The 107,200-nt window shown below is 36.7% G+C and overlaps 1 protein-coding gene across 1 annotated transcript; it reads left to right on the top strand.

The window, feature by feature from the left end:
- Window positions 1-11,749: 11,749 nt before the first annotated feature.
- Window positions 11,750-106,981, top strand: dnah5 (dynein, axonemal, heavy chain 5). The gene is given in 59 exon segments (XM_038297419.1): window positions 11,750-11,828; window positions 14,728-14,862; window positions 15,318-15,402; window positions 15,545-15,702; window positions 20,167-20,293; window positions 20,296-20,378; window positions 21,365-21,474; window positions 21,573-21,768; window positions 26,714-26,762; window positions 28,564-28,671; window positions 28,798-28,985; window positions 31,753-31,947; window positions 32,104-32,238; window positions 32,569-32,676; window positions 32,896-33,049; window positions 33,426-33,572; window positions 33,827-34,068; window positions 34,927-35,009; window positions 35,734-35,908; window positions 36,061-36,183; window positions 36,295-36,508; window positions 39,566-39,632; window positions 39,634-39,787; window positions 40,381-40,534; window positions 40,633-40,772; window positions 42,596-42,726; window positions 50,112-50,265; window positions 51,214-51,335; window positions 52,747-52,806; window positions 52,808-52,895; window positions 54,577-54,692; window positions 58,177-58,284; window positions 59,596-59,713; window positions 62,295-62,464; window positions 70,196-70,406; window positions 70,659-70,835; window positions 75,296-75,403; window positions 75,405-75,434; window positions 77,320-77,455; window positions 77,679-77,860; window positions 77,964-78,119; window positions 78,752-78,907; window positions 81,333-81,515; window positions 84,315-84,405; window positions 86,065-86,217; window positions 87,625-87,739; window positions 90,005-90,195; window positions 91,195-91,316; window positions 92,152-92,301; window positions 92,668-92,913; window positions 93,078-93,297; window positions 93,932-94,137; window positions 95,072-95,275; window positions 97,947-98,137; window positions 98,139-98,160; window positions 100,928-101,137; window positions 101,815-101,967; window positions 103,845-104,076; window positions 106,830-106,981. Coding segments are annotated over 59 exon segments (8,451 nt in total). The 5' UTR covers window positions 11,750-11,771.
- The last annotated feature ends 219 nt before the right edge of the window (window positions 106,982-107,200 follow it).

The raw sequence follows: 107,200 nt of genomic DNA, 5'->3' as shown, positions 1-107,200 counted from the left end.
CCTGTGTCACAACTTCAGCTTGGATCACCCTGTAACACCCCGCCCGCTGAATGAAGCCACAGCATGCCTGGTCCATCTTGCCATATCCCACCTGCTCCAGCTTCTCCCTTCCAAGCTCTTCCTTGACATACTGTTTATCAGTACTGACAATGTTCAGGCCCACTTGTCAAGACTATTCCGGTCTCATCAAGGAGGAGTAGCCAGGGGGGTTAGGAAGAGGAAGCGGGAGACCCCTTGGTCACATACTTTCATTGTTTTGCGTGAGCCACAATCATGTGTTATGTTCACAATTGAGGAGTCTCGCTACTACTCCGCTTGTGGTTTGGGGAAAAAAAACGTATTTTTCCCACACAACGAAGACCATTCTTTCTTCAGCAAGAATCTCCTCTCTGCATTCCCCCCACTTAGAGATGCTGTCTGGTTTCTCCTGGCCCATGTCACCGGCTGAAAGTTGTTAGAAGAACTTCCCATACCACCATTGGGATACAGCCTGAGCTATGTACGGTCAGCTTTATCAAGGACTTTACTCCAACAAAGCCTTAATCTGCCAGTTGATGATATATGTTTCAACCTTTACATCAACATAAGTGTGCTTTATATTTTATAGATGTTCAACTTATTTATTTTTTTGTACAATGTGCTTAAGCCTGTTAAGTGATGGAAAGGTGTCTTCTAGTCCTTAAACCCCCTTTGGGACTTGGCGGACCATATCCAGGAGGTAAAAATGACAATTAATTTTTCAAAAACATAGAGCGTTATATTAGACATTAGAAGATAACTGGTAGCTATGCAAATGATGTATTTACAAATGATAAATTGTTCATTAGCGTAGCAAAATTTAACGGACTAATTAAAATTTTCTTTGGTTTTCTTTTTCCTACATTACTCACAATGAAAAAAGAAATGACACGTATGGCCCATACTCATATCAATATCTTGAAGAAACAGATTTATGTGAAGTTGTGATTTTTCATAGTGACTCATGCTGTTTTGCTGGGGGGGAGAGGGGGTTTCACAGAGAGGACATGACGTAGCCATGGCTATCCAGCAGTCTTTGCCAGTCAGTAAATGTTTTTTAAACAAAAATTTAAAAAGACCAGTACTGTCCTTGTAATCAAAATTTGTATATAATGCTTTAATATTCACTTTTTCCCCTGTTTTCAGCTGACAATCTCACCTGGCGTATACTGTATTATGTTCACTTTAGTACAGACACAAACACATTTTTTTTTAGGTTTTTCCATATTCTCTTGTTATTGTTGTTATTTTTGCAATACAGCTTATAATAATAATATGGCCAAAAATAACATCCCAACATATTTCTTAATTTCAGTTGATACAATATAATTACAATATTGATATAAACCGCATAAAAGTGGACACTTCTGATAGTCTTTGAGATGCTTTTATGCCGTTTATATCAAAACAGCAAAAAAACCTCAGAAAGACTAGCAGAAGTGCCCACTACAGATAAGTGTACAAACTTATGACAACTGTTTTGCCATATTTATAAAATTCCTCCGATATACCATTTAAAAAATACTTACTTTAAATATAAAAACACATAAGTCTACATCAAACCCAGAAAATGTGTCAGTAATAAATGCTGTAATCATAGACTGTTATCTATCATATTATATCTCGGTAATTGCATTTAGTTATATCGCAAAAATATATTGATATTGACTTATTGTGCAACCCTGTTTTGGCATTTAGGTTTTGCCATATTAGGTCATTCTCAGTGCGCAAATGTGTGATGTGTTCTCCGTTTGTACATTTCTTCGGATTTAACTTTCCAGTTTATTCTTGTTCTTTACACATTAAGTATATATATATATATATATATATAATTCTTAAAAGTATTTAATTGTACTTTTTATAGCTTTAGTATTTTTATTTTTCTACTTCACACAGTGTGTTCTAAGAACAGCACCTTGCACTCCAGGTTGAAGCTATTGGGGCACCTCAGGGTGTTACAAGGTATGTAATTTGACATAACTGCGATCTGAGTATTATGTTAACATCCTTAAAGCTACAAATATTTTGTATAATATTGCTCTGCAGCACGTCCGGGAGCAGGAAACGGTGGAAGCCTTAGAACTTGTCATTGAAAAAGGAACAAGAAAGTAAGTTTTATGCACAGTTGCATTTATTTCAGATATTAATAGATGTTCTTTGGTTGACTTGGCTCAGAAACTATTAAAAAAACTATTTTCATTAATTTCAGATGGAACTACATACTTATATTATATTAAACTGAACTTCCAATATTCACCACTGTTCAGCACCAAGTACCTTTTTACACTTATCACGGAGCAGGTTTTGCAATGAATCATGGGATATCCAAGGATAGATAGGATACACCAGACCCATCCTTCAAACCAGGCAAAAGGAGATACATTTGTAGGCCGCATAACGAGGAGTCATAGAATCTGATCAGATTCCAGCGCCGTGCTATGACATAATCGGGCCTTCAAATCTGGCCTTCGGAGGAGGCATCCCATAGATTCGAACGCAGCCTACTTGCTGAACTTAGGGCTGTTTCCTGTTTCATTACTGGGGGGCTGATTAATCCAGGTGTCACTGGCCCTGGTTACTGAGGTCAGGCATGTCTGGATTAATCAGTGCATCCAGTAGAAAAATATAGGAAACAAAAGAGCTGCCTTCAGGAAGTAGTAGAGTTGTGCGTAGAGCCTATTCCCTCTCAGCAAAGACATTTTCGAAAGCAGAAAACAAATGATAAACAGAAATATATTTTATTTATTTATACATTTTCTAAAAAAAGAAAAAGACATTTTCACTGGTGCAAATAAGGACGGTGTCGGTTCAGAAACTGTTCAGTTAACCTTTTCTGGGTTTATACTGAGAGTTTATTTAACAGGCTCAGGGTCATGATTTCATGTTTATAGAAAGGACGCAAATACGCAACATCTAGTTTTATTCCGTCCTTATTATTATTCTTAATTCAGAGTATACAACTGTATATCACAAGGGATTTCTGTAGAAGTTGTATCTAGATTCACAATCAAAACAAAGACGTGGCAAAAAAAAAACATTTCACAGCATTTAATACATTCTTTGGCAATTATACATGCTGATAGAAATATTGTATACTTCATTTTCAACTTTGAATTCATCCTAAAATTCCTTTACTAATGACTTTAGCAGCAACTTTTTGGTGATTAACTTCAATGATTCAGCAGAACTCATGTAAAAGTTCCTGGATCACAGCAGTATCTGCATATGATGTTGTAATGTGCGCGTCTGTCCACTAGATGGTGGCATATTATTTCACCAGTTTCCCTAAGGTTGCTTACCGTAGTCTAAAAATGCTGAACAAAGATGAAGTAGTTTTACCTTTAATGTTCATGTCTTATACTAAGACTTCATACAGCTAAAGCAAAATGTTTACATGGAACTAGACTACACTTATCTACAGTATTTAAAATCCACATGACTCCAAAAAAGTCATCTACATCCTTTACTACATAAGAGGAGTTTCACAATATCTGTCAGTAAACTCAGGAGAATGTCATTTAAGCTTTTTTGTGCTATCTGCTGTTCTCAGATGCCCCCTCAACTGAAGATCAAAATATCAGTGAAATTAATATTATTGCTGATGTACTGAAATCGAATAAGAAAAACAATCTGTTAAAAGGTAAATTATGAGTAGTAAATTGCAGGTTAAAAAAATTACATCTTATTTCTAAATCTTTTTTGCAGGGTGAGGTTCAGTATTCCTAAGAAAACAGAAATTTCACTGTTTTAGTCGGTGTATTCTCTTTTAGGGAGTCTGCCTGCTCATTTATAATTCATTATCACTCTCTTGTTTCATGGCAGCTTACAAGCCGACAGTCCAACCTTGAACTACCAGTCATGTTTTATTAAAAAATGATAGCTGAACCAAATTTTTTCAATGCAATGCATTCCAATCTATACAATTACTGGTGAAACCCATAGGAACATAAAATTTATTTTGAGCTCAGATAAACCAGATTTATAGATAAAGTCAGCATCAGAAATTCTCCTTTGAGACTACTTTCCAGATAGTTGGTGAACTGGTTATGATAAAATCACCTCAGTCTGCCAACATATAAAATCTGTTAGTTTCTTTAAGGATACCTTCTTTTTCTGTTGATTTTCTATACACATCTCAGTTTTCTGATTTTAATATTCGATTGGTTGCTATGCCCTATCAGGCCACCAATGCATCATAGAAGAGCACTTTTGACAGAAAACCCACACATTTACAATTGGGTAAAATCACTAGCATATATGCTTTGGAACTGTTCTATATATAATGGGACTACCCAAAGGAAAACCGCACAATGTGCATGTTAAACATGCACATAGGGGTCCTGCCAAATTTGGAAACCAGCACCTTTTAAAGCAACAGTGTTAACCACCAAGCCATTGTGCATTTCCATGATTACTCGAAACTATACTGTCTCTCTTGGCTAAACTTTTAAACAAATTATTTTTCAGTTGTGGGCCTAGCTAAGAAAAACTCAAAAAAATAATGTACCGTATTTTCACGACCATAAGGCGCACCGTACTAAAAGGCGCAGTCTCAGTTATGTGTCCCATTTCTGTATTTAACACACACATAAGGCGCACCGGACTATAGGGTGCTTTTTTTATATACAGGTACATGTCCTCTACTACGTTTAAATACCTCTACTGCGTATTTAAAAATAGAGCGGGAGCAAACCTGAGTATGACTGTGCTTTATTCATGTATTTATTACAAAGTATTAATCAAACACAGACACATCGCTGATGACAGAGCGCTGTGATCACTCCTCTGAAACAGTTTATTGACGCATAAATTAACTTAAAATCCTGAAACCTTCCGACAGAATATGTTCGCTTTTATTACCGGTATCCTGGTGCCTGCAGTTTAGATTATTTAGATGAAAAACACCTGCCAGCCACCGCGGTGAACCCGGAGGCGACCCGGCCCAGAGGCTGCTGTTGAAGGGATTCCTACTGTTGGCGCACCGCTGGTATGTGGGGGTCTGAGCGCCTCCGACAGAAATAGTATAGGCAGGATAATAATCTGGATGAACTGACTGCAATGATTAAGTTTTCAGGTGGACTTTCTCACTTAAAAACATATTAAAACTACTTTATTCCCACTGATCACAGCAAATATAGCTGCAAGATTTAGATTATTTAATACTTATTTAATACGGACTCTAGACTTAAACAATTAAGAAATAATTGAATATGTAATCTTAACATTTTTAGAATGAATAAATTAGTATAATTGCTTGACATTTTCAGCCTGGCTTGTTGCACCTCCGACTGCTTGATTTTTAAAAAGAACCTCACTAATGAAATGTAATAGTCTTTGTCAATCAGAGTGCTAAAATGGACACCATTTAATAATACACACAAAGTACTTTTTTATCAGAACAAAGTTAACCTTAACTGATTTTTTTTGTTTTTGTTTGAAAAGTTCAGTTTTTGCTATATTCCACCTTTTTAAAACAAATGGCATATTAACAAGGCTCTGGATTTATTTTAACCATATGTTCTTATTGCACTGCCCTCGACTGAAACAGTCATCTTTAATGGTAATAAAGGGTGAATGCATAAAATCTATTGTTGTTGAGAGGGCAACACAACACTGACTTACAATATAGTCAACAGGTGTTTGCAATTGATTTGCACCTAAAGAGACCCAGTGTTGGAATGTTCTTGCCTTACAACAGGCTTTCTACCACCACCCTCCTACATCTCTCCATCCTATTGTTATAATAGTGTGGTAAGGTGAGAGCGGGACCATGATAATTGCCGTGCTGACGCGGTGTCATCCAACACCACATTATCTAGTTAGCAGTACCCTTTCAGAAGCAACGCTGTTATAATTTTAGGGCTCTAACCTTTCTCACATGGCAAACAAGAAGGTTAAATAGTCCAACAGTGCAGTAAAACCACTACTCTTTTGTTGTATCTCCTTTGTAATTCTCTAATGTCATGAAAAGCAAAACCGGTCAGAGATCGGGAAGCTTGAAAAAGACCCGTCAGTTTGAAAGGCTATCAACGACTATGCTGCATTTTAAACCAGACTATCAAAACAAGGTAAGGTGAGCTGAGAGTTCTGATGTAACAGACGACATGTGTGATTCAACACCGATTAGCTGTTAGGTTTATTTTATGTCCCTGGTAGGAAGTTATTAAGGTCATGAGTTATACATGCATAATTATCTGTCAGTGGTGGTAATCCATAAGTAGCTTCCATCTATTATATTTGATGCAAAGAAACCAAACATCTGAGCTTTTTAAGGCTCTTATTAGTTGTCTCAGCTCAGGGGCGTTGCTAGGCACAAAGCTTTACTGGGGCACTGGCCCCCTACCGCATATGCCCCTCCTTCCATACATAAATACAGACAAGCACACTGCCCAACCCTGATACATTCCTACCAAAATTACCGGTTGAGATATTAATGAGAATAAGAGCATATTTGTTTAAACAAACATGAACATTTTCAACATGGCAGCTAAAAAAAATAAGACATCAACAACTTTGACAAATAAAAAGTTTCCTTATACACATTCTGAAGTAATCATTAATTCCTAGGTTTCAGAGTTTTAGTTCGGGGGAAAGTTTAACTCATCCTGAGCTAAGTTTTCCTTTTATTTTTTGAGCATTTTAGTGTACCTCCTATTTAGCATTTTTGCAAAGTGGTGAATCACTTGTGACTCAGCTTAGAAAGTTCTTCCTTTTCAACTGATAAAATAACAGGATGATGGAGCCTGTCTTTTCCCATTGTGCACCTCAGCCAAGTGTGGATCTTTCTCAACACACTGAATGATCTTTCACAACTCCATCTGTAGACTGGGATTGTGAGGGAGATCTGGATGACCTGCGTTAGTGTTGGGAACATGATGTTATCAAGCAAGTTAAAAACACACTGTATATCCTTGATGACAAGTCTTTCTTTTTTAACCAGGAAAAGCTCAAACCATTTTGAATTAAATGAACGTTTTTTTACTCCAAATTTGTCCTGGGGATAGTGGGACAACTTCACTTGTTTAGGACCACCATGCTTTCCCCCTAAGTCACTAATGTCCCCTTCTTGTTTGTGGACGCTGGTTGTTGCTCCCTCATCACCTTCATGGTCCTGTCTCTCCTCTGTCTCTTGCCTGTCAGTCTCGCCTCCTCCTCCCTTTCCTACTCCAGCACCTGCATTCTCATTCTCTACAGCAAACATTAAAAAACGTAAATTTACAATTATGTAAATATCTATCATATTGCTTATAACGTTCCTAATGTAACTGCTTAGCTTAAATCACTAATTCATTACGGGACCTTACCTCCCTCTCTCTCATTTTGTTCTACTGCTTCCCTGTCTCTGCTTCATGTGAGGAATTTCCTGATATCCATCTACAAACCAATGCAGTAATTTTCAGTTAGTAGCCTATAATCATGTGGTTTCACTGGGAAAATAATAAAATTGACGGGTAAGAAACGTTACCAGAACTAAAAATGCGTCGCGGCCGCACAGTGTCCCATCCAACTCAGTTGAGAGCAGCGTGTTAATTTTCCTGCAGTTCATGCAGTGACATGCGCTGACGTGGGGGCGCTATTACATCCTCAATTTGGAGTTACCAACACACTTGCTGCGCATTTGAGTAGAAATATACGTCTCCTTCCATTGGAATTATCTAAATTGATGCATTAAAAAAATGTATCACTGTTGCAAATATTCATGAGATTTATACTGGGGCACAGCTCATTTATACTGGGGCACGTGCCCCAGTAAATGGGGTCTGGCGACGCCGATGTCTCAGCTTATGATTAACTAGTATTAAGCATCGGATAGGAGACAAAAGTGTAATTGAATTAAAATACAATCTAAAGTGTTATCTTTTTTTCTGTGGTAATGTTAAGCACACAAAAATTATATATATATGAGAATTTGTGCATACGTGTGTACCACATGGTATTTTAAATTAACATCTAATAATGTTTGCCCTCTATGGATCTAATTGGTCACATATATTTCCCAATATTTGTTATGAAATAACTGCATGTAGAATTTGTATTAGTGCTAGTATACATTGAAATAGGAGGAATTTATATCATGAATAGGCCAAATGGATAAACTGATGGTTAGTTTTATCCCATGCACAGGCCTTCATGACTCTGGGGCTTGCACCATTAGGACCTGGTGATTATTGTTGGGATCTGGAGGTCTGTCCACCTTTCTCCAGCAGAGGGCGTTCTAGGTCTCCTGGAGCTGAAGCTGACCACCACACCTGCGGCTCATGAGCTCATCAGGAGACCGTCATTTAAGGAGGGGCAGAGCTACAATCCAACGCCAGAGTGTTTGCCAGTTATGGTTAGCGAACCTGAGCCAACCTGCCTGTCTGTATCTCTGACTCCCTGGAAGCCTGAACCTAATCTGCTTTTTGTCCTCTTTTTTTATTTTTTATTTAACCTTTATTTAACCAGGAAAGTCCCATTGAGTTAAAGTAACTCTTCTTCCAGGGAGTCCTGGCCAAGAAGGCGGCTTAAAAAGTTACATTAACATAAAACCACAGGAGACAAGACAACCACAGCTACATATCATCTAGGCAAAAGTAAACACAACACAACAAGATTGGGCATACACATACAACCAAAAAGTAAATAGAAAACAAGGCATCCAATCAAAAACAGTTGCATCTGTCAGTGAATGATGATTTTAACAGGTCTTTAAAAGAATTTATGGATGGAAGTACTTCAAGATTTAAAGTGGCTTGAAGTTCATTCCATGCTTTAGGTGCAAATGATGAAAATGCTGTTTTTCCTAGTTCAGTTCTTGTAAATGGAGTATGTAAAAGTATTTTTTCTGATGACCTAGTCCTGTAAGTACTATCTCGAATGGAAAGTAAATTACAAATGTATAAAGGTAGTTTACCCATAAGGGCTTTGGCAATAAAAGTCAGTACATGAATTTTTCTCCTCATGTAAAGAGAAGACCACTGTACAGTTTCATAGAGAGTGCAGTGGTGAGTCCTAGCTGATGCACCTGTGATAAAACGTAAGGCAGAGTGGTACAGTACATCCAGTTTTTTAAGTAAGAATAAACTGGAGTGAATATACAGTGTATCCCCATAATCAAGCACTGACAGGAATGTGCTCTGAACTAGCCTTTTCCTCGCAAGATAGGGAAAGCACTTCCTCATTCTAAAGAAAAAACCCAACTGCTTCTCAGGAAGAACCTGCCTGGAAACCTGAAGACCTGGAAGGGTTTCTCAAACGTGAGACCAAGCTGTCTGTTCTCAGTAGACCCCCCGGGAAATTCAACTCAGTCTGAAACCTGCCTGCCCGCTCTCAGCAAGAGCTGAGAGAGAAGCTCTGAACCTGCTCAGTAAGATTATCTGCTCTGCCCTGCCTTTGCCTAGCCTTCTGCCTGCCTTCAGCCTGTGGACCCTCCCGGTTCCCCCCTTTTACCGCTCTGCTCATCTCTGATCAGGTATAGACCTGCAAATACCCAACCTGCAAGTTCACTGAAAGACTGCTAACCAATCTGTCCCTCTCTGCAGGGAAAACCAGTCGTGACCAGACCCGGACCCAGTTATTCCCAGAAATCATAGTTCTTTATTGTGAATTGTCTTCAATAAACTTGTGAACTTTTTCCCTGCCTCTGAGTGTTCTGCGTGTGGGTTAGATCCCTGAAAGCCAACATGACAATTATTATGATTCAGTCTCTCGTTCAAACTAGAGCCCAACTCAGTGAAATTGTAGGGATTGTATGTAAACTACTATTGGCAAGTTTTTTTGTTGGATCTCAGGTTATTCTTATAACAATCCAATCAGAGCACAGCTTGATTTAAAAGTCAGGTTGGTGCCCTACTAAGCCCTAGGTCATCGTAGAATAGTGCTTGTTAAAAATGGTTGATGCTCTGTTTGAAAACATGAACGAGCTGATGATATTCTACCTTCTGATCTCATCTATTTACTGTATATATATATATATATATATATATATATATATATATATATATATATATATATATATATATATATATATATATATATATATATATATATATATATATATATATATATATAACCACCAATCAGGTTTGAAATCTTGCTGTAGTGATGGACTCAAGTCTAAACCTTCAGAGGCACACAAAGACGGCAACAAAGTCTGCCTCCTATAACCTAGAGAACATCTTCAGGAGAGCAGGACCTTAAAAACAAATCCATGCTACTTCATTTAATTAATCACTAAAACTAAGAAAGGGCTTACACTCCCATATCTTAACTTTAATAAACTTTAAATACTGTTATTAGTCCTTAAATCATCGGATGGCTCAACACCAAAATACATTACAAACTTTTTGCTAGTGTTTCAATGGCCCAGATTGCTCAGGTAAATGATCAAATTTACTCTGCATAACCAGAGTCAGAACTGAACAGTGAGAAGCAGCTTTAAGTTTTATGCTTCAGTAATTTAGAATAAACTCCCAAAAACTGTGGAAGTGCTGAAACGCTAAGACTGTGCTATCTTAAAATTAGTACTTTAGTTTTCAGTCCAACTTTAATTTTTTTAATTGATCATTTGATGTTTCCTGATATAAGTATCTTATTTCAATTATTCATTGTGTTACATTTATGATATTTCAATTTCAGTACTTTTATTTTTCTTCTCATGTTCAGCACTTTAAGTTGTTGTGCGACCAAAATGTGCTATATAGTGTAAATAAACCTGCCTTGCCTTGCTTTGATGTTCATGCTGGAAAGAAGAGAAAAGAAATAAAGAAACATTTCCTGGTGCAGAAATATGTATGAGTTATACTGAGAAAGAAATTATATGTGAGTTAAGTGCTCTGTCTTCATCTGCCACCTAGATTTACTGCCTACAGCTAATGCTAATCAATTCATCTTTAGTCATACAAATGCACTTTTCATTGTTTTTGGTTTATCTGTTTAACTCAACCTAAATCTTGTGTCATGGCACCTAATGGAAAAAGATAAGCATTCCCAGTTCAACCATTTAGTATAGTGTTTAGCTTTCTAATGAGCACCAAAGGAAGATTTCCTTAATTCATTAGAGACACTGTCTTCCAGCTGTTAGATATATCCCAGTTAAAACAAGTTCCTTAACAGCAGTCTGCATAACTTGATGATATGCAGAACATTTGTAAAAAAAAAAAAATAATAAATAAATATTGAAATGTATGTATTATTTTCATTGCCTTTATAATGATGCACTACTGTTTGTACATTAAATCCTAATAAATATACTTTCAGGTATAATAGATAGATAATAGAATAATAGATTCTTAAAATCAAAATCACTAAGAAGCTTGCAAATTAATCAGGCTTGATTAATCTGTTCAAAAAGTAGCCAAACATAAAAAGCATGTTTTTTAAAAGCCTTACTGGTATTTCTAGTAAAAAACAAAACAAAAAGGTTTTTACAATTACCTAAATTAAACCTGAACTGAAAAAAGACAGGGAACAAGAATAAGAACACTTGTTTATTCCATTTTTACATCATATATGCAGGTGTATATTATGTTTTTTTTTTTTTTTATACAGGGAACAATATCTGTCGTGGTCTCATCTGGCACTAAACTCAAACTTTGGATTTGAGTGGCTATTAACGTACAGCATTTATAGCTTGAGCTCAGCTGGTCGGATAGTCAGCACTGACAATTGATAGCCCTTAGCCCTTGAGGTGAGAGTGCAAATGCAGATGAGAAAGTGATAGGTGCTTATAGAGAAGACGTAGGAGAGGTGAGGCGCTGAGGCAAGGAGCTGTCATGTCGCAGATGTTTAGAAAGAAGCTCTGGAGACAAATTGTTTCCAAGGTCATTCGGGTAAGAGAACAAATGCGAACGACTCATTTGTCAGCTGATGTTATTCTACCTTCTGCTCTCATCTATTTCTGTAGTATTCATGTCTGTGTACAGTATGATGTAATTGGAAATAAAACAGCCAAAAATTGTCTTTTGCTACAATGTTACTCCTAAAGCTAGCTTACTTTTCACATAAATAATCATCATACATGAAATCTATTGTTTTGTCCCTCTAGTCTAGTTTTTAATTTCAAAGCTGACATTTCATCCTAAGACGTTTCAGCCTTGGCAAACCTCCTCTTTGATGGTGACTTTGTCTCTGAGGGATTTTTTATGCCTCTGCTGATTCTCATTGGCTGTGTATCAAAAATAAATATGAGTATGAATATCATTGAGGACACAGTTTTTTTCTCTTGGCATACTGCTTTTCAAAGAGACTCCGCCTACTTGTTGAGATTAGGCCTATACAACACGTTGCATATGTATTATGCATTTGTATCTTGTAATGTTGCTGTTTAGGACCTTTTATAGGAAGGTCCCAAGCAACTTTTACTATATACTGTTTAGATAATTTACTAGTGATTACAAAGTAATTTTTAATTAAATTAAATTCAGTTTATTTATATAGTGCCAAATCACAACATGTGATCTCAAGGCACTTTACAGTTTCAGTTTAGTGTCATTCAAAAATGAAATGAACTAAAATGAGTAAATGAGGGCACCAGTCTAGTATTCCTAGACTTTTACCATCAAGCAAAGCATTTTTTCCCCCTTGCTTTTCCTTTTTAATCAGTGCTAGCTGTTCAAATAACTCAGACTTTTTTGTTTGTATGACATTTTCATGGTATTTCAGACAATACAATTTAATGAGACGCGGGAAAGGTTGAAAATAGTATCAATACTACTGCAGCTAATGAATGTTGAATATGTAGTATATCTTTTTTATGTCTTAAGTCTTGCAAAATTCTCTATTTCTGAAGGGCAAAATCTCCTTATCAGGGAAACCAATAACACAGCGCAAGGAAGGAGAAGAATATTTGATCAATATCCATTTTTTACAAATCACAATATTTATCCTTATATTACATGTTTTGTTAAAGAAAGACGCTTTTAAAAATACATTTTAAAGACAAAATGGACATGAAATAAAAGTATTAAAGAATTTAAAAAGGGTCAGGAAATGAAAGATCAGGTGATCGCTTTCTGATCATTATCTAACCAAATCCAATGCTCTCTTTCTTTGAAATCTAAAAGGAACATATATATATATATATATATATATATATATATATATATATATATATATATATATATATATATATATATATATATATATATATATATATGTGTTAACACAAAAACAATCAAAATACAACCAAACTGTTTTATTGACTCAATTAAGCAAGTATGTTTTTTTTTTGTCCCGCTAATTTGTCAGTCATGGTTTGTGTGTTAAGCTCTCATCACTTTGCAGGTTACCACTCACTCTCAGTAGCACACACAAGGCAGTGTGTTTATTTTGTCTACGAAGGTTAGCTATCAAGAAAAAAACACTACAAAATATTGAGTTATTCTTGAATTTTGTTAAGTTAAAAAACAAATTTTCAAAGTAAAATACATATATTGGAGAATACAAATTTTATGTTATTTGAAATTAAAGAAAAATAAAATTCATATTTAGAAAATAATTTCCAAAGGAAAAGAGTGCCCTCTCAAAGAAATATTCTTACCCTGAAATGTTGTTTTTTTTTAAACAACAAAATCGATTTCTCTCTCAAAGGGTTTTTCGTTTCTCTCTCAAAACCTGAGTCTTTGCTCTCGCTTCTGGGTTTTTCTTGCGATGTGAAAAATGTGTGATGGGTGGGCCTGCATTCCTATTGGCCACTTTCAACTGAATTGACACCTATACTTAATTCCACTCAATTTTTTTTTTTTTTTACTTTTCTGTTGAAAACTTTTCTAAACTAATTTTGCATTTTTATATTTATTTATTCAGTTATTTTTCTTAGTTTAAGTGAAAAAACAAGACCTTTGTTTCTATAAATCAAACCTTCCAAAACCTTGCTCTGTCTTTAATGGCCCTTTATCTCATTCCATCTTTAATTAATTGGGCTAAATTGATTGGTATTAATTCCTTATTATTTTTATTGATTAGGAATCAAGCCTGATTCCTTACCCAGACTGTTGTTTGCTTATTGTCAGTTATGCTAGAATAAACTTACATGATATTAAAGGTCCATGATTTTCATCTGCTCTTACTGACACAATAAGTTTCTTCAATGCAATAACAAATAGAACATTTAGTGAAAAATTTATTAGTTTTTACATATATATTCTGTGCAAAATTTCAGAAGAGCTCTCAGTTTTGTTTTGTTTTTGTTAATTCTTCACACAGGCATATTATTTTGAATTCAAATTTGAGTTAAAGATCAGCAGCTCCAACAATGGTGACTGATCAAAAACTATTTTAAGGAAGTGTTTGCCCCTCTATCCACTGCGTTTAAAATGTAAGCAACAAAAGGAAGCAAAAAAATAAATTCAAAAGCCGCATGCAAAACCAGATTTTTAGGAATTTTATTGTACAGACTTATTCCCTGGTTTCTTACCTTAACATTTGGCAAAACATTTAAAACAAAATTGATCATCTAAAAAAAGACCTATTTTATTTAAAGTACCCGAAGATGAAGTGAATTTACATGTCATTTAGTCTTCTTCATTTGTGAATATATGCCTTATTATCATGTCATAAGAATGTGAAATTAAAGGTATTTATTTTTGCTTATTCCATAATGTTTTTACTTAGGCTTAGATGATTAAATTAAGTCAACATCTTCTCGACAATAAATAGGTTTATGTTTTTTACATCAGAGATCCAACCAGATCATCTACATAATTAAGTTTCTCTGTAAATTTTGTGCAGGAAAAGTTAAGAGAGGAGCTTGAAGCAAAACGTGACCAACTGGATGGAAGACATGACTACATCCTCGGCATTGTGGCCTTATGCCTGGGACTGGAGGAATCAGAAGTCCAAGATGCCATTCTGGAAGGAAATCAGGTAATTCCATTAAACTATAATTGAAATGTCTTGCTTAGCTTTGCAAAAAACAACAATAGCCTTTTAAATTTTCACTGATGTCAAATGTTTTTATTATGCATGTTTTAGGGGTTTTTGCTACTACAGTATATTTATTTTTATTATAAACCAGAAGTCAGTTGTCAAAGAAAATGTAGGCCATCATTTTTGTTGGGTAATTTGTTTAATATAAAATTTAAAATATTAAGCAATGATGTTCGGTCAAGTGAACATTACATTTTAATAGAACATAACACATTCAATGTTAGATCATTATTAAATTACAAATTTGTTAGTTTATTTGCTTACAGCTATTATTCTACATGTTATCATTTTATTTGTATGTGTTGTAACATCTTGCTCAAAGTCTGTAAAGTCTCACTAAGATGATTTTAGTTTTGTTTCTTACTTTATTTTTTTTTTTGCATTTGAAACAGCTTGATCATATGGAGCAATTTTTTTTGGAAAACGGTCTCCAACACCTCATGCTGTATTATCAGGAAACTGAACCTACAAAAGGAGGTAACAGAAAAAAAAAGAATACTCAATGGATCAAAGCAGACAAACTGTATTTTATGCAATTATTTTTGACACTGGTGAAAACATTGAAAACAGTCCAGCAGAAATATAAAGGCTGATGATGACTAACTCCTTATTTCTGCAGCTGCAGCCGCTCTACCCACCCAGCTTGATTCCCACCGGCACAGTCACACAAAGAAAGTGTTTGTAACTGATGGAAAGGATGTGGCATTGACCGGCATTTGCGTCTTCTTCACCAGAGCAAAAACTTTGAGAGCAATAACCTCTGCGAACATTCACAGTGTGAGTCAGTGTTTTTCTAAAAGCATAGACCTTTATTTTATAACAGTAAATTATATTTTGAAACTAAAATACAAATTTAGCCGTGACATGTAAAAAACAAACAAAAAAAGAAAACAGCAAAAGTAAAAAAATATTTTTCCTTTGTAAGTTAGTCCTGAAATGAAGCCGTCTGGTATGTTAATGATATGTATTAATGTCCAGTTCTGGAAACAAATGATTTTATAAAAAACAAAATAATTTTTTAATTCATGGTGTATTTCCAAATGGCACTTGAAAATATCCTGCAAAAATATCTTAAAAAGAATGTTCATCTTTGCTTTTTTTAAATAAGACCAGCTAAAAATAAGTCTTAGCGGAAATTAATTTCGAGGGATAAACGGTTTCCACGAATCCTTGCTTCATCCAAAGATAAGCTGGGCTACAGGATGGTTCATCAATAGCCTTGTGATATCACAGCTTGTTTTGGTCATTGATTGTAACTGCCCACATGCTGCCTGCAGCAAAGCTAATCACTTCTGTTTGAAACAGGTCATGTGTGCTACTGAACATAGCCAAACAAAGAAAGATACAGTAATGTGGATCAGTTTCATGTATACACAAATTGGACAGAGTTTTTGCCTTTAGTTAACCCTCATATCCTCCTTGGGGTCCATTCGACCCCATTCAATGTTTATCATTCAAAATATATCAGTTAGATTTTTTTTATTCATATTTCTTGACTTTTCCTAATTTGATGGGGACAACTGATAACAAAATTGTTGTACAGAATTATTATTTTTTTTTTTATGTGCTGAACACACACTGCACACAATTTTTATCCTCAGGGGTCAGTTTGACCCCAAGCTGTTTTAGCATGTGGTGTGAGCTAACATGACCAAACCTACAAGGGCAGATCCACTTTAGTTGATACATTTCATTCTATTCCCATGAGAACCTTGATATATCTGCACCATGGGCATGAAGGTGTGTATGTGTTACTGTGTGACCTTCTGAACTCACACCTGCCAAAGTAGAACTGAATATTCCTGCTCTGTGGAGGGCGGGCAATTCCAGCAAGGACTTTAGCAGTTCATGCAAAATCAGAGAGGAGTAAATATAATAGCTTGCATAGTAGTTCTCTATCTGAATAATTCCTCACTGTGCTTTGAGTGTACTGTCATCTTCACACTCTATTTGAAAACGTTTGGAAAAACTTACTGTCAAAGAAGTTTTGGAACAGCTATTTGACAGTGAAAGGGACTCAGAGGAGATTGTCTCTGGGACAGAGGACTGTGTTGAGGAGGACCCTGATTTTAAGGGATTCTAATCTAATGAGAATGTTGACCTTCCTCTTGTCCCTCAACCACCTGCAGACACGATCTTTTCCAAAAATGGAAAGATAATATGGGCTGTTTCCCTACTGAAACAGCAGGGTGGACATAGTGCCAGTAATATAATTAAAATGGTTCTACAGGTAGGACCTACCAGATATGCGGTGAGCCATGTTGATTACATCAAGTCATCATTCAAGCTCTTCGTAACGCCATCTATCAAAATATTGTGCTTGGGATGACAAATTTTGAGTGGAAGCATAATCAATGGGGACAGTTGGAAAGATGTTGATGTCATTGACTTGGAAGCCCATATAAGCTTGCTAACTTTGGCAGGAGTGTACAATTCAAAAGGTGAAGCCACAGCGAACCTTTGGAAGGCTGAGACTGGAAGAGCAATATCTCCAGCCATCATGTCTCTGAAGACATTCCATATTTTGTCTCATGTCATACACATGATGACAAAGAAACAAAAAACAAAAACAAAAAAACTCTATAACTCTGCCACAGGCGGTCCCAATCCTGGGTACCGAAAGAGGAGGGGTGGGGGAGATCTTACAGTAACTAGCCACAAATATACAAGAATTTTTTTTAATAAAAATTTGTAAATGAAAATATGGTTATAAATGTGTTATGAGAGAAAAGGGGGAGTCACCAAAATATGTCAACGTGGTCATTCTGTGAGAGTCATGAATGTGCTCTAAACCTGAAAGTTTTTTTGATGGTGCCGCTAGGGGACAGTTCAACTCACTGATTTTTGAGGGGTTATTTGTATATTTTTTATGTAACAAATAAGCAATGTGCCTGTAACAAAAACATGGTCAACACTATTTTGTAAATAATTTTCTGGACTTTAATATCCCTGGGGTCAATTTAACCACATGGTTAAAAATTGCATGCATAATTTAGGGCGAGAGGAGGGATAAAAAGCCAGGATCACAACATTTAGCAAGTTAGCTATACTAAGCAGAACAAAATATGATATCAAGGAATCATCTGTTTCTTCTTTTCAAAACGTCATTTCCTTTGTGGTTTTTACATTTTTTTCTTATTCTTAATCCTTTTAGCCTCTCTCCATTTGTCTGCTGTACTTCCCTGCCAATTAGTATCCCTGCATTCACCTTCCTCATCTGCCTTAGATTCTCATATAACCTCAATTTTTGTTTGATGCTCATATCCTCAACATCTGCTTTGTTTTGCGTAATGATAAACATTTATGTAGACTTACAGTATCAGATACGTTTTTAGTGCCTTAAAACATATTCAGCTACTTAATGAGAACCTTTTTTCAATGGATTCAGCTTCTATTCTTTAAGGTAGAATCAGAAAAGCTTTATTGCCAAGTATTGTTTTACATTTAAGAAAAATTGGCTTTGGTAGAAAGGTTTCAGATTTTATAACAACAGACGTTAACCTGTCTAAGTTACATGCTAAGTTAAATCTTCTCACCATTTTGGCAGTTTTTGTCACACTACACAAAATTGTTTATACTTACAAATCATGAACCCTGTTCTTGCTGTTACCAAGACTCAACAAAGCAACTAGGTTAAAGAGAGCATGCATTACATCACACCCACATGCACACCTATAGAATTCAACCTGAATCACTCTCTTACAAATTGACCAATGTAGCTTGTAGAAACAACTGCGGTTTATAAAGGGAAGCTCATTTTACACTTGAGACAATCAAAGGGCGTGTATAATTACCTTTTAACATGCACAATCGAGCTTTAAATAACATGAAATGTCCAAAAGTGCTGCACAAATAAAAAATAAAATAATCAAATGGAATTATATACAGTACAACACACCTTGTTGAGTCTTAAAAGCCAGTGAATATAAGTGGGTCTTGAGATGAGACCTAAATCAGACCATTCCAGAGTCTTGGGCCAACCACAGAGAAAGTCCTCTCCCGAGAAAGCCCCCTAATTCTCAGACCTTAGAGCATGTGCAGCAGAATAAATATGGAGGTCTGCCGTATATTCTGGGAACAGGCCATTTAAATCTTTAAAAACAAACAATAAAACCTTAAAATCAATTCTAAAGTTAACAGTAAGTCACTGCAAAGATGCAAGAGAAGGTGAAATATACTCTGCAAAGATGATGTAGAAATGAGTAAATTTTTCTTAAAATAAGTGTATTCACCCTTAATTTGAGCAAGTAAATAAGACGAACTTCAAATGGAATAAGTATTTGTACCATTAAAATAAGATAATTAGATATTATGCACTCGAACGAGGAAACAGCAACTGTTGTTTTTTTTAAAATGTAAATTGTCCTATTCCATTGGCAAAATGTCGGCTTATCTGCTCACTTAGAGAAAAAATGCACCTATTTTTAGAAAAACTGACCTCCTGCTTTGTATTCCTGTTAAAAGACATTCCACACAGTTCTGGACTAACTGCAGTACAAGGCCTTTTATGCCTCTAAATGAACATACCAGTAGACCAGGCAAGCTGAAATAAATATGAGAAATAAAAAAAATGTTTTTCAACGATTAAATATAGCTTCCCATTTTATAAGAGACAAAGATGTTAGAAACTGACATTTACTTGTGTTGCTTAAACTCCATATTGATTACAGTACCATGGCTGTTTGCTGAAGGATGAACATATTTCATAAGTGGCCCCAAATTATTCAGGGGGTCTTTAGGTCCAAACAACAGAATTTCCATTTGGCTCATTAAGATTCAAGACATTTTGAGCCAACAAAGCCTTGATGTCATTGGAGGCATTAACACATTGCAGTAAAGATGCCAGGGGTCTATTACCAGTCTCCCTTATATGTATATAAGTTTGGGAGTCTTCATACTTCCAGAAGACTTGACGCAGAGAATACAGAGTGCAATCATAAAGGTGCCATGACAGAATCTTGAGGGACTTCACAATAAAGTGGTGCAAAAGAGAGGGAGATTCTCTCTACATTTCTTTGTAATGCTCTTGGACCATGAACCCCTTCATTTCATCTTTGTTTAAACCCTATGTACATAATATTTGTATAGTTTTCATTTTAAAACAGCAGCACACATGTTGCTGGGATAGACTGTTTTCCTTTCAGTCTCTGGTAGATTTTGACAAAAATCAAAGTATGTTATTTAATAGTATACTATGATGTTTTGTTTCCATAATAAATTGACACCTTTCCAAATTTGCAGGAGGGGGGCTTCAATATGTTGGACGCCACAGAAGGAGGGCTTTTTAAAAGTGTGGAGAAGTTGCTCTCGGAAGTCTTCATCCCCACACTAAGGGAAACAAACCACGGTTGGGGTGAATTGGCCAGTCCCAGGGTGTAAAACAGGAGATTATATCTTAACTTGAAAGATTTGTCTCTGTTTTGAGGGGTGCACGGGAGAGCCTACAAGAAATGGTACGTGACTGACATGATTTCGGATCAAGACTCTGGCGCAGCAGCAGTACGTACGACAGGAGAACTGAGTTTATTTGAAGGGTTTTTATTGTTCAGACTGGAAGCAGAGAAAACAGGAAATCCAATGCGGTGTCTCACTGCAAAACAGGTCAGGTGATCAGTAAGAGTTCCAGCTGATGTTGAGATGAACAATGAGGGCAGACTTACTTCTCAGGGCTTGGAAACAGGCTGAGAGGGAGAGCAACAGTGTCCACAGAGAGGGGGTGAAGACCTTGGAGTTACCAGGTTCTTTTGGCGTTGGAGGGTGGACAGGCAGGTGAGCTCGGCTTTAGCGGATCTTGAAAGGAAGCTCTTGGGGAGGAGTGGAAAGCGCCGTTGAGGGAGGAACAGGAGCCAACCTTCAGCAGGAGGAAAACTAAAAGGAAATCAGAGACACGACTGGTCTGTAAGGTTATCAGAACAAGTTCAACTAACTTGGAAGTCTTGAAGAGGGACCCAGTTACCACTGGTATAGGTAACCATCTGTCGTCTGCCTCAGTGAATCCACTCCTCTAAATACTGCTTCCTTGATTGAGGCTGATGAGTACCAGCTGGGAGCCACACCTGCCTGGCACACCCTGAAAATGAAGGTAAGAAAACAGAAACAAAATCTCCAAACCAAAGCACCTCTGTGGACAGTGACAAACACCAATAATCAACAATTAACCTGGTTAACAATCATCTGCTTGTGAACCTATGAACAACTTGGAAAAAACAAAGATAATGTAATATTCAAAGTAAAGCATAAAGACTAAAGTTGGATAAAAGCTATATGAAAACCTAATAACTGCTTTAAGAAGTTGGAGCGGTCATGTTTCTGCAGATGTAATAAAAAAAAAATTCTTTACACAACAAAAAAAAAAACATGGACATGAAGCCGAAATGTAAACCAGAAACAAAAAACTGTAAGAAAAAGTGAAAATAATCCTACTTTGTTTTGCCTTCAGGTTACTTTGAAGCAATGTGACGCGCTTGACTTAGAGTTGTTGAAATCCCCTGCAGATTACAAGGCAGCAGCCAACAACAAAGAAACAACTGAAAAGATAGAAACCTGCATGTAAGTTTGGCTCAAACAGATAGAACAGGTGAGAAAATTCTCACCACAGCCTCACCAATTATATTTCATGTTAAAATCAACTACAGTCTTTTCTACAGGCTTTTCTGTTCTACTAAACTGCTTATGGACACAATTTACAAGAGATTGTCAACATTTTTTTTCTGCTTAAATGATGCAGAAAGGACTGCATTCGGATCACTGCAGATCAGAGCATTTGAACAGAGCAGAGCGCTGCGCAGTTCCCACTCACCGCTCAGGAGGATATTCGCTCATTCGCCACTCAAGGTTGCACCAGTACGCTCCGATCAAACTCCGCTCGACGCTCACCTTAATTTTCCTGCCGCTATTGCAAAATCACTCCACGCTCGCTCAAATTTTTAGGAGAATGCATTTTCTGACATTTTTCGTTCATCTAACTATGCCAGGGCCCTGGGACACACAACGTTGGATTTAAAGTTGTAGAGAAGCCATATTTAAATGTCAAATCATTCTGGCTTAAACATGTATATAAATGTAATCTGTATCAGACGATATTGTCCAAATAGTTTCCATAAAAAAAAAAAAAATCCTGTCTTAAAACCTTTTTTCTTCTCATTATTTTATGCAGGCCAGTTAGTTATACGTCAGCTTGTACACCTAAATTCGGCAAATCTGTCAATCAATCATAGCACCTTGATTCATATGTCGCAGACACAGACACAACGGTTGAAATAAGAAGCATTTACTTTACCATTGAGTTACATCTCAATGTTCACAGGGATGGACGTCTTTGTCTTCGGCAGGCGTAGAGCTAGCAGAACTGGCAGCATTGTGAGGCAAGGGCTCAAACATGTACGACTGTAAGCCTTCGACACCAAACAAAGCTTCTGCCCCCCTGGCATCCTCCTGGCATTCCACAACAACCTCGTCCCCACTGTCCTCCTCTAAACAAAAAATGTATGACGGAGGAGACTCATCCACGATGTCCGACAAAGAAACTCTCCTCCTCTTGCATGTTTCCTCTGTCCATAGCTTTCCTTGACAGTGTAATTTCTAAGTAATCAATTTAGTGCTACTTGGTCCCAATATAATTTCCCATTGGGAACCTACTAGCACTAAGTTGCTAACTGGTTAGCAAGATGCTTCTGACAAACCAACCACAACCAAACTTGCTTGATAAACGACCAATCACATTCACTTTTGTAAAGTCGGGCACCACTGGGGAGAATTCGGAACTTCAACCATTGGAACCACTTCCCTACGACTTAAATGATGTGAAGGATACATGTGTATTGTCTTAACTGGCTGTTAAATTATTGCACTGTTTCCCAGCTGTGAACGTAACACCTTTCTCCATTCATGTTGCCCCACTTTTCCAATTATTTATTAATTGATTTTACTAGACTACATTAAAAAGGGTCACTTTTCCTCCCATTGCAAATGAGATGATAGCGTATAATGCATGTATGCAATCCATTTTCAAAAACAGGCTCTTACCACAACAACTCACTTTATGTAAAGCACTCTGTATTGTTAAGTTTAGTTAGTGTATGTTCTATGATATATTATCCCACTTCTTATCACACAATATACAATCTCGGCATCTTTTACCACCAGCTGAAGGAGATGGATAGGTCCTCTCAAATGTACAACTCGAGGTAGTGAAGTAGGTGTTTATCGTGTTTTCTGCATTGGCTGTAACCGCATCCTCTTCCATCTGCGACAGCGCAGGCATATCCTCTTCCTCGTCAAATTCAGCGCTGCTGGCAGTCGTGCAATAAAACATGATGAAAAAATTGCACTTAAATCAAATAAATGTTATTTTACAAATTTAATAATGCAACGTTTTTAATTGAAGTTGTGAGCGCATAGAAGCGAACTGGTGCGGAGCGAAATTCTCGCTCTGGCCTTTGAATTGAAAACCGCTCTGTACTCAATCACATTTCTTCCACTCTGCTCCACCACTCGCACCACGCTCCACTCACATGCTCTGCTACAAATGTGGTAAATTACAGCTAGTTTACAATACAAGAGTCTTTTTGTAGCTTATCTTGGTGTGAATCATACATAATTTTATTTCTTTATTTTTTGTATTTTACCTTTGTTTCCTCTTAACTTCATGATCAGTTTTTTGTCATCCCATAGTCTAATTTTCTACTCTAATAATGTTTGGCATTTATGCATGAAATCAACTATAGATCAAGAGTCTGATATTAAACTGAACTTTGGCTTCAAGCTTTTGTACCTTAGGCAAAAGCTATGTTAAAATCACTGCAGTCCAGCTCATCAATTAGGGAAGAATGACTGTTGTTTTTCCCACTTTCTGCTCTCTATCTCCCTTACAGTAGAAAATAGATCTTTGATCTCAGTGGGCCTAACCAGAGTCAAATAAGTATAAATAAATAATTCTCTCCAATGGTTGACTCTCACTTACCTCTCACCTATTTCCTTTAAATTCTCTCCTAAAATCTTTTTACCTCCTCTTTCCCCCTATTTTCTCTAATACATCCATTCTCAGTTTTAGGTCACATTAGCATTTCAGTGCCGGTCACATATCAAGAGCCCCACTGATTTTGACCGGCTGAAGCAGTGTTGTTTCTACTTCATTGAGAGGTCAGACCTGATGTCTATAAGCATCACTGACATAAACTTTATTTACCAGAATGAGTTCCTGGGCTGCACAGAAAGGCTTGTCATTACTCCTTTGACTAAAAAAAAGTACATCAGTGAAAACACAAAAACATATTAACAAATACAAGGTTATCAATGCAAACAGAACTAAGATGCTGGAAAGTACAAATTAAAGTGTTCAGTAAAAATAGGAAAAAAATATGAACTGTCAGACAGTAGAAGATATCACATTTTTAATGTTGAAGGTATTCTGCCTTTCACCAATGTTAGAATTTGCTTTACAGATAGCTAACAGCGTCACCAATATGTCACCAGAAAGCCTGTTGCAATGCTTCTTTCACTGGTTAAACTGTAAAACTGTGACACAGACATAGGAATGCCCATTGTCATGATTTTACTAAAGTTCAGACCCAAATGCGGAAGACCAAACAGGGAGACCAGGGAAAAGGTTTAACAGGTTTTATTGAAGAGATAATACGGAGAGAAGTGTTGCTCTGCACACTGCTCAACCGGAACTGAAAAGTGAGGGGGAGACGCAGCGGTTAGTTCAGGCTCAGTGGGAAATTTGACTCGTGAACTTGGAGAAGAGGATTTGGTTGCTGACTGACGTTTCCATAGAAGTTGTTGAATCCTTGACTCCAGTCTGTATGCTGTAGTTTCAGTGTTTGTCTGATTCGGTTGAGGGCGGAACAGGGTTTACCCAGAATGCTGTTGTTGGTAGGTGAACGGAGAAACTGACTGCCACTCAGATTTCCTGCGGTACTTGAACGGGTCGTAGTGGAGATGAATCCCTTTCTCAGTGCAAAGCTCGAACGATCTCTTGGGGAAAGTGGATCCAAACCTCCTGTTTAAACCCCAGCTCAGTTTGTAGCTCAGTTGATCCTTCCAGGGAGAGAAGGTCTGAAAAATCCAGTTTGCAGGATGACTTCCTGCCGAGAGGCAAAGACAAAACAATCTTAAAACTCAGGTTGAAAAGAACTCAGTTTGACTTAGCAAAACTCAGCTTGGCTAGAGTACCCAAAACTGGCAAACACTCTGGCCTCGTGGTAGTGGCAGACAGCAGCTTAAGAACACTCCATAGGTAATGAGGCAACGAGCTGCAGGTGTGCAGGGAGGCCCAATGAGGACGGGGCACCACCTGGTGGAGGAAAAAAGCAAACACAGAAACAACCCACAAAAACTGGATTCCTGACACCCATTACAATATGCTTTACACATCAATAATCAGAAAACATAGCTTAAATGAGCTAAAAGCAATAAGAGGTAAGTTAACGGTTAGCACAATGCTAATTTACATTGAAAACACCATACATATGCTAACGTAATTAGCGCTTGTTTACATTATGCAAACAACTGAATTGAACTCACTAAAAAATATAAATTGAGACTCTGACATTACACATTACCCAATACTTACAAACAGATATCTTTATGGGTGAAAACAAGAAGATAGGAGGCTTAACACCAAAGAGACTGCTCAGATGAAACAGTGTGGAACTAACAGCTACGGTAGTTCAAACAGATCAATATATACAAAACACAAATAACGAAGTCTCCTCAAGGGGGCAGGACAGAAGGTTTAATGAGAACAGAATAACTTGGAAAGCAATTATATGAGGGAAAAAATAAGTCTAGAGGAAAAATATTTATTAGGCTTTTCAATGAAAAATTAACCTGACCTGAGATACAAAAAGGGGCACCATAGCTCCCGGGACCAGATTGTACAAAATTCCTTACAGGTAACATGAAGAGAAGAAGGCACTTCTTTATCTAGCCTTGAGGAATGACTTTTCCTTCCAATATCTTCTATAAGAGTAATGTAATATTTAAAACCATGTATTGAGAGTATGTTTACCGTTCAACCATCTAAAAATTAGATACAGATTGAATAAGCATTCTTCTTCAGTGATCATTAACCCCTTTCACTGGAAGACAAGGTGGCTGACATGCAAAAGAAATGTTTTAGACTGAAAAGGGGAGGCAAGAATGAACCAACAACCAGTGCTTGACTAATCACCAAAAGCGCAGTGGGATAGAAAGACAATCATAGAAAAATGAGAAGAGACACAGTAAGAGACAGGAAACAAGTCAATGAGACAAAGATGTGAAAGGACAGCAGCAGAGAGGGAAGTACAAGCAGAGATATGACAGTGGCTCTATAGAAGTAACACAATGACCCTATGGCTGAAGGCAGTGGAAGCAGCTTTGATTCTTTTCTCTTTCTTCTTTTTTCATTCACTGCCTAGGCCAGTATCTTATCATTCCCCTAATTTAGAGTTCCTCTCTAATGTTTTTTTATTCAGGACCCTCCCTGTTTCAAACATATTTTCTCAAATTCTCTACTCAGCTCCTTTTGGGTTTCAGATACAATTGGTTAGTAGTTTGGAAAATATGATTGAGACTAGTTTATAAATTAATGGCTTAATGCACTTTATTACAGATGATTGTAGATCTTGTTTGTAGTACAGTACAATTGTTCTTAGACAATAATTGTATTCCCTGTCAGATAAGGATAAACATTTGAGGGGTTTAAAAAAAAAATTGCCAAAAGATTTTATCCCAGCAAAATAAAATGCTGCATGCCTGTTTTTACCTTTGCTTGCTTAGGTGTTACATCATCGTAGCTTAGGCCCTTGATATGAACATGGGTGGAGCTCCTGCTGGTCCTGCAGGCACAGGTAAGTCAAAGATTTTGTTGTTGTTGTTTAGTTAAGCATTTCTTCCAATGCTTAGAAAAACTGATGAGTAACAATGCTTTTTGCCGTCCATTTAGAAAGGGTGTAAGGCAAGGGGCCGGCAACCCAAACTGTTCAAAGAGTCATATTGGACCAAAAAAACAAATCTGTCTGGAGTCGCAAAAATGAAAAAGTTTTATATAAACCTTGTATGGTAACATAGGCTCTAAGTGTATTAGCCAGTAATCAACATGGAGTTAAATGTATAGTAAGAATTCATGGATAAATGCTGCTTAGTGGCACAGTGGGTAGCACTGCTGCCTTGCAGTAAGTAGGGCGTGGGTTTGATTCCCGGCCCGGGGTCTTTCTGCATGGAGTTTGCATGTTCTCCCTGAGTTCTCCCATGTTCTCCCATGCGTGGGTTTTCTCCGGGTACCCCGGCTTCCGCCCACAGTCCACAAACATGACCGTTAGGTTCATCTAAATGTCTCCTTGGGTGGGATTGTGTGTGTGAAAGGTGATTTGTCCTGTTTGTCTCTGTGTTACCCTGTGATGGACTGGCAACCTGTCCAGGGTGTACCCCACCTCTCGCCCGTAGACAGCTCTAGATAGGCACCAGCACCCCTCGCGATCCCACTTGGGATTGGGATGTCAGAAAATGGATGAATGTATGGATTAAATGCTTATCCTAGAGCAGATCTCACATCATGTGACTACTCTGCTGTACAATATTCCTAACTTTAAGTTTAAAATCCATTACAATAATAATGTATTAGGTTTTGCTGCATTGATGAAATTACAGAAACAAAATAAAGAAATCTGATTTTTTTTATTGTTTTAATTTTGAAAATTTGGGAAAAAAATGAAAGAAAGTTCACATACTTGCATAAGAGTGCTACCTGTTTGATCTGTGAACGGTTTTCCATGCTTGCGACAACACTAGCAGCAGCAGTGGAGTTTAGAGATGCAATCCACTTCTTCAATCTACCTTTGCACTGCTGTAATTTATCCAGAAGTACTGCAATCAGACCTTTTCTCTTACTCCCAACTTGGTGGCCGGCTGTAAATGTAGCATGTAGCCTGGAAATGCCTTTCTAAATTGACAACTTCTGTTTACGAAGCAGACATGAAAGCAATCCTTCCGCATTGGTGATGAAAGCAAATGATTCGGTCCATTCTTTTTTTAATCCTATGTTCTCATAAGCTATCATCCTTTTTTTTCCTTTGCGATCCATGGTCTGAGACACATGCTGCTTAGTTTCCAACCGCTACCTGCTTGGCACCACGCCTTGCTGTGTTGCAGGCTATGACCCAAATCTTTGTTGACAGGAATGTCAAAATGACTTTTTCAAATTTATTTATTATACAAATTTGTGCAGCATTAGAAACATAATGGATGTTTGTTTGACGTCCTGCACGCCATATAAAACCAAACAAACAAAAGAAAATCCATTGTTTTCCATTTTCATATATTGTTGAAAAAGTTCTAGAGACCCATAAGGAGGGCATTTAAGGAAAGTAATTCAGTTCGTAGATGTGAGACAATGTGGCAGCTGCAGCAGCTGGTGGTTTTATTGCATACACAACACAATTTTCAGATTATATGGAAACCATGGTAGAAACCATGTATAATTTCTTCCCCTCTGTGTAAATGCTTAACTTTGTTTGGCTCAAAGATTCAAAATAATAACATTCATTAGAGTTTTTGGTTTTTAAGGGGCCATGAATATATATGTCTTTTGTTAGGGCCTCTGGTTGCATTATTATTATTTTTTTAAGTAAGTTATTTACATTTTGTCATCAGGTAAGACTGAGACCATAAAGGACATGGATCGATGTCTGGGCAAATACGTTGTGGTTTTCAATTGTTCTGACCAGATGAATTTCAGAGGCCTGGGAAGAATATTCAAAGGTAAATGTCACCAATTTGAATATTGGATTGTCTTTGCCTAAAAAGGAGACCCAAAAATTCTCTTTTTATTTCTTTTATTAAAATCACAAATGATCATGGAATGGCTAAACTCTGTACTATTTCTAGGTCTGGCACAGTCTAGCTCCTGGGGATATTTTGATGAATTTAACCGCATTGACCTTCCAGTCCTGTCGGTGGAAGCCCAGCAGATTTCAATAGTTCTTACATGCAAAAAGGATCGTAGCAAAAAGTTTACTTTCACCGATGGAGACAGTATCGACATGGATCCTGAATTTGGCATTTTCCTCACCATGGTTAGGTATTGTAAGTTATCATATCTGATTTAATAATGCAGTGATGGATTTAAACGGAGCTTAACATGACCTTCCTGCAAAGGAGCTGACAACATCGAGCAGCAAATTTATTGCTCTTGTCTGGTAACCTTACTTGTTCATCCTTTTGGATCTATGTCTGACTTGATCAATGTCCCGTTAAGTATTGACCATGCTCTGTTTTGTAGTCCGTGCAGATCTTTTCTTCCATGCTACCTTACCTAAGGTGAGTAATGTGTCTGTGTGAGATTAGAGAAACACCAGATAGAAAGGCATGAAGACAAATAATGATCCTGTAAAAGGCTTCTATGACTTCTGAAAGTTAGAATTATCAGAAAATAATTGTGCATTTTACTCTCCTTAAGAAATTACTTATTGAGTTGTAAGAGGAGATTTAGGTTTCATATTTCCTTCTATATTAATTATGAACCTATGTTATAATAACGTACCACCTACAGTTATAAGGCTGAAGGTGGTATGATCAACTTCAACTAAGTGCTAAACGAATACAAAAGAGAAACATTAAAAATTAAAACAAATAGAAACGTTTTACACAGATAAGTTAAAATAATTAAAACAGCAGAAATGGAGTCCACCCTTAAGGAAGTGTAAAAGGTGCATCAGTTAATGCCTCTCCTTTACTCCAGCCAATGTAGAATTAAAGTTTGTCAGTGTGATGTTATGTATCTGATTTATGGAAAACATTTAAAAAATAAAAGGGGCAAAAATATTTTAATTATTTTTAATTCCTAAGCTTTATAGCTGAATGTGAAACATACATTTTAGCTTTGTGAGGTTTTTGAGATCATATAATAAATAACAAATCAAAGGATTGTATGAAAATCGTTGCCTTTAATATATTTTAGCTTCTGTAACCTTTAAAGTTTGACTGCTTAAAGTTTAAAGTGGTCTTTCTTTATAAATATGCTCCCCATAAAGTACTTTTTGGCATTTATTTTACTTCTGCATCACCTTTGTATCAAGGCGGTATAGTCCTTACTTGTTTCAGAGGGTCAGAGATCGTTTCTTCCTTCTACATATATGTGTGTTTGTACTTCTCTGCATGCATAGATGTAAAAATCAAATATAGTATATTTAGGCTTTAAGATGTGTTCCCTGGGAATGAAAATTATCTTCCACTTTTAACTTTATAATTTATAACTTTAACTCTATGATCAAGATATTCTGTATGCTGTATGAATAGATATAGCCCTCTACATTTATTGGGAGTTTGAGTAAATACGTGCAAAAATCTTCAAATACCTTGATTTATTGCAGTCGCACAACCTCACCATGAGGAAAATACAGCTGTCCAGCCTTTATTTTTTTTTAAGTCATTGTTTTAAGTTACAGTAGGTGGTTCTGCAAACAACTCTTATCAAAAGTAAAAAAATGACAGAAGCTCTTTGAACTTTATGCTTAATAAAACAAAATATAAATTTTTGTGTTTAGGGGCTTGTGATTTTCAACCTCTTATCAATAAGACATAAAGCCTAATATAATTGGATGAACAGTACACTGTTCCTGTTTAGCAGGTAAGTGTCTTTTTACATGCAAAAAGCATGAAAAATTACGACCTACTCAAATTTGATTAGTGATTCATTCAAATGTTTGAAATAAGGGGAACAGTGACAAACTGCACAGTGATGAGCATAGTAAGGAAGGTGGAAAAAGCTGGAGAATAGAAAATACATTTTTACTGTGAGATTATGTTGCTGTTATGTAAGACTTTACTCTTTGACTTTATTAATGAGCAGCAAGATCTTGCAATTTATAGCACTGTAATCTTGCAGCAAGAAAGTCCTGAATTTAAATCCTGGCCTGGGTTCTTTCTGCACACACTTAGTTTGCATGCTGTCTTTGAATATGCATGAGTCATTTTAAGGTTTGTGATCTAGGGTGGCCATTTCTATAGGACCAAAAAGGAGGACATCATGCAGCATATCAATAAATTACTAAGGTGTACATAAGAATCTGGTATACTGTCATTTATAGTACAATTTTGAAGGGCTTATAGAGGATGCTTGTGTAGCTGAATAGAAAATATAAATAAAAACTAAAAAAAGTATTGGTTCCAAATAGGGCTGAAACAATCGTATTAAATGTGATTAATCGATTGTTGAAATGATGTCAACTAATTTAGGAATCGATTAATCATTAGCTGGACTATAGAGGCTCTAAAGTGTGCCTTCAGCTGACTAAGCAATCCACTTATTGCAGTAATTATACCAAGATTGTGTAAAAAATGTATACAATTTTGCATTTAAGATAAAAATAACTTTTTTGTCTGTCAGTATGCTCTATCCAGAACTCCTCAAGGGGATAAGTTTTAGTTTCTTCTGGTTTAATTTTTGTAAAAATTATTAATCAGTTAATTGAAAAAAAAATCCACAGATTAATTGATTTACTAAATAACAACAAGTTGCAGCCCCAGTTAATAGTATTTGTATATATTCATTACATTATGGTGTTCAAAAAGTGCACTGAGATGAATCTTTAAAGTGCAGAATGCCACAAATGTGTGGACTTAAATATTAAAAAACTTTTAACAGGTGGCATACATGATAAAAAAAAGCCTAATATTTATGCTCTTTTGTCCATTCAGAGTTAAACAAGGGCTTGCATTTTGGCATGGTGCTAACTTGCAACTGTACATTTTATTATTATTTCATGTCTCTGGAAGTTGCATTACTTTTTTTCTTTCTTTCTTTATTTTTTTGTTTATACTTTATTTTTTCTGAATAATTAGAACCCAGGTTATGCAGGTCGCCAGGAGCTTCCAGAAAACCTGAAGATCAACTTCCGATCTGTAGCCATGATGGTCCCTGACCGTCAGATCATTATTAGAGTGAAACTGGCCAGTTGTGGTTTTAAAGACAACATCAAGTTAGCTGGCAAGTTCTTCACATTATACAAGCTGTGTGAGGAGCAGCTCTCCAAACAGGTAAAGAGATGTAAAAGCCATGCCAAAAGGTTTTGTATATTACGTATGTTCTGTATGGAAGTAAGACATTCCTATAACATTAAGATCGTATTCATGATTATTCTATCACATAGCTGTTTTTATTGCTTTTTCTTTTGTTTTTGTTTTGTTTCCCAGGTTCAGTACGACTTTGGCCTACGCAACATCCTGTCAGTTCTACGCACCCTGGGAGCGGCCAAGCGGGCTAACCCTGATGATACAGAGTCCACCATCGTCATGAGGGTTCTGAGAGACATGAATCTATCAAAACTGGTCAGTCTGAAAACACTGTAAAGATTAAATAAGTTTTAGGCTATTTTTCATGTAAAAAATATAAAGAAAATATAAAAAAATCACTTTTCAAAAAACATTCAAGCACATTGCAATAACATGAAAACACTCACAAACCTTAAAAATCTTAAGAAAAAGGTTTTATAGTTTTTGTATGTCTATATGGGTTTTTTGTCTTTATATGTTTTTGGTCAATGCACTTTCCTTTTTTATTGTCCTGAACAGCATTTTGCTCACCTAAGTATATAAAGTGTTTAATTAATACTGACTGTCGTATTGATTGATTGATAGATTGACTTTCATTTTCTATAGATTGATGAAGATGAGCAATTATTCCTGAGCCTGATTGAAGACCTTTTCCCTAGCATCAAACTTGAAAAAGTAGGCTACCCAGAACTAGAAGCTGCCATTGACAAACAGGTAGGAGCAACAAGCAACATGTTTGGACTTTTAAATGAGTGCAGAGAGGAGAATTATTTTTATGTATGTATTATATGGATTACAGTTTCTAGCTTTGTACCTGGAATATAGTAAACTTCTCGATAGGTATTGCAGTTTAAGTGCATTTGAAATACAGTTGAAAAGGACATTTGACTTTAATTGAATCCAATGGTAACTTTTATTTCAACATTCATGCAGGTTGAAGGTGCTGGACTGATCAGCCATCCTCACTGGAAGCTAAAGATTGTTCAGCTGTTTGAGACTCAGATGGTTCGACATGGTATAATGGTCCTTGGGCCAAGTGGAGCAGGAAAAACCACATGTATACATACACTGATGAAAGCTTTGACTGGTGCGTTTTTATTAGACCAACCATAGTGATGAACTGATAAGTTCATTGACTGTTTTTTTTTTTTTTTTTGATGCTCTTTTTCCCAGAACATTCCTATTAAACATTCCTTGTTTGTGGTGATCCAAGAACACTGTAAATATGGCTTTTGAAGAAGTGATCGAATGGTTCTGTTAAAACATGTGCTACGTTCAAGGGGTTCAAGGCAGGAGGAATTAATTATCAAATATTGCACCTTCAACAGGGAAGTCTCTAATTGCCGTATTGATGTGTCTTATTGCATAAGTTGTATCAAAACCCATGTGTCCTGTAAGGGGAAAGTTTAGCTCAAAGGAAACAGTAAGTGCTGCAGAAATGAGTCAACATGTTCTTTGTGCAGAGTGTGGTGAACCTCACAAAGAGATGCGGATGAACCCCAAAGCTATCACTGCGCCTCAGATGTTTGGTAGATTGGATGTGGCGACAAATGACTGGACTGATGGCATCTTTTCTACACTTTGGAGGAAAACCTTGAAAGCAAAAGGAGGTCCGAAAAGTTTGTCGTGCAAAATAATTGCTTTTACATTTGGATATTATTTACAGTTTTACAGTAAGACCATTTAAAATTGTTCAAAAAGTAAATACCTAACAGAAATAGAGTTAAGGTGCAGGGATGAACTCTGCATGCAGTGGCCCAGGTTTTGGGGGCCAACTAATATACATTTATGTTTAAATGATCCATCATTTACAAACATGAAATTCCTGTAATTTTATTCTCACAAACATAAATTCCTCTTTCAGGAGAGCATATTTGGATTGTCCTGGATGGACCTGTTGATGCCATTTGGATTGAAAACTTGAACTCAGTATTGGACGACAACAAAACTCTGACATTGGCAAATGGAGACCGTATACCAATGGCACCCAACTGCAAGGTGGTTTTTGAGCCGCACAACATTGACAATGCCTCTCCGGCAACCGTGTCACGTAATGGCATGGTGTTCATGAGTTCATCTGTTCTAAGCTGGAGCCCAATACTGGAGGTAAATTATCCATTTTCCTAAAACATCAATAACTGTACTATTCACTTTATTAGGTTCTGATTTATTGTTAGTGAATACAAATAGCGAGTCCCATGGATGCAACACAAAGCATTTTGGCATCAGGCCTCGATCAGGATGCTGATCGAGGCCAAGGCCATATATACAATGCATACACTTATCCTTAAAAAAGATATTTAGAGGCTTTTGATAACCAAAAGTTGTTGGTGTCATAAGATTTCAGTTACAGTTGATGTACGTGCCGCTCTTGTCAACCAAGAGCAAGAAACGAGGCTAATAATTAATATGGTGTGTTAATGATTTAAGCTAATGGTGGTGATGTAACGAAATGGGGGTTACTTTAATGACAAAGATTGAGACCCTCTATAGAAATTGAGCATTCCTTAAGTGGCACAGCCTACCTGAATAATGATGCTATTTGGTTAATATGAACAAAAAACTTAAATGATTTATATTTGGTTAAATCTATTTCAAAGAGAATGAAGGCAGTTCTGAAGGCAAAGGGGGTCCAGCTTAGTACTGCTATTAAAAACCTAAAAGACTGACTGGTAAATGCAGAAAGTGTTCTTGTATTATTTTACTGAGATATTGTGATCCTAATGTAATTTATTTAAGCTAGACTCTAAATATTCTTGTATAGCCATATTTTTTTTCACTGTATGATATTCATTCATAAATATTATTGCATGATTTAAAAAAAAAAATCATACAATTGGACGGCAGTTTTATAAACAGGTTAGCACATGCTAATCTAAGGTGTGTGTGCATTCAGACATTATTAAACAAACTGGAATCTTCCGCATTGGAAAACAATGACAGCAATGTGTTTACTCTCACCAGGCCTGGTTGAAGAAACGCTCTCCACAGGAGGCAGCGACACTCAGAGAATTGTTCTCTTCTTCCTTCTCTTTTGTTGTCCGGAGGTAGGTAAACCATATACAGAAGTAGTTCAACATACATGCGAGTATGTTTAATGTTACTCACGGGCGTTTTGAAATAAATGTGATGCCATATTTATCACTAACATGCCGAAATATTACAAACTAATTATAAGATTTGGGCACATTTGCATAATCAAGCCTTTGTAATAGCTGTTTGAATGGAGGTATAATTTAATAATTTTGTAAGAAAGAAAAAAGTAAAAACTGCTCTCATATTTTAACCAAATTAAAATCTTTTCAAATCAAATCCCTGACAAATATGACATTCATAATAAAATACTTTTTTAACATTTCTTTTTAAAAATTTCAGACAAAACTACAGTGCAGCAAATCATTGTAAGCCACTAAGAACTGTAATATGTGATCAATATGTTTACACATATAGGCACAAACATCTTAACATTTAACCACTAGATTGGATGCATAAAAACCTAAATGTGTTAACATACTAAAACTAATTAATTCCAAAAGAAGATCTTATCAAGTAATTGGTTGATAACTTGTTTTAATTCATGTGTATTTGTAGACCCTAAAACTGCTCGGGCATGATTAAGTTCATTACTGAAAACAATCTGTTCAAAGAGGTATATTCTCCCAAACATTGGCATTAGGCTTGAGGTGTGGCACCAAGACAGGCAGTGGTAAAGGCCTCTCAACTGAAAATGGATGTTGTCCATGTTTGTTGTCTTGCTTCATCTCACTGAAGAATATACTTGAAACTAATTCTGAACCAAATATCTTCCAAGGCTGTTTTGCTGATTGGAGAGCAAGGAACAGCCAAGACTGTCATGATCAAAGGCTACATGTCTAAATATGACCCTGAAAGCCACATTAGCAAAAGCCTCAACTTCTCCTCTGCAACTACACCTCTCATGTTCCAGGTAAAGAAAAATGTGCCTTACTTACTTTCATGGAAATATACCTCTGCATTTTTTATTTGTCAGATTTTTTTTGTTTTGAAAACTGTTACAAGGAATAACCACTCACTTTGTCTTTAATAGCATGCACTGTTAAACTTGGCTTATTTCTTTAGAGAACCGTGGAGAGCTTTGTGGATAAGAGGATGGGGACGACTTACGGCCCTCATGCTGGGAAGAAAATGTCAATTTTTATAGATGATATTAACATGCCTGTCATCAACGAATGGGGAGATCAGGTTAGAGATCAGCCCTGAAAAATACTTTATTTCCCCCCATTGATTATTATCATTTGCCTGGTAATAAAGTTTTTTTCATCCTAATTATATGGTTTTCGCTTTTTATGCTAGGTGACTAATGAGATCGTCAGACAGCTGATGGAGCAGAATGGCTTCTTCAACCTAGAGAAGCCAGGAGAGTTCACCAGTATTGTTGACATTCAGTTCCTGGCTGCTATGATTCATCCAGGAGGAGGGCGCAATGACATTCCTCAAAGGCTCAAAAGGCAGTTCTCTGTCTTTAACTGCACACTTCCCTCCAATGCCTCCATAGATAAGATATTTGGTGGGTATAGCATCACTGATCTGTGTCTTATCTCAAAGATATCAAATGGCGAGGGGGGGCGCTAGTGCGCTGTAATGGAGTAGACGTGTTTTGTTCAACTCCGTGTCACCGCCTTCATTTAAAATCAAATTACTGCACCTAAGTCATCTAAGTTATAAGTTTTCTTGCTGGGGGACTAGTAGGCATCTGTTTCATCAGGATATAACAGTTTTGGTATTTCACATTATGCCAAGGAAAGACGAAGCTCAGAAGTTGACAACTCAGGCATGCTCTGCTGTTAGCAACGAGGCTATCTTAGCCGCCGTCAATAGCCATAAAGATGAATTTTCTAAAGTTTACACCCTCGTGGATTCTCTCAAGAAATCGCTGGAAGGTCGCCTGGACTCTATTGAGGCTCGTTTAACAGCCCTGCAGACAGAGCACGGCGAGGTCCAGCAACGTCTAGATGACATGGACGCGGCTCTATCCTCTACAGATGCCCGTGTTTCGGCGCTGGAGGCAACTTGCTGCGAGCTAACGGCGGCTAACCTTCTTCTGAAAACAAAGGTGAATGACTTGGAAGGGAGCTCGCGCAGACAAAATATCTGGATTGTTGGCGTTAAGGAATGGGAAGAGGGCGGCCATCCTGCTGAGTTTGTTTCAAAGCTCATCCCGGTGCTGCTGGGACAGGGCAACTTTCCCAAGCCCGTTAAAATAGACAGGGCGCACCGCGCCCCGAGACCCAAGCCGCTTCCCAATGAATGCTGTTGATGATGAATAGGAAACCCCCATATTAACAGGCCAACCAGTCTAGCTTGCCGTCATAGAGAGAATCCCTCACCAATTCTAACAATTTTAAGAAACCATTTAAGGGAACATATAAAAAAACGTTTAATAAAAAAAATGTTTAACCTCAAGCAGAACTTAAACCAGTAATGAACCAAAAATACCAGTTAAACCACCAAGTGCTATCTAAAAATCTAGAGAAGGAAAGTTGTTGGCAGTGTCAAGTCCAGTGTTCATTCTTTTCAGTGATGTATGGTAGCAAAACAGACTCTACCCCTCAAACATACCAGAGCTGTATATTAACAGTGGGGCAAACCTTTTGTAAATCAATTTTGGGGAATGGTAGATGGTTGTTAAAAGTTTTAAACTAAAGTATTTTTTTTACAGCCTAACTCTATTTAATAGGCAGTAGGGTATCCTATCTTTTTTAATTAGTGTTTTTTTACTTTTTTATTTAATGATCAAGAAAAATTTATTTATTAGTGGTGGGCCGTTATCTGTGTTAACATGCTAATGCCAGACTCTTAGTTCTTTTGTATTAAGAGCTTAGAACAAAAAAATCACAAGCTACCAGCCCATAAAATTACCTGTGAGGAGAACTGTCATGAGGAGAATACATGAGCAGCACGCCGCGGTGAAAGCCGTGAAATAAGAGAAGTTGATCGAGGCGACGTGTGTGCAGATTTTTGGAGACACTATATTGTTAAAGTGGGACATCTATAATTAGAAATGGGACACTATTTTTTGCAGCAAAAATACACTAAGAAGTGAGCAAAAAAAAATGTATAACTGAAAATCTTAAAGGGGTCATAGAATGCAAAACTGAGTTTACATTGTCATAGATGAATAACAGTAGTGCAGAGGGTGAAATGGAGGTACAGAGAAGCTCATACCCCATCGACACCTCCTTTCTCTGCAAATCTCACAATTCTAAACTTCCACCATAAAACGGGCGAATTCAAACGAAGCACCAAATTTATGTCAAATCGGGGGATGTTGTCTCATTTGGTTCTGGCCTGTACTTTTGTCACGCCCCGAAATTGACATACAGACCTGCCCACTGGTTCACTGGCCCTAGAACATGAATAGAGGTAGATGTAAGACATCAGTTTGGCTGTTTAGCCTACAGTTGGGTTTATTTCTACAAGAATTACAAAGCAGGCAGGTTCCCTATTGCTGGGGCGCTGACTGGACAGGACCGGACCGGGCATTCGAACTGAGCCGTGAGCTCTGGAGCTGGTCCGGGTTTGGTCGCTTCATCCCCAGCACCAACCAGCCCCGGAGCTAACGGCTCGGTTCTGCTGCACTGCAGTCGACGAAAATCCTGGATGATTTTCAAATCCCAACTGGACATTTTTTTAGGTATGAAAGAGGATGTCTGGTCACCCTACCATATCAACAATTTTGATGTTTCAGTGAGTGAGTGCTCGTTGCTATGATGCATCTTTGCTCAGCAGCTTCGCTCGTTATAAACCAACCAATCAGCGCACAGCTCATCTAAATATTAATGAGCATACCATAAAAGGAAGGAAACCTGTCGTTTCATTCTAGAGCTTTTAACCAGACTTGCATTAGAGCACATAGAACAGCAAATATGCAATTTTCAGCCCAACCAATGTTACACACCCTATTCAGAGACCTTAAGGACCAGCACCAAATACCCTATATACTAATTATATGACCCCTTTAAGTAAGAAAAGGAAATTATGTGTGATTTTGCAAACATAAAAAAGTCAACCTTTTCTACAAAATTCTGGAGGTATATTCACATATCATGAATACCTTTGGCAGAATATTAATTAGCATTTTTAATCTAGATTATTCTAGATTAATTCCACGATTGCAGTGAGATTAATCTAGATTTAAAGAATTAATCTGCCCACCACTAATATTTTTGCTTGTGAATTGCAAGACCATTTCACTCTTATAATATCCTTTATGAATAACAAAATATTTCAAAAGCATTATAATTAATTCAGATAAATTTATATTATATTTTTATATCAATTAGTTTTCTGTTTATCACCTGATGTTTATTTTTCTTTTTCTTTAAGGTTTTTAAAATATTTCCATATTTCAGAAAATATCATTGAAGTCTCATGAAGAAAATATAGATTACTAATTCTAAAATAAAGAAATTGGTTAACTTCAAATCCATTTTAAAAGGGGCACAATTCAGACTTTTTAAATAGTGATTAACTGAAGAATAAGTTATTTTCTGTCATGTTCTGCATCTAGTACCTTTGATTAAAAAAAAGAAAAAGTCATATAATCAATAACATTGTTGCAGAGGTGTGATTGGAGAGGGCTACTTCTGCAGTCAGCGTGGTTTCAGCTCTGAGGTTCAGAGCACCATACAGCTTGGTCTCCCTAACCCGTCATGTCTGGCAGAAGACAAAGCTCAAGATGCTTCCGACCCCTGCAAAGTTTCACTACATATTCAACCTTAGAGACCTGTCTAGGGTATGGCAAGGGATGCTTACAACTACTGCTGAGGTAGTCAACTCTTATCAGGTAAGAGAAGTCTAATATTGTGTCCTCTTAGCTATTTTTTTTTCAATAACTTTATTAATTGTCTTAAGGTGTTAAAATATAGCTTATATTCATTACACATCTAGAACTTATTCATTCATTAGTCTTTCTAAAGAATACATATTTAAATCCCTTTCAGTTACAGTGCAGCATTATTAATAAATAGTCAATTTTTATATGGAACATTACAATATTGGTGAGAGATTTGAGCATCAGCTAGTGGAGATGAATCAAACAGGGAAGAAAATTTCTGTTTTTAAAATTCGGTTCTTGCTGAGGTGGCCCACTCTGCATTACTTTGTGGCCTTACTGAATAATTGAATATAGTCAAAGTTCTACTTTAGCTGAGACTGTCCTACATTCATGCTGTGGCTCCCAGCCAAGCTAAGAGCTTAGGCAAATCTTATCACATTCAGTCAGCAAAACAATTTGTTGTGGCACTTGCATTCAAATTGATTTAATAATTTTTTTTTTTTTTTTGAAAATCCCTCTCATTCTCCTGTTTCATTGTTTTTAGTTTGTTTAAGTAACCTTTGCAAACCCTTTTGTTTTCATTGAAAACAATAACTTCCCAGGTATTGCTGGCACTGTGGAAGCATGAGTGCAAACGTGTGATAACTGATAGATTCACAATGTCTGATGATGTGGAATGGTATTTTGTTGACTTCATAAGAGATGCCCCAGAAGCTACAGGTACCCATGAAGCAGAAAATGGAAGCCTTTTTTCTAATTTTTGATTTTCTGTTTGAAATTTAAACATGTTTTGTGTAACTACTTTTTTCACAAGAGATAGAACATAAAGATTTTGATTGACGTACTCATAGAACTCAAGTACTATGAGGCTATTGAATCATTTGAGAATTTAAAAGAGCGTCTAAACATGTTCCTCTATCTTTACAATGAGAGCATAAGAGGGGCCGGCATGGACATGGTCTTCTTTCAAGATGCAATGATTCATCTGACCAAGGTATTTTAAATCCTTTTTTTCATGTGGTGACAATAGTCTACATAAAAGATGTAGATCATGTAATTATTTGTCATTATAAAATTCCAGCCTAAATTGAAAATAAAGAAGAACACAGTTCTTGGAGACACTATTTAGTAATGGGATGGTCATGTTCACATATTTTTACACTTTCACTTTGAGGGAGCTGGTGTCCTCCAAGTTTTTCAGCACATATTAATTCAAAAGCCTAAATTAAGATTTGAATGTCAATTTCTATATAGCTGGTTATAGTTAATCAAAATTCATTGAAAAATATAAAAATATACAGTAAATTACACTGCCCTAGTGAACTGTAATTGAACTAACATGTAAACCTGACAGTGTTTACTTTTTATGTCTCTTGAACTTCAGTTCTAACATGCACTACACTTCCTGTCCAAAGTCAGGTTTATTTTCCCAGATGCCAATTTAAAAGTAAATGCTGTGTAAGGCTCTGATCTACTGTTTGATGTAACTTTGTTTATATTTTACGTTAGACGTATTTATACCCATATATTTTGAACAAATATATGGGTAATGAACAAATAAATGCGAAATGTTTTTGTTTTGTTGATCATGACAAAGCAGTTATGGAGGAGACAATTCAAACTTACATCTTAATGGTTTGCCTGATTAAATGGTCCTTAAGTAAAGGGATTCATTTCAACTGGCATAAGCCACTTTTCAATTGGGATATCCCACTTTTCAAATGGCATATCCTACTTTTCAACTGACATAAGCCACTTTTCAACTGGCATAAGCCACTTTTCAATTGACATAAGCCACTTTTCAGTTGGCATAAGCCACATTTCAACTGGCATATCCCTCTTTTCAACTGGCATCTGCCACTTTTTAACTGACATACCGTAAGCCACTTTTCAATGGGCATATCCCACTTTTCAAATGTCATATCCCACGTTTATACTGACAAGCTACTTTTCAAATGGCATAAGCCACATTTCAACTGGCATAAGCCACTTGTCAACTGACATAAGCCACTTTTCAATTGCCATGTCACAATTCAAATGGCATATCCCACTTTTCAACTGGCATAAGCCACTTTTCAACTGACATAAGCCACTTTTCAATTGGCATGTGCCACATTTCAACTGGCATATCCCAGTTTTCAGTTGGCATATGCCACATTTCAACTGGCATATCCCACTTTTCAACTGACATAAGCAACTTTTCAATTGGCATATCCCACTTTTCAACTGGCAAAAGCCACTTTTCAACTGACATTAGCCACTTTTCAATTGGCATATCCCACTTTTCAACTGGCAACTGCCACTTTTCAACTGACATATCCCACTTTTCAAGTGGCATATGCCACATTTCAACTGGCATATCCCACTTTTCAATTAGCATCTACCACTCATCACCTGACATAAGCCACTTTTCAAATGGCATAGCCCACTTTTCAGCTGGTACAAACCACTTTTCAACTGACATAAGCCACTTTTCAATTGGCATAAGCCACTTTTCAAATGGCATAAGCCACAATTCAAATGGCATATGCCACTTTCCAAATGACATGCCACTTGACAAGTGGCATAAGCCACTTTTTTACATTTGTGTGATACTTATCAAGAAATCAAATTGCATATTTTTGTGTGATCTAGACTGAGAATGGTAACAATTTATCGAAAGGCTTAAAAACATCAGCCTTGGTGTAACTAATCTGTAGAATGTATTTGACTGTTTATAAGTTACTGGAAGGAATTACAATAATATTTTAAAGTTTGAAATATGACTGTAGTTGTTTATGTAATCATTCTTTTCATTGTTAACATGCACTTTTTCAGGTCTCAAGAATAATTCGGACACCAGGAGGTAATGCCTTATTTGTGGGTGTTGGAGGCTCTGGCAAACAGAGCCTGACCAGGTTGGCCTCATTCGTAGCTGGATACCAAACCTTCCAGATAACTCTGACTCTGTAATGCCCACACTATTTATTATAATTTTGATATTCATTTCAAAGATCTATGTCCAGAAAGAGCAATTACCTTTTTCTCTAAAGTAACAGAGTGAATTAGGGGTTGTTAGAATCAGGGTTAAAAATTACCTAAACCCAAGGACGTAGGTTTGATTTCAACTTTGGTAGGGACACTATTCTTCAGTTTCATTGGTCCTTTGCAAAAATATGCATGCTCTTTTTTTATGCTTAATGTGAGCTTCAGGGCTCATTTTGTTTAAAGAGAACAGCAGCATTTCTTGCTACATTAATACAAATCTTATAAGCACTACATGCACTAGATGCTGTTTATCAATATTTAAAGCATAACTTGCTCTGATGAATGTGGAATTAGGACTTTTTCCACTTTGAAAAGGATTGCATTTAAATTTACCTGCGACTAAGACAGTGTCTGTTTAACCAAATATAGTCTAAATATGTCTGTAATATGTGGATTTATCCTGTGTTTTCTTCTGAAGATATAGAATTGTGCAGAGGTAAACTGAGGTAAAACCCACTCTTTATTTTTTTTTCTAATATGCTCTTTCTGGATCATGCAAAATAATACATTCAAGGGACGGAAAATAAATGTATTGTATTTACATGTGCACTGGAACTAGAAGAGGAACTGACACTGAGCATTTAAAATATTAATATTAGAAGTTGTACATCTGGGCTGTAGTTACTCTGTATAGCTAATATCATGTATTTTATCTATGGCTGAAACAATTAATCATATTAACAAATTATTTAAATAATCGTGCACTAATTTAGTAATTGATTAATCGTTAACTAGAGTATAGGGCCACTTAAATGTGCCTTTAGCCGACAGAGTGACCCACTTAGAGCAGGAATTATACCAAGATTGTAAAAAAATATGTAAACATTTTGCATTTAGGAAGTAAAACATTTTTGTCTGTCAATATTCTGGATCAAGAATTCCTCCAAAGGAAACGTTTAAACGTTTCTGTTTCACCTGGTTTCATTTCATAAAAGATCTTCTTTGAGGAGCCTTTGGCTATCAGATTAAAAGATAAATTAAAAGAAATCCTAATGTTGTTAACTTACATTTCTCAAGTTCCTCAAATCAAAAAACTCTCTCCTGCTTCTTTCCAGAACTCCAATCAGAAGCTTTTGCCTGTTTTAGCGTAGATAATATTAAGTTTTTTAATTTGACTAGTTTCTTGGCCCAATATTAATTTATTTTAGTGTCTTTTTTTTCGCGCTCCAAGCACCCGCACCCGCACACATACAGACTAGAAAACACGCAATCAGAAAGAGAGAAGGCGGAACTTAAGGCAGAATAATCAGAGTTAAACCGCGCAGCACAGTTGATGCGCTGCTATGTGAAAGGGACAGGAAAGAGCAGGCAGCTGCAGCTACCAGGCAGAGAAGCTGCGAGAGGAAAAGAAGCGGCTGCTGTATAGTAAATTATAAACATGTTGTTCACTTCCGATTATTGGTAGGGACAAATAGGTCCGTCCAAAATTTTGGTAGGGACATGTCCCTATGGTCCCTATGCAAACCTACGCCCATGCCTAAACCATGTTATTTATTACAGATTGTTTCAGCGTCCATGTTTCTCCAGCTGTTTTTGGAGCTCATTTACCTTCCATGTTCATTTACTAACTAGTTTTGTTTTTTGCCTCTTTCTTTTTTTTTTTTGTTTATTTGTTTTAGAATCACACCCTGTACAGTAACAAGGAGCACACCCGCTCCTTGTTACTGTACAAGGCTGTCAAAGGCCTCCCTCTTGTTCTCTGTGAGCACTTATGGTCATCATATATCCCATTGGCCAAGTCTCTAACTCACTTTGGTGGTTGCTATTAATATGAATGAGCCTGCTTTTTTCATTTCTCCTCTTTGCTCGCCAAAGCATCTCCAAGGGAGACAAGCACGTCAGCTGCATGTTTCCTTCATTTGTCTTTTCTATACTTACTCAGTTATCCCTCACACAACTGACTCATACAGGTGCTGGTCATAAAATTAGAATATCATGAAAAAGTTTATTGATTTCAGTAATTCCATTTAAAAAGTGAAACTTGTATATTATATTCATACATTACATACAAACTCATATATTTCAGATGTTTATTTTGTTTAATTTTGATGATTACAAATGACAACAAATGAAAATCTCAAATTCATCATATCAGAAAATTAGAATATTACTGAAGACCAATAAAAACAAAGGATTTATAGAAATGTTGGCCAACTGAAAAGTATGAACATGAAAAGTATGAGCATGTACAGCACTCAGTATTTAGTTGGGCCTCCTTTGGCCTGTATTACTGCAGCAATGTGGCGTGGCATGGAGTCGATCAGTCTGTGGCACTGCTCAGGTGTTATGATAGCCCAGGTTGCTCTAATAGTGGCTTTTAGCTCTTCTGAATTGTTGGGTCTGGTGTATTGCATCTTCTTCTTCACAATACCCCATAGATTTTCTATGGGGTTAAGGTCAGGAGAGTTTGCTGGCCAATTAAGAACAGGGATACCATGGTCCTTCAACCAGGTACTGGTAGCTTTGGCACTGTGTGCAGGTGCCAAGTCCTGTTGGAAAATGAAATCTGCATCTCCAAAAAGTTGGTCAGCTGCAGGAAGCATGAAGTGCTCTAAAACTTCCTGGTATGTGGCTGCGTTGACCCTGGACCTCAGAAAACACAATGGACCAACACCAGCAGATGACATGGCACCCCAAACCATCACTGACTGTGGAAACTTTACACTGGACTTCAAGCAACGTGGATGAAGTGCCTCTCTTCTTTTCCTCCAGACTCTGGGACCTTGATTTCCAAAGGAAATGCAAAATTTACTTTCATCAGAGAACATGACTTTGGACCACTCACCAGCAGTCCAGTCCTGTTTCTCTTTAGCCCAGGCAAGACGCTTCTGACGCTGTCTGTGGTTCAAGAGTGGCTTGACACAAGGAATGCGACAGCAGAAACCCATGTCTTTCATACGTCTGTGTGTGGTGGTTCTTGAAGCACTCACTCCAGCTGCAGTCCACTCTTTGTGAATCTCCCCCACATTTTTGAATGGGTTTTGTTTCACAATCCTCTCCAGGGTGCGGTTATCTCTCTTGCTTGTACACTTTTTTCGACCACATCTTTTCCTTCCCTTCGCCTCTCTATTAATGTGCTTGGACACTGAGCTCTGTGAACAGCCAGCCTCTTTAGCGATGACCTTTTGTGTCTTGCCCTCCTTGTGCAAGGTGTCGATGGTCGTCTTTTGGACAACTGTCAAGTCAGCAGTCTTCCCCATGATTGTGTAGCCTATAGAACTAGACTGAAAGACCATTTAAAGGCTTTTGCAGGTGGTTTGAGTTAATTAGCTGATTAGAGTGTGGCACCAGGGGCCATCAATTTTGAACCTTTTCACAATATTCAAATTTTCTGATATGATGAATTTGAGATTTTCATTTGTTGTCATTTGTAATCATCAAAATTAAACAAAATAAACATCTGAAATATATGAGTTTGTATGTAATGTATGAATATAATATACAAGTTTCACTTTTTAAATGGAATTACTGAAATCAATCAACTTTTTCATGATATTCTAATTTTATGACCAGCACCTGTACACATTCAACCCTTTATTTGTATATTAAATATCATAAATGTTTTTAAATTGAAAGATTTATTATAAGACTTTTTATTTAAATGGTAAAATTGTTATAACACATAACCTGGAAATGTTATTTTCATTATTTTTGTCCTTGCAGGGTTTACTTGATGCTGGTTTAAAAAGAAAGAGAGTATGTAGATGTGTGTGCTCTAAGTCTTATTTTCTCTACCAGTGAGTTTTAATAATAACAAATTCTCTTCTTGATCACTGTTTCAGAAAGTTAACAGTTAAAACCTAATCCTGTTGGCTCGCATGCATGTATTTGCCTTTTCCTCTTTAAAATTCAATCATAAAAAATCGTCACCCCCTCTCTAATCACTGCTTGCTGTGATTAGTGCATAAATGTTTCCTCTACTCAGTGCAGTGAATAGAGGAAACATACGTATATGTACCAGTTGCACATAAAAGATTCAAATATTTTTTTTTATTATCAACATACAAAATATACCCAACACTGATAAAAGAATGTAGCTTCCATTTAAAATAATTGATTTTGATCTTTACAAGTATTTGAGTTTAGTTGATCCAGGTTTTAGGTTTTCAAGTTAAACCATTATTGTGTTAAACAAAATTATGTTGGAAAACCTTAATTCAGTTGCTTGTCAAAAATGTAGCAATTCATTTAAGTAGGAGCTGTATTTTCCTTTTAAAATGCAGGGGTCCCTAAAATTCATCACACACTTGTACTAAAGTGTAATTGCTGATTTGGTTGTTTGTTCTTTTCTTTACGTAAAAAGACAGACAATGAAGAAACTGTTTTTGTTTACAGAGGATTGATGTGTAAAGGGACAGACTGAAAATTCAATAAACCAATACTTTAATAAATCAATTAAACTCAGCAAATCTTGCAAATTTGTATAATTGATTTGTTTATAAGATAAAAAAAAGGTTCTTGTTTAAAAAACAAGAATCTTAACAAGGCTTATTTTTTATTTTATGCAAAACAAAATTATTAAATATGTAGCTGAATAAGTTCAGTTAACAAAGGAGATTGGTGAAACATTTTCATAGTGACTGATTAATTCTTGCAAGGATTTTTTAGTCAGACTGCTTTACCTTGACAAAGATGTGTTAACTTTTTATACCTCCTTTACAGCTGAAGGCATCACCTGGAAAAGTTTGGATAACAAAAAGAAAAAAACAGTCCTTGAGTTATTTGATGTGCAGTGGACCGGACACTAGAGAGCCGGTGTATCTCCCAAAAATATAAAAAACACTGCATATCTTAGACAGTTCGGGGAAAGGCGCCTGCAGTCTGACCCGATGAGTGCATCTATTTCACACTGGACATTTTCATGGATCATAAACTGATTTAGCTCTCACAAAGTAAAAAAAGACAATATCCCGATGATAGCCAGAGGTGGCCCAGTTCTTTTAAAGGGCTGACCTGACTCTCAGTCTCACAGCTCATATAAACAGATGGCCGGTAAATTTTTTAACACTTACAGTTTAATATAAATGGAAAGTCTTTATTTAATTACAGAGGTAAAATCTTAAGAGAGCAGTAATACAACAATTCATCAATTTAAACTAAAAATAGTGAAGAGCTAAAAGTATCTTTTTAGATTACATATGCTGTGGCTTCACACACCCTCTCTCTGTGTTCTCCAGTCTCCTATTTACAACTTGTGTTGACTGCATGTGCATTTACTTCCATGTAAATAGCTGCCACTCAGGGCTCACCTCCCCCCTGCCCATAAAATAACATCACCAGAGGCGTGTACCTTAGCAGCAAAATGGTGGAGTGTCCAGCTGATTTAAACATTCACCTAAAGACAATCATTTGCCAAAATTAAGTTTTCTTGCTTACAGTATTATAGAGTTAGGTTTTTGTCAATAGAGGTGTTCCTCCAGAAGGTAATGCTGTTTTGCTGTGTATTTATCCTTTGCAAACATGCGCATACAAGGCGATGAGTATGGAGGGGAGGGCAAAGGGGAAGGTCAGAGCAGGGGTCAGCTGGAGTGAGGGTAGAGAGAGGCGTCACTTGTCACAAATTTTGTTTTGGCATAAAGAAAGTGTGAGTAGTGAAACTTCATTTGTAGTTTATTTAAAGCAACACTTTGCACCTTTTGACCCAAATAATTGGCTTAATTTGAGATATATTTTGTGTTTTTTCAAGACTGATATCCAGCACTTGGTGCATATCGATGCTCTGTACAGGCTGCTCTTCTCAAAAAATCACCCATGTAACTTGAGAGGGTTGGATCCATCACTTAATGAGTCATGTGACCAAAAGCACCATTATAGTGCTGTCTGAACTCCCCCTTTGACCACAAAAGCAAATTAAAATAAAGGCTGATGTGAGGCAACAAAAGAAATATGACAGTTAGCTGAAATATGACAGTTAGCTGATCAAACATTGTTTGGTTCTCCGCTATAGGGTTCAATAGAAAGAGGTAAATGTCACCTTGTCTTTCCGAGTAAATTCTCAATCTCCTGGTTAAAAGTGGTCTGCTGTCAGATTCCAAAACACAGAGGGAGACTGTTTGATTAGCACAGGGTTGCAATTTTTTTTTATATGGAGCTCAATCGGTCTCAATTTTTACAAATACACATATGTGATTCATACATGCATAGTAAAAGCTCCACACACATAGAGCAGGATTCACGCAAGCACAAAAAAAACAACAACAACACACACAGTACAAGATCCACACACACACACACACACAGCACGATTCAAGCAAGCATACAAGATTCACACATGCACAGCACATGATTCGCCAAAGTATTTCTGGTCAATAAACAATTATAAATAAAATTACAATGTACCAGTGGTCTTTTAACTTTCTGCATTTGTGTGCTGATTTTTGAGACTCTCCTGATGTGCCTCGATACAAAAATGCATTTTTTTATACAGTGGATGGTTTGAAACCAATCATAGAGCTCCCTTGTATATGCCAATCACAAGAAAGTAATCCACGTGTGATGATTATTTGCTCCGCTCCGGTCCGGTGTTCTGTCAGCTCAGCATACCGCATCAGGCCAGCATACCCTTAGTAATACGTATTACATAGAGTTTCCTCTATGGTTATCAGTCCCATAGAATGGCTTCAGATTGTGCCAGTCGCCTCAGTAGGTTGTTATCACCGAGTGAATCCTAACCCTAAATTCATTCCTTTACCCACACAAAATTTATTTATCTATGTATATGTAATCTGAAAATAATTTCAGTAGTTTTTCCTATGCTCTAAAAATAAATGAATAAAAATAAAATGATCTGCATGTCATTCATTAAAATACTAAAAACAAATAAATCTCATATCCAATCAACTGGGTTGTAGAATCCTCTCCCTATAAATATTTAATTCTTTGTGAAAAAATGCAGATCATTCTTTAATAAGATCCTCATCTAACCGACATGCAATGTTTGTTTTTAAACCTAATGTGTGTAATGAACAGTGAATGTTTTTTTTTTGTTGTTTTATGCAAAAACTACGACAAAAAACCTGACTAAATAGCAAATTAAAACAGCGTGCTTGGATGTAAGGAGTGCGGAGACAGAGGAAACTCTATGTATTGCATATTACTAAGGGTATGCCGGCCTGACACGGTATGCTGAACTGACAGAACACCAGATCGGAGTTGAGCAAATAGTCATCCAACGTGGATTACTTTACGTGCTTTAGTTCAGACAAGATACATGCACACAACTCTAATCTGGACTGTCAACAAACCTTTTTTAAGCATTTAGAAAACTGATTTCTTTTTCTGAGATTATCTGTTTTATTTTTTGCAGCTCATATAACACCACTAACTTAATGGAGGACCTGAAAATGTTGTACAAAACAGCGGGTCTGCAGGGAAAAGGTGTCAGCTTCATCTTCACTCACAATGAAATCAAGGATGAATCCTTCTTAGAGTACATGAACAATGTCTTGTCATCTGGAGAGGTAGGAAACACAAACAAGAAATTCAGTTTTTTTCCCACTTCTCATCCTTTTTCTAATAGTTTTGAATACTTTCAAATTACATTTCTTGTTGTTTTCAGATCGTTCATCTTAATCTTGATTTTTTTTTTTTTTTACATTTAAGCTGCTCAGTCTTCCTCTCTGTGTTCACACAGTTATCCATTCTCTTTTCCAATTTTAGCACAATATGATTTAACTGACCAGCTCACTGTTTGCTATTAATATCAGGTTTGTGTTTTGAAGAGAACAGGTTGTGCTGCATTATTCTGGAGAGATAAGGAACAAAATGGAAAGATACGTTTTTTTTTTTTTTTTTGTGAGTGATCAAGAAGGTCAGTTAGACAAAGGCCCCTGCTTACAGCAGCATTGCTTTGTTTTCACAAGATGCTCACCAGTCCATCTGTAACATGACATTTGTCTTGACTGGAAAAATTTGAAATACAAATATGTTGGGGGTTTTTTGTAGCTTTTCCAGGTGTTTGGAAAAATAAGTTACTTTGACAATATAAATGCATCTCTATTTTTAGGCATAATTCATTCTTTTCTCTGCTAGAATATTATAAAGGTAGATTTGTTTCTTTATTATTTAATCAAAAAAAGGTTTCTTCAATCAAAAAAAATATATTCTATTAAAATTTTTTTCACTTCAATGAAAAAAAAACTTTTCAAGTATTTGAATGCAAAATATATATATTTGAGACTCAAAAAAATACATTTGAACACTGCTTTTCTTTGATTGAAAATGTTTTATCAAAGTTCAAAATTCAGAGTTTAAGATCAAATTCATCTTTTAGTAAATTACAGCTTTAATAAAAAACAAAATACAAAAACTAAACCCATCACTTTTAAGTCACTGGAAGTGACATTCAACTATGTTAAGAACTTGTGTTAATACAATTTTTGTAAAACAGGTGTAATTTCTGTCCTTAGGTGTCCAATTTGTTTCCCCGTGATGAGATAGATGAGATCCTCAGTGGTCTCATACCTGTTATGCGACAAGAGTTTCCAAAAAGACCACCAACAAACGAAAACCTGTATGAGTACTTCATGTCATGGGCGTAGGTTTGCATAGGGACCATAGGGACATGTCCCTACCAAAATTTTGGACGGACCCATTTGTAACTACCAATAATTGGATGTGAACAACATGTTTATAATTTACTATACAGCAGCTGCTTCTTTTCCTCTCGCAGCTTCTCTGCCTGGTAGCTGCAGCTGCTGCTCTTTTCTGTCCCTTTCACATAGCAGCGCATCAACTGTGCTGCGCGGTTTAACTCTCTGATTATTCTGCCTTAAGTTCCGCCTTCTCTCTTTCTGATTGCGTGTTTTCTAGTCTGTATGTGCGCGCGCGCGGGTGCTTGGAGCGCAAAAAAAAAAAGACGCTAAAATAAATTAATATTGGGCTACGAAACTAGTCCAAATTAAAAAACTTATTATCTACGCTAAAACAGGCGAAAGCTTCTGATTGGAGTTCTGTAAAGAAGCAGGAGAGAGTTTTTTGATTTGTGGAACTTGAGAAATGTAAGTTAACAACGTTATGATTTCTTTTATTTTATCTTTTAATTAGATAGCCAAAGGCTCCTTAAAGAAGATCTTTTAAGAAATGAAACCAGGTGAAACAGAAACGTTTAAACGTCTCCTTTGGAGGAGTTCTGGATGGAGAATATTGACAGACAAAAACTTTTTTTTTTTTTACTTCTAAAATGCAAAATGTTTACATATTTTTTTACAATCTTGGTTATAATTCCTGCTCTAAGTGGGTCGCTCTGTCGGCTAAAGGCATATTTTAGTGGCCCTATACTCCAGTTTACGATTAATCAATTACTAAATTAGTTCACGATTATTTAAATAATTTGTTAATATGATTGTTTCAGCCATAGATAAAATACATGGAATTAGCTACACAGAGTAACCACAGCCCAGATGTACAACTTCTAATATTAATATTTTAAATGCTCAGTGTCAGTTCCTCGTCTAGTTCCAGTGCACATGTAAATACAATACATTTATTTGCTGTCCCTTGAATGTATTATTTTGCATGATCCAGAGAGAGCATATTAGAAAAAAAAATAAGAGTGGGTTTTACCTCTGCACAATTCTCTATCTTCAAAAGAAAACACAGGATAAATCCACATATTATAGACTATATGTGGTTAAACAGACACTGTCTTAGTCGCAGGTAAATTTAAATGCAATCCTTTTCAAAGTGGAAAAAGTCCTAATTCCACATTCATCAGAGCCAGTGATGCTTTAAATATTGATAAACAGCATCTAGTGCATGTAGTGCTTATAAGATTTGTATTAATGTAGCAAGAAATGCTGCTGTTCTCTTTAAACAAAATGAGCCCTGAAGCTCACATTAAGCATAAAAAAGAGCATGCATATTTTTGCAAAGGACCAATGAAACTGAAGAATAGTGTCCCTACCAAAGTTGAAATCAAACCTACGCCCTTGCTTCATGTTACGGGTCCGACACAATCTCCATGTAGTTCTGTGCTTTTCTCCTGTTGGGGAGAAGTTCCGCAGCGTTGAAGTTTCCAGCACTGATATCCGGCTGCACCGTGGACTGGTTTAGTCACTGGCCAAAAATGCACTTGTTGCAGGTGTCTCCAGTTGGCACTTTTTTGTTAGAGTGGAATTTTGACAAATTCTTTAGTAGCATTAGCCTATTTAGATGTTTATAGTTTTTTACTGTTTTTCTTACTTTGAATAAGTTGTTAATTTTGTGGTTACTAAAATTCTAAATGAACAAGGATATTTTGAAATAATTAGCTGTAACCTATCTATCAAAACACTTAAAATTGTCTAACAGCAAAAAAGCTTCCATAATTTTAACCATGTGGTTATTTGCTACCATTTCCAGCTGTTAAAACTTGAAATGCAATGCTTACCTAAACCAACTGTGTGAGTGCTCACTTATTTATTCATTGTTATATGGACCCGGTGAGACCCATACCAAAGCTATTTATATTTAGACTCCTCCTCAAAGGGTTCTCAAGCAGACTTTTAGTAAAGCTTTTTTCCTTTGCAGCTTCCTTTCACCCCTAAAGCTACGTTCAGCCTGCACGCTATTGAAGCAGCAGAAGCAGCATGTTTACATGCAAAGTAAATGTTTGAACCACATCAAGAAGCATCAAAAGGTAGTGCACACCTGCCTTATTATTCCGGTGACTGCCGTTTGGTTTTCCTACATGAAAACAACTAACATCTCCTTCCAGTCGCCAGGAACAATAGCGGAAAACCCCCAAGAGGCGACAGGGCTGTTAAAAGGGATTTCCAGTGAAAGCGCACCGCCAGTGTATGGAAGTTTAGCACTGATCTGACTGCGAAATAATATTTTAAGTCAGGATCCTAATCTTCTGACTGCACAGATAAAGTTTTGAGGTGGACTTTCTAACTTGAAAAGATATTAAAACTACTTTTTACCCACTTATAACAGCAAATATAGCAAAGCCGCTCTCTGCCATTGAACACAGGAGCAGCAGCAGAAGCATCATATGGATCTGTACACATTTTACTGGACACCCTTCAGCAGCATCAAGGATGCTCTCGAGGCACGTCGGACCTTAATTTTTACAAGCATCAAAAATGAAGTAGCAGGGGCTTTTTTGCTGCTTCTATCTTGTGTGGTCTAAACGTAGCGTAAGAAAACATAGTATCAATGTTTTGTTGTTGAAAACTGGTTATGTTGTCGCTTAGCTGTTTACATTGATTAAATCTGTTAAAAATCCTAAAGTTGAAGGGAAGAGTGGCAGTAAGTTGTAGCTTTTGTTTGGGGATGAAATCAACTCAAAAATGGTTTAGAAAAGCACTGAATAGCAAAAGCAGTCAGTGGTTGCCTGTCTGCCTTCACAGCCATCTAAAAATCTAAATAAATTGAAAGGCATATCAGTGAAAAACATCATTAAACACAGGACTGAAAATGCAGTAAAAACAGAAAAATTGAGGGCTTGATGGAAAAACTGGGAGGAACTATGTACAACTAATAATGAAAAAAAAAAAAAAAATTAATTTGGGTATTTTGAATTCTCTCTTTTGTTTTTCGGCTTACTTACAAATATACTGTGTTGCAGCACTAAAGATCGAAAAGGTAAATAATTGATACTCTATCTAGCCGCTATAATTGTGTTCCTGCTGGAGAAAATATAAAGTTGTAATGTCCAAAATATTCTCTGGGCGTATTTATGTGTAGACATTAATTTGGGTTATTCCTTTTTTATGCCTTAATCTGATTCACTCTTTTAAAATATAATTTTTCTTCAATATTTTTTTCTGTGCCATTCAGTTTCAGAGCACTTCCTGTCTGCATATGATATTGAGTGCTCAGCCCAGATCAAACAGGAGGTAGTCCAGTGCATGGGCTCCGTCCATGATGGTGTTGCAGAAAAGTGTTCTGATTACTTCCAAAGGCACAGTAGTTGAACAAAATAGAAGCCTGTAACCTAATAAAACACTATAAATTGATACTTTATTTGGTTCTACTTTTTGTCACACTTTAATGATTTAGAAGGTTTAATAGATTTTATTTTGATAAAAAGAGGCAAGATTCTACAGTTATGTTACCACACCTCCAATTCAGAAGGTCAGAAAAATCTAGAACGACATCTAAGGTGCTGCAGAATTTACATATCTCAAGGATAATGCTACGTTCGCACCGTGCGCTGCTGAAGCAGCAGAGGCACATGCATTACATGCAAAGTAAATGGTTGACGCACATCAAGGCGCATTTTGACGCATCGAAGCAGCTGAAGCAGTGCCTCATGAACTTCTAAGGTATCTGATGCAGTTCAAAAGAGCAGCTGCTGGAGTTGGAAAAATAGAACTTTTGCTGCTCGACTCACCAGGTCAACCAATCAGAGAAGCCGCTCTGGGAGCAGGCAGGGAGACAGAAACAGCACTGCTGATACAGATTGCTTTTGTCTCTCCACTGAAACAGTTTATTAACACTTAAATTAAGTTAAAATGTTGAAACCTGCTGGCAAAATGTGTTTGATTTTATTATCCTGGTGCCTGCAATTTGGATTATGTACATGAAAACCACTATTCACTGTGCTGACAGCAGCTTTACCAGATATGAAAAAAGATCAGGATCTCTGAGCAGCTATTACGAGGAATGTCATTTGGATTTGATCATTTCTTATCTGGAATAAGATATTTCAATTTGTAAATTAATAAAGATTTTAAGCAATGTAGTTCTTGAGTAAATATGAATAAAATATACAGCAGCTTGCTTACATTATCAATATGGAGACTGAGTATAGGAAATATATCAATTTAGTTTGTTTTCTCTACATCTAGTGCTGTTTTTTTAGTGAGGTTTAATCATTGTTTGCTCTAGTTTAGCCACCTGATTTACTCTCAGTTTTAGTCCATGTTTTACTTACAAGTTAAATAAGTATTTCTCAGTCTAGTAGAACAATTTCAGGAATTAAATTAAACCAACACAAATCTCTAAATTCTTAAAGCTTTCAGGTAAGCCTCTCAAACCCATAGGAGGTCCACAAAAAAAAAGAAAAAGAACCATTGCATTTTATTTTTTAAAAGATCAGCCACCCAAGAAAAGACCAACCACATAAGACACAGACAGGATGTGCAGAACAACTCAGTTATCAAGGATTGATGGAAGAGGAACCACAAGGATGTTCTCATTTTAATTATCTTATTCATTTATCTTTAAAAAAAAAAAGCATAATGAATGAAGCTTTTTAATCCTTAGCCTATTACCAAATATTCATAGACAGTGTAGTTTGCACGGGATTCAATTGTACTGGTTCCTGTATTAGTGCCAATAATCCAGTAATAACTTATTATTTCACATTCTTTTATTTACTTGAACTTCATAGAATAATTAATAAACACAGCCATGAAATTCTTACTTTACAGTATATTTAAGATGCCAGTATTTTAGTTGGGCCCATTCTTCTTTCTTTTCAATTCTCTAAAACTCACCACAATATAGAAAATAATGAATATTGTGTGGAAATGTTTCCACATAACTACAGATCATTTATTTCTATTCAGTAACATTTACTGTGTTGAAAAAATTCCCCGTACAACCTATAGCTAACCCTCATCTAACCCTGACAAGGGTTGCCTTCAAGGTCTGATGATAAGTTGGCAGCCCTGCAGACTTTATTTCATAATTTGCTTATGATCCCCATAACTATTGATAAAATGGTTTTGTTGACAAACAAGACACGTGTGACTTTTAAGATCTTCATACACTATATTGCCAAAAGTATTTGCTCACCCATCCAAATTATTGGAATCAGGTGTTCCAATCACTTCCATGGCCACAGGTGTATAAATTCAAGCACCTAGGCATGCAGACTGTTTTTACAAACATTTGTGAAAGAATGGGTCGCTCTCAGGAGCTCAGTGAATTCCAGCGTGGAACTGTGATAGGATGCCACCTGTGCAACAAATCCAGTCGTGAAATTTCCTCGCTCCTAAATATTCCACAGTCAACTGTCAGCTGTATTATAAGAAAATGGAAGTGTTTGGGAACGACAGCAACTCAGCCACGAAGTGGTAGGCCACGTAAACTGACGGAGCGGGGTCAGCGGATGCTGACGCGCATAGTGCGAAGAGGTCGCCAACTTTCTGCAGAGTCAATCACTACAGACCTCCAAACTTCATGTGGCCTTCAGATTAGCTCAAGAACAGTGCGCAGAGAGCTTCATGGAATGGGTTTCCATGGTCGAGCAGCTGCATCCAAGCCATACATCACCAAGTGCAATGCAAAGCGTCGGATGCGGTGGTGTAAAGCACGCCGCCACTGGACTCTAGAGCAGTGGAGACGCGTTCTCTGGAGTGACGAATCGCGCTTCTCCATCTGGCAATCTGATGGACGGGTCTGGGTTTGGCGGTTGCCAGGAGAACGGTACTTGTCTGACTGCATTGTGCCAAGTGTAAAGTTTGGTGGAGGGGGGATTATGGTGTGAGGTTGTTTTTCAGGAGCTGGGCTTGGCCCCTTAGTTCCAGTGAAAGGAACTCTGAATGCTTCAGCATACCAAGACATTTTGGACAATTCCATGCTCCCAACTTTGTGGGAACAGTTTGGAGCTGGCCCCTTCCTCTTCCAACATGACTGTGCACCAGTGCACAAAGCAAGGTCCATAAAGACATGGATGACAGAGTCTGGTGTGGATGAACTTGACTGGCCTGCACAGAGTCCTGACCTCAACCCGATAGAACACCTTTGGGATGAATTAGAGCGGAGACTGAGAGCCAGGCCTTCTCGTCCAACATCAGTGTGCGACCTCACAAATGCGCTTCTGGAAGAATGGTCAAAAATTCCCATAAACACACTCCTAAACCTTGTGGACAGCCTTCCCAGAAGAGTTGAAGCTGTTCTAGCTGCAAAGGGTGGACCGACGTCATATTGAACCCTATGGATTAGGAACGGGATGTCACTTAAGCTCATATGTGAGTCAAGGCAGGTGAGCAAATACTTTTGGCAATATAGTGTAAATCCGGAGCAAAATTTGAGAAATCGTTTCTTGATGACATAATCACTGCCTTATGCACAGTCTTTTTTGTCTACACCTGTGGTTTGAAACGATCAGGTGTGATACCAGAGGAAACATGTAAGGTGGTTAGTATCTTCATGTAGCTTTGTGTTTATAAGAATGTACAGCGCTGCTGCAATGCTTTGTTGACAGCAGCTCCAATACTTTCTCCCAAATAATTGCTTCAAGAAAGCATAACTTTTTTGTCATATTTAAAATAATTCAGGTTTCCATATAGCAATCTAGATTTTCATTTGTGTGGAGAGAGATTCTATATAGTAAAATTAAAAGCTGAACTGCAATATTAGGAAGTTGTGTAGATGATCATGCTACCCTCTAATGCATCATGAAATGATTCTAATGCTTTTCTAATTCAACCTAGATACCGGCGCTCCACCCAGGTAACCCCCATGTCCTACCTCTCCTTCATTCAAGGGCACAAGTCCATCTATAAAGAGAAGAGATCTGAGGTGCAGACACTGGCCAACCTGTCGGTAATAAAGCAGAAATACTGGAACTTTACATTAAATCATTGTAAACTTTAGCTTAATTCTGTTGAACTTCCCATAAGATGTGTTGCAGATAATTGTTTTGCATGACAACAGAAATAATCTATTTGGTACATTTCATTTTGCTCATCATTGCCCAATTTGCTAGGGCAATTTTAATATCTGCTCGAGCTTATTTCACTAAATGGCAGGAAAACCGTGCACCTTAAATGATTGTTCTAGGAAATGTTACACTTACAAAAGATTTAATTATACACACCAACCATTAGCAATTTCAAAGGAACTTAAAAGGGGGAAAAAAAGAAAAACAATTACAAAATGAATCAGATTTTATTACAAACTGTAGTTATGCACTCCACCAGTAGGTGGTGACATGTTCACATGGAACCTCATGGACTGTGGGGATTGTTGAAGCAATTTGGCCAAACTGTTCAATGCCTCAGGAGGCCTCATCTCACCATCACTAACAAGAGTCAATTACTGTCAAAGTTTGTCTACAGAGATTATCTCCATGGGTACTCAGAGTACCGTAACTGGCAAACACTCAGGCAACGAGGTGCTGGCAGTCTGCTTCCTCTTAAGCTCTAGGATGATTAGATGATGAGTAACAGGTGTGCAAACAGAGCCAAAAGGGTGTGCCCCTTCAGGTGCAGCCTCTAGTTGCCATCTAGTGGATGAAGGAGCAGGCAAAGGAGAAACCAACCCTTTTCCCAACAGTTCAAATTAATTCTTAAGTAATTTATTTGCAACATACAACTTGTAAATTAAGGCAAAATGTTTATAACTAGTTATTTATCAAAATTCATTACTCTTTTATGCAGATTAACAGGATCCAATTATTATCTATCCCCCAGGATAGTTTTATTCAAACTAATATTTGTTCCTGATTTAGCCTTGCTCAAAGTCAAAGTAGTTACATTCTTTTAATATTCAAAACTACAAATGTTGGTTGAGATGGTAAATATCTTGGTAAATCATCTTGCTCAAACAGTCATTCCACCCCTGAGTGCAACATAAAAATCAATTTTTAGCAGTTCTGAACTCAAGAACCTCTCAGATTTATTGGCAGCTGCTGAAGTGAAACCTTGACATTACAGATCTGATACATAACCTGAAAGATAAAACGCCTTCGTAATGTCCAAGTATTTTTATCATCTGATCCTTTGATCAAGAAAAAGGTCATTCAGGTCAAGCTAAAGCTTTACAATTAGATTAGAGCAAGAATCTTTTGTCCTGTTCACATTTATACTGAGCAGGCACACCACAGCAAGCATCATGCTGCAAGCCTTCAGTGTTTGTGTGTGGGGTGGATAAAAGCTAAAAGAGGCATCAGAATCAGTGGGAGCTCTTACCAAAGAGTTGGAAGAGAAAGAGAAAGAGCTACAGGTCGCCAATGAAAAGGCTGAAATGGTAAGAAGACTTGTTTTTCGTATCTCTTTGTTTCTGTTATGGTGGTTCAAAGGGAGTAATTTTGTGCCAGCTAACATAGTAGCAAGGTATTCCATTGTAATTCATCCATATCTTGAGATTTATGTAAATATATTACATAACAAATTCCCATTTTCTTTTTGGGAATTTTAACACAAATCTATTAAATAAACCTTACATGATCTAAATTAATTCGTACAATAAAGCTTATTTATTAAAAATACATAACTGTCAGGTATTTTGAATTAGTAAAGTATACTAGCTCAAAATATATACCAAGGAGTGTGTTTATCTGATAAATAAATCTCATAAATAAAGGTAATTTTTCTAATTGCTAAAGATAACCTAATAATTATGCAAATAAATACATTTTATCTATTTGAAATCAATACACTTAATATCATTTTGATCAAATGTACTTTATTAAATCAAAATACATCAATAAATCAAATTAATCCACTTTACTTATATAGCACATTTAACAATTTTTTTTTTCCAATATGCTGAGCATAAAATCAACAAAAAAAAGCCAACACAGACAAAAAAGCAGCAATGCTACGTTCAGACCGCACTCTGCTGGAGCAGCAGAAGCAGTTGGTTTACATGCAAAGGCAATGGTTGACGCGCATCAAGGCACATCAAAAGGTCTTGCAGCACGTCTAGAGCAGCAGGTGTAACACATCCAAGCTGCTGAAGCAGCGCCTCATATGAGCTTTTGAGCATCTGAGGCATTTAACGCACTTCTAAAGCAACAGCTGTTGGAGTTAGAAAAATTGAACTTTTGCTGCTCGTGTAAAGTCATGGGACAGCCATTTCCCTACGACTTTAAAATACATCAACCTGACAGTTATGTATTTTAACCAAATGAGCTATGTTAAATGAATGAATATGCATCATGTAAGATTTATTTAATGTTTGTGCTAAACCTTTCCAAAAAAGTCAATGGGAATTCATTAGTTAATAAATCAGTAGTGAAATCCATATTATTGGTCTACATAAATGAATAAATGTATCTATTGGCCTTGTTGTGCTCTTATCCTATATAAAAAAAAAACATTCTTCAACCTAACAGTCAAAATCAGAAGGTCTCATGATCGGATTAATGTTCATTTTAGCTTTGATAGACACATTCGGATGATGATAAAACATAAGATTTTAATGGATTGTTAAAACTAGAATTCAGAACGCAAGTTTGAATTTGATTTATTTTTCTAGATAGACAACAAAAACTTGTGGTGAAACTGTTGTATAGCTTTCAGCATGCTTCTGTCATAAGTTTGACTAAATATTTGACAAGTCTTTCTTTCAGAAATGACAAAGCTATCTTATGTTTGTTGGGTCTTTTACACAGAACTGACTTTTAAGAATATTTTTGAAATGTCCATCCAGTGTGATTGTTTCTCCAGTAGCATTCTTAATTTAAACCTGCTTCATCCATTCTAAAACCAGTTCTAATATTACTGAGAAAGTAAAAACTAAAATTTGTCTGTGTTTATAACATCTTACTTAAATCAGTTGAAAAATAATTGATTTTAAACAACCTACAGTCATTAGAGTTAATTTAGTTTAAGTTCAGCATAGTCTGAAAAGGTAGTGACCAAGAGTACAGACTGAGAAAGAGGCCACTGCTTCAAATATTACATCTTCAATCATGGCTATAATTAGCAATTCATGCAGACACAAGTGTCATGATCAGAAGAGAGAGAGATCAAAGCTACTTGGCCAAAATGACACGCAGAATCAAAGTAAGACCTAAAATCTAAGATAACTGTGCCAGCTGTCAGTTATGCTCATTAAAATATCTTGCTAAAGGTTTGTTTTGTGGATAATTACTAAGTTAAAAGACTAATGATGCAGAAGGAGCCCTTTACAATATTCAACTGCTCCTTAAATCAACATTCCTGTGGTTAGAATTCAAACACAAATAGGTGTTCCAATAGGAAAAAGGCCAAAAAATTATCAAAACTGGTTTTGTAGTGGAAGCCATTAAGCCTCTGAAATGATCCCAACAATTTTAAAGTGTAACAGACTATTGAAGACCCAGTTCTGTGTCTGCTACTAGTTTTTACTTGGTGTGTAGTCTAATATCCAGACAGGGTTATGTTGAAAGTAAAAAAAAAAGGGTTTATTTGCTTGGAACTTTTATCCTTTGAAACTATGGATACTTTAGGCTGAGTGGATTAGAGATAGGATGTGTTAAATTCAAACATATGTACCCATTTCTTGTTTTTACCATAACAAATGTCTTGTCAGAACACCCTGAAAAAGAGGAGCCAAGCTTAAAATTGACAAATCATGCCAATGTCTAATATTTTTAAACCTCTGATGAAAAATGTAAACATTTGACACACATTTACACTTTTATAGTGTGAGAATACAGGTTTTATGTCAAATGTTACTCTGTTAAAATAAATGTAAAACCAAAAAACATTAAATCAAAAAAATGTCACATTGGTACACAATATCCTGTGATCAGTTAAGGCAAACAATTTTATTTCTCCCTGCTGTCTAGCTTAAAACAAACACCATGAGATCTCATGAGCATGATTAATTTCTCTTTCAGGTTCTCAAAGAGGTGACTGTAAAAACTCAAGCGGCAGAACAGGTAAAGGTCGAGGTACAGAAAATAAAGGACACGGCTCAGGCCATAGTGGACAGCATTTCAGCTGACAAGGCCATAGCCGAGGCGAAGCTGGAAGCCGCACGGCCAGCACTTGAAGAAGTTAGACGCTCGTTAATTTAATATTCTTAAGCATACATATGTATATTCAGAAGCTTTGGTTGAGCTGTTGATATCCTTTATAGGACAGAGTTTATTTTGTCTAAGTATCTAAAGAAAATCCAGGTGCAAAATGGTTCTAAATGCTAAGACAGATTACTCTTAGCCTGTTAGTTGCTCCAATGCGAGGATAAAAATTAATATAATAAGGATTATTTACTTTGGCCATGAACCAAGCAAGTCTGCAATACTGTTTGTATCCTTTGAAACTATGGATACTTTAAGCTGGTAACCAGAAGAGATGAATGTATTACAGTAACACATACACTCACCGGCCACTTTATTAGGTACAACTGCTCTTTAACACTTAATTTCTAAGCAGCCAATCACATGGCGGCAACTCAGTGCATTTAGGCATGTAGACATGGTCAAGACAATCTCCTGCAGTTCAAACCGAGCATCAGTATGGGGAAGAAAGGTGATTTGAGTGACTTTGAACGTGGCATGATTGTTGGTGCCAGAAGGGCTGGTCTGAGTATTTCAGAAACTGCTGATCTACTGGGATTTTCATGCACAACCATCTCTAGGGTTTACAGAGAATGGTCCGAAAAAGAAAAAACATCCAGTGAGCGGCAGTTCTGTGGGCGGAAATGCCTTGTTGATGCCAGAGGTCAGAGGAGAATGGCCAGACTGGTTCGAGCTGATAGAAGGGCAACAGTGACTCAAATAACCACCCGTTACAACCAAGGTGGGCAGAAGAGCATCTCTGAACGCCCATTACGTCGAACTTTGAGGCAGATGGGCTACAGCAGCAGAAGACCACACCGGTTGCCACTCCTTTCAGCTAAGAACAGGAAACTGAGGCTACAATTTGCACAAGCTCATCGAAATTAGACAATAGAAGATTGGAAAAAGGTTGCCTGGGCTGATGAGTGTCGATTTCTGCTGCGACATTCGGATGGTCAGAATTTGGCGTCTACAACATGAAAGCATGGATCCATCCTGCCTTGTATCAACGGTTCAGGCTGGTGGTGGTGGTGTCATGGTGTGGGGAATATTTCCTTGGCACTCTTTGGGCCCCTTGGTACCAATTGAGCATTGTTGCAACGCCACAGCCTACCTGAGTATTGTTGCTGACCATGTCCATCCCTTTATGACCACAATGTACCCAACTTCTGATGGCTACTTTCAGCAGGATAATGCGCCATGTCATAAAGCTGGAATCATCTCAGACTGGTTTTTTGAACATGACAATGAGTTCACTGTACTCAAATGGCCTCCACAGTCACCAGATCTCAATCCAATAGAGCATCTTTGGGATGTGGTGGAACGGGAGATTCGCATCATGGATGTGCAGCCGACAAATCTGCGGCAACTGTGTGATGCCATCATGTCAATATGGACCAAACTCCCTGAGGAATGCTTCCAGCACCTTGTTGAATCTATGCCACGAAGAATTGAGGCAGTTCTGAAGGCAAAAGGGGGTCCAACCCGTTACTAGCATGGGGTACCTAATAAAGTGGCCGGTGAGTGTATATCTATAAAAGTATTTTCTGTTTTGTTATTTGTTCTTTATACCAGTGTTGTTTTTGTTAACGATGAGGATGACAAAATCAATTCGTTGTCGTTCCTTTTTTTCATGACGCTAATGAAAAATGGCGAGCTAAACATGGATCTTTGATGACTAAAACAGGACTGGTGATAGGTTTGAGTTTTAGTCAATGAGACAATAAAAAGTAGCGGGTCGTTGATCAAAATGCATCATTGTGCTGAAATCTACCAAGCAGTATCAGCCATACTGCTGCGTCTTCTTTGATCCTGCCGCCCACCTGCCGGTCAGTGTTGCACATGCTGCAGGGTCTGGTGTACTGCGCGCTCAACTCTGACAAACTGCTCTGATCTTCCATCTGGGCTTGTGCAGAAATGCATCTTTGAAATGGAGCTCAGAAATGGAGCTCTGAATCTGCGCTTCATGCTCCATTCTGATGGATCGCTCCCAGCAGTATGGCTCATCCTGCTCTCGCTACTTAATAAACTATATGTGGGTGATCAACAACTGCCAAGTGGAAAAAAAATCCCTTTACTACCAAGATTATATTTCTTTTAGCACACAAGAGGTGATACCAAATATTCTTTAACTTCTACCAAAAGGAATCCCTTAATTATATCCAAAGCAATTGAGTGTGTACTGTTTATTTTTGGATAAAGAGCCAGGTGAAAAGGTACTTAGATCTTTGAATATTTCTCTCTCATAGTTCCTGTCTAGATGTAAATGTTTCCTTGTATTGTCATTAAAATATTTTCTGTTTCCTTTAAATATTTCAACATTTTACTTAGCATATTCATTCAGTTTAGGTCTGGATTGCCATGGCATTACAAGGCAATTATGTAGCTTCTCTCTCCATTTTTTTTTTTATATCAAAAACCTGTAAATTTAAATCTACTTTGACCCCTGAGCAGCAGTGACCAAATTGAAGAAATAAAGCCAAAATTGCCAAAGAATGAAGAATCTTTTTGTCCTTTACTTGTTTTGGAGTAATGAAGATTTTTATTGATCTGTTTGTAATTCATAATTCATAGTAGATCAGGAAGTGTTTATTTGTGTCATGATTTTATCTAAAGCTCGGACCCACATGCAGAGAAACCAATTCAGAGAGACCAGGAGAAAGGTTTAACAGGTTTTATTGTAGAGATTAAGCATGGTGCAGTGTTCCTCTGAACTCTGCTCAGCCGGAACTGGAAGGTGAAGGGAAGACAAACGATTAGTTCAGGCTCAGTGGGAAATTTAATTTGTGGATTTGAAGAAGAGGATCTGGTTGTCGACTCACGTTTGCAGAGAAGTTGAAGAACCTTAGACTCCAATCTGTGTGTTGTTTTTCAGAGTTTGACTGATTCGGTGGAGGGCGGAACAGGGTTTACCCAGAACTCGGACGGTGTAGATGAACAGACATACTGACTGCCACTCAGATTTCCTGCTGTACTTGAACGGGTCGTAGTGAAGATGAATCCCTTGCTCAGAGAGTAAAACTCAACATCCTCTCAAGGAGACTGGATCCAAACCTCCAGTTTGAATCCCCAGCTCAGTTTGAGCTTCAGTTGATCCCTCCTGGGAGTGGAGGTCCGAAAAGGTCCAGTTTGCAGGATGACTTCCTGCCGAGAGGCAAAGACAAAAAACAAAGTTAAAACTCAGGTAGACAAGAACTCAGTCTTACTCAGCAAAAACTCACCTAGGCTAGAGTACCCAAAACTGGCAAACACTCTGGCGTCGAGGTAGTGGCAATCAGCAGCTTAAGAGCACTCTGTTAACGAGGAAACCATCAGCAGGTGTGTGAGGAGGCGGACCGGAACCAGGCGCCTCTTGTTGGTGGAAGGGAGACACACACAAAAACAAACACACAGACTGGAGCCCTGACAATTCGGGATGAAAACCTTGTATGTTGTAAAAAAAACATTCTTTCGTTGTACATTTTGTCAGCTTGTCTCTCTGTTATATTAACCAATATGATGTGTTGAACTAGATATGTATTTGTATAAAGTATGGAATTAATTCATAAAAAAGTTTATTTGAATTTTATAAATTTAGGTTTCCTGCCCAACAGCAATGATGAACTGCATATATAGAATTCTATATCCAGCTATTGAAGTATCTAGGCAAGAGCTACCAGTCTGGGAAAAAATTGGTTGTTACTTGAAATTTTAAAGGTTCACTTTTTTTTTTTAAAGTTTTTGTTGAAAGCTTTGGATAAGATTATTATCTTAAAATTATTATTTCATGCACATTTGCTGCTGGAAGAATTGTAGTAAATCTCTACCTCCTTGTTCTTTTTTTATCTGCAGTATTTAATTCAAGTCATCTGCTCCCTCGACTTGAAAGTAAGCCTCTGCACTTATTAAATTGCAGTGGGTGGCTAGAGTCAAATATTTCACTTATATATGAGTTGGATTTTTAAGATGGCTCACATTTAACAGGGTAAAATGTGTTTTTTAAATTTTGTTGTCTTAACAGCTCATCTCAAATAGCAGTATGGTGGCTGACAGATTGCTATTATGACCTGCCTTTCGTGCTTTTACTTTAAGGTGCAGAATAAATTGTAAAGGAAACTAGGTAGATATTAATCTGGGCTATACTTACTGTCTATGCATTGAAAGTTTTGAGAAAGGCAACAACACCACCTAGAAATTCGCTTAAATGCATAGCAATAATATCAATGAATGTGAAAATGCTTTGAATGTTGTTTTATCTGGGAAAAATGTAATAATTTTAAAATTTACAACATAAACAATAGTTTAGTTTCATTTGTTTAGTAAGAAGTAAACAAAAAAGCACACATTGAATGAAAAAGTAATGATATTCCTATGGCAACATGACCATTGATAGTATACCCCTTACCAACTGCCCACAAAATCCTGTTTAAATCTACAATTGGCTTTTAGTGGCAGTGGGAACGGCTCACTGACCTGTGTCAACCCAGGTCAAACGACTCGGCAAGTGACCCCGGGTTAAAGTCGCCTTCAAACAGCTCTTCTCCACTCGGCATACAGTGGGAACATCAGACCCGAGTCAACCCGCTAATTGACCTGATAACATTGAGCGCAGCGTACCGATGTCAACAGCAGTCACTTCTGATCTAGCAAGCCAATAAAGCTCTGCTTACATTCCAGAAACATGGCGCAGCACTGGTGAGAGAGGTTTGGAGGGACAAAAGAGCGAAACAATAAAGCACACTTACTACGCCCTGCAACTGACTTCCATTTTGCTCTCGATTATTTACTTTACCAATTTCTGTCGCAGTGACATCATCAACGCTAACCCTGAGTGATAGTGTCACCAGGCAGGGAGCAGCGGGGGACAGAGGCCACGCAGTTTACCAGCTGGGGGTTAGACCCAGCTTCTTTTGCTAATGGGAAGGGAGCCAACTGTGTTATTTAGGATGGTGATAGAAGGCAATGTTGAGGTTTGTCTTCAGAAAGCCACCATCTTTTCTGCCTGCCTTCAGTAAAACTAAGTTCTAGGTGGTTCTTATCACACCAGGGGAATAGTTAATGCACTACCTGTTGGAATATAGACGTATTGCCCTAGTTTGGACCTTTAACAGTGGTGTTATGCTCAAATATTCATGGTTAATTTATGCTATGATGATAAAAAGATTGTAAATCTTGGGAGATATCCAGTCACTTCAAACCTTATAAAGATTACAGTTGTGAAAAAAATATAAAAAAAATTATGTTTTTCTTGAAATGTTAATCTGGAGTTTGCTTTTGAAAATAACCCATTAACTCAGTTTGTGTTTGTGAGGCGGATTAAACCACTAAACCACCATTAAACTGTTAATGGTTTTAAATATGTAGAGTGGTGTTTTAGGAGCAGGTTGGAGATCCACTGTTATGTGTTATTATCATTTTCTTTTGAAACATCAAGCGCATTGGGAAATATAAATCGGCTACATTATACAAAAGCATGAAGTATTTCTTTTATCATTTAGGATTTTGTTGTGCTTTTAAATCTAGATATAGTAGTACCTGGTAGCAGGTAAGCACCATTTATTTCATTGGTTTCACATTATACTAAGAAGAACACAGAACGTTTCTGTGCTTATTTGTTTGGCAGAAAGTGTATGATATTTCTCTTGCACTGCATTGTGTTGCTTCGGGGTGGGATATGAACACCCTTTTTACTTGATGTGCTGAGAGGGGCAGTGCAACGGCTACACTGTGACTTTATATTTTATATATATATATATATATAATTAGAGGAAAAACTTACAATAAATATTAATGTAGTTTAAAAAGTGCTTTATGGACCACCTTGGCTTGGTCAAAAATTATTGCGTGAAAGGGAATTTTCTCACTTTTACAATTCCCTGGATCAGTTCACAAGACCTTATTGTTAAAAGGAACAATGAATGTGTATCTTATAATGGGTGCTGCTATTACTGTAAGTTCAGGACCCTTTTATGACTTATTGTAAATCTTTAGTTTTTTTGTAAATGGCTGAGTTTTCATTACAGTTTATAGTGACATGAAATAATCTTTGTACTATATAATAATTAGTTGATACGTTGCAGTTATTCCACTGAAACAGTGTACTTTGGGAAAGGAATCTGTTTCTTGTAAAAGATTAGGGTGCGACAGAAATTTGCTAAAGAATAAGAAAAAAAAAGTTAAAAAATATAAAAAAAAAAAAAAATGCAGCTGAAACATTTTACAGAAACACCTACAAAACTCTCACTGAGATATCCCCTAGCTTTCTGGGTTTGCTGATTTTAATTAGTCTCTTAAGGTAGTTCTTTATCCCACAGCTGAAGGTCGTCACTCTGTCACTATTTACATTTTGTTTCTTTTGAGTGTTATGTTTTATGTCTCTTCTCAGTAATGCATCTGGCAGGATTCCTTGCACATGTTTCCTACTTTGATGTTCTAAATTATGTTTGAAATGATGTCTTACCCTTAATAATTTATGAGTCTACCCTCAACTGAGCGGAAAATAAAAGCTAAGTGCTGTGATCTATTTTTTTTAATCCATGTCAACATTTCCTCTAATCTCGTTATAACATTCTTTTCTATTTTTGATATTCTTTCTCCTTATAATATTCTTTCTAGCTTTTTACTCTGCACAGAGTACTACCCTGACACGTAAACAGCTCAAAAACAATGTATACCAAGTACCTTTTTCTTACAGCTGTAGTAGTTGTAATGCCATGATGTCAGAGGACTGCTTATGATATATAAAATGTTAATAAAAATTTTTTATTTCAGTCCCAAAGTCATCATACTTTGCATGTCAATAATAAAATGGAGCAATGAAATTAACTGAGACCTTAATTTCCATAGCTGGCAAAAATCCTAAAGGTGGAAAAACTGAAGCTCAAGAACAATGCTGGGAAAGTATTGATAAAAAAAAAAAATGAAATAAAACAATAGAAAAAAGTATGGGAACGAATTATCGGTTCATTAAAACTCATATCACAACAAAGCCAAATCTGACCAAAAAATATAATTATTCATTTTTTATTGCACAACTTGAAAAGAAATACTTTCATCTAATTTGTTTCTGCAAAATACATAAAAAATAGTGCAATATGTGTGTTTGTGCCCTTTTGTAGGTTATTTTAAACAGAGTACAGCAATACTAGGGTTACTGCTGCTAATAATGTATTACTCTCTAGTATAGATTGAAAAGGGGATTCAATATGCTAAAAAATTACTTGACTCATTAGGGGAGTGGGGGTTGCGTAACCCCACACTGCTCTGCTGGCACCACACAGTGGCAGCCCACTGCTCCCCAAGGGGATGGGTTAAATGCAGAGGTAAATGTGTGTGAGATCAATAAAGCTCAATTATTATTTATTGCTGCTGTCTTGGAGTGTTTAATAAGATGCAAGGAAGGAATTACAGGGCCTGATGGTTAAAACATTGGAAAGTCCAATAAGTGTAAAAAGAGCAATCTGAGATCCATCTGATTAGACTGTTAGTGACTATGCAGGCATAAATAGGTTTTGTTAAAGTTTTGTATTTTAAATAATGTGACATATAGAAATGTAGTCCCACAGTCTGAATGACTGCTCGCAGGATTCCACAACTGTTTGTGGCAAAATTCTATGATCATCTTGAAAAGAGTATAAATGTCTTCTTTGGTAAAGCTGTTCTCAAAGTTATTCTTCCAAGCAAGCTTTAGAAAACTTTGTTATCTGCCTAATTTGAAATTAAATGTGTGCTCTTCATTGGTCTTATTTTATTTTTTTGCAATTACAGACAATCAAGCCATCAGACATTGCCACTGTGTGAACTCTAGCACGGCCTCCCCACCTCATCATGCGCATTATGGACTGTGTGCTGATACTCTTCCAGCACCGGGTTAATAGAGTGAAGATTGATCAGGAAAAAAAGTGCATTACTCCCTCCTGGCAGGAGTCCCTAAAACTAATGACATCCGGAAAGTTCTTGAAAAGACTTCAGGTGCACTTTAATTATTCTATTTTAGTTATTCTATGAAGAAGGTGATGCATCAGATTTGATCAGAGAAATTGTAAGACATGATCTTAGAGATGAAATTGTGGTTTTAATCAGCCTTTGTGTCTCACTTGACTTTGGAAGATTCATCTGCGCATACACTTGATGGAGGAATCGACCAAGCTTTTATACTCAAATCAAATCATCCCGCATTCCATTCTCTCACCTGCTTTTTGTATGCATCTTTTTTCCCCAAAGCAATTTGATGTAAAAACCATTGATGAAGAAATGGTGGAGCTTCTGATGCCCTATTTTGTGGCCCCAGACTACAATATTGATGCAGCCAAGAAAGAGTGTGGTGTCGCTGGTCTTCTCTCCTAGACCAGAGCTGTGGTTGACTTCTTCTTTGCAAACAAGGAAGTTTTACCCTTAAAGGTAATCTAAGATTAAAAACTTTTTTTTCATGGTGTAGAAATTGAAAGCAAGTTTATTTTCAGATAAAATATAAATCAAAATCTGTTTCAGATTATAGATTTTGGCCTTTAGATTAATTGTGAAGTTGATAGACAACTTGTGTATTGGGTAAACTATTCCAATCTATTGCAGTCGGGAACTATGGGAACTTGAAGTGTCTAATATTCTATGTGTATGTGGTTGGTTTTGAAAAATAACATGCTCCACTGATTCAGGCTTGCAAGATTGCCACATATAGAAATGGTTCTAGACTGTGAATTCCTTAATGACTTATTTTATACTATAGAACAACAAACTGATATCTTCTAATTTTGGCTTACTTTGAAATTAATTGTAAGACTTAGAAAAAGAGGTCTGAGATTACTTTGAATTAATAGATGAATTGTCTGGTTTTCTGTTTAATGGTCTTCAAATAATAATAATAATAATAGGTCTCTTTGGTGTTAATGAAATCAGCTTGGTTCAAATCCCTCTGTCAACATTTTTCATGGGCATCAGTCCGTCTAAAATATAAAGCTGAATGTTAAAGTCAGCCTTAGTCAGAAATGTTAATTTGGTTGTACCCAGCAAGAATCTATTTTCTAAGATTGACATTTTGTCTTGCATCATAGTTGTCACACAATTGTTTTTTGACATCTGCTCCTCCTGTAACTTATTCATATTCACATTACTTTAAACTCAAATCCTCAGGGGCATTGCTCTTAAATGTTAAGGGCCCATAAGCCCCTCTATGAAGTGCGCAAATAGAATAAGCGCACTTAAGGGTTTGAGTGCACAGGTTACAACCGTGCAAAAATCTGGAGAATCGGAACAGTACTTGTACTGTATGAGTTTTTGTCCGTAACGGGGACAACGAAAGGGACAGGAACAAAAAAATTATAACTGCAACAACAAATACTTTTGTATTTACATATACACTGTAGGATATGAATTATTTTTACAATAACACCTGTGAGGGATTGTATTTTAGTCAATGAGTCAATGCAATCAACTGGTCTTCCTTAGATAGAAAACTTTGAATCAATTTGACTGTATGATCTGGTTGAACTGTAAAGTGCCTTGAGATGACTTGTGTTGTGAATTGGCGCTATATAAATAAACTAAATTGAAATTGAAATCATACAAAAATACATTACTAGATAGATAGATAGATAGATAGATAGATAGATAGATAGATAGATAGATAGATAGATAGATAGATAGTTAGATAGATAGATAGATAGATAGATAGATAGATAGATAGATAGATAGATAGATAGATAGATAGATAGATAGATAGATAGATAGATAGATAGATAGATTCTTTACATACTTTTAAAGAGGCTTTAAAACCTGATATCTGTGCGCTGAAGAGCTATCTTTGTTTAGGTTTCTTAGAAATTGAGACTAGACAGAATTTCTGATGGAACATAGCAATTGAATATCTTGATGGGCAGCACAGTACGAAAGGAAACGTGGCTGAACATTGTCAGGCCCTTTTACTATTATTGCTGCTGATGCCAACTAAACTCTGTCAAATCTCATCTGCATGAATAATACAAGCTGCACCAAAGTCTTGGTAACCCACTGTGAGGAAGTTGGTGCCATAAAGGAAGACATTAAGAAGGCCTAATTCTTTATAATCAGCTTAATACACTAGAGTTATTGGCGCTTCAATCATAATATTTCTGTTGGGATCCAGAGGCTTGCCCACCAGAGGGCGCCGAGGATCCCTTCTGGATTGTTTGTTCTTCTGTTGGGATCTGGGGTGCTGTCTACCTTCCTCCACCAGAGGGTGTACTGGATCTCCTGAACCTGGAGCTGCCTTCACCAGCTGACTCTCATCTGCTCATCAGGGGACCAGTACTTAATTGGGCTGTGGACAACACCCCAACGCCAGAGTGTTTTTGTTAATCACGGAAGAATTCTGACTGTACCCTGGGACTCTGGAGGAGTCTCAATTAACGAACTCTGCCCGGCACATCTCAGGAGCTCTGGAGGAGCTCATCGTCTGAAGCCTGCCAACCTGCTCTTGACTGAACCCTGGAAACTCTGGAAGAGTCTCCTTTGCTGAAATCTGCCTGCCGCATCTCAGGAGCTCTGGAGGAGCTCATCATCAGAAACCTGCCTTCCTGCTCTTGGTAACCAACCAGGAGATCTACAATCTGAATCTGCCTGCCTGTTCTCTAGGTGAGAACTTAGAGCAACTCAAGAACTGAGTCTCAGCTAGTCAGAAGCCTAGCCCTGCTGCTGCCTAGCCCTCTGCTAATCCCTCTGCCTCTGGACTCCTCTGGCTTCCTCTCTCAGCCTGAACCACATCAGAGATCCCTGTGAATCCAAACCCGGACCTGTACCAGTATCAGTACTATCTCTTCGATTGTGTTTCCTAAAAATAAACTGTTGAACTTTTAACCCTGTCTCCGTGGTGTTCTGCGCTTGGGTTTAGCTCCATTAACCCAACATGACAATTTCACCTATTTTATTTTAGTCTCTTGTTAGATTAAAATAACTGACATTTAAATTATTACTTAAAGGTATAGTGGAGGATTTTCACACATTTTTGGAAAGACCCGCCTTCTACACTTCTAAAAAAATGCACATAAACAACCCTGTGCCCGCTCCCAAAATGGAATGCCTATTAAATGCGTGCAAGAGCATGCACAAGCCCATTTCTCTTTGTGCACAATCTGTTTGAAAGCTGCTGTTTGCATCACTCATACAAGCTTACTTTCCAAAAGATTTGCAATTTGTCCACTATTTCAGACTCACCATTCTGTTATGCAGAGAAATACCTGCCTGCAGAGATTTACATCCCCTCTCACACACTGATGAGAAAACGAGTTGAAATATGGAAGAAAATGGAACTTTTAAAAATATTCTTAATATTTTCATATTTCTTAAGCATGGATGCCCTAAAATTGAGAGTTTTAGTGTACTTGTTCTATAAAATACTTAGTACGCCTTTCTAGAGACATGCTGCATTTCATAGAAAGGTGGTCTGTGTATGTGTTGATGTTGATGTGTATGAGTTTTACTTTATGTACATGAGAAAGATTTTTTAAAGTTCTCTGTTTCTTTTCAATGTGAGTCTAGCTATGAGGAAAACCTTTGCTTGCTTTTGCTGCTGCGAGCCACTTTCCACAACCCTAGCTATGATCAATTAAAAGATTTTTGTCCTTGCGATTTTTTTTTTCTTTTTTTTTTTGTATTTTTTTTCTGGTAAGCACTTGATAAAGAAAAAAAATATAGTATTTAAGGACAAATTTTAGAGCTTTAAAGTTCACTGTTCTACTTTTGGATAGTGTTCATTTCCCTGTTATGGCACAATAAAGGGATTTTATATTATATTCAAATTCTTTCAGGAGCCAATTTATTTACAAAAAAATGTCCTCTTTTACCTCACCCTCTGTTCATAATTATTGTCTAAGTTTCTCCATCTCATCTTCGCCTTTGACTCTGTTCATCTTGCTTCCATTCCACCTCTTCTGACTGTATCATTGTCTTAATTTCCTAATGTATTTTTATATTGTCACACACACTAACCTTTATTATCCGTTTTGTTATTCATCTCATGGTTCAAAACCTCCATAAGAACTTCTTTACATCTCATTCTTATGTTGTTTTCCCATCCTTATTAAAGTATGTTGTCCTTCATCATGAAACATGGTCTTGCAAATAGATTTTCTGGTTTATGGCTGAGGGTTAGTTTTCCTTTAAAGCTGACCGGCCAGACTGTAAGACGGCAGACAGGGAGACAGATGAGCATGAATGGTCTTTTTCAATGTCAATTAATAATGAATAGAAGTGGCAGACTCCTTCCTGGCCAAGCTAACCAATCAGACCTCAATTCAGATTATTAAGACAACCTGCAGACTTTCTGTAAATCTTTATATCTGAATCTCTTTTAGTGATTTAACAATAGCTCATGTATTACCTTAAAAATCTCATTACCACATCTTTTTTAGGTCCATCTTTTTTTCTCTCTAAAACCTTCAACGTTTGCAATTCCTTTTTTGACTTCCACGTTTCGTCCTTTTATTTCTTTCCTCTCATGTCCAGGTTGAACTTTGAGTCTGTAAATCTTCTGCTCCAGGGCAACCTTTAAAGTCTTAAAGACAAACAAAATATTTCTCATATTTTTATCCATCCATCCATTCATCTGCCGCTTAACCATCAGGGTCATGAGGGGGCTGGTGCCTATCTCGAGCAGTCTATGGGTGAAAAGGGGGTTACAGGCGAACAGGTTGAATATCAACATCCCTCCATTTTGAAAATAAAAACCTCTAGCAGTATTTATTTTTTCTATGAATTTCTTGCTTCCTCACTTCCTCTGTTTCTTTATTTCTTTCGCGTCTTTGTGTGTAAAAAAAATTCCATTCAGATTTTGTATGCAGGGATGACATGAACAACAGAGTTTTTCTTTCTTTTCTTGTTTGAAATAGGCCAATCTAGTCAAGCAGGAAAGCCGTTTGGACAATGCCACTGCAGACCTTGCAAAAGCACAGGCTGAGCTGGATGCCAAGCAGGCGGAGCTGGATGTGGTGCGAGCATGAGTATGAGAAGGCCATGATGGAGAAACAGGTCTAGATATTAATTACCTCTTAATTACATGATGCATTCATTAAGAAAAAAATGTTTGAAAATGAAAGTGCATAAAAAAACTACAACTTGATTTTATTACTGGTATATCGCAAAAATAAAACCTTATTGATGGTTTTTGTTTTAATTGGCCTATATGTGACAAACTACAACTAAAACTATGATCTCATTCCATGGAGAAAAATCCATGTCCTTTGTCTTTCCTCTTTAATTTTGAAAAGTGTGACATGCATTGGTTTCTAGAAAATGTTGACAACTATCAGTCATATACACCTAAAAATCAGACCTTTTTGCAAGAGCCCCCTAGTAGAAATCCACAATACAATTATATAGTTTTATACCAACTGTAAATTATAAACAGCTAACATGTCAAAGAGGCGCTCTGGTCAGATAAGTTTAAAACTTTCCGTTCTCACCTGCAGGCATCTGACATCTTTTGAGTATATTGCGTTACTAGACAGCCATGGTGGTGGCAGCATGATGCTGAGTGAATAATTTTCCACAATAAGGACAGCTAAAAGATCAGAATTGATGACAAAATACATGGAGATCAATCTACAGTAGGGTAATTTGGTTTTGATCTGATACAGCCTTAATCACATATAAACAAATTGAGTCCTGGTCTCACTGAACAGTTCAGCCTGAATCCACTTAGGTAACATGAACTTGTGTGGTACAGCTGTATTTCAGCTGAATTAGGCCAAACACCAAGATTCTTCAGATATGAAAAACATATTCCACATATTTACTACCTAATATTAATTATATAGTTCAAACTGCCTGAGCTTTTTTTTTTTTTTATCAAGTTCCATAGATACTTTAATCTTTTGTGAAGCATTAAACTTTAGCCTAATATCTTATTTGCAAAGTAAAGACACAAACATAAGGAAAATTAAGCAAACCTGCGTTGTCAAGACAACAACAGGCTTCTGAGGCCATTCATAACTAGGATTTGCGTCATGGCAGCCCGCAGAACAACACTACCTGACACTTACTTTTTGAATATGCTGTGTGGCGTCTATGTTTTTGTTGCAAGTACATAAACCAAAAATGATATACTGCTTAAAAATAGTCTTTTTGAATGCAGCTTGAAGAGTGTAATTAGCTTTGACTTGAATAAAGAATGATTAAGTCAGATTTACCCAATGGCCTGCTTTGCGCATTTACATCATTAGAACTCTCTACATGCAAACAGAAAAGTGTGTGCATCAAGACTTCCTGATTAGGAAAACTGGATTGCAAGAACCAACTCGTATTGCAGAGGGATGTTTTCTCTCCTGTAGGTCCAGCAGTGAGATTTATGGCAGATTAAAATGGCTCAGACACTCAGACGCAGTTTTGTTTTATGTTCTACTAATTCGATCTCCATTGATGTGTAATTGCTGATTCTCTGTAAACAGGGTCATTAACGGCGTTAAGCAGCAAATAAAAAGATTGTGTTAAATAGTTCAACAAATGCTTCTATAAAGATGTGGTTATTTATCATAATTGACATTTAATTTAGGCATTTAAATTCAATAAAAGAATCACTAGGTTTTAAATGTACATCATGAACTGCAGTTAACATTTGCAGGAATAACCCATCATGCACTAGATGCTTGTTTTACTGCTAAAATAGACAGGCAACACTCTCTTTTTTATCATTATTTAGACAGACAACAGATAGAGCTAACAGAAGAATCCTTATTTTATGTTTGAAAATTCTCTTAAAGTTTCCAGTCTGTATATTTGGGGTGTTTTCTAAATATTTAGTGGTCTTCAAAGAATAACTTATAGATAATGAGCTTGATTAGGGCGGTGTAGAACATACCAAGATAAACAGACACATGGAAAAACTGACCTGTTTGTCTTTCCCATTTATCTCCAGACTTTGCTGGAGGATGCTGAGCGCTGCAGACGCAAGATGCAGACAGCGTCCAGTCTCATCAGTGGCCTTGCTGGTGAGAAGGAGAGGTGGACAGAACAGAGCAAAGAGTTTGCAGCTCAAACCAATCGCCTTGTGGGTAGGTTACCTTGTCTGATTTGGAGAAAACATGTTTTCTCCAATGCAAAAATGTGTTAACAGGGTAATGTTTCATCATTATTACATGTAGGGTTCTATATATAAGAGGATATTTTAAAATAAGCATTTGACAGTATTTTCTATTCAGTCTAGATTTTGGTTTGACTGTAAAAAAATACAAGAGAACAACATTTGATAGTAATACTCTTGTGTCCATCTTTTAGGTGACGTCCTTCTGGCTACAGCTTTCCTCTCGTATTCTGGATCCTTTAACCAAGAGTTTCGTAATATCCTCCTGGACGACTGGCAGCAAGAATTAAAGCAGCGTTCTATTCAATTTGCATGAGGTCTAAATCTTGCTGACATTCTCATTGATGCTCCTACTGTTAGTGAATGGAACCTTCGGGTTACTAAAGGTTTTTTCTAAGCATTAAGGTAATAAGTATCACTATTCACACTGTTTTCTGTGGTATTAAGTTGGCATCTTTATAAAACACATTGAGAAGTAGCCTCACCTTTCTTTCTTTCAAGGCCTTACCAATGATGACCTGTCTATTCAAAATGGCATAATTGTGACCAAAGCTGCAAGATTCTCTCTCCTTATTGACCCACAGACACAGGGAAAAATCTGGATCAAAAACAAAGAAGCAAGAAATGAGTTGCAGGTTTGGATGGATGTTTCTATAGCTTTATTCCATTTCATATAATGCTGTGTTAGAAAATACAGATGTTTGAAAATGTTACATCTATTTATCTGTATATTTATTTAATTTTGAAATTTTGAAATACAGTATTTTGCATAACTGATTTGCAGGTTAGAAAAAGAAGTATTCTTAAATTATTTTTGTTTGTGTTATTGTGTTTACTCTGTGCTCTTTCATTTCCAGCATGAATATCACTTCAGGAAAAGCAAATGTGCAAATATTATGAGCCCAAACAGGGTCACACACCTATTAGAGGCAATCTAATAGCGTGGTGAATGCATTCTAAAAGCACATTATGAATGTTTTTTTTAATCATTGGGTATAAAAACTATAATCTTTCATTCATATTTCTTTCAGTAATGTGTTAAAAGAAACAAGACACAACCATAAAATATTTTTACTTATATATTGATGGAGATTTTAAGACCTGCAGTTTGATTACTGCTGATAATACCTCATCCTACATTATAGAATCACCTATTGTGTGTCCGTGCAATGAATAATACAGTGTTGAAAGGCAGATAACATTGTTGAAATGTTAAAACAGTGTTACTATCAATTGTCCAATATATCTTTCTTTTTATCAATCTTAGATTGCGTCACTAAACCATAAGTACTTTAGGAAACATCTTGAGAAGAGTTTGTCTCTTGGTCGCCCCCTGCTGATTGAAGATATTGGGGAGGAGCTGGATCCTGCTTTGAACAACATTCTTGAGAAGAACTTTATCAAAACCGGCTCCACTTATAAGGTAAGAGTACTTTTTTTTAACTTTTTTTTTTTTTACTTTAAGACCTTTTTTTTCTTTATATGTGTATTGATTTGCTTCTTGCTACTCAGCTTGAACCATACTAGCTGGAAATAGACTGTTTTTATGAGGATGATGAGCTGTCCTTGAATCATTATACATGGTTTTTGTTTTCCATGTCTGCACAGAACGACTAGTTTGTGCTTTTCACCTCTATTCAGTTTAAAATGAGGACTATTACCTTCAATAGAAGTGTGTTATATTATTTAGAATGTGTACGGACATTCTTTTGAATATTCACCCCCACAGTCAGTAATATCTCTAAAGAACCCAACAAATATTACAGCATAGAAGAAGGCTAATGAGCTACTGATTATTAAAGTGTATACAGATTTTTTATTATGCATGCTTTGTTATTACTTAACATATCTTAACTGCCAACAGATAATCTGATTCTGTACACAAAAGCCTACAAAAGAAGAACTTTATAATTAACAGGCTGTCAAATGTGTCTGTTCCAGCACTAAATCTAAAGCAAAATTTCTGGTGCAAAGCTATGTTTACACCAGATTGTAAAATGTTCTAGATTTCATCAAATGATATGAAAAATATTTGCAGCTGGCAAGTGAATATTATCCATAAAATAATCCAATATATCAGAAATTTTAAGTATAGGTCAAATGAAATATTCAATGATTTGAGTATAAATGATCACAGGATACAGTTTCCTCCTGTTCCTGCTCTTATATGATATTAAAACTAAGTTTGCTCTAAAGCTGAAGCTAGAGGTTCTAGTATTATCGATTATTAATCATTTTAATTTCCCATGTAAATGCCTGTATTTAGCTTTAAAATAAATCTTTGTACTTAGAGGAAATATTGAAAATGTAGAAATGAGGTAAACCATGTAAACATCTATGTTTGCAATAACTCTGTGGGGTGTAGTACCATTGAGACAGAAGCCAACGTTGTCACATGTGTAGTTTGGCGGTAAGTGAAATCTTATTTACCTTGTGTATGTTCCATCAATGATAGAAAAGCCTTATTTTTTTAAATACTATTGCACTGTGGTGACTGACAAATAGGATACTCATCAGAAATATGAGTTACCTAGATTATAAAAGGAGCTGATTATAGTGTCTTTTCTCTCTGTTCTTTCCGATTTGTGAAAAGTTCTTATTTCTATTAATATCCTGGTTCAAGAAGGAAGTGAAGGTGTTTGTGCTTGACAGCTCAGGGAACTGGGAGATAATTAGATGATGTACTGCCATGAGTAATTAAATGCTGATCAGATCGTTTAACAATTACGCACCCATGCATGAACACATATTGATATACACAAATACACATGGGCATTTATAAATACTCTTAAAGAAGTATTTATAAAATACACAATTCACTATTATTAGATTTTTGATAAGTAAGGTCCTGTTTTATTTAATTTTCTTGAGTACTTTTTTTTTTTTTTACTTAAACGATTTATGAGAGATTAAACTTACTTAAAAGAAATGAGGGGTGCTGATACTTACATGTACTGTAAAACTGATTTTATCTACTTCTGGGAAGGTCTGAAATCTTTCCACAATGCTATAAACTTTGCATTTATAACTGAGAGCAGTTATTTGCAAAGTCTTTTATTGTATCATGTGTATTGTTCATTGTTCTAGCAAGTCTAACATGCAAATCTGAATTTGCATGTTACACTTCAAAAACTCTGTAATTGTCCAGAAACCAGCAATCGGTGCACCCCTAAGAAACATTATTTGCAATATCTTAAACCTCTTTAAGACTGTTACATGTTGTCACATAAAACTTACAAAATCTATATGATTTGAATTTAATTTTTCTGATAGACCAACACAACGTATCATATATATGAAATGGTAAAACCAAGAAAAATCTTTTTTTTTTAAACTTTTTTAAGTGGGATTAGCATTTGCATTCAGCTTTCTCTGAATCAAAGTCAGCCATTTCTGGAATGTACGGTTTTACCAAAACTATGTGTTTTATTAACTTAATTGTCTGTTTGTTTTTTTATTAAAATATACCAAAATGTGATGCTCTATAGTTTTGCAGAAACATGCTAAATGATTGAATATAGTTTAGTAACTAGGGCTGAAAATGTTTTACTGCTTTTTTTTTATGTATCAGATAAAATTAAGATTATTACAAAGACATGCCACAACTTTTACATTTTTCTTTGTAATACTTAAAAAAAATGGTGCACTTTTATTCCACCTAACAATGCTTCACTAATTTATGTTGGTTTTTCACCTAAAATCTAATTTTTAATACCCTGGAATATGTGGCTGTATAGTGACTTAATATGAAAAAATCTCTTAGGAATAGACAAACTCTGTTACTTTGTAAATATTGTGTGATATTAATCATTATAAGGTTGTTGTGCTAAAAGTGAATATGTTCACAGGTGAAAGTAGGGGACAAGGAAGTGGATGTGATGAAGGGCTTTAAGCTTAATATGACCACCAAGCTCCCTAACCCAGCCTACACTCCTGAAATAAGCGCTCGCACCTCCATCATTGGCTTCACTGTTACTATGAAAGGACTTGACGACCAGCTGCTGGGTAAAGTGATTCTCACTGAAAAGCAGGTATACCTTCAACTGAATTATTTCCACTATTAACTTCCATACATATTTTTTTAATTACTTATTTAAGAAGTATTATATGGGAGTTTATTGAAGCACTGTGCTTCTGATTTAAAGTAATTTTCCTAGATGGTTGTAGGCTTTTAACACCTCTCTTATTGTGAGCCTTGTTTTCTCTCTCAGGAGACATTAATGTATCAACCACTTTTTACAGAACATGATACAATAGTTATTTACAGAGTAAAGAAACATCCACTCACTAAAAATGGTGTCCATATGCATTAGTTTAAAATCTACTAACGAAAACACACACCTCTGAAGTGTCAGGAACTTGAGCCATTCACTATGAGCTATATAATACTGCTCTGTAAATGCACCAGAGCAAAGGGATCATTGATTGTTAGTCTAAAAAGACTGGCGCTGCTGCAGAGAAGCAATTTTCTCACCGATAAGTCTAATGGGTGATCATGACATGAAAGATTCATAGAAGATGTGAAGAATAGATTGCTATCTCCAGTATTTACCAAATGTGGATACATGCATAATAAAATCTGAGGCTGCTATTCCTGCATGCAAAAAAAATCTGCTTTTCTTTCAAGCTTGTATGGCTTTCAGAAGTCATATATGCTTTCAGGACATGCTTTATTTTGTTGATTTTAAGTTTATTTAGACATACATCCACAAACATTAATGACGATCATGACAGGAAATAGAAAGAGAAAGCTTCATTGTGAAACTCTATATTCGTTTTTTTCCTATTTTTACAAACATGCTTAAAAAAATACAACAAGAAATTGCAGGTTGTATATATTTTGTTATAGTTCAATAACTGACTGGCTTGAAACCAAGAAAACCAGAAAAAATCTTATCTCTCTATTAATTTGTTAGTAATGAAAGAACATGGCAACATTTTTCCATTGTAATCATCAGTAGGTTACTACTTTATGGGGTCATTTTTTAAAACACACTATTGTGCTAATTTCTCAAACTATCTATGTCAGAAATATCTGATAGCAGCTCACTAAGTCAAAAATTGGTAATAAATGTACTTTTTTTAGACACAACTTAAAGTTGACCTCCAGGGAAAAAAAGAAGAACAAAACAAAAACTGCAAATGTCTGCAGCTGGAATGACTGTAGGCACTATTTACAGGAACAAGTGCACAGGCTGTATGTGAGAGACTGCTGTGTTCTGTTTATCACCATAGCAATATGTGTGAATCCAGCTGGACATACTTACAGCCTGGCAGCTAACCAGATTCCATCCACACAATAAAACTGTAAAACCACTCTAAATTAAAACCTAAATATATAATGGAAGTACTAGGGACAAACAATATATAATGGCTATATGGTTGCCATGGAGATTGAACAGACATTTCTGACCAAGGATTCAGATCCCCTCTTTGAATTATTATTGTAACGTGTTGCAAAAATGTATTGATCCATTTTGACACATTTTCCTCCCAGAAGGAATGCATAATGAATGTTATGCTGTTTAACAGAGTTGGTGAGAGCTGTGCCCCTATTCTAACCTGTTTTATGATTTGTGTAATCATTAAACCATTGTATCCCATAGTTGAGGGCTGGTGGATGATGTCCTGATACAACTTTTTGGGAACCAGCTTTTCTTTGATGTACCCTTAAAATACTCCAAAGGACATGTGAAAACCAGTGATGTCAAAAGTACACACATTTGTTACTTAAGTAGAAGTATAGATACTGCAGCTTAAAAACACTCTGGTAAAAGTAGAAGTATCAACTTGACCTTATTACTCAAGTAAAAGTGAAAAAGTATGTGCTCCAAAAACTACTTAAAGTATAAAAGTATAAAGTAACCTTTAAGAAAAAGGCCAGATGCCACTATATGAATTGAAAGCACAATTTTTCCACTATTTCAAAAAATTCTTTGAGATAGGGCCAAGGATGAGGGAGGTCTTGTTGGTCTCCATCTCCATCTCCCGATACGCTCTCACCTGTGTCCGACCTTTCAGACATTTAGGCATGTTTTTCTGAATCCAACATTGTAGCATGGCAAAGACAATTCATGTTTACAGTTTGAAGAACACCTGCTTGCTTGTGATGATTTCCTTTAGCTAACCAATGAGTGTTTGCGTTATACGACTCATCCAATTACACTAGTTTTCACTAGATGTGGATGGCACCAATGATCTGCATTGGATGGCGCACATGACGTGAAATATATATTTATAAACATTAAACCTGGGGTAACTAATAAAAAATCAGTGGGGTTCGAATAAAGAAAATCAACCAGTAAATGTCAGGAGACATTTTTAATGATCTGTTACTTTAAACAGAATTTAACACTCAAATAAAATGACGAATTTATGCATTCATGTTACATTGAATTAAAAAAAAAAAAGATGAAAAAATAAAAATAGAAATTGCCAAAAATTGCATCCTGTTCTATCTGAGAGGAGTTGACACTTGTATGACTGTATTCCTGTATATCAATCACTAGTTAAAAGACAGGATTCAGCAAATGCAAATTCTGCCTGTAAAACAATGACAGCGCAATTGTCGCTGTACGATCTGAAGCCTCATTTGGAGCTTTTAAACAGGCTTTTGAAAAACTTTGATAATTTGCTGCTGTAATATTATAGATTTTTTAGAATAAAAAGCTAGCAGATGTGCATAATCAAAAAATAACAGAAACACAATTATAGAGCATTCAGTATTGTAAGAAAGCCCACACTGTTTGATGACTCTATGCCTGTTTCCCAGTCACCGTTTTATAACTTATATCTACATGTTCTTCTGTGTTGTGTTTTTATAACTCTAGCAAATGGAGAAGGAAAGAACTTACCTGTTGGAAGATGTGACCTGTAACAAGAGAAAAATGAAGGAACTTGAAGACAACCTTTTGTACAGACTACTGTAACTAGCACACTGGTAAAAATGCATTTCAAACTCATATTTTAAGATTTTATCCTAAAGTAAATGGAGCAAAGAAAAATCCATGCTATAAAAGAATTATAGATGTAAACTGGGAAGATGTTTATAATTGTCGGTACTGTAACAGAGAAGGGAGATTTAAGACCTTTACTAAGACTCTGAATAAAGAGCGATAAGCTGGTTGTGCAAAAAGAAAAAAAATGTTGTGCAATTAACAAGTGAGTTGCAATGATTTACTATAACTGCTTCCAAAGATGTGGGGTGGCGCGCCCTATTTCAATAAGGGTTTTGCACTTGCTAGAGGAAGAGTGGATATATTTTGCATTTCCAAAAGGTAGTAGCAATTTGACACTGTGCACAGATCGCATGATGAAAAGATGCAGACAGGGAAGGAAAAAAAAGGACATTCTCTGTTCCTATTAAGTGATATGAAAAATAAAAAATAATGACCTATGATATCTATAAAATGGTCTGGAGGCAGTAGTATGGTAGAATAAACTCTGGCATCTGGATCATTCCAACTGTTGCAACCAGTCCTGAGCACTGTTTTTTTTTATTTCTAAAATGATGTGTCCCTCAGAAACATTAGTCACATCATCTTTCTGGACACCCTACTAACATGAAAGGGAAAAGTATTAGTTTGTTAGCAATGGTTATCAAAAAATCCCCCCAAAACTGTTCAATATCTGCATAACAGAAAAACAGAGGACAAAACTTTGATTCTACATATCTTCTTAATAATGTTCCTCCAAATGCATGGTCAGAATAACAAGAAAGATGTGTAACAGTAGTCGCTGCTGCCGGGGTTTATCTGCATCACAGCTGTGTGAACAGCAGCCACAAGGAAGTGAAAAGCAGAGAAAAGCTGTTTTGTATTTATTATAATAACAATTTTTACTCTGACTAATCCAGAGAAATAACAAATCATCTGTGGAAAAAGAGTTTCTTTATTCAGTACTATGTTTCATTACATAAATCATTTCCATTTGACTTGCAAGCTACTTTTGCACTTAATCTAATGACAGTGATTACAAGTATGCACAGACAGGTGCAAGGCAACGTATCAATCCAGTATGGTCCCCACCCTGTAAAATTAGTCTGGCACTGCTTGACAACTCAGCCAAAAAATGAGTCTAGGAGAGCCACTAACTGCGATGACATGCAGAAATAATTAATCTACTGTGTTGCAACACTTTTCTTTCCCAATAGCTTTGCTCAGTAGACAGCGTGTCTTTATAATTTCCGTTTCTGACAATACAAATACCTGTTCTATTTTTGAGTTTGTAGCTGTCTTTTAGAAGTACTAACCTTAGATGCAGAAACTGCACCTGCAAAAAGTTAGAGGTTGATAAATCACATTGCAGGTGCTAATTAATAAAATTTGCATAATCTCCTCCTAGTGTTTGTATGTTTTAAGGATGTTCATGAAGGCACCACCTGCCCTTCTCATGTTAGAGACAACAGGCTGAGCCCAGTTAACAGATCAGCTTTAAGTGCAGTTCTGCATGTATCTGTATAGGTGCAAAGTATAATTTCACTTATTTCATCAGATTCATGTTTTAATTATCAATATTGTTATAAATTAAAGAGATTTTAACTTTGAATACATCTAATACAGCTAGTGATCTATTTTAAATTTGTATTTTTTTATGGTTCCCTAGTGGATGATGACAGCCTGATTGATGTCCTTAAGAACACAAAGCAAACAGCTGAGGAGGTCACTCAGAAGCTGCAGATCGCTGCAGAAACCGAAGTTCAGATAAATGCTGCTCGGGAGGAATACCGACCAGGTAGGCTCTGAGACAGAATTTAGTTCTTATGTTAACTTCATTATATATATATATATATATATATATATATATATATATATATATATATATATATATATATATATATATATATAAAATTAACCTACATTTTTCTAAATTTTAACAACCTTGCCAGCATGCAATGTTCATGCAATTCACAAACACATGATAATTGTTCTTGTCCTGCTCTGCTCCAATCATTTCAGACCGACCCAAAATAGATGGGCCAATTATGTAGCAGCATTATTGTTTGTTGTTGATTTTTGTAAACTTGAATGTGATGATTCTTTTTTTTCAAAGTTATGAAATTCAAAGTAGATTATTATGTAGATGGAAAAAAATGGAACAGGGTTGCAATTATTTTGCAAGGACCAGAAAGCTTCAACTTCCATTTGTATTCACTCTACTGTATCACTGCATGTATCAAATAAAATGTAGTGCCAATACCTACATGTAAAAGTCATATATCTTATAAAAGAGAGTAGAAGTTTTTGTGTATTTAATCTCAGTATATAAACAATTGTTTTTTTTTTTTACAGACCACAAAGGTTTGGAAGGGGACTTTAGTGAACAAAAAACACAGTAGAGTCCAAATTATGAGTAATGTTATGGGAAAATTTAAAGCAGTCTAAGGATATGGAAAATATTCCAAGCTTTGATTTGAATTTAAATCTAAGAATCCATGACTGAATTTGGCTCTGGCCAGATCTGGCAGGACCAATCACAGTGCGGGAGGCAATACTTTACCATGTGTTAACCCCGTTTCCTTTCTGCTTTTGTGCTAGCATGACAGTAAGATGGCGACAGCAACGGAGAAAAGTTTTAATGATGCCCTTCTGATGTCCTAAGTGTGATCGATCTAATGTTAAACTCTTAAAAAATTAAGCTTTAGTGTCATTAGGTTTTAAAATACATATTTGCTATTCTTGGCTAGACATGTTTCACAGACTACAAAATTACAAAAACAGAGCATATTGCTTGGGGTTTTTGAGGACTAACATTTTCATGAGGTACAAAGGCTCAATCAAGGTGCAGACCAACATCCATTTTCACATCTGTGACAGGATTTGTTAATTGTGGTCCAAAGAGGCTCTCTTTCCAATATACTATTTTATAAAAAATTAACATAGACCTCAGTCTCCTTAGCTCAGCGCTACCAAAAGAAATGTTGTTGTAATTGCAGCAAATGTGTCTTGATAGGGTATTTTCTAAGGCGTGATAGAATACGAATGTATGTAAAAAAAGAAATTCAGATTTTTCTTAAATTAAATGTAATTAAACATATTATATTATTAAATAGTTTCTTCTAAATGAAAAATAAATGTATCATTATGTTGTTTGCCTTCTTTTTAAAAGTTTGTGCTTTTGTTTGTTTCTGTGTTATTTTAGTGGCCACTAGGGGCAGCATCCTGTATTTCCTTATCACTGAAATGAGTAACATAAATGTCATGTACCAGACCTCATTGAGGCAGTTCCTGGGACTTTTTGACCTTTCTCTTGCAAGGTGAGATATACTAGTACTTATGACATCACCATATTATTGTATGACATGACCATTTTGTAAAGCAGTACATACGTAGTTTCACCTAACATAAACATAGCTTATAGAAACTCAAATATTATTAAACTAGCTTTGTGGCAACATCCACAAAAACTTGTCATGTAATCATTATATTAGAAAAAACTTTGTTACTACATTTTATGTTTTGATGTTGTGTTCTATGTATTTTAACTATATTCATGTATACATTCATATATATGTTTATTTAGGTTAAAATAGATAATACAGCAATAGTGTTTAAAGTTGTTTGTTTCCAAATCAAACTTGATCAAGTCTCATGTTCTTTATATTTTGTGGTAAAATTACCATTTGTTATTTTTTATCTTTTTCAAAGCATTACTTATCTTAAAATGCAATCAACCACACTGGCAAAGAGATTTGTAAGTTTGAGTAATTTATTCCTCAGATGAAGCCTCACAGGCTGAAATGTTTGTCCAGAAGTATGTGCAGACTAAACTCTGATCTCTAGTTTCTATTTGATTTTTAGAAAGTTGATCTTTGAGAGTTAAATATTTTTACACTGTACAGGTGCTGGTCATAAAATTAGAATATCATGAAAAAGTAGATTGATTTCAGTAATTCCATTTAAAAAGTGAAACTTGTATATTATATTCATACATTACATACAAACTCATATATTTCAGATGTTTATTTTGTTTAATTTTGATGATTACAAATGACAACAAATGAAAATCTCAAATTCATCATATCAGAAAATTAGAATATTGTGAAAAGGTTCAAAATTGATGGCCCCTGGTGCCACACTCTAATCAGCTAATTAACTCAAACCACCTGCAAAAGCCTTTAAATGGTCTTTCAGTCTAGTTCTATAGGCTACACAATCATGGGGAAGACTGCTGACTTGACAGTTGTCCAAAAGACGACCATCGACACCTTGCACAAGGAGGGCAAGACACAAAAGGTCATCGCTAAAGAGGCTGGCTGTTCACAGAGCTCAGTGTCCAAGCACATTAATAGAGAGGCGAAGGGAAGGAAAAGATGTGGTCGAAAAAAGTGTACAAGCAAGAGAGATAACCGCACCCTGGAGAGGATTGTGAAACAAAACCCATTCAAAAATGTGGGGGAGATTCACAAAGAGTGGACTGCAGCTGGAGTGAGTGCTTCAAGAACCACCACACACAGACGTATGAAAGACATGGGTTTCTGCTGTCGCATTCCTTGTGTCAAGCCACTCTTGAACCACAGACAGCGTCAGAAGCGTCTTGCCTGGGCTAAAGAGAAACAGGACTGGACTGCTGGTGAGTGGTCCAAAGTCATGTTCTCTGATGAAAGTAAATTTTGCATTTCCTTTGGAAATCAAGGTCCCAGAGTCTGGAGGAAAAGAAGAGAGGCACTTCATCCACGTTGCTTGAAGTCCAGTGTAAAGTTTCCACAGTCAGTGATGGTTTGGGGGGCCATGTCATCTGCTGGTGTTGGTCCATTGTGTTTTCTGAGGTCCAGGGTCAACGCAGCCACATACCAGGAAGTTTTAGAGCACTTCATGCTTCCTGCAGCTGACCAACTTTTTGGAGATGCAGATTTCATTTTCCAACAGGACTTGGCACCTGCACACAGTGCCAAAGCTACCAGTACCTGGTTGAAGGACCATGGTATCCCTGTTCTTAATTGGCCAGCAAACTCTCCTGACCTTAACCCCATAGAAAATCTATGGGGTATTGTGAAGAAGAAGATGCAATACACCAGACCCAACAATTCAGAAGAGCTAAAAGCCACTATTAGAGCAACCTGGGCTATCATAACACCTGAGCAGTGCCACAGACTGATCGACTCCATGCCACGCCGCATTGCTGCAGTAATACAGGCCAAAGGAGGCCCAACTAAATACTGAGTGCTGTACATGCTCATACTTTTCATGTTCATACTTTTCAGTTGGCCAACATTTCTATAAATCCTTTGTTTTTATTGGTCTTCAGTAATATTCTAATTTTCTGATATGATGAATTTGAGATTTTCATTTGTTGTCATTTGTAATCATCAAAATTAAACAAAATAAACATCTGAAATATATGAGTTTGTATGTAATGTATGAATATAATATACAAGTTTCACTTTTTAAATGGAATTACTGAAATCAATCTACTTTTTCATGATATTCTAATTTTATGACCAGCACCTGTAGTTGGAAATCAAGACTAAAGACACTACATAAAAACTAACGTTTATGCTTTTATTTTTTTACCTAAACAGGTCCTCCAAAAGTCCAATTACCAGCATGCGGATTGCTAGCATCATAGAGTACATGACCTTTGAGGTGTACCACTATGCAGCACGGGGTCTTTATGAAGAACACAAGTTTCTTTTCACCTTGCTTTTGACTTTGAAGATCGAAATGCAAAGCAATAAAATCAAACATGAGGAGTTTCAGACACTCATTAAAGGTATAACTTTTCTGTTCACTAAATTTCCATCTGCTCTTTAAACAGGTGCTGTTTTCCTTATCTTTTTAAAGGTGAATTCACTAACAACCTTTAATCTTAACTTCCCCCTAACTTTGTCCCTGACCTCTTTGTTTAATACACTAATGTTTTCTAACAAACCTACAAAGCAAATGCAGTTATATTGAGCTTAAGTGACACAAAAAATTGAAAAGTTTAGTAATAAATTAAGTTCTGAATCCATTCAGTTATGATGGAATTTATTCAGGTCATCAGTGTAAAGGGCGGCTGAATGAAAATTAAAACCATTTTCACTGTTTGTTTGTTTTTTTTTACTTCAACATTATGCATAGTTTTTCTTTTAACCAACACTTCTCCAATATTTTTGCATATCTATCATATAACATTGCACCAAAATACATTGTAAGTTTGTAACTTTAACATAAAAAACTATACAAAATCATAAAGTCTTTGAAAAAAGAGCTTAAAACAGCTGGGTCTTATATCTTGTGCTTGGTGAAAATACTCAAAATGCCAAATGTTGAAAATTGGTACAACAAAAATGTAAAAATATGTAAAAGAAAATCTTAAATATTTTGTATATTTTACAGCATGGTAAATAGTTTTTTATCTTGAAATAAGCAGTCACATTAACCAATTTTATAATATTTCTATTAACAGCACAACATGGGTTTTTTACTTGTAGCACCTTATTCCCACATGTAGCCCTGTTTCCTGTCAGAACAAAAGTCCATAGTGCTACCAGTAGATTCAGAACAGACTCTCTGCTACATGCATGCAGCTTCACCATCTGTCAACTATAAACCATTCAACACAGTTCTCTTGACTATTATACAAAATCATTTCCAATGTAAACATTCTATGTATTTTTGCTTTTTGAATGATTGCTTTCAGCCAAATATCCACCTTATCATTTTGCTTGATCCTCATGTGTGGCTGTGTTCATGTGAACATGTATGTGTATGTTTTTGCATCATACAGGCGGTGCATCTCTGGATCTGAAAGCCTGCCCTAAGAAACCAGCCAAGTGGATTCTGGACATGAGTTGGCTCAACCTTGTGCAGCTCAGCAAACTCAGCCAGTTCTCTGACATACTGACTCAGGTAAACATAATGCACATCTTAATCATTTTAGTCATAAATCTTTAGCTTGGAAAGATTTACCCAAATACCTTTCATCTGCTGAGTTTCCATTAATTCAATTCAATTTGATTGCGCCAATTTATAACACATGTCATCTCAAGGCACTTTACAGTTCACCAGATCATACAGTCAAATTGATTCAAAGTTTTCTATCAAAGAAAACCAGTTGATTGCATCAACTCATTGACTCGAAGGCAATCCCTCACACTAAGCATGGTTGTAGTGACAGTGGAGAGGAAAAACTCCATTTTAACAGGAAGACACCTCCAGCAGAACCAGGCTCAGTGTGAGCGGCCATCTGCAGAGGCCAACTGTGGTTCAAGGAGACAGAAGCAGACATACAGAAAGAAGCAGAGATTCAAAAGGCAACCGTAAAAGGCGGCCCCGTCCAGGAAACACACAGTCAGGCAGAAGAATCCGTGCCAGCTCCCATGTCAGAGGATGAAGAGAGCACATCCAGCCAGTCATAGTCAGAAAAACAGGACTACACTGATTGAACTAACAGATTCTACAGAGTTGGAGAATAGAGATAGAATGATGAAAAAGCGGTTAGTAAGGAGGTTTCAACTGTTCATCACACACACTGATGCATTTGTGGTCTCTGGGTGCTCTGGGCACCCCCACAAGGCACCAGGAGGGACCTTTTCTTTTAGCAACCTTTGGCTATGCAATTATTAATTGATTAATCGGAAAAATAACCGTCAGATTAATCCCTTTGCAGAATAATTGTTATTTGCAGCTCTTATATATATATATCTGTGTGAGATGTATAGCCCTATGTCTATATTTCTTCCAGATAAGTAATAATGAGAAGCACTGGAAGCTTTGGTTTGATAAAGAAGCCCCGGAGGAGGAGGAGCTTCCCAACTCCTATGACCAGTCTCTGGACTGTTTTAGGCGGCTGCTCCTTATTCGCTGCTGGTGTCCCGACAGAACCATCGCACAGGTTAAAAAAGATCTTATCCTTCTGTAATCTTGGAGAACTTGTAGAGTCTTAAATTAAACATTGAGTGAAAATCAATCAATTAGCAATCACTTAGTCGGAAAATTAAGATAGAAAAAAAGTGCTAAACGTACTGGAAAATTGTGTGGCTACACTGACTATACCCAATAATTTAATTTAAAACCATATTTGTAAATACCAACAACTAACTTAAGATAATGTAATACAGGCAATGACTGCAGTTCCCAATTTATAATTTATTTACTCTGTTTTTTGTTTGTTTGTTATCTTCTTATGTTTTAATTTTTGCTTTTTTAACAGTACATAAACCTTGACTTTGCACCATTTGATTTTTGCTCTCCACCCTAGGCTCGTAAATACATAAAAAATTCAATGGGGGAGAGGTATGCTGAAGGGGTGATCCTTGACCTGGAGAAGATGTGGGAGGAATCCGACCCACGGACACCTCTTATCTGCTTCCTTTCAATGGGATCAGATCCTACTGACTCAATCACTGCATTTAGGAAGAAGCACAAGATTGAGACCAGATATGTCTCTATGGGACAAGGACAAGAGGTCCATGCCCGTAAGCTCCTACAGCAGAGTATGGCTAATGTAAGTCAGGGCTGTGAAGTACAGTAGCTGATTTTTTATATGTTTCAGTAAATCTGCTGTATTTCTAGTTTTTTATGGTTCCTGCCAATCTTGAAACTGACTTGGAAAATATACTCCTATGACACCAAGGTTTTGTTGGTCAATGTTCTTGCGATTGTTTACAGGGTGGATGGGTCTTGCTCCAGAACTGCCATCTGGGTCTAGACTTCATGGATGAACTGATGGACACAGTGACAGAAACAGAAAATGTCAATAAGAGCTTTCGCCTTTGGATCACCACAGAGGTCCACAACCACTTCCCCAATGCACTTCTTCAAATGTCGATGATGTTCACCAACGAACCACCCCAGGGCCTCAAAGCAGGGCTTAAGAGGACGTATGGAGGTAGACTTCAAAGTGGTCTATCTTGCATTGAAACATTATTTAAATTAACCGTCAAATATAGATGAAAAACTGTTTAAAGTAAAACTTCTCACATGGAGACCAATTATGTTTGCCTGAAAATAAAGGCTGGAAAACATTTTTTTTCAAAATCGAAAAAATCAAAAGCAGATAAGGGTATTATGAATTCATTAGTATACAGAATATAGAGTATTATTTAATATCTGTGCATGCATAGAGATCTAGACTCTTTTCATATCCTAGGGGAAGGACGACAGATGAGGAGATGAAAAATTCAGAAGAAACACATGCTTGTTGCTTAATTTAGAGCATTTATGGCCAAGTGTCATGAGCCATGGGGAAGGTTTATGAGACTTGTACTTTGTGTTTTTATTCAAAACGTAGAAGGGTAAAAGTAGAACACTTAATATGCTAGAAAGAGCTGTCTGTTCCTTGCTCATATTGAAAGGATAAAGTTTCACTCCTGAAGGGCAATTGAGAGTGTGTGTTCTTGTTTTCAGCTCTTAAATCTTGCAAAGAATAAATCCATTTTATTAGCAAATTAACTCAACTTAATGACATATTTTGTTCATAAAGTTATAGCTGTTGATGTGTTGACACATGTGTCTTTAAACAGGCATTAACCAGGACCTTTTGGATGACACTAACACGATCCATTGGAAGCCAATGGTGTATGCTGTGGCATTTCTTTACAGTACAGTTCAGGAGAGGAGAAAATTTGGTCCTTTAGGATGGAACATTCCGTATGAATTCAACCAAGCTGACTTTAATGCCACTGTCCAGTTTGTCCAGAATCACCTGGATGACATGGACATAGATAAGGTGGGTGGATTTCATGCTATGAATTAATGCTGATTAATAGCTGTAATGTTTTGGATATTTTTGGACTCCCATTTATGAAGTTTAAGCTTCTTAGTTCATCGTAAACTACTGTTAAAGTGTGACCACACATTATCATAAGCTACATATTTTGTTCCGAATATCTCAGAACATTTCAGAAGCCTACACCTTTCTTTTCCAATGCCACATTTTGCTTAAGAAATGTAGGATTTATAACTACAAAAGCTCTTTCCACTTTTAATATGTTATATAGTTTGTAATTTGTGTCGGGAGAAAATGCAAAAAAGAAGAAAGAAAATGGGCTCCAGTATCTTTGTTACATGTAATTAAGCTAACAGTTTGCTCTGTTTCATTATATTTCTTTTTCTCAACCCCACACACAGTGCAATAAGGGACAGTAAATCTCAGTGAATATTAGTTAAAGTTCACCTGCTCTTGCAGGTGAATTAAGCTAATAATCTAAAGCCATGATTTATATGGGTTGCAAAGGATCACTCTGAAAAACATCTTGAACATTAGATACAAATAGAATGCTGGAATCAAAAAAGGATTTTCACATGAATTTAAACTGGTCTGTCAGAGAGTTTTAAGCCAACCTGCATGGCAACAATAGAATGAATAATCATAACTAAAAGCTAAAGTTTTGAAACTCCCCTAACTACATCTAACAGTCAACCGATCCCTAACCGTGGGGATCAATAAACACAAACTGAATAAAATGCAGAACCTTTGCAAAGCATGTTGGACAAATGATGTCAAGATTTGTGATTCTGTTAGACTTACTAAACAGAACTTAGTGCTGCTATTCAATTAAAATATTTTTTTAACTCAAACCAACTAAGTAAGTATTTTTTTCCAAAAGATTTTTTTGTTTTGTTTGTTTGTTTGAAAAGGAATGCATATTCTTTGTTCTCAGGGTGTTTCATGGAACACAGTTCAATACGTGATCGGTGAGATTCAATATGGTGGACGTGTGACTGATGACTACGACAAACAGCTCCTTAACACCAATGCCAAGATCTGGTTCAGGGATGAAATGTTTGAACCCACCTTTAATTTCTACAAGGGCTACAATATCCCCAAATGTTCCAGTGTGGAACATTATCTCAGTTACATCCAGGTAAGAGGAGGATGAAGCAGACAGTGTTTGAAAAAAGAAAAAACTCCAGTGTGAAGGATTTTATACTCTCTCTTAGTATAAGAGCTACAGCCTTTAAATTAGAAAATTTAAAAGGGTGCTGAGGTCTGAAGTTGCTTCTCTCATACAAATAACTAAAGTTTTAGCATGACTTACATATAGAGACTCAGATATACATTGTTCTCCTTGTTTTTTTTACATTATTTACAAACCCAATCTCTTTTTGTGTGATGCAGAACAATCCTAAAGCTTTTTATTTTTAACCAAGTTTCCAGGAAAACCAGAGGCTGCGTTTGGCTGTGTTATCTCTCAAATACAAACACAAGAGAAATTTTTCTAACAAATATGCAAAGGTAATTTGCATATTTGTACTCAGCATAGTATTTATTCTTGTGTGCATATCTAAATTCAATTAAGCAGAAAGGAAAACAGGTATGTGTAAAAATGTTGTGTTCAGAATATTCAATCTAGAGATGTACACAATTTATTTCATTCTTTTTTCAATGTCTGTAATTTTAAGCTAATCAGATCTTATGCAACCAGACAAAATGTTTTTCCCTGGGGTTTATTTCATGTTGGTGAATAAAAGCTGACTCAGCAAAGGCAGTAATTTATCATATGAGGCCAGCTGGAAAATTGGTATTGATTGGTCCTATCAGAGAGTCAGTGCATCTCTTCAATACTCTCAGAGCACTTGTTTCCCTACTGGCACTTGGATAGCTGTGCTGCTCATCTCCACAAACCTGATGATTGGATGGGTGCCAACTCCACATATTAGACTGTTTGTGATAACTTAGGAAGAGATCCTATCACTTCACAAGCATTTCCTTCAAGTTAGTCAGGGGCAATCCAGCATTCTGCACTAGTGGTAGCGTGACTTATCCATGTGTTACACTCTATGTATCCTCATCAGAAGGTGACAGAAGAGCAGCTTGTGACACCATGTGTAGCTGATATCACACTCAGTGACCACTGCTCCCAAAGCTGGGCACAGACATAAGTGTTTGTACATTTGGATAGAATTAGGCAGAAGACATTTCCAATAAAGACAAAAAGGAAAACAAAAATAAATTAAAGTCCCAGGCGGCCTTGGGAGTCCCACGCAGCTCATCGCCTCTCTGCCTATCGTGACTGAGGGAGCCATGCAACACTGCCTCCATGCCAACGCCAATGTGGCCCAAATCCAAGCTTCCAAAATTCCTATTCTTAACTAAGAGATAAGGGCACAATCGGGTGTGGAGTTGCGGCCTAGTGGTTAGGGCATTGCGCTTGGAATTCAGAGGTTCTGAGTTCAACTCCAACAAACTGCTACTCTGGGTCCCTGAACAAACACCTTTAGCCCCACACTGCCCCCTGGCACCGCACAATGGCAGCCCACTGCTCCCCAAGGGGATGAGTTAAATGCAGAGAGTTCAATTCTTTGCTCTGTACTTGTGACAGTGTTATTACAATTAAAAAAATAAGTGTATCTAAGCTTTTGGCAGCCATTGTAATTGTAATCTCCATCTTATCTTGATAGCAGTGAGGCAAAAACTCATTCTATGGCTTAAATTTGTCAGGAATATATGTCAAATCCCATTTTGTTGCTCTCTACTTGTGACAATGTAATGACAATAAAAGCAGGGATAAAAAAATAGGATGAACCAAAATTGGCTGAGTTCCTATTCAGTTTGGACCATTGCTCAAAGAGACTTTTTGTGTGTTCTTGTTGGTTAAACAGGTGTAAAAAAATGTCCTAATCTTCAATAAAAGCATGGCCTGGGGCAGCTTCATTTTTGTCCTGTGGTGAGAAATGGGAATTTTGGTTTGGCCACGCCCACATGTTTTGTTGCAGCAAAAATCTTTTGATAACTTTTGATCAGTAATGCATTAAGTCTTGGCTCATTCAGGTAGAAGTATGTAATTCTAAAACTCTAGGAGGAGGTTGCTCAGATACAAGAGGTTAATAATATATGGCTTTGACTCAAAATAGCCTGCGTCCTGTGGGGTTTGGATCATGACACCAAAGGACGTTTTTGTAAGTTATGATGAGTCACACCTGTGTGCCAAATTTTATAACTCTTAGTCAAAGCATGGCGTTGGTGCTCACCTTTTGTTTTATGGCAAAAAGACTGACTTGAGGCTTAGGCACGCCCATATGCTTGATGTAGAAAAATCCCTCTAATTACTTTTGATCCCCAATGCCTAAAGTCTATTGAAGTTTGTATCTCTGAAGCTCTAGGAAAAGTTCCCTAAGATACAACATGATTAAATAAGAGGAAATGGCATCTTTGTCTTACTTCCTGTGGGTTTTCCCTCCAAGAGACTCTTTTTCAATTTGGGGAGATCTACCAATGTAATCCCACTTACCATCCCAGTCTCACTTTAGGGGGTGCTGTTAAGGGGTTTGGCCACACCCATTTCTAATTACATTAAATACATAAATTTCACACCAGAGACAATTTTCTGTAAAGTTTGGTGAGTTCTTAATATGTTAAAGGCACCAAATAAATGTTTATTTTGGGAGAAAATAATACACATTCAAACTAATGGTGGTACAGACAGATGCAGTGTTGCACTGACACAGATCAGGGTGTGAAGGTAGGGAATTTGGGTTTCTCACAGAGTAGATGGAAAACTTATATGTATTCTAACTAATTTCTGTATTTTACAGGGTCTTCCAGCCTATGACACACCTGATGTGTTTGGTGTCCACCCAATTGCAGACATAACCTTTTAGAGTAAACAGGCTAAAGATGTGCTGGATGCCATTCTCAATATTCAGCCAAAACACAGCTCATCAAGAGGAAGCGAGACCAGAGAGGCTGCGGTGTCCAGACTGGCTGACGACATGCTGGAGAAACTCTCCTGACTACGTACCATTTGAAGTATGTTTGTGTTTCACTGCGAATAGCCTGAGGCACACGACTGAGGTTAGGCATAGTGTTCACTGTTCCTTTCACGACATGAGCGGGGATGAGTGTCTATTGTGGTGCAGACAGGAATAGGTGGTGTGAATACAGCTGGATCCGGCTAAAACCTTGTTTTTTTTCACAAGTCCCTCTTCTCCTCTGTCAAAAAAAAAGTTGAGGTGAGATTATGGCTCTGAAGCAAGGTGCAAAGCTTTTCTGTCACTTACCATCACACCATATCTCTCACACTCTCACTTCCCTGTGAATTTGCTTACATGGGGAAGAAGTACAAATGGGGAACAAAATGCAGAGAAAGGCTGGTGTTGACAAGCTTTAAAAGTAATTTTTTTTAATGTAAAGTTTGAAGAAATGTAGCAGTGGAAAGAACAATATCTCTACCTGAGAAAGCTATTTTTTAATAGACTCATATATGTTGCCAAAAATTGTAAAACCAATCTTTGTTTCTGTTTAACTCATTAAGTTTTTTGTCATATTTTTAAATGAAACATTTGATCTTAGCTGTAGTTAGCCTTTAGATACAATGTCTTACTGAAACATTCATACACCTAGATGAATATTTTACATCTGTCAGATTACAACTAAAACCTCAACACATTGTATCAAGACAGACCAACACAAAGGAATACATAATTGTGAAGGGGAAGGAAAATATTTTAAATTCTCTTCCCATTACATATCTAAAAAGTGTGCTGCATACTTAAGTTCTGCCTTTTTGATTCTCTCAGTTGGGTGTCCAGAGCTCTCCGCGCAAAGCATTCCAGGATATATCTGGGTCATCTGAGGCCTTTATTTTCTTCTCATACACTTCTTAGTAACTTTTTTCTTATGACCCTCGGCCATTTTCAAGGACCGCGGTGAGCTTCAATGACTGCCTGAAACTGTTGCACACCACAGACATACACCTGAAAGTGCGCATGCACAGAAAAAGAATACGAGCCTTATGTAAACATATCACCAGAATGATTAAAAATTAGAAGGTCCACGTATTTAGAGGATCCACCTGGAAATAAAAGACCATCCTCTATACCTTTAAGAAAAAAGGAGTAGCTTAAAAAAAAAAGTGGGCAAAAGTCGTGAGGCAATTTATTCAGAACAACAATAAACTCAAATAGGCTGTTTATCAGCTGATTAAAAGTCTAAGACAGCTTTTAAAAGCCAAAATCGATGCAAAATAAAATTAATACCATTTCATTTCCTGTCAGGTAAACACATTTTGAAGATCTCTTAATCTGCATATGCAATAAAGCTCACCGTCTTTGAACAATGTGGGACTGTTAAGCTGCATAAACAAGCGTGTCACAACATACCATCACTGCTGAGGTTGAACGCAGTAAGGCAGTCATTTCTTCAAAGATCCTCAGGGTTATGGAGCAAAAAAAGTCAAGCTTTAGACCCCAACATATCTCAAGTGACACTAAGGGGGAGTGTTGGAATGGCTGTCTATCAAGACACAAACCATTAAGGCCATTACCGGTGCTAACTGTAGCCATCAGAGAGCACCCACATAGGAAAGTCTTCAAAGGTCACATCTCCTTCAATGCCACAAAACTGCCCAAACACTAGAGATTCAAAGGTGGAAGAAAGACTTATTTACTGACAAGAGAAAGTCTAACTTTAATGGTCTTGATGGCTTCCAGTATTAATGGCATGCCAAGGTGCCAGCTGATAATGGTGAAGCTAGAGTCAGTTTTTGACAATTGAATTTCTGTTTTAGGAGGTTTCAGGGTTTTTTGAGCTGTGCTCTTAAACATTTGATCAGCTGATGAACAGCCTGTTTGAGTTAATTTGTTGTTTTCTTTAGGTATGAGGATGAGTGAGGATGGATGAGATAAAAGCAAAAATAAAAAAGACCAAAAAGAGAAACAGGCAGATGTAGAATTGCCAGGTGATTAGAGACCTTTCTGGTCAAGATTCAGAAGTTGGAAAGTTATTTACACTGAAATTAAAGGCAAACAGGGATTTTAGACCATCTGGAATGATCTTAAATTATGAGAATTAAGATGTATTTCTTAATTCTCAAAAGTGGTGTGTTTCCATTTTTGCATCTTTCCTAGTTTTGTTTTGTTTTTTCTGTTATTCTTCCATTATTTCTTTTATGGTTCATTCATCTCTAACAAGGCAAGGCACATTTATTTCTATAGCTCAATTCAATGCAAGGACACATCAAAGTGCTTCACATGAATCTGACAATAAATTCAAAGAAAACTGAAAGCAGAATAAAAGCAAAGATAATCCTTTGTCTTTCCATTCTTCAATCCTTCTACCCATCTCCTTTTCTGGTGAGACATTCTTATCCATCATCCATTTCCATCCTTCTATTCATCTTGCTGTTCATGCATCCATTTTCAATCTGATTCTGTCATTTACCTGTCTGTCCATTAATCCATGAGTCTGCCCATTCCTGTGGTGGCCTCTTTGTAGGTTTTTTTTTTTTTTTTTTTGGCACCCTCAATGAAATATTTGCAGAACCATTTAAAGGTGGTTTCTTTGGCATGTTTATCATCTATGAATCCTGTCTCTAGCATATAGGTAACTGAACCATGTTTTTACAATAAACAAATTATTCTGTCTCTGCATATTAATATTTGAAAATGTCTGTAAGGTTATTTAAAATGTTAAATTGAAGTTAATCTGATAGTTTCACAGAGGTAAATTCTTGGAATCGTCAAAGGGCAGAAGGGTCACGACGTACAGTAATTTAAATGTGTTCATTTTAAATCAGGTACAGGAGCGTCTTCAGAAGATGGGTCCCTTTCAACCCATTAACATCTTCCTCCTCCAGGAGATTTATCAGATGCAACAGGTCATAGCTCTAGTCCGAAACACTCTAATGGACCTCAGGCTGGCCTTCGATGGGACGATCATCATGAGCGAGAACCTGCGTGATGCTCTGGACTGCATGTTTGATGCTCGCATTCCTGCACGCTGGAAGGTCAGCTTTCCACAAAATTCATGTACCTTAGCCTGTTACTCATCCCACTCAAAGCATTTATCTAATAACTTTTACAACCTTTTCCTTTTCACTGTGTTTTGTCCACATGGATTTAGATGATTCCTTCACTTTGATTTTTTAGGGTTCCATTTTGGTTTTTAGTTTTGTTTAAACCAAAGTAACGGGAAATATTCATGCTGATCCTACTTCCTTCATTATAATCCAAGAGTGTTGCAGTGACTTATATTAGGAGGCAGGAAATGAATTCAGATCCAATCTACAATTTGTAAGACAGCAGCACCTTATCAGTCTGCATAGGATTTATGCTTGCAACCCATAACGAAGCCAGTTCCCCTTTTTTCCTTCTACAAAATCTGAACATTCATGTTTTAAATAAATTTAAAAGAAGAAATATGAGAGCCAAACATGCTGAGACTTGATCAGAGTTTAAAAAAAACACAGTTGCTACAGAGAATATGTCCACCTATCTCACAAATTAAATGCTTTACCAAATATTGTTCAATTAGCGAATCAAAGGGAAAATTAGAGCATTTTTGATAGGCATCCTGGCTGAAGTCTGCATTGTCCCCATTTTGTCTGTTCTCCTCTGTGACAGTGTTTCATACATCAAAAGAATATTTAGACTATGTTTTTGTTTTTGTTTGTTTTCCTTGCAGGCATCATGGGCCTCCAGCACCCTGGGGTTCTGGTTCACAGAGCTGCTTGAGCGGAACCACCAGTTCCAGGGTTGGATATTTGAGGGCCGACCTAACTGCTTCTGGATGACGGGCTTTTTCAACCCGCAGGGCTTCCTGACAGCAATGAAACAGGTACACATGGCCTCAATCTGGCTACCCAATACTCTCTGCTAGAGAGGAGACCAGATGGCGCACACAGGGGCAGGCAGGCACACAACCACAACAACACACACAAGTGGACACACAATCACTGACCGGCCAGTATAAACACTAATTTATCTTAATGTAGGGCAAATGAGTACAGGAGAGAAATAATTTAAATGTTTAATTTTAATGGAGCCACATTTAGAGGCTTGCCCTCATGTTAGAAGGCATCAGTATCTCTCTCCTCACTAAAGCAGTTCTAAATCCAAGATTCAGATTGGAAACGAAAAACATAAATCTTAAGATCAAATAAAAAGCTATCAAATCTGGGAAAAGAATTAAGTTGCTTGAATAAAAGGAACACAGTTGTTGTCTTTTATGAAGTCCTCCATGTTGCCACACATAAAAGATCACTGTACAGACGTATGAAACACTGGCTTTAAAGCAAGCTTCCTTCAATTTTTCACTGTATTAACTGTGTTAACATATTTGCAATCTGCAATTTTAACCACACGAGACGAAAATAGAATTGATTTCATTTTGTGAAGAAAGAAGAAAATGAACTTCTGTGCTTGGTATATGCAATTTTTTTTTCCTATTGTTTTTAAAGAGGTGTCTGAGCTGCTAACTGCTGATCCATATAGAAAAACGCACTCTTGATGAATTTGATTCAGTTTTCAGCTCTTCTCAGAGGGACAAACTATACTCTGATGGAAAGAGATCAATTTGCCACAGGAAGTGACTTCAGATCATACCTAATAGGCTAAGTTATTGTATTGGTTTAACAGGAGCTGCTTTGAAATCTTATTCCTTAATCTATCAGACCAATCCTTTCCTTTGGCTTTTTGAAACTATAGGCTTGCCTCAATTCAACAACATGCTGGTCTACCCACACCTATGTATTGTTCCCACTTCTTTTTCAGCATGTTTGAGCCCTTTAAAACATTTATTATCCTTGATTTTTAGATGATATTTCATCATTGATCTCTTGAGATTTCAAAGCCACTGGTGCTATAAGAAAATAAACCAGGTTAAAAATATCCAGTTAAATTTAGAGAAAAATATAAAAATTAGGATTTCTGTTTTTTTTAAAGCTCTTTAACTCCATCGAAAAATGGGAAACTTTAACCTTTATTTTTGGTTTTGAATAATGATAGTGTTGAACACAAAGATATTCAAATGACCAAAACAATAGATTTCCATAATGAAAAGCTGCTGAAATGACCTGCATATAAATTAACTGAGAAGTAGAGCTTTTTTTTGTAGCAAATCCATCTTTAGCTTGTTTTTTTTTTTTTGATGCAAACCAATTTGTTTTGCTCTTTAAGGTTGCAGTGGGAGTAACTTGGAGTCATTTTAGTATTTATGTCAGGTTTCAGTGTCTGTCAGCTTTTTTCCCCCCATTTTGCACTGAGGAAAAATCCCAGCTCTTTAGAGACAGAAAGTATGGATGATGAAGCGGTCTCATTTTTATTGTGGGTAGATTTGAAGACTTTGTAACAGCCACAAGAATTCCCTTTTTTAGCTTTTAAAGAAAACTGTCTGCTTGAACTGCAGCTCTGGCAATGTCACCTCCTTGCTAAGATCATCAGTTTGTGTACAAAGTGATGAAAACAGCAGATTTTCACATTATTTATTTTTACATCCTACTTTTTTTACTTTTATACAGCCCTGTTATCGGACGTTATTCCAAAATAATGAGCGAAATGTCTTCAACCACAGGGACATCATCTTGTTGTTTTAACCTTTTTTTGGATTATAAAAAACAAAAAAAGGGTGCTGTGTCTCTGCCCCCTTTTATGTACTGCTGTGTTGTAGTGGTAACATTGTGACCTTAACCTGAAGATTTGTACATTTACTCTCAGGAGATTACTCGAGCCAACAAAGGCTGGGCCTTGGACCGCATGGTGCTGCGTAACGAGGTAACCAGGTGGATGAAGGATGACATCAACAACCCGCCTGGAGAGGGGGTGTATGTGTATGGTCTCTACCTGGAGGGGGCCGGCTGGGACCGCCGCAACTGCAGACTTGTAGACTCAAAGCCAAAGGTTCTCTTTGAGACGATGCCGGTGATCAGGATGTACGCAGAGAATAATGGTAAGGTTTCTCATGAAAAAAAAGCATACAATATGAAAGGATAAGCTTTAATCCTGCCCAATTTAAGATGATCTTAAAGTCTCACTGCCCCTTAAGGTGTTTATCCCACAGAGTCACTGGATACATGAATGATTTAAATGTCACAAAGACTTAAATTTTATGCTTGTAGGAAATACATTTCCCCCAGTTTGTGCAAGATAAGGCCAGAGTGTACTGATTTGCAGCAAGATATAGTATCATTTCTTTTACAATGATCTGCAGCCAGCCCTTTGCTCCTGGCTTTAACACTAACATCAGTTACCTAAAAATCATTATGCAATGAGCAGAGCTGGAAGGGCATAAAGCAAACTTTACACTGCCATGAAATGTTGTAAACTGATCAGAAGAGTAGGGATAACTATAAGGGTCATAATTTTGTTTTATTACATCACCATAATTAGGATGGGTTTTGTGATGAACTTTCCTTGGGTGTAAATTTTAAAGATATGTCATGATACAACTATATACGGTAATTTATTTGTGACACTTAAGGTCCGGATTTAGAAAATAAATAATGGAATTTGACTGGACCCTTCTAATACCCGACGATCAAGCTGTACCCCGGGTTTTATGTTTGGGATTGTTGTCTGATTGGATGTTGAGCCTCTGCTTCGATTCTAATGTTGCTGTTTTTAATGTTTTTTTTTTTTATTTTCTTCCATTGAACCTGAAAAGCTTCATCGTCTCTGCTAAAAAGATTATAAAACAAAATTCCACAGCATGATGCCGCCATGACCGTGTTTTATCATAGGGATAGTGTGCTCAGGGTTATACTTAGTAAGCAGTTTTATACTGACAGAAGTATGCAGAATAAAGGGCCAATTGGAATGAAAATACTTAATTCAATTCACTAATCAGGAATATTCTGATAGGATTTAGCTTGATAGGAATTCAACTGTATAGCAAATGAGATGGGTAGATTACACTGATTATAAATCTGAAGAGCCTGCTTGTAGACACTTGTTTGGATCAAGTCTCTTTGACTGTGGCAAACTGAAGTGACTGCGTATGTGTGCCTACATTTCTGCCTTTGGTGGCAATACATGAACATGGGGATACGACTGGTCTAAAGCAACATTAAACTCGTTAAACTCGCTTAATTATGGAAAACAATAACACCTCTACCATTCATCCATCATTCTGGGCACTCAGAATCAACACCGTTCTGTTTGTTTTATTGTTTTACAGCACAGGCAGAAGCACAACTAGTTCTGTTGTCTATAGGGGGAGTTGGACAGCTCTACATTTCGGCGGTGCTCCTAATCTAAATCAAGCATGCCACATGTAAACATGTGCCATGATCAGATCATTTTGCATCCACACAAACATCTAGTTCAAATTTATTTGAATTAAATCATAAAATGTTGTGCATGTTAACAGTTTAAATTAAAATTTTCTCCGCAGTGGTGAAAGTTCCTGGCCACAACACCTTTCTTCTTTTCTACACTCCCTGTGGAAAACTGCAGAGGGTTTCTCATGGTTTTCTCTCTTTACAATAGTTTCTCTTTTGCAGCCTTTTAGAAAGGCTTTTTGACGAACACAGGTTTTATAGTTGTCATGGTAACAGAATATCCCACCTGTGATGTTGATGTCTGAATTACCATGGGGCCCTTGGCTGTCTCTCTGATTAATGCTCTCCTTAAACAGCCTGTCAGTTTAGTGGATGCCCATGTCTTCTCGTTCTTATCCTTGACCTGTCTTGTGTGTTCCTCTGTCTCTATGATGTTGCATGTTCTCTTAGATTCTATAGCCAAGGCCATCATACGACACAGCAAAACATTAAAGTCAATTCTGTTCACATTTATGTCTCAATAGAGACACTAACATTCTAGATCTCAGAAGAACAATTTAACAGGGTAATTTTAAGTTATAGAAATTGTCCCCAACATGAAACGTCTGAAAATATAGGAAACATTTCAAGATATAAATTTGATTATGATGACATAAAAATGGCTGTTGTGAGAGGGCTGTTTATCCTTTTTTTAATCAAGGTTAACACTTTCTGTGCCAAGAAACATCAGAAAACAGTAACCTAAAATGTTGAGTTTTGTTTAAGTCTATGTCACCATCTGGACACATTTTAAGTATTTCCCAGTTTTCCCCTTTTCTACACCAGGATTTTCTTTTAATGCTTGCCTAAACTATGATCTGACAATTATGTTAGAGGTTTTAATGTATCCAATCACTGTATATGGAGCTAGTCGTACTTTTTTTTTTCCATGGAAACCTGCCTTTGAGGTAAATGAAGCTGCAGGGGCACATGGAAGAGTTTGTTTACACTAGTTTCCATTTCTTACAAGGAGGCTGGTTCCCGACAGAGATCCATGTTATAAGAGGCTGAATATGTGCAGATTACAAAAGTCCTGCCTTCTTGATCTCTCGACCATCACCTATAAAGACTCACTGAAGATTTGATTAACAGAAAACATCCAGTTATTTTTTCATAATGACTCGCAGACAAAGGGGTGCCAAATCTCTGATAAAACAACTATGTTAAAAGAGGAACTATAACAATATTGTCCTAATTCGAGTTATTTCAGCAATTACTCTGCATGAAAACAGATGTTGTTAAACACAGCTGGATGTCTCTGTGGCACCATGCCGATGCTAGTATTTCAGAAACTTGAAGTAGTACCACTTAAGATGTGTGATGAACAGGCAGTTTTACCAGCTGCTGCTCCTTTTGAGAACACTTTTTTTGCTTTATGTTGCAGGAGTGAGGGATCAACAGAACTATTCAGCTCCAATTTACAAGAAGCCAGTAAGAACAGACTTGAACCATATTGCAGCTGTGGATCTTAAAACCGTGTTTCCTCCAAAGAACTGGATCCCCAGGGGTGTGGCTCTGCTCTGTGATGTTAAATAATTTCTTTATCTTTATTATAAATATAACACAATAAAATTGTTGCATTTGAAAATAAGACTCCGTCTCAATTGGATTAACCTGTGTAATTAATTTATGATGAAATGCTTTTAGGTATTAAGGAAAAAAATAACTTAATTTTTCCAGGGAATCTCGTAGGGGGGTCAGGAGGTGGATATACAGAAGGACAGACCACATCCAGAGCAGATTAAGTAAAATAAA

The sequence above is a fragment of the Cyprinodon tularosa genome, unplaced genomic scaffold (genome assembly GCF_016077235.1).
Source record: "Cyprinodon tularosa strain WSP-4 unplaced genomic scaffold, ASM1607723v1 ctg387, whole genome shotgun sequence".
Taxonomy (NCBI): Eukaryota; Metazoa; Chordata; class Actinopteri; order Cyprinodontiformes; family Cyprinodontidae; genus Cyprinodon; species Cyprinodon tularosa.
Note: the sequence above shows the minus strand (reverse complement) of the source record. Positions and strands in the feature narration are given on the sequence as shown.